The sequence below is a fragment of the Cydia pomonella genome, chromosome 20 (assembly GCF_033807575.1).
Source record: "Cydia pomonella isolate Wapato2018A chromosome 20, ilCydPomo1, whole genome shotgun sequence".
NCBI lineage: Eukaryota > Metazoa > Arthropoda > Insecta > Lepidoptera > Tortricidae > Cydia > Cydia pomonella.
In genome coordinates, this window is record NC_084722.1 from 2029730 (window position 1) to 2134995 (window position 105266).

General features: G+C 38.4%; 1 protein-coding gene across 1 annotated transcript; it reads right to left on the reverse strand.

Moving 5' to 3' along the window:
• Window positions 1-13049: 13049 nt before the first annotated feature.
• Window positions 13050-86958, reverse strand: LOC133529104 (cholesterol transporter ABCA5-like). The gene is made up of 37 exons (XM_061866725.1): window positions 86760-86958; window positions 53151-53313; window positions 52307-52486; window positions 51678-51850; window positions 50368-50605; window positions 49696-49922; window positions 49322-49400; window positions 49125-49232; window positions 48610-48753; window positions 48093-48243; window positions 47345-47486; window positions 46521-46751; window positions 45727-45841; window positions 45114-45263; window positions 44130-44297; window positions 43565-43640; window positions 43098-43274; window positions 42456-42628; window positions 41961-42056; window positions 41302-41458; window positions 40798-40986; window positions 40385-40547; window positions 39742-39928; window positions 38027-38143; window positions 37368-37587; window positions 29953-30040; window positions 29217-29385; window positions 27598-27747; window positions 27306-27512; window positions 26269-26429; window positions 25688-25895; window positions 25228-25319; window positions 25060-25147; window positions 24091-24169; window positions 23676-23802; window positions 22717-22880; window positions 13050-21821 (listed from the first exon to the last, which is right to left on the reverse strand). Exons 1-37 carry the CDS (start codon window positions 86816-86818, stop codon window positions 21703-21705), a joined length of 5535 nt encoding a protein of 1844 aa, XP_061722709.1. The 5' UTR covers window positions 86819-86958; the 3' UTR covers window positions 13050-21702.
• Between the last annotated feature and the right edge of the window lie 18308 nt (window positions 86959-105266).

Consider the following 105266-nt stretch of genomic DNA (forward strand, 5'->3'; position numbering starts at 1 on the left):
TGCTCTATTTCGCTTGTTTTATAAGGTAGAGGTAAACTAATTTCAGCTCTAGATATACCTCATGTAATTGTATGTGTAAAGTTTCATTACAGTTCAACAGGTAGTTTTAAAATAAGAACGAAACTCCGTATGTATGGGAAGGTGAGAAGCGAGTCCCCGACGGCAGAGCTTGTCGGGGACTCGACTAGCCATACAATCGATATCATACTCTTATTTTTAAACGACGTTGTGAAATAACATGAATTCGACATGAACATTAAAGTAACATACGTATATATGTCTGGTAATAGTTTTCGTCGCTAGAAACTGTAAACAAATAAATTAGAGTGAATAGATGTATTACATGGCTTTCTAAATCATTGTCGAAAATTATATTACTGAATGTGGAAAGGGTCAACGGCTTCTACATTCTTACAACTTGTCTGGCCAGCCAGTGGCAGCCGGTTTTGTACTATTACTACTACTGACTTATAAAAAAATCCGATATTACCCCGCCCAAAAAAACCGATGTATGTTTTTCGTATTCAACACGATAAAAGAGCAACGCCTTGCAAAAAGAAAACACTAACGTTGTCGTTATCAACGCGATAAGCAAGAAACGTGCAGAAATTGCGGAACTAGACAACGATATAAAGACAGCTGAAAATGTGCTAATATTTAGTAAGAAACTTTAAAACTATCTTGTGAGTAGGCCCTTTTACGCCCTAGATGAATATTGTGCCAGATTTTTAACCTAACCTAACTTAGAGTGCCGCCTGCAGCGGGGCAGGACACAAGCTGCCGGTGGTCAGGGCCGCAGAGAGAGGAAACGACGCACTATACGCGCCGTGCCCAAAATTGCTACCTTCTGCATCTGACCCTTGTTCCAGCCACTCAGCGAGAGTCTCTCTAGGTGTTGGTCGAGACTCTTCGCTACGAGACCATTCGCTGAAACGACTATCGGGACAAATTATTTGTATCTCCGTTACAAACTCTCGGGTTTTCAAGCCCGATCATTTATAATGGGTGCGTGGGGATATAGATCCAACACGTAGAGCCTGTTTGGAGAGCTTTGATGTAATGTAGAATGCCTACTGGAACCCATTCACGGGTAGGTACATAAATAGATATCCGTAAACCGGTTTCAACAGGCATTAAAAATGAAAATAGTACTGGTTTATGGTTTAAATTTGGGTGGAAAATAAGACTGGGCTATTGCTAAGAGTTCCGGACACCTGCCATAACATTGTGATATACAGTGTTATCGAGGCAGGCGGTGACTCGCCACTCGTTAGATGGGCGCCTGATGCACCATTCGTATAAGCCAGGCGCAACACCGGCGTGAGCGGCTCAGGGGTGTCGAGAGATGTGCTGTGCTTTCTCCAAAGTTACTTGCGGCGTTATGCCACTTCCACCCTGGAGCATATAGATCTAACGCCTCCCCTCTGGACGGCCAATTAAGGCAAGCCAGAGCTGAGAGTCCTGCGGGTCCACTCCGACCGAATAAGATACGCTGGAGACGGAGACCCTGACCGACTCTCTGGAGCACTCGGGTCCGTGGGGTCGTAACTCCCCAACAGCTCTCCACAAGCTGCCCTACGGGCCAATTATTATTATTATTACTAAATCCTTTTTGTCATTGAACATTGTATTGAATTCTGGACTTAATTATAACTATTTTAACATTTCTTTTTTATTTGTACAGTAAAGTTTTTTCTAGGACTCCTTTCTGTTTGTTTGTTTATTTATTTTTATTGTTTCATTGTTGATTATGTATGAATGTGACATGTTATTATTGTATTTATTGCAAATAAAGATTTCATTACTTGATAGCGATCTATCTTACCCGTATTGTGGCAGTAAAAGGGTCAACGGCTTCTTCTATAAATTATAGTAAGTATAACTTGTCTGGTCTGCCAGCGGCAGCCGGTTTCATTTGTCGCATACTAGTCAACTGGTCTTGTCAATGGGTTACTTGATCGACTGAAGAGGAAAAGGGACGGCCGCATCTCCATACAAACTTAGTCACCATATACCTCTCTGAATATTGACATTATGGAAAATACTTTTAAATTTTTTTTATTAGCGCGAAATAGTGTCCTACAGCTGCGCGAAGAACTCTCCCCGTAATCTCCACAGCTTTTACATAATTTGATGTTTATAAACCATAGCTACGTTTGTCTGTTTTTGACTGTTTGATTATTGTAAAAATTTGGTGCGAACAACAGATTTCATACAAATGTTTAAATGCTCCTAACTCTTATAATAATTAAAAATTAGAAAAAAAACAAACAAAGCATAGCTGTGGTTGATATATAACAAATTGAGTCAAAATATTTTCAATCATGTTAAAATCCAGAGAGGAAAATGAGGTCTACGTTTGTATGAAAAGGCGATTTCTTGCGGGTCTCCGCTTTCGTCTAAAGTAGTCTCGTTTGCGATCCTGTGGGAAAAACTCGCTAGCCTATTTTCTTATAGTAATATTTATTTCAATACCCAAGATACTATTTCTTATAATTATTATATTTCCTACTGGGATAGTTTACTATAATAGTAGGTTGGCGAATAATATTTCAGGTTACTTTCGGTAGTAACTACCTATGACGTTTATAATCGGCGGTACAAAAAATAATAAAAAATCTTTTAAACATACCATGTGCCATGTGTGGTATGAAATGAAAAGGCTTTGTGAGTCGATTATAAATATATAACACACTATATACCATTTCCACTATTTGGTTTAACAAATTATTAGAAAACATCCAAAAAATTTGACATTCCAGGATCATTATTTTAACTTTCAACTGCTCTATTAGATTAAATCTGACTAAATGGATTATTCCAAATTACATACCAAGTGACTCTTAATATTCACTTTATAATGTTCTAAAATAAATATCCAGATATATCCAAAAATAAGTACCGTAACATCGGGGTACTTTGTCCTAAAATCATGATCGAATGAATCGGCCATCTATCGATGAGTAGGGTGAACTACATCGAAAGCTCCTGACAGTCCTGACGTGCGGCGTGACGGGAAGTTTAATTTTATCCCCGTTTTAGGACAAAGTTACCCCCTAGGGCTTGAGTACCCCGATATTATGGTAAATAAAGAATGACAGTATAATTTTCTGTTACAGGAAATTACCAAAGAATCTTATCATCAACTAGAACATATTTTCCATCTCATCATCACATAATAAACGGCTGCCGGTGTTTGCCTTCTTGTACATAATGTCATAAAGATAACGGTCACGGTGAAGCGTGGTGAAGTAGCATTTATTATTGAACTTGCCACCGGCACGTGCCGAACACTTTTTTTTATCTCCCCGTAATAAATAAAATAAATTACTTAATACAAATTATTTATTTCAGACGCATTAAATCTTGTTAGTCTCACTTAAACTTGGAATCCTAATAAACTAAATGTCAAAGTTAAAACAAATATAAACTATTAATTAAATTATAAGAGTCTATCTATTTTCCACTTATTCTGCACTCCCCGTTACAATGCTGACCCAATCCTCAGGAAATAACATCACACTTCGTCGTATGCGTGACCTCGACTATGTTGCCGATATTCAAAATAATGGGATTTGCTAATATACTAGCTATATCTATTATTTGTATAAACAATGTGACTGCTCTTGTATTAATATTAGGAACATTTAACATCACATCCAGGAAGAAAAAGAAAACTGTGAAGGTATAACTTTTTTCCTAACGTCATACTGAAATGCATCATTGTTGATGAAATCCGTGGCAATGATAACACGAAAGTACTCCTCACTATCTAATAATATTATCAAATAATTACTTAACTCTGTAAACTGTCGTTAAAGTATTACGTAAGTATATTTACCGTCAACTCCCATTATGTAAATCTACGTAATTAAATAGTAAAAAAAAAATTACTTGTGCTACTTTTGTCAAAATTGCGATATGCCAGCTCCGTTGGTCGTTAGTGGGTGTCCAGACTGTACAGATGGGACAATTTTACGCTCAATTTGAGTAAATTGACAACTTAATTGTGTGGTGTCGATGAAAAAATGAAATTCAAGGATATTTTGGCTCGATGCTCCCACTATGAAATTGTGTACATGTTGCCGCTAGATGAGATTGACAATCAAATTTTCTCGTCTGAACAGGCCTTAAAGCTTATGGAGGCATTTTGTACACTTTGTCAAATAAAAGTCGTGTATACACTTGGTGGGGCAGATTTCGCAGGAGTATGTTTTTACGGTCGTAATTTTTGAAATAGAGATTAAATTAGTTTAAAGGAATAAAATAAAATATTAAATAACCGGTCCATAAAAGAACGTGGCGAATTTAGAATTTCCTCTCTCGAAATTTATGATATTAGTTAAAAAATAAATATTACTTCATAGCACATTTGCGGAGGAATTCATATCATAACTCTATTGTCTGTGAAAATATTCAGTTACTCATTCATTTGTTTGTATAATCGTTGCATTACAAGAATGTGCGGTTTCTTAAAGCATTATTTTAATCTCAAAGTACACCATGCCTCCGTACTTACTATGCGTTTCTCCAGAAACTTCCTGCCTCGCACAGTTTGAATAGCTCCTCATTCAGCAGAATAAACTTGAAATTCAATTTAGTCCAAAAATATAAAGTTTAAGCTCAAAATTTTCAAATTTTGGCATAATATGCCGAAAAAATATCTATAACAAAATTAACATTGGCCCAGAGCACGATGTAACGGCGTGGTAAATCACGCGATTGATATTTATTTTATTACTTTTTGGCTCCGGTCAATGACTTCTACTTATAAATATTCAAATGAAACGTTTATGTTTACACTGTTCACGGCTACTAAAGCTTAGTTCGGACCACGTTAGTAATTAGTCAAGTGGCGAGTATTTTAGTTAACTAAAATCGGTCAACTGACCAAAAATCGTTCGCAGTAGACGAACGAGTTACAAGTAGGCAGTGTTTTAAAACGTAAGGCTGGTTCGGACTACGTTAATTTAGTCAAGTGGCGAGAATTTTACTTACTAAACGTGTCCGAATCCCAAAAAATAGCCAAAAAGATTATAAATAATAAATAAATATTATAAGACATAATTACACAAATTGACTCAGCCCCAGAGTAAGCTCAAGAAGGCTTGTGTGGTGGGTACTCAGATAATGATGTATATAGTATATAAATACTTAAATACATAGAAAACATCTAAGACTTCAGAACAAATATCCGTGCTCATCACACAAATAAATGCCCTTACCAGGATTTGAACCCGGGATCATTGGCTTCACAGGCAGGGTCACTACCCACTAGGCCAGAATGGTCGTCAAAAGATTGGTAATAGTGGTGGGGGAAGGCTCGCCAGAAAAATAGAATAAATTAGATCCACTCGATTAAATCGCTGACTAATCTACTTGAGTAAACTTTTGGTGTTCAGACACGTTTAGTAACTCGCCCCTCGACTAAATAAACTACTAAAGTAGTTTGAACTAGGCTTAATTGTGATGTAAGAAAACCGGTTGGTTTCGTGAACTCAAAGGTTAAAGAAACAATATCACCATACCAGTACCCCTAGTGTAACTTTGATCGACATCATAACGTGACGAACGCGTTTGCGTTAAGTCTCATTTTGTATAGGATTTTGAGTTTCCAAAACGTCCCGCTTGGCGCGCTCTTTCTAAATCCAATACAAAATGAGACTAAACGCAAACGCGTACGTCACGTTTCGAAATCGAATTTATTTACACTAGGGGTACTGATCATGTCTATCATATGTGCGAACAACTCATTAGAATTCGACCAAGCTATGTTGGCAGACTGTGCAAGTGTTATTTTAAAATCAAATTTCTATGAAATTATGACTTTTAAAAAAACACTTGCAAAGTCTGTGCTATCAAGATCGTTGCCACGTTAGCTTGGTCTAACTCTAGAATAACTCTAGAAGTCACTAGACCTAAAAGTGGCCGCTCGGGAATTGTGCCGCGAGCAGCTCAACTGTACCATAGACAAAAAAAAATAAGTAGATAATTATTATCCTTACCATAGAGAAATAAGTAATGCCTGACTAGTAATGTGATCACGCGCCATATTGGGGAATTTCCAAAGAGTAGTATAATATATAGTACAGGAATTTCATTGGAACTAAATTTTTCATACTAAACTGTACCCCTAGTGTAAATAAATTCGATTTTGAAACGTGACGTACGCGTTTGCGTTTAGTCTCATTTTGTATTGGATTTAGAAAGAGTGCGCCAAGCGGGACGTTTTGGAAACTCAAAATCCTATACAAAATGAGACTTAACGCAAACGCGTTCGTCACGTTATGATGTCGATACAATTTACACTAGGGGTACTGAACTGTCACCCTATACATGAGAATAACAGCGCCCGCAATGATCATATAGTTATAGGTAACTGGATTTGTGATTCATTTTTTTTCATCTCGATATTTACAATCCTGCACTTACTACAAGTCAAAGTCAAAGTCAATATATGTATTTTTTATTCAAATAGACAAATATCAAGTTTCTGTTTGACCCAATGGATGAATGGTAAAGAATGCCTTAAGACATTAAGTCTGCCATTTGTTCAATATTATATCGTGCAATAAAGCTTAAATAAATAAATAAATATATATATTTCTGGTCGGGCTTTAAGCTTAGAGTGCTCACGTTACGAGTATGCATAGATAAAACCCATTTATAAGAAGTTTTACGCGATTCTTGCGAAAACTTATTTGTAGTAAGATTTAACCTTAATAATTATTAACTTTTAGCGAGTCTGCAAATCGCACGCAGTGCGCCATGCCCCATATTCCGTCGCTGCAAGTAGATGATCAGAAAAGCAGTGTAGGTACTTACAATTGTGTCTGTTCGCTTATCAGGCAGACTGCTTGTTTCCCACCATCATTTTGTTAACAACACATAAACGATGCTTGAAATATAAATATTTTAAAATTATCAATGTATTGTTCTGAAGATATGATCAATTTACCTATGTTTTTTCTCTCACGGCTCCAAATAATACTTGCGTGCAATAGTTGATTGAATATTACTTTAATAGTTGTTTACAATAATTTATATTATAAAACTTTAATGTCTACTTAGTTGACACTAGTAATAAGTAATAAAGTGTTAATTTTCATATACCTAAATTAGGTCATTTAAAGTACCTATTTCTGTCGTAATCTGTGACCGAAGAGCTAGCGGCTTCCTCGCACAACGTATCAGCATTGCGATACAACGAAGAAATGCCGCCAGCATTCTTGGATATGAGTTTAACTTAACTGTAGCTAACAATTTCTTATTAAACAGATTTCATACTATGTATCTACTTATACAATATAAGCAATGCCCTAAACGGGTGTATTACTGTAATGAACTTCATTTCTAGCTAGATTTAAAGAATATTTGCAATACCCTTTAAAGGATGCCATGTGTTCCTATAATTTAATTGTAACAACTAATGTACCATGGTTTGCAATCAATGATCTATCATTTACGATGCCTCAAGGGCCTATTTTATATTTAAGCTAGGTATAGTAATACCTCTGTATATATTTATCTTTTTTCTACTCCTCTACTGTTATCTGTCATTTATGCATTCCTTAAGAGTCCTTATTCCTACAGACGAGTGTATTTTGTAAAATGCTTCCTTTTTCATTCAAGATTACGACGTAACTATTAGTATTTATTCAAAAACTGATAACGTACTTAAATAATCGTTTCCTAAACTAGGGGCTCCAACAGTTCAAATTTTCATTTTCTCTTTTAAACCTCTTTTTTAATGAGGTTTTTTGGGAGTCTTTTCCAAATTTTGCAGTGAGATGTGGCGTTTCGGTTCTCAATTTTGCTATAAACAAGAATCATTTGGTACATGAATGACTACAATTTGATTCAACATATCTCGTACGAGGGGCTGGAATGATTAACAATCGAAGATTCATTTGAAAAAACTGATAAAATACCTTCCGAGTTTTCTTCATTTTTTTGGCGAAAACAGGGTTTTATTATATTTTATTTCCGCAAATTGTACGCATATTTTGCTTTAAAAATAATATTATAGCAAACTGAAACTGTATGTTAACCTATAAAAAAAAAATCGTAACTATGGAACCTACATTGCCGTAAATTTATATTTTTTTTAAACACGTATAAATCACGCAGCAGCGACGTGGCGACGCCCCGCTCTCAGTCCGCGCTGAGCGCGCTTAGAGGACGGACCTGTGCTCGATTGTCAGGCATTCGTTGCGATCGTAATCAGCTACGGAGTTCCGAGAAGTGCTATATACTGCGATTAGAAAATCTTAATAAAAGTTCATTTTTTACAGTATGCCTAACAGACTCGCTTATTGATGGATTTTCAGTTACTTTTTTTTTTACTAAGTCGGTGGCAAACAAGCATACGGCCCGCATATGTACGCCTGCAACTCCAGAGGAGTTACATGCGCGTTGCCGACCCTAACCCCCTCCCCCCCTCGTTGAGCTCTGGCAACCTTACTCACCGGCAGGAACACAATACTATGAGTAAGGTCTAGTGTTATTTGGCTGCGATTTTCTGATAAACGCATTTTCACTTGAAATTACGTTAGGGTTTGCATTATTATTTTTGACCCGGATGAAGTCCAAGTTCTCATGATGGAGTCAGGAGTTGGTCACTAGAACTCCTAATCTACTCATTATAATTCCATCGTGTTTGGGCTCAACAGAGTTGCCCTGATGAGCACCTTCAATCTAGATGAGGTCCAGGGTCTCATGATGGAGTCAGGAGCTGGTCACCAGAACTCCTAATCTACTCATCATAACTCCATCGTGTTTGGGTTCAATAGAGTTGCCCTGACGAGCACCATCAATCTAGATGAGGTCCAGGGTCTCATGATGGAGTCAGGAGCTGGTCACCAGAACTCCTAATCTACTCATCATAACTGCATCGTGTTTGGGCTCAATAGATTTGCCCTGATGAACACCATCGATCTAGATGAGGCCCAGGGTCTCATGATGGAGTCAGGAGTTGGTCACCAGAACTCCTAAACTACTCATCATAACCTCATCGTGTTCGGGCTCAATAGATTTGCCCTGACGAGCATCATCAATCTAGATAAAGTCCAGGGTCTCATGATGGAGTCAGGAGCTGGTCACTAGAACTCCTAATCTACTCATTATAATTCCAACGTGTTTGGGCTCAAAAGATTTGGCCTGATGAGCACCATCGATCTAGATGAGGTCCAGGGTCTCATGATGGAGTCAGGAGTTGGTCACCAGAACTCCTACTCTACTCATCATAACTCCATCGTGTTTGGGCCCAATAGAGTTGCCCTGACGAGCACCTTCAATCTAGATGAGGTCCAGGGTCTCATGATGGAGTCAGGAGCTGGTCACCAGAACTCCTAATCTACTTATCATAACTCCATCGTGTTTGGGTTCAATAGAGTTGCCCTGACGAGCACCATCAATCTAGATGAGGTCCAGGGTCTCATGATGGAGTCAGGAGCTGGTTACCAGAACTCCTAATCTACTCATCATAACTCCATCGTGTTTGGGCTCAATAGATTTGCCCTGATGAACACCATCGATCTAGATGAGGCCCAGGGTCTCATGATGGAGTCAGGAGTTGGTCACCAGAACTCCTAATCTACTCATCATAACCTCATCGTGTTCGGGCTCAATAGATTTGCCCTGACGAGCATCATCAATCTAGATAAAGTCCAGGGTCTCATGATGGAGTCAGGAGTTGGTCACTAGAACTCCTAATCTACTCATTATAATTCCAACGTGTTTGGGCTCAAAAGATTTGCCCTGACGAGCACCATCGATCTAGATGAGGTTCAGGGTCTCATGATGGAGTCAGGAGTTGGTCACCAGAACTCCTAATCTACTCATCATAACTCCATCGTGTATGGGCTCAATAGAGTTGCCCTGACGAGCACCATCAATCTAGATCAGGTCCAGGGTCTCATGATGGACTCAGGAGTTGATCACCAGAACTCCTAGTCTATTCATCATAACTCCATCGTGTTTGGGCTCAAAAGATTTGCCCTGACGAGTACCATCGATCTAGATTAAGTCGAGGGTCTCATGATGGACTCAGTAGTTGGTCACCAGAACTCCTAATCTATTCATCATAATGGTAATTTGATGGTGCTTGTCGGAGTAAATCTATTGAGCCCAAACACGATGGAGTTATGATAAATAGATTACGAGTTCTGGTGACCAACTCCTGACTCCATCATGAGACCCTGGACTTCATCTAGATCGATGGTACTCGTCAGGGCAAATCTTTTGAGCCCAAACACGATGGAAATATAATGAGTAGATTAGGAGTTCTAGTGACCAACTCCTGACTCCATCATGAGACCCTGAACATCATCTAGATTGATGGTGCTCATGAGGGCAAATCTATTGAGCCCAAACACGATGGAGTTATGATGAGTAGATTAGGAATTATGGTGACCAACTCCTGACTCCATCATGAGACCCTGGACTTCATCTAGATCGATGGTACTCGTCAGGGCAAATCTTTTGAGCCCAAACACGATGGAATTATAATGAGTAGATTAGGAGTTCTGGTGACCAACTCCTGACTCCATCATGAGACCCTGGACTTCATTTAGATCGATGGTACTCGTCAGGGCAAATCTATTCAGCTCGAATACGATGGAATTATAATGAGTAGATTAGGAGTTCTAGTGACCTACTCCTGACTCCATCATGAGACCCTGGACTTCATCTAGATTGATGGTGCTCATCAGGGTAAATCTATTGAGCCCAAACTCGATGGAGCTATGATGAGTAGATTAGGAGTTCTGGGGAGTTCTGGTGACCAACTCCTGACTCCGTCATGAGACCCTGGACCTCATCTAGATCGATGGTGTTCGTCAGGGCAAATCTTTTGAGCCCAAGCACGATGGAATTATAATGAGTAGATTAGGAGTTCTGGTGACCAGCTCCTGACTCCATCATAAGAACCTGGATGGACTTCATTCGGGTCAAAAATAATAATACAAACCCTAACGTGATTTCAAATAACACTGAAACTCTATAGCACTAATGTGCGCAAACAATTAGCATCTTGACTACGCAGCATGGGTGCGTAGCCACCATGCCAATCGATACGACAACGAAACACTATCTGTCTCTCTCTCGTACTAATATGCACAAACGATTGGCATCTTGGCTGGGCAGCATGGGTGCGTAGCCAACATGCCAAACGTTTACGATACGACAAGGAAACACTATCTGTCTCTCTATCGCACTAATATGCGCAATCGATTGGCTTCTTGGCTAGGTATCATAGGTAAAATAAAGAAAAGGCGATAGAAGGTCTTCAAGCTCAGGCTGATATTATGAAACAATTATCTGATCAAAAATTTCCACCAATCGCGATTGGAAAAACTGTAACCTTACCTATTCCCAGCTTTGACAGAGCCAAAGGAGATGCTCGAAATGTTTTGGGTATCATACAAGATAAAACAGATGATGGTTTATACAGAGTAGGCACGAAACACGGGACAATAAACACACTTTTTTCGAGGAATCAAATAAAAGAATGCAAAGAAAAATTTCTTAAGATCGAAGATGTGCCTGACGTTCGGCTGTCTCTTAGAGAAATCAGTGCAAAGGATTCAAAATTTGGTGGCCAAGGCTTTATAAAATGCCACTGCAATAAAAAATGCTCTTCAAAATTATGCAAATGTAAAAGATCTAATGTATTGTGCAATTCTAAATGTCATAATGCCTCACCATGCCAGAATAAAGATTAATTTTTCATTTTAATTACCTAAGAAATTATTAAAACAATTAACATTAACATTAATGCCTCACCATGTCAGAAAAATGATTAATTTGCCACTTTAATTACCTAAGAAATTATTAAAACAATTAACATTAAAGTTAATGCCTCACCATGTCAGAAAAATGATTAATTTTCCATTTTAATTACTTAAGAAATTATTAAAACAATAAACATCAAAATTTTAAAAATGTTATTTTTTTATACCTAATCTTACAAACTAACCTCCGTATATTCCAAAGCATTTATTTATTTATTTTATACTTTATTGCACATCGTACAAAAGGCGGGCCTAATGCCACACAAAGCATCTCAAATATAAAAGTGAAAATCACGTAAGCTGACCAATCAGGTGTCAGAACTGGCAGAGTTAAGCGGTTCTTAAGACTTGAAAGCTGCTTAAATGATAAAATGCTTCCAAATATACGAAGATAAGACACTTCATACCTATATCGGAGTTTGACTCGTCAAACCCCGATTTAATAAAATTGTGTTTTGACGTTTGCCTGACCAAATTAGTCTCTCCCAGGTTTGACGAAAATTGTTTAGTCAAAGGCCGAAAATTTACATTTGTTTGGGCTTTGACTAAGTCATTCAGTCTGACCTGAGGATTGACCAGTCCAACCTAGGAGCGCCGGAGCTTCGGAGTTTGCCTATAACACATATACAATAAAATGAAGAGTGCCCATATGATATCATATGACACTAAAATTAATGTTGCTTGAAATTATATTGAAAACTATCAAGATTATTCTAGTCTGCATTGAAACGCGCGTCGCGTTGCCGGCGCTCGCGTACCGAGCGCCAACGCCATCTATCGAGCGTTATTTCGTGAAATCGGAGAACGCTCCAAGGATTAAGGGCTCTTAACACGAATATAAGAACATACATAAAAGTATGGAGTGTGGAATTAAGGGGAGTGGCATCTCTTATGGTAGAACTGTTGCAAAAGTGTCCAGCAGTCAGCTATAAACAATAGTTCCAAATCTCTCCAGAGTAGCGCTAGAGTAGCTAAGAACCTAGGCATTATTGACGGAGTGAATTGCGCTGTCTATGATTTGATTTTTTTGTTCAAGTACTCTAGGTATTGTAGCGCCACCTATTGAAAGTTTTTTGATAACACTTTTTGTTACATGGAGATTTCGTTCCTTATGTCCACCTTCCGTACATAAAAGGTTTCAAGAAAAGTCTATATTGCCTATTCCTCATAACAGCTCTTGTGCTTTTAATCGCTATAACTACGGACATTGCTGTGTTATTTATAGGTATTACTTAGGTGTTTGATTAAAACCAGATATACGTGTCGGTTGTTTTATTCTGTTCTAAATTAATTGACTAAAATTCACAAACCAAACTTAACCAAGCGCACATTTGTTGATACTGCGTTTTGCTTTTATACAGACGACGGGACATTAACAGCATCAATATCTTTCTCGAATATACTATATAATATAACCTGACATACTTAATGCTAAAATCGAAAAATATTACGAAATGATTTCTCAAACTAAATCTCGGCTCCCTCGATAAAAAATAAGTTAAAATCTATCTAACTGTATTCAGACCCTGCACCAACTAGATCTCTCGGTTTAGCCCATGGTTGAATGGTAAAGAATGCCTCCCGGCATTAAGTCCGCTATTTGTACTTTTCATACATTGTGCAATAAAGTTTAAATAAATAAAATAAATCAATATCTAATAGTATTTTTCTGTCCTTCCTAAAGAAGAGGCGTAATGTAAGCGGCTGTGTAGCACGTAGTTATATCGCCTGTGACGGCTGTCACCATGTCTGTCACGTTCTAACAAGTATGTATACATGTATATACTTTATTGTACATAGAAATAAAAACACGAAAAACACAGTTACAGAGTAAATTAAATACAACAAAGGCGAACTTATCCCTGTATGGGATCTCTTCCAGTTAACCTTTGAGGAAATGAGTAAAACAGAAGTAACCGTGAATGAATGACAAACACAAACAAAAGTGTACAATCACTGAAATTAATGAAATGCACGTTTTGAATTTACATAAGTGACAGGCATGGGGACAAATGATTAAATTACAACCATACTGCCACAATTTAGAAGGAATCCAAAGAGACTGCGCGCCGCGTGAAACTTGCAACGCAACTGAACATAAATGTAGTTTTGGTTAAGACTCAAGTGCTTTGAGTCCTCTGCTTTACAACTCCACTCAGTTTTTTAGACTCATAATTAAGTTGGAACTCTAGTTCTTTTCAACTTATTAGAGACTTGAGTCTTTTATAGAGACCTGACACATATGCTGTCAATGTCCTATATCGTATTATGAAGTATATAATAATTTATATCTGGACCGAGTGATTTTCTCATTTTATTTAATATCGTAACAAATTTTAGACAATTTTTCTGTTTATATTAAGCGAAAATTTACGTCCAGCTACAAATTTAAATATTTCATTGACAAGTAAATAGTAAACATTGATAACAAATCAATATTAAAGACAATTGGAGTTTGTATATATGACAATAAAAGTAAATCCCCTTAAGGTACGTTATATTTCAGTAAAAAATGTATTAAACATTTTTTTTCTTTATTTTTAGTCGTACGCTCATGTTTTATTTAGATAGCTTTAAAAAAGAGTTTTAAATCACTAACAGTGCTAAGGACTGGTTCACATTAAAAAGAAACACGTTTTTAAATAAAAAAATAAAGTGAAATTTATATACCTAATCTCTAACATTAAGAAGTGAACATCAAGTTAACAAGTTTGGTCAACTGACTTTTTTATTAAAAAATGTTAGTAATTATTCAAGTATACAAAACCCCATAACACACCCCAATTCTTAGTTTTTTGATAATATAGCTATTGTAATTGATTATGTAAATATATAATTCCCCAATTGTCTTTAAATATTGCCCCCGTACACGTTGCGACCATGTTGAATGCAAAGCCTAATTTCACTTCGACGATCTAGATTCTACACCAAAAACTCAGATATGACTTTGATCTTGACGCACCAAATTGCCTAAATACTGTCTTATACGTAGGTCTACTCGCGGTCTTTTCTTGTAAGTAGGTCTGAAAGAGCATTGGAAATTTAATCTTATCCTCCTAAGACCACACGTACAATTTTTTGTACATAATCCACAATCTATTCTGATCATTTTTACGGTAAAAAAAGAGTTCCAAATTCAAAAACTGCCTCTGGCTCTCAGGAGGACTAAGATAGTAATATATGTAGTTAAGTATTACCATCTCACTCTATATTCAGATTGTATCTCCTTATTTCATTGAAACAAGGTATCAGGATTTTGTTTGTAGGACTAGATCGTCGGTTTAAAATTATCAACAGAGTGAAACAAGCATAAAAACCTTAGCTATCTTGTCAAGCACTTTATACTTATCAACTATAACGTTCTTACACGTCCTCCTTTTCCTCGTTTTGGAATGTAAATCAACAGAAAAGCCATTTTAGATAATTATGACGTAATGTCTACAAAATATTTTATTTGGAGATTGCATTTCGATTATTTTAATTTCGCGTCTTTTTCTACTGATAAACTGGGTTTGCCAAAGTATATATTAACCTTGAAAAAAGTTAACTTTTGACTTTCGAGTCCAATCACGAAAGTTACTCTGAACTCGCTCAAAACCTATCGGAATAACCTGATATTAGTCAGTTCTATATAAATATTCTTAATTGGCTTTTCTGAAGAGTTTACATTAACGATTCTTGTCTCCAATTCTCGGAAACTTTTTTGTTTAGTTTAGGTACATTAGACTAAATTATATAAATAAAGGTTTTTTTTAACTTAGACATAATTTACTAAGTTATTTGTCTAAATTATTAAAAAAATTATGAATTTTTTTAATCATTCATACTTATAGTGTTCTTCAAAAATACATTCGCGTAGTGTTATTGTTAACGTCTTAACTAAGTTAACTAACATGAAATCGATTATTTGGTTGTTTCTTTTCTTCAGAAGTTACTAATATTTTCATAAAATTTCAGTATATTATGAAACAATTTGTTCTTTAAATACTTATCTACTGGAGCCCCTATCACGTAAGGTGAGGGGGGCGACCTTGGATATATCGAAAAGTAGTAAAATTGAATACTAAATATTAGTAATACTACTACTACTTATAACACTGCAAGCTACAAGTAATATTACTAATATTAAAGAGAATTTGAAATAAAGGTGGATTGTAAAATAAAATTTTGTAACCACAATAAATTTACTGCCATCTTTCGACACATGATAAAAATTTTAGAACGCCATTTGGGTTTGATCTATCCTTTCAATGATATGTGTTAAATTTGTTAAATATCAAAAAGTGGCGCCATCAAATAGATCAAAGGTCAAAGGTATGGCGGCATCTTTTTGAGTAAGATAGCGGTAAGATGGCGCCACTGTTTGATATTTAACTAATTTAACAAATATCAGTCAAATAATAAGAATCAAAGTCAAATGGCGTTCTAAAAGTTTTAAGCATGTGTCTAAAGATGGCAGTAAATTTACTGTAGCTACAAAGTTTTCTTTACCAACCCACCTCTATTTCAAATTTTCTTTGCTAGTATTCTATAAGCAGTTTTGGATATATTCAAGGCAGGCGCACTTAGACGGCATGGCGCACTTCACCCACTTCACCTTACATAATAAATATGTATATATCTGGAGCTTATGATATCTTTATTTGCTAGCATTACCACTCCTGAAACAGTTAATTTTTCTATAGGTATGTATAGAAATTGCCGCCAATATTTCGTTATAGAAAGTGGTAAATATGGGAAAATGCGACGATGTGTGATATGTGTAGGTATTTAGGCGAAACCCAGAGATAAATCGATGGTTGGGTCGAAATTCTTTTTGATGTCATATTTTGGACCACTCTGTCAAGTTTGTTTTTCTGTATTTTATCAAATAAATAGAAAAGTCGAGTACTATTGCATGTCCTATATTAGCTGTAGATTATACATTTAACATGAGAAAATTTAAAAGCTAAATTTCATCTCATACAAAAAGCTACCCTTCGTCATATTTTTCGGGGACAAAAAACAAGACAACGTAATGAATTTTGACCCTGTGTTTTTTTCTTAGTTTGGTTATTTAGATGTTACCACGAGCTCTTAACCAATAGGAGAAAAAAAGTGACCCCAAATTTCTGTACATTTTTCAATCCTTCCATTTCGTTACCATCGTACAAAGTCTATGACAAATGGTACAGAAATGGAAATAAAAAACTTGGAGCACTTTGTTTTACCTCTCTAGGAAATCTCTTTGATCTCTCACGATTAGAAATAACAACAAGGAAGAGTTTTGGCCAAAGGGTGTCAAGTTTCGGCGGTTTCGCGGCCGGCATGACACAGCCGGTTTGCATAATGTATCGCAACTTGATCGCAAACATGTGATCCGTAGTGTTCAGTTTTCAAATATATTTTCATAATATGTATGCTACTTTTGAGGTACTTATCTATGGGCCGCTAGTTGCCTGAAATAAAAATTGTCATTCATTAACCAAATTTAATCAAGTGAAATATTTACATGTTCTAGTTAATAGTCATAAATTATTTCTGCGAAAGTCAGAATGTATTATAGATAAGATAATAATGTTATCGTTAAGGCTGCTACTCATAGTAAAACAAAGGTAAACATTGTTTACAAAGTTTCAATGAAACATGCCAAGAAAGCGGTCTTTAAATAGTACTTTGAAAAGGTAATTTAAGTTGAAGGGTTATATTATTTTATATTTGAGGCAAACTAGTAGACGAATCACCTGATAGTAACCAATTGCCGTCGACTATCATCACAGGCCTTTGCGTCTATTGCAGACGATTTAAGCATTGCTGTTTAGACAACGGGTTTGGTGACTGTGGAGGCCGATGCGTGAGCGGCACGACCTCCCACATTTTTGGCAGAGAAAGCTCATGCCACCTGAGGTTCCAGTCCCGATTTGCTTTCTGCGACACCTTCTGCTATCTAACGTAGTAAACCAGGCTTGGTCGCATAGCTTTCTCCGCTCCACAACACGCTTGCGCCATCCATCACGGTCTGCAGCTAAAGTTACTATGAACACCTACAATTTGGAGGTTTGATTTAAAATAAATACCAACCACATCATTTTGTTGAATTTCCGTCTGTGTGCAAATCAAATTAAAATCTACTGCTAGTTCTAAAAGATGTGTAGAGCAAACGCTCAAAAAATAACCTAAAACGATCTGATTCAGTGTTTTAATATCAAAGTACCTGTCACACATCATTACATTTCCCATATTTGGCGTCTAACCTGAGGCGGATTATTTTTGACTATGGCAACATTAAGCGCAGGTAGTGAAAATAATTATTTTTACAGTACATATGGTGCTACTTTACCGCACTAGTGCGAATATTAGCATATTACGTTACTGTGTCGAACATTTAAAGGGCCATATGTACTGTAAAACGTTGTACGATACTTGTGCGAATAGGTAATTCGCAACTCGTGTCGATTTAAAACACTCCCTTCGATCGTGTTTTCATTTATTGCCACTCGTTTCGAATTTCCTTTTTTTCGCACTTGTATCGTAATGTACTATTAAATACGCTGGCCAGGATCCCCTCGCTAAAAGCACTTGTAGGTGTTTTGGTGTCCAATTCATACAGAATGTTTTTAACCGTTAACGAAATTTTGCGTAGCTAGTTACCCCCTTATTCATAAACGTCTACTAAAGTTAACAAGCCGCTAAATCGTTTGTCCCTTTCCATCATATCAAAACGTCGGAAAGGGACAAACGATTTTTAGCAGCTTATTAACTTCAGTCGCCGTTTATGAATAAGGGGGTTAGTATTTAGGTCGTACTCAACAACTTAACTGTGGGAACAGTAGTTTATTAGCCAACATGACTGTTCATATAATATTTTTTCGTGATTTTTCGGTAATAGTTGCTAAGTATGACCTATATACGAGTATAAGGGTCTAAGGGTTTAAAAAAACACTATATAGTATATATCCCATACCTAATTTACATCCCAGTCATTCCATTATATTCTTGGAATAGTTTAGTATTAACGTACCTATGGATTATACGACAATTTCAACATTAGAAATATACATGATATCTGTGTTAAAACTAATCTGAGAAAAAAATTGTCTTTATAGGAACACACAATTTTGCCAAAATTAATGATTAAGTATAGTTTTTTTCTATTATCATCATTTGAATGTAGGCAGTTTTGATATTATTAAAGAATTTTATTGACGTGACAACGTCTTATAATTCGATGGAGCCGGCTGTACGCACGAAAAAACATGATTCATGTGGCGTTACCTCGCTCTGAGGCGTTCCATTTAAGGCTTGAAGTGCAAGCGAGAGCGCGCAACGAGCGACAAAGAGGCACAATCGGCCTCCGCGTTCGGCAGCAATTGTATTTATGCGTACAAATAAATTTAACTTGATCAATTCAATTGTGATTTCCATTTACCTCCTTCTCTATATCGATACAAAATATCTATCAAACAAATAAAATTAAAATTTTCTTTTGAAAAATGAAACCATTCCATCAGTATTTTCTTATGACGTTGTCACGTTCAACTATCGTCAGTAAATCGACTTTACAGACAACCGTTTTTTTTTAATTAATTTTCGAAATATGAAAAGGTCGGTTAGGTAATTCTTGAAATATCCGAACTTGTAAACATTATGTATTCCTTAGAGACTCGGAATTATGTACATAAGCTATATACATAATTCCTGACTAGCAAACAACATCACATAAATTAAACATAATTATATGTACTGGTGAACATTTATTTCAACTACATATTAGCGCCAAAATATACAAACAAGTTGTTCATATAAGTTTGGGACTGACGAAAATGCCCATAGGCACTATTAGACCCAAAGAGAATTAAGAAGACCAAGAGTGCTCACTCCATACACGGGTTTGTTACCAAAAATACTATTATTTTCGTAGTCTACATCTAGCGTCAAGTAGCGGAACTCTCAGTACTGCCACTCGTAGTCGCGTAGGAGTTGAAAATAGAGTTGCGGTTACTCTGGTTATAATATTAGCGGAAAATCGATGAGCATTAGACTTTTTGTTTGCCGCGACATCTATTGTCGCTGCTAGATGTCGACTGCGAAAATAATAAGCGTTTTGGTACCAAAACTGATGTACGGAGTGAGCACTCTATGTACTTCTTATTTCTCTATGATTAGACCGTATGTACTGGTGATATATTTATATACGTATTTACATATACTACACTATATCTGTTATATGTGACTTATGACCTAGTCTATATATTATAAGTACGAACGAGACTTAGAAAAAAGGAATCTTGATAGGCATATTAATGTACCTATTACTCCTTATTATAAAAGCAGATTTAAATTGGTAATAACTTCTAAAGTCACATAAAACAAACATAATGCGACAAGTCTACTTTGTTATGTATAAAACTGGCTACTAAAAGTATTAAATTATAAAAAAATCACAAGTCACTTCGACCTAGATATTACTAACACGACTAGATACAATATTCTCTCATCAAATGGAAACACTTACAAAAAGCCTAAAACCCACAAAAAGAATAACATAAAAAAATATTTGATGCATTTTTTTTATAATACAGTCCTCCAAAAGCTCAAAAACTTGGACTCGACTTACCTCTACCTTTTAAAGCGTAAATTAAACTGTCATTTGTGTCATCTATTTCCATGATTTATAAAAAAAAACTACTAAAAACTACTAAACGAACCTTACGAATACTTCCATGGATAATATCACATAAATATTACGATTTCCTTAAGGATAGTCAGCCACAAACAGCTTACAAATAAAATAAAGCTTTAACATCGCTCACCATCGCTCTTAGACTAATATTTTATCCATATTTTAACACCGACCGACCTAAACAACTGGCAACACTCATTTACAGTCAAAAAAATGTATTTAAGCTTACGTTTGGACCATATCCAAAGGCGGCAAGTAAAAAAAAATAAAGCTCGGGAAGTTGCCAGCCTATTTTTTTTATTTTATTTAGCGCTTGTTCAGTGAAAGAAATTTGGCCAGATGTTACTGTAATCGTATTGTTCTAAGGTTCTCATTACACGCTCGAAATAAAATATCACTGGGATTGCCACTATATACAACTTTGGTAACAAATTAAATAATTTTTATCAAATATTTTGATTTGTATTTTTTTAAGTAGTCACACTCACACTACTATATATAAATAATAAACTAAAATAAATGTCATATATTAAAGAAAACTGACGAAGTCCTCCAGTGGCGAAGGCCTACTAAAAATTATTGGATTTGTTCCCAAAGTTGTGTATAGATGGCAGCACCAATTTCTCTCACTATATCGTAATACCAGAGACTCGTATAGGAGATGCAAGCACGTACTGCTCGCCCTTAGAGTTGATCAAAGGCGCCTAGTCTTACTAAGTTGGCATATACCCGAGAAATTGGGACTGGTTCCGTGGCGGAGCGGCCTAGGGGCTCACAGCGTTATAGATATGCCGGTTCGTATCCAGCCTTCACCACTTCCCTTTAATACAAGGACTTTCCCTCTTTCATAGGTATTGCCAGACAACAAATGTTTTCGTCATTAAAAAAAGTCAACAAACAAAACTACATAGCTTAGCCATTGAACAAATGATACAAAACCAGAGTAATCAACGGCATTTAATTCGCCAAAGAACCGATTAACTTTTATTTGTTTACCTACATATTTAAAAAAAAGTATGTTACCTGGTTGCAATACCTATAAAGCCTGGTTTACATGCGTGCTGAGACTTGCCAGCGTTAGAGACGTAGTTATGCGTTAGAAGCAGCAATCGTTATTGCTATCTCATTCCACCACATAGCTGCGTCCTTGACGCTTGGCAAATCTCGGCAAACATGTATATCAGGCTTAAGCTAACATTAAGCAGACTTTATGTCAGTGTTGCCAGCTGTGTTTCGGAATAACTAGCCCTAATCTGCCTTTTGGTCTGCGTCTCTGTCGTGGCTCTCCGACTGCGCGAACTTGAGGAACACCTGCTCGAGTGTCGTTTGACTGAAGCTGTACTCTACGATGTTCAATTTTTCTTTTGCTGAAAAACAAATATGTTGAGTATTGACCGTTGCCATCCAAATCTCTTAATCTATACTGTTTATTTAAAATAACGAACATAATGGCGCCCAACGCGGGACACAAATATTTTAGCCTGCGTCCAAACTTTAAAAAACCCGGGCTCCGTGCGCCATATGTGAAGGCAGTTAGGAGCAAACTGAGTCTTCTGCAGGTTCTCGGAATTCGTACAGACTTTTTTGCTAAAATATTTTGTGAAATTCTGATTAAATTTGATCTATGGATTATGTTCATTAGTATTATATATGGAATAATATTTACAACATCAATAAATTGCTCTGATAATTAGCTTAAGATAATTATATGTAATACTGGTTTACTATTCATAAGTGCTTGTTGCTAGGCCTACATGAATAAAGTATATTTGAGCTGAACTGAACTAAAGAGTCTAGTTCAATGAGCCACGTTGGGCGCCAATATTAACTTTACTAAATGAGATTCCAATTTCCAATTCAAAATATTTAAATTAATGATGCTTGTTTATACTTCAATACTTTTATTTGTAGCAACTTTTGCCTAACGTATTGATTGGGACGGGGTGTAGTTATTTCATTGGCAATTTATGTTTTTTTTTTTTCAATGTTTACAATCATACCTGCCTAAGTTTATTTGTATATATATCTGAAATATTACGCATCTATGATAATGTATGATCAATAAAAAATAGAGAATATGAATAAAAATATCTACTTATGTTGCTTTGCGTCTTAGTTTTCTGAATAGATTTTGACTATAAATGTACCTAGGTAATATTTTTTATTTAATTTTTGTAAGCACTGTACGACAAACTAAATAGACTAAAGACGAAATTCAGCGGAACTACAGAAACTCCTGGAATAGTAAAAGAATTTACTCACCTTCCTCAATCTGCTGGAAGCAGCGAGCTAAACTGGAGACTGATGATTGAGGCACGGAGAAAACAAGACGGTCCGCGAAATTCTCTTCCAGAACTGCTGCCGGGAACAACTGGTTCACGAGAGACACGCAGGCTTCTGCGCTCACACCCCCTGAGGATTCCATCCTGAGAAGCAAAAGTTACGATATCAAAATCGAACCATGTATTTTCCGATCAAAACAAGGATTAGAACAAGACATCCTTAAATTACATGAAACTTGGCATGAACATTTACGTATTCGTAACATATAAGTCAAACAACTTTGTCAGTAGAAGAGGCACGAAATCAAATTTTCTATGGGACAATAACCCTTCGAGCTTACTTTTTTAAAATTTTCCGCATTTTCTATTGACGGAAATGGCTTGACAGACTATAGTTATGTCTGGTATTAGTTGTCGTTGCTAGAAATCGTTTAGTTTAGCGGTAAGTCCTGTGACTTCAAAACCAGAGGTTGTGGGATCGGGATCACACTCTCGTACACAGAATAAATAATAGTACTACCGTTCAGAAATGACACTTCCTACAAAACCGAAGTTTGACAGCGATTCAGGGACGAATCATGCTGTTCCTTTCTAATGTATGGCACTATCCCTTTCGACTCTTTAGGGTTGTCAAAATTCGAGACATTATATTATCTGTGGTTGTGCACGCAAAGGGACGTTAAGTTGTGCCAACCCTAATAACTTCTCGGAGCAATGCTGAGCCGAAGGAAGCCGAGAATACTCGAAAGGATCAGTGTCAGCCCACTGCTCTCGTTTACAGATGGTTTAAATTCATCTGATTTTGTACCTATATAACAAAGTCTAAATTTATTAATCAAAAGTATGTTGCTTGTATTGTAGTATCAATACTACAAGAATCATACTACCATGAGGTTCTCATGGTTCTTAAATCAGTCAAAAACTAAACAAGGTAGGTACCTTTGGTGTGTTTGGTGTCGCATTGGCGTGCCAGCCACCAATGGCGTGTGTATGCTAACGTCCACGGTTTCCGCTTCCGCCTCCGCTTCCGCTCCCTCCGCGCACATCGACCCCGTGCGTGAGTTGCCTGGAAACACACCAAATTATTAACTAGCCCGCGTCGAAGCCGGAGGCCTAGGGGGGCAGACGCCGAGCGGCATACATTGTATGTAAAATTGTGTACCTGCCTACATCCATGCAGATTCAGTAGTTGGATAGAATTTTTCTGTCATTTCGATTTTTGGAAAAAGTTCAAAATGGTAGAAATTGGTATAAAGAACATAAGTACCATTAGATTCAGTCATTTCACTCACTGCATTCTATGCTTTTATGGCCTAGACTACTAAATTGACACAAAGAAGTATTTTACTGATACCTTCATCGGCCTCTCCCAATGACGGAGAATTCTCTGTCGACCTTAGCGGGGAAGGCGACAGTGACTCTGATTCTAGCACCTGTAATAGAATGTTCGTATTACGCAAATACACGCAAGTTGTACTTGATTGCTAAAATTGCTGTTCACTCTTCTCCTCAGCTCTCTAAATCGTTGCGGACAAGGGCGTAGCTAGCCAGTGAACTAGGGGGGGGGGGGGGGGGCATAAGTTGATATCGCCGGAGGCCTTGGGGGGTGAGGACGTTGCGGAGAGGCATATATTGTATGTTAAATTTGAGTTCTAGGGGGAGGCAGGTACAGGCAGGCCCCCCCTGCCTGTACCTGCTTACGCCCATGGTTGCGGAACGCCTATTTCTTGGTTTTCTTAGCAACGAGCTGTCTGTGTTATGATCCTGCTGAGCTGTGAAAACTAGTGAGTTTTTTATTTAAAAGCTTCGTGGAAAGCTGGAATGGCAAATGGAAAGTCTTCATGAATAAGTAGTCCTCGTTTTACTGCGGTTCCATGGTCTTTTACCTGGTTTTTGCCAATCAGTATTAGCCTATTGATATTTTTAATATATTCCAAATTATATTGACTTGTCGGCCAGTTATGAGTTAACAGTATCATAATATGCATTAGGAAATATTCTTCAGACGCAACAAGAGACAACTGGCGCATAATTGTTTTACGCTTACGTTACGTAACCATCAACTCGGAGAAACGCCCGTCATTTTGAAAACGATCCTGTTCCGTACAACAGAGAGTTCCTTATACTAATGTCAACGATTTAATATGCCCCAGTGACGTCCGTCCACTGTAAACGTACATTTTCGACTCATAAATGGGTCCTGAATTATGGTGATGTTTTTAATTACGGGAGTTTTTCCGATCCTTGCTGGTGACTACAATTCCAACGGACTAAGGAGGTGAAAAAGAGTTGTTGTACTATTCAATTGAGTTTGAAAAAATACCGATTTCTGATACGGCTGTCCAATCTTCATTTCTAACGTGTAACCAGCCCCATATAAATTCTTCAGATGTTGCGTCGAACCAATACACCTAAAAAAGAAGAAAAGGTACAGGAAATCGTTCATAGGTAAAGAGTTTATTTAATTAAATCACAATGAGGCATATCTTACCTAAGGCCACCTTTAACCATTATCCCGACTCTAGAACATAAAGCATCAGCCTCTTCCATGGAATGTGTTGTAAGAATAGCACCCTTTTTACCCTGTGAAAAAAGTAAGTTATGAACTGGCCAGGTATGTGATTATATTTCTAACCGTCTACATTCTTATACATTTTTGATTCTAAATGGGAAGCTTACACGAACTGTAGGGTGCAGCACAGGAGCCTCCTGTGTATCGGCGCAGTGTCAAAGTCAAGTTTAAGTTCCTATTTAGGTCACAAGTCAGCAAACCCTACGTGTAACGAAACATGCGTAACTGTAGTGTAGCGAGCAGCACTATCTTTTTGCTCGATGTGCAATATCTAAATGTCAGACTATCAAACGGGTATAGTTATAGCCCGAAAAACCAGGATTGTACTTTTCGTAGTACTCAAGCTTTTAGTGTAAGACCTTAGTGTCGGATTCCTCACCTGGAAGCTGGCCAGGATGGTGTTCCACAGGAACCGCTTAGACCTAGGGTCCATGCCCGTGCTAGGTTCATCCAGCAGGACCACTCTCGGTCCCCCAACCATAGCCAACGCGAATGAGAGCTTCCTCCGCGTGCCGCCCGAGCATTCTTCGGCGTTTTTGTTCGCGTGCTCCATTATTTGCAGACCGTTTAGGTATGCGTCTACTATCCTGAAAGGAAAGGTGTTGCATATCCGATATGGTAAGTGTTTTAAAAGTCATCTACTAGAACAGAAAATAAAATATTATAAAAAAGTACTGTGTTTCAAAATTAGGGTTGAGACGAACAAATATAACGTTCGCCAAAGTGTCATCGTCGTTGTATCTTAAGTAGAGAATGTCAGAGATAAGATAAATCGCTTACGGCTTTTAATCAGAAGAATCTTGAAACTTACCATCGCCTACACTGTTAATTGTCCATCGGTGGACTTTATTACAAAAGGTATAAGGTCCACCGATGGGTGTTGCTGTTTGTACATCTACATATACAGAGTAGGAGAGTAGATGAATGGAGGGAGTCTGCTGGAATCTGGAGTATACTTACTTGGGTATATCAGACTTGCTGACACCTCTAATGGCCGCGTAGCACTCAATATGCTCACGTATGGTGACGTTCTTCCACAGAGCGTCATGCTGTGGACAGTAGCCGAGCACCTGGAAGGCTGACGCTGCGTTGTCACAGACGTTCTGGCCACCCAGCATCACCTGCAATCAGACCAAGAGATTTGTTTATATTGGCTATATAAAATTAAGGAGATGATTTGAAACGGATCATTTGAATTTTTTTTCACACGTAATATTTGTCTGTATGTAGACTGACTGGAATTGGGAGTTTCAAGGTCGCATATCTGCTTTAGTATACTGATTTAAGCAAACTTGTGTATTTTTTTATTATACCGGGTATGGCCTGTAACACGAGCAATAAATTTATCTGTAGGCTGTACTCGTCACACTTAGCAACATTTGTTCAGCGATTTTTGACAATTAGGAATTCTTTAGACTTGCTATTTTTCATACAAATTAAATATTACCTTCAATGTACGCCGTCATTAGTGTAATTGACGTTGATTGTCACGCTTTAAACATAACAAAATTCGCATTACATTGCGTCCTAGAATAAACTTTAAAGTGTTCTAGAAATCTAAATAAAAGTTATTTTTAAAAGTTGCTGAATAAATGATAGTCAGTTTGAGGAGTACAGCCTACAGTTAAATTTTTTGCTCCTGGCACCCTCCGGCCACACCCGGTACAACCATCACGCGCCATTGTATCTATAATCCGATGGCTTGTAGTTTGATATTTTAGTGGTACCTAATGTCAAAGATTTATATAACTTCTAATGTTGACTGGATCTGAATTAGTGGTCTGACCTTGTGAACTGTTTTGAATGGTCTTTTTTTAAAGCTACAAGTAGGTCTTGCCTCAGATGTACCTATCTTCATAGTAGTAGTTTTCCCAGCCCTATTATGACCTAACAAACCAAACACTTCGCCACCCTCTACAGCAAGGCTTAGGCGCGCCACGCCGGCCTTGATCTGATCTTGTGAACTGCACTGAATGGTTTCTATACGATACACTTACCGAACCACATGTCGGCCTGATCTCAGCCGTAATAATCTTCATAGTAGTAGTTTTCCCGGCGCCATTATGGCCCAGCAGCCCGAACACCTCGCCGCCCTCCACGGCGAGGCTGAGGCGCGCCACGCCGGCCTTGCGCGCCGGCACGTCGCTCGGCCCGCAGCACGATGCTTCACCCGTGCCGCGAACTTTGAACTCTTTACGGAGATTCTGAAAAAAACAATCGATCTGTTTTTTTCGAGTATATTTTTTATTGTTAGTAGGTACATATTTCGTATTGATATGTGCTACTTACATGCACCACCAGCGCAGGCGCCGCCTTGCCCTTGTTTTGCAAGATGGCGGCGACCCGACGCCGCTCGCGTCTCACGTCTTCATCTTCCCCCGCTTCGCCCCCTGCTTCTATTTCAGGGTCGGGGGGCTCTTGAGGTTCACTAGCCCGTTTCTGTAATAAAACAGTTATTTTGTTTTAGTTTGAATTTCGTTAAACTGAATAGCTATTATACATTAACCGCGCTAGATCGGGACAGGTGGCGTTCTCTCGTTTCGGAGGCCAAGATTCTTTTTGGATCGCTGAGCCAAAGCAGTTAGTTAGTTAGAATAGCTATTATACTTTTATATTATTACTGGGTGTGTTACATTATGTGTATATTACGAAATACACATACACGGCTGAATCACTCGGCCACCATAGCTTCATTATTGACGACCGGTCTGGCCTAGTGGGTAGTGACCCTGCCTACGAAGCTGATGGTCCCGGGTTCAAATCCTGGTAAGGGCATGTATTTGTGTGATGAGCATGGATATTTGTTCCTGAGTCATGGGCTGTTTTCTATGTATTTAAGTATTTATAAATATTTATATATTATATATATCGTTGTCTAAGTACCCTCAACACAAGCCTTATTGAGCTTACTGTGGGACTTAGTCAATTTGTGTAATAATGTCCTATAATATTTATTTATTATTATTTATTTATTACTGCTAGTAGTTCGCTTTTAGGCATTAAAAAAATATATGCTCCTACACTACGCCCCTCCTCCTCCTCAACACTATACCTAATTTCATTTAAAATAAAACAAATTGTCTAAAATTATTGTGGAACAAACTATTTAAAATCAAAAAATATTGAAATGCCGGGATGTGTCCCTAGCCAGTTGCGTTTCAAGTTGAATCTAGAAACTTCGCTTCTATTCGCTCGTTGATCATATATTTCTCAAAAACTTTAACCGGTTCGGAAAGAAAAGCATTCCTATATTCTGAGGTTAGCAAGAAACAAAGCAGTTCAAAAGATTACTGTGAATATTTGTTTATGTAATGCCATACCTATTTAATGGGTTTTTTTTTTGGGGAAAGTTAAGCGCCAATCAATTAGATTATTCAGATTGTTAGGAACATAATAGAAAAGAACGGAAATAAGAAAGGATTTTAACAGTGCCTGTGATCAGTGAGATAAAATGTCTTGAGTTTCCCTCGTTGAGCGGGCCCACTATATCTTCAATCTCACTAATCATTGTCAGTCAGTGTACACTTACAACAAAATAAAATGCGTAAGGCCCGAAGTCGATAGGGATTGATATTTTAACTTTAAAATAAATTTAAGTGCAGGCACGTTGCATCGGCCACGATTGGTTTTTGTCCAGTCGTCTTTCAATATGAAAAATTACTTAATGAAGGTGGATATCCGGTAGAATGAAGGAACGTAAATTTGACGTTTAATGTTGCTAGATGAAATAATATATTCCTAAACACAGATTACCACGTTTTTTGTTATGTTTATTTTTATTCTTCTGACCTTGCAGTGTCGCCCGAATTTCGATGAACTCGAACACCCAAAATTCAAAGGACATCATGTTCAACATGTCGAAGTCAAAGCAGTTCCTGGATTCTTTCGTAGCTCATAAAGTGCCTTACCTTGCAGAGTCGTCCGCCGGACTTGAGCCGGTCAGCTGCCAGTAACGCAGCCCCGCAGACAGGAACATGGAACACCATGGCCACGATCAACACCCAGATCTCCGCTGTGAAGTAACTCCATAGTGCTGGAGTGGTGCAAAGACCGCGTAAGTTGCATGTCACGTACACCCTGGAATAAATAAATATTATAGGACATTACTACACAAATTGACTATGTCCTACATTAACCTCAATAAGGCTTGTGTTCAGGGTACTTAGACAACGATATATATTATATATAAATATTTATAAATACTTAAATACATAGAATACACCAATGACTCAGGCACAAATATCCGTGCTCATCACACGAAATAAATGCCCTTACCAGGATTTGAACCCGGGACCATCGGCTTCATAGGCAGGGTCACTACCCACTAGGCCAGACCGATCGTCGAAATTTAACAATACGGAATATGAACAATTTTACACAAACAGGCCTAAGTTACACAGTAAGCTTCATAAGAACGTTTTTACATTGCCCGATCCGACATCGGATTTAGGATCTTAAATCTGCAAAATCGGTCCGCGGGGTGTAAATAGGTTTTAATTAATATGTTTTGCTGTGTTACTAATTTAATATGGATCGTGTCAGGTCTGAAATAAAACATTTTTTATACCACGAGATTGGAATTGACTGGAAAAACTGAAATAGCAATAATATTAAAAAGATTGAACACTATCTCGTTTGTCCTACCTATCAACGTAGTAGATGATGGCGTACGGTATGTACAAGACGTTCAGGAAACTGAATATGAAGTGCAGCCAGAATGCCACGTCGTTGCCTGAAACAATATACAAAAAAAAGTGATATTTTGTTTTCCATAACGGTTACATTTAAGAGCCCTTAATCCTTGGAGCGTTCTCCGATTTCACGAAATAACGCTCGATAGATGGCGTTGGCGCTCGGTACGCGAGCGCCGGCAACGCGACGCGCGTTTCAATGCAGACTAGAATAATCTTGATAGTTTTCAATATAATTTCAAGCAACATTAATTTTAGTGTCATATGATATCATATGGGCACTCTTTATTTTATTGTATATGCACAGTAGTTTTTTTTTTTTATGTACACGACTACTAAGTGTACAGACTACAGAGTGTACTATAACCCTTGCTCTTTATTCTGTCTCTTTCACACCAATGGAAAATGAAGAAGTTACTAAATGACTGCAGGTATAAATAAAGTATATTAGTGCGATAGAGAGACAGATAGTGTTTCGTTGTCGTATCGTAAACGATTGGCATGTTGGCCACACACTTGCTTAGTGCCTAGCCAAAATACCAATCGTTTGCGTATATTAGTGCGATAGAGAGAGAGTAGTGTTTCGTTGTCGTATCGTAAACGATTGGCATGTTGGCTACGCACCCATGATACCTAGCCAAGAAGCCAATCGATTGCGCATATCAGTGCGATAGAGAGACAGATAGTGTTTCCTTGTCGTATCGTAAACGTTTGGCATGTTGGCTACGCACGCATGCTGCCCAGCCAAGATGCCAATCGTTTGTGCATATTAGTACGAGAGAGAGACAGATAGTGTTTCGTTGTCGTATCGATTGGCATGGTGGCTACGCACCCATGCTGCGTAGTCAAGATGCCAATTGTTTGCGCACATTAGTGCTATAGAGTTTCAGTGTTATTTGAAATCACGTTAGGGTTTGTATTATTATTTTTGACCCGAATGAAGTCCATCCAGGTTCTTATGATGGAGTCAGGAGTTGGTCACCAGAACTCCTAATCTAATTATAATTCCATCGTGCTTGGGCTCAAAAGATTTGCCCTGACGAACACCATCGATCTAGATGAGGTCCAGGGTCTCATGACGGAGTCAGGAGTTGGTCACCAGAACTCCCCAGAACTCCTAATCTACTCATCATAACTCCATCGAGTTTGGGCTCAATAGATTTACCCTGATGAGCACCATCAATCTAGATGAAGTCCAGGGTCTCATGATGGAGTCAGGAGTAGGTCACTAGAACTCCTAATCTACTCATTATAATTCCATCGTATTCGAGCTCAATAGATTTGCCCTGACGAGTACCATCGATCTAAATGAAGTCCAAGGTCTCATGATGGAGTCAGGAGTTGGTCACCAGAACTCCTAATCTACTCATTATAATTCCATCGTGTTTGGGCTCAAAAGATTTGCCCTGACGAGTACCATCGATCTAGATGAAGTCCAGGGTCTCATGATGGAGTCAGGAGTTGGTCACCATAATTCCTAATCTACTCATCATAACTCCATCGTGTTTGGGCTCAATAGATTTGCCCTCACGAGCATCATCAATCTAGATGATGTTCAGGGTCTCATGATGGAGTCAGGAGTTGGTCACTAGAACTCCTAATCTACTCATTATAATTCCATCGTGTTTGGGCTCAAAAGATTTGCCCTGACGAGTACCATCGATCTAGATGAAGTCCAGGATCTCATGATGGAGTCAGGAGTTGGTCACCAGAACTCCTAATCTACTCATTATAATTCCATCGTGTTTGGGCTCAAAAGATTTGCCCTGACGAGTACCATCGATCTAGATGAAGTCCAGGGTCTCATGATGGAGTCAGGAGTTGGTCACCAGAACTCCTAATCTACTCATTATAATTCCATCGTGTTTGGGCTCAAAAGATTTGCCCTGACGAGTACCATCGATCTAGATGAAGTCCAGGGTCTCATGATGGAGTCAGGAGTTGGTCACCATAATTCCTAATCTACTCATCATAACTCCATCGTGTTTGGGCTCAATAGATTTGCCCTCACGAGCACCATCAATCTAGATGATGTTCAGGGTCTCATGATGGAGTCAGGAGTTGGTCACTAGAACTCCTAATCTACTCATTATAATTCCATCGTGTTTGGGCTCAAAAGATTTGCCCTGACGAGTACCATCGATCTAGATGAAGTCCAGGGTCTCATGATGGAGTCAGGAGTTGGTCACCAGAACTCCTAATCTACTCATTATAATTCCATCGTGTTTGGGCTCAAAAGATTTGCCCTGACGAGTACCATCGATCTAGATGAAGTCCAGGGTCTCATGATGGAGTCAGGAGTTGGTCACCATAATTCCTAATCTACTCATCATAACTCCATCGTGTTTGGGCTCAATAGATTTGCCCTCACGAGCACCATCAATCTAGATGATGTTCAGGGTCTCATGATGGAGTCAGGAGTTGGTCACTAGAACTCCTAATTTACTCATTATAATTCCATCGTGTTTGGGCTCAAAAGATTTGCCCTGACGAGTACCATCGATCTAGATGAAGTCCAGGGTCTCATGATGGAGTCAGGAGTTGGTCACCATAATTCCTAATCTACTCATCATAACTCCATCGTGTTTGGGCTCAATAGATTTGCCCTCACGAGCACCATCAATCTAGATGATGTTCAGGGTCTCATGATGGAGTCAGGAGTTGGTCACTAGAACTCCTAATTTACTCATTATAATTCCATCGTGTTTGGGCTCAAAAGATTTGCCCTGACGAGTACCATCGATCTAGATGAAGTCCAGGGTCTCATGATGGAGTCAGGAGTTGGTCACCATAATTCCTAATCTACTCATCATAACTCCATCGTGTTTGGGCTCAATAGATTTGCCCTCACGAGCACCATCAATCTAGATGATGTTCAGGGTCTCATGATGGAGTCAGGAGTTGGTCACTAGAACTCCTAATCTACTCATTATAATTCCATCGTGCTTGGGCTCAAAAGATTTGCCCTGACGAGTACCATCGATCTAGATGAAGTCCAGGGTCTCATGATGGAGTCAGGAGTTGGTCACCAGAACTCGTAATCTATTTATCATAACTCCATCGTGCTTGGGCTCAATAGATTTACTCCGACAAGCACCATCAAATTACCATTATGATGAATAGATTAGGAGGTCTGGTGACCAATTACTGAGTCCATCATGAGACCCTCGACTTAATCTAGATCGATGGTACTCGTCAGGGCAAATCTTTTGAGCCCAAACACGATGGAGTTATGATGAATAGACTAGGAGTTCTGGTGATCAACTCCTGAGTCCATCATGAGACCCTGGACCTGATCTAGATTGATGGTGCTCGTCAGGGCAACTCTATTGAGCCCATACACGATGGAGTTATGATGAGTAGATTAGGAGTTCTGGTGACCAACTCCTGACTCCATCATGAGACCCTGGACCTCATCTAGATCGATGGTGCTCGTCAGGGCAAATCTTTTGAGCCCAAACACGTTGGAATTATAATGAGTAGATTAGGAGTTCTAGTGACCAACTCCTGACTCCATCATGAGACCCTGGACTTTATCTAGATTGATGATGCTCGTCAGGGCAAATCTATTGAGCCCGAACACGATGAGGTTATGATGAGTAGATTAGGAGTTCTGGTGACCAACTCCTGACTCCATCATGAGACCCTGGGCCTCATCTAGATCGATGGTGTTCATCAGGGCAAATCTATTGAGCCCAAACACGATGGAGTTATGATGAGTAGATTAGGAGTTCTGGTAACCAGCTCCTGACTCCATCATGAGACCCTGGACCTCATCTAGATTGATGGTGCTCGTCAGGGCAACTCTATTGAACCCAAACATGATGGGGTTATGATGAGTAGATTAGGAGTTCTGGTGACCAGCTCCTGACTCCATCATGAGACCCTGGACCTCATCTAGATTGAAGGTGCTCGTCAGGGTAACTCTATTGAGCCCAAACACGATGGAGTTATGATGAGTAGAGTAGGAGTTCTAGTGACCTACTCCTGACTCCATCATGAGACCCTGGGCCTCATCTAGATCGATGGTGTTCATCAGGGCAAATCTATTGAGCCCAAACACGATGGAGTTATGATGAGTAGATTAGGAGTTCTGGTGACCAGCTCCTGACCCCATCATGAGACCCTGGACCTCATCTAGATTGATGGTGCTCGTCAGGACAACTCTATTGAACCCAAACACGATGGAGTTATGATGAGTAGATTAGGAGTTCTGGTGACCAGCTCCTGACTCCATCATGAGACCCTGGACCTCATCTAGATTGAAGGTGCTCATCAGGGCAACTCTGTTGAGCCCAAACACGATGGAATTATAATGAGTAGATTAGGAGTTCTAGTGACCAACTCCTGACTCCATCATGAGACCCTGGGCCTCATCTAGATCGATGGTACTCGTCAGGGCAAATCTATTGAGCTCGAATACGATGGAATTATAATGAGTAGATTAGGAGTTCTAGTGACCTACTCCTGACTCCATCATGAGACCCTGGGCCTCATCTAGATCGATGGTGTTCATCAGGGCAAATCTATTGAGCCCAAACACGATGGAGTTATGATGAGTAGATTAGGAGTTCTGGTGACCAGCTCCTGACCCCATCATGAGACCCTGGACCTCATCTAGATTGATGGTGCTCGTCAGGGCAACTCTATTGAACCCAAACACGATGGAGTTATGATGAGTAGATTAGGAGTTCTGGTGACCAGCTCTTGACTCCATCATGAGACCCTGGACCTCATCTAGATTGAAGGTGCTCATCAGGGCAACTCTGTTGAGCCCAAACACGATGGAATTATAATGAGTAGATTAGGAGTTCTAGTGACCAACTCCTGACTCCATCATGAGACCCTGGGCCTCATCTAGATCGATGGTGTTCGTCAGGGCAAATCTTTTGAGCCCAAACACGATGGGATTATAATTAGTAGATTAGGAGTTCTGGTGACCAACTCCTGACTCCATCATGAGAACTTGGACTTCATCCGGGTCAAAAATAATAATGCAAACCCTAACGTAATTTCAAGTGAAAATGCGTTTTTCAGAAAATCGCAGCCAAATAACACTAGACCTTACTCATAGTGTTGTGTTCCTGCCGGTGAGTAAGGTTGCCAGAGCTCAACGAGGGGCGGGAGGGGGTTAGGGTCGGCAACGCGCATGTAACTCCTCTGGAGTTGCAGGCGTACATATGCGGGCCGTATGCTTGTTTGCCACCGACTTAGTATTTAAAAAAAAGTAACACTGAAAATCCATCAATAAGCGAGAGTCTGTTAAGCATAGTGTAAAAAATGAACTTTTATTAAGATTTTCTAATCGCAGTATATAGCACTTCTCGGAACTCCGTAGCTGATTACGATCGCAACGAATGCCTGACAATCGAGCGCAGGTCCGTCCTCTAAGCGCGCTCCGCGCGGACTGAGAGCGGGGCGTCGCTGCTGCGTGATTTATACGTGTTTTAAAAAAAATATAAATTTACGGCAATGTAGGTCCCATAGTTACGATTTTTTTTTTATAGGTTAACATAAAGTTACAGTTTGCTATAATATTATTTTTAAAGCAAAATATGCGTACAATTTGCGGAAATAAAATATAATAAAACCCTGTTTTCGCCAAAAAAATGAAGAAAACTCGGAAGGTATTTTATCAGTTTTTTCAAATGAATCTTCGATTGTTAATCATTCCAGCCCCTCGTACGAGATATGTTGAATCAAATTGTAGTCATTCATGTACCAAATGATTCTTGTTTATAGCAAAATTGAGAACCGAAACGCCACATCTCACTGCAAAATTTGGAAAAGACTCCCAAAAAACCTCATTAAAAAAGAGGTTTAAAAGAGAAAATGAAAATTTGAACTGTTGGAGCCCCTAGTTTAGGAAACGATTATTTAAGTACGTTATCAGTTTTTGAATAAATACTAATAGTTACGTCGTAATCTTGAATGAAAAAGGAAGCATTTTACAAAATACGCTCGTCTGTAGGAATAAGGACTCTTAAACTACGAATCTAAGGTCCTATTTAGATTTCATAACTTGTTAGGTTTTGATCAATTTTGATGTAACTCAAAATCATCAGGGTCGTATCAAAACCAGTTTAAGTAAGAAATTGATGAATTAGAATCAACCTCCTGGTGTGGTAATAAACATTGTACTGCATGATAACAAATAATAAAAATCGCGTAAACAAAAATGTTAAAATTATGCGATAGTATTCTCACACTTGATATTTTCCTTTAAAATGTATTTGTAGTATGTATGTATACCATGTTAAGTATGTAAAATGTATAATTGTTGGTGCAAGAAAGAATATTTATTTACTTACTTACTTACTTGGCCATTTTATTCACAATTTTTAACAGCGTCGCTGTTTACCAGCGTTTGCTGTTTTTAAAAATTCTTCCTCAGAATGTATCCGTCTTGTAAACATCAAAACAAATGAAATATTCTCCACTTCCCTACTTTTCGTGGAAGCATAATAGTTGTCTAGTATGCACTCAGTACAGCGCCATCTATCGGACGATTCAAACAACAATACAACACTGATTAGTATATATTTGGCTCCGACAAATAAAAAATAAATTGTACACCGGGGCCTATTTGTGGAACGGTATTACACTAATATTATAAATCCACGAATCAAGTCGTATCATCAGCAAAAACATCATCGGGATTTATGCACTTAAATAAAATGAACAATATTTGTACATACGTATAATAACGTTACACCAGATCTTTACGTCTACGAACTTGTTGACGTATCCGTCTTGGCTAAAATTTATGTATTTGTATGGAATCATAAACTCATAATTAATGATGAGCATTTCGTGATGAGCACACTGTCTTTTTTAAACCGTTTATTATCAGGCGTGGTGATATACTTATTTGTCACTAACACGCTATAATTAATATAGAGAGCGTGCATAAACTGTAGGGGGCAGCACAGGGGACATCAGATTTTTGGTGTGAGGTGTAAATGTGCAGTTTATGCTTCTAAAGTAGCCCTCAAGATGACAAAACCTACTAAGCACAGGAAAACGTACGAAAACGGTAGATGGCAGCACTTACTTTGGCGTGAAGTGTCAATGTACATGTTTATGTTTCCAATTTAGGTCACAAGATGGCAGACCCTCCAACGCGCACTGTCCCTATACCTAGTACCAATCAAACGGAAAAAGCGCTCTTTTATGGCAAATAATTAACTAATGGCTTATTTTCTGACCACAGTTTTACCAATAGATGTCGCACTAAACATACCTTACTTTTTGTGTCATAATGTTGCTAGATGGCATTAGCTCTGCTTAAGGATTATTCTAGAATTACTAAAACGATGTGATATGTGAGTGTTAGTAACGATTATTTTACTACTGTTTTGTACTGACCTCTGGTGAACTTTTCAACAACAGCAACGAGCACGAACGGCACAACGCCGACCCACGTAGTTATGTTGGGCATGATGCTCTGCGCGGAGTCCATCTTGTCGAACACGTATGAGAGACACGTGTTGAACAAAATGGCTGACGGCGCGTAGAGAGCGAGCAGGAAGGATAGCATCGTGATGGCTGAGCCGTTGGTTAGGCTTGGAATGTCATTGAGGATCACCTGAAATATCATGGAGTTAATGTATAAATTAATTGAGTATGTTGCTGTTGCGATCTACGAACTAGGATAATTATAGGTACTGAAAACCATTTATTAAAACTGGTTAATGGGGAACAGGAGTTATTTGTAACGTTATCAAACGTTATCACGCTAAATATCGGCTACTTAGCTTCATCAGATACAAATACAAATACAAAATACAAAATTCTTTATTTCCTTAAAAAACCTTAAAAATGGCCATGTGGCCATGATTTAGGGGATGGAGCCGCCCGGTAAGCAAAGAATTGCCTGTGTTGGGCGGAGAAGCGTTGAAAAATAGCGTCACGTACCACAAATAAGTTATAATGACTCTGCATCAATTTGTTCTATTCAAATAGGTGCAAAGTTAGCTCAGATGCTATTCGGTTCGATGTTAGAAAGTAGGCAATGATAAACTTACCAAGAGCAAAACACCGATGCTCGTTACAATCATAATGAAGATCAGGATAGTGAAATACGTGAGAAAGTACATGCTCATCGACAGCCCGTTCACTCGTAGTTGGTTCTTGGCTTTTATCTGAAAATGGAAAAAGCATGTCTTCAAATATAGTCGATCAAGTATACGTTCAGACATTTCATGCAGGCTACACACACTCGCCGAGAACCTTTCGCCGAGAGTCTGTACTTTTCTTTGCACAGGCGACTAATACCCATCGAGACAATTCTATCAAACCCTAAGCAAGTTAGTTTGCGTTGTTTTATCACAGAGTTCCCATGGCCACCTCCTGTCTCTATCATCAGATCAGCTCCGTGTTATCATAATATTACATTGTCATCCAATTTACATGTATGCAAAATTCCAGCTCAATTGCAAATCGACAAGTGGGTCAAATTTAGCTTCCAAGATTTGACCCACAGTAAGATACAATCAAAAGCTAAATAAAAGCTTGTAAAAACCGACCCAATCGGAGAGGACCAGAGGCGTTCTCGGCCTGTTTTTGGGTCCCTCGACGAGTGTGTACAGCCGGCATCAGGTTTGGTCTAAAGATCCTAGAGCATCCTCATGTTTATAATATAACTTGGTGGAGTGGTGATAAAAAAAATTAAATGGAAAAAAATACCAGACCAAAAGTTTCCACAGTTAAAGTATAAAATCAAAAAAATACCATTGATTCAAATGATTTTGATATAATTTTTTTTATTAATGCAACATTTCACAATAAAAAGAACAATTGTCTGGGTATTTGTTATTAATTTCAAGCATTACTAATTACACACATCATGGTTTTATTTAGTAAGAAGTGTTTTGAAGGTCGTTTTTAGGGTTCCGTAGCCAAATGGCATAAAACGGAACCCTTATAGTTTCGCCATGTCCGTCTGTCTGTCTGTCTGTCTGTCTGTCTGTCTGTCTGTCTGTCTGTCTGTCTGTCCGAGGCTTTGCTCCGTGGTCGTTAGTGCTAGAAAGCTGAAATTTGGCATGGATATATAAATCAATAAAGCCGACAAAGTCGTACAATAAAATCTAAAAATTTAATTTTTTTTAGGGTACCTCCCCTACACGTAAAGTGGGGGTGAATTTTTTTTTCGCTTCAACCCTAAAGTGTGGGGTATCGTTGGAAAGGTCTTTCAAAACTAATAGGGGTTTTCAAGAAACATTTTTTGATAAAGTGAATATATTCGGAGATAATCGCTCCGAAAGAAAAAAAAAATGTGTCCCCCCCCCTCTAACTTTTGAACCATAGGTCCAAAAAATATGAAAAAAATCGTGGAAGTAGAGCTTAAGAAAGACATTAAATTAAAACTATAGCGGACATGATCAGTTTAGCTGTTTTTGAGTTATCGCAAAAAGTTTTCCCTTCATAGTAAAAAGACTTACTTTCATTAGGTACTGATTATGCAAATTTGCCTATTTGTTTAACTCGGGTGAAAGCTACCGTTTCATCCCTTGGTTAAAAATTTACTATACTTTAAGCTCCAGTTTAGCTTATTGTGACGGAAGAGTAACTACGGAACCCTACACTGAGCGTGGCCCGACATGCTCTTGGCCGGTTATTAACGCTTGTTTCTGACTTTTGCATTACTTCAATGCAATTTGCTCCATATACAAATTTAATCTTCACAAGAAATAAGATTGAGACCATTAGCAAAACTTGTCACCTAGTCTACTTAACCCACCTCTCTATCATACACGATGTCCACAGCCAGGGTGACAGGAACCAACGCGAAGATCATTCCCATGAAGATGGCGCAGACCAGATTTCCCAAGTTGAATTCCTCCGGCTGTTCCGTCTGTTGGAATGGGTGAGCGAACACTTCGATTGGCCTGAAGTTCTCTGGCTGGCCGGAGGTGTGCATCAGGATTCTGGAAGGAACAAGCCTGTTAATGTTGCTTGATTCAAAAACCGCGTAGCTCAGGTAAGAAAACTGCAGTCACGTTTGCCGCATTCATTTTGATAAGGGGGTAGCATAACTACTAAGTTCTAGTCAAAAAATGGGCGAGGGAATAAGTCCAAACGGTAAGGTAACGGTCCAAGAGAAATAAATTAGTCACCTTCCTTAACAACTGACCGAAAGAAAGTAAATCAGGATTCTTGGAGATCAAGGGGACATGTCTTTAGAACCCGTTGCCAAGTTTGCACCAACTTTGATATGACAGAGTATGGAAGTGTAACTAGGTATAAACGTGATGTTTCCTTAAGAGTTTGAAGTTAATGGTCGCACTCTACCACTCAGTCACGGCAACGTTTGTGCAGAATTAAACATGCATTTGAGAGCTAGGGGCATTTAGAATTAAGAAATATGCGATCTGTTAACTCACCTAAATATACTATTGTCGAGCAGATTAATGATGATTGGCAGGCCGTGTGTCAGGGTGGTATTGTAGTAGGCCATTATTTTCCCATACGGGATCACGCTGTCTCTTACGCTGAAAGCTCCGATGTTCTCCATTTTAAGCAAACTTGAGAAGTTGCCATCATAGCCTAAAATTTCAATAGTGGTTTGGAAAATTAAAACAATGTATTTCAAGCAGTGATTTTATATAATATATGTAGGTTAAATGTGAAATATGCATTTAAAAGGGGTTTTCAGTTTTCGACACTTCTTAGTCTTATGACGTCACATACTATGACAGACTATATTTGGTTGCTGTCATTGTCTGATGTCTCCAACAACCTTCGAAATCAGTGATTTTATAAAATCCCACTTACAATCAATCAAAGTGTTTTTTACCTCCAATCGGAGTAGCTCCTAAAACTTCCAACGAACTCCTCAAATCAAGGAGGTCTCTGGTATTGTTTTGCTCGCTGAACAATGCAATTGGAGTCTTATTTTGGTAAGCATAAGGATCCAATTTTAATGGCTGCATCCTGAAGAATACTATCTGTTTCGATTTGATGTAGAGACCGAGAGCGCAAGATACTGAAACAAAGAACTCCAAGTATTTTAAAGTTTTTACCACAGTAAGTACTTAACATTATATATAATTTAAAACCATGCAATTCTATCACGATTACTGACTGTCTAAAGACAACTCTTGAAAATTGTTAGGTTTAACAGTCGGGCTGGGTAGTCTATGGGATATAGCATCAACCGTTGAAATCGAAGAGGCTAGTTCAAATCCAGCCTTCTAGACCCTTATAATTTGTATTTTGTTTAATACAAATTATAAGGGTCCTTATAATTTGTTTGTATGACATAAATATTCTTTTATCCATTAATGAGCAGAGCACTTACTAATAGGCATGAAGATCATGACATAAAGCTTGTACGGATCACGGATCATCCGTACGGTTCGGATGTACACTAATGCGCAGAACGTCCGCCAGCAAGAGGGGTTCGTCTTCACCACGTCACCCAGGGTGTCTACTGAGATTGGAGCTTCGGGAGTGACCTGATAGAAAAATACGGTTTATTACACACAGAAGTACAGTATATAATAGAGACCAAGAGAGGTAGGGCTCGCTAAAGAAAACTGTGACTTCATTCAAGCTGGTTTCGCACGCACACATACTGACTTCAGATTTGAACCATTAATCGCTCAGCTCTCGAGTTGTGAATGTGTGAATGTCGCGCGTAAACAAGAGGAAATCGTCCATTTATGAGATCAGAAGCTTATGTTAGAGACCCTATTTCTGCCATTCCGTCAATGTTTTAACTTAAAAAGAATAATTAGCAAATAAAAGAACCATGACTTCACAAAACACTCAAGATACCATAATTTTATGATCTTCAACTTCAATTCCATATCCATATGCCACCGAAATTTTCCGAAACCGAAACTTTCTGAGACCAAATGAGCAAAGGCATGTTACAAACAAACCTATACTTATAGTTTTGCCTATTTTATTGTCGCGTTAGAATTTTTACGGATGTGTAAATGTGTTGATATATACCTTGACATGTTCTACGCCATGCGTGGTCGAGTGCAAAGCATGCGACGCAGGCGTCGGTAGTGACGTCGCCTTCTGGTTGTCTTTGTCGTTCAGCTCCTGAAACATAATTTTCTGTCAACTTGTGTATTATAGGCGAGCATCACATTATCCCTATTGAAAGATAATATACGTACCCGACTTTATCAACTTGGTTAAGATACAATTTGGGTTCTTCGTCATAGTGAGAGAAATGACGGTATTTTACATACAATGTAACGTGCTAGCACGTTACATTGTTTTTAATAGTAGAAAAGGTAGAAAATCTCAGAAACCCGCGAGTTTGACAGCCGAACTTGATAGCACTGCACGGCTCCGTGTCAAAATTGTGTGTAAAACTTTAAATCGTTAAGCTGAAGATGCTGGTAAAGTTTTATCATCGGCCACCGGAGGGTTTTATTATTTCTTCTTCAGGACCTAATATGTACTTAAGTAAAGTCTGTTAAATCATACTCGTACCTGATAACTCAATGTCTTGCTTTGCAAAGATAAGCTCCTGGATAGCGCACGAGCTCGGACCAGCTTGACTGACGACACTCCTTCCACCGCCTCAATTTCTTCAGCGTTCTCGCCTTCCAAACTTAGGAACACCTCTTCTAGAGTTGTCATGGAGACCCCGTAACTTGTTACTCCTGGAGAAGTGGATATTGAAGAGTTTAAGGATATAATGAAGGAATTGTAGACGTTTTCGTCCCGTCGAAACTCAATTTGGATGCTGTTACAAACTGAACATTCTACCTAACTCTGACATATGTAACATAATATAAAAGGAAAAAATAAAAGACGCTGGTTCGTTTACAGCTCTGGATACTGGAGGCGTCATTATTTCTTTCATATATGATATATCGGTTTATAGTTTAAATAGTAGTGGGGCTACTTGAAATAACATAAATTCAAATATTTCCATAGAAAGTAATTTAATATGTTCTTAATAAGCTCTGAAACAAAATAAAAATTGTTTATTCCAGTTAGCATAGCTTCTATAAATTCTAAATAACTCCTCAAACCAAGTCTCAAATATTGTTTTGCTCTCTGTACCTACAAACCGATTAGGTACTTATTTTTAAAAAGTAAGGATTCCATTTAGGTATATAAACTTACCTAATCTGTTTGTCTTCTCCCGTATCTCCTGCTCGATAGCGAGGAAAAGAGGTGGAAATAGATGAACAGCATAGTGAGGAAGGATGTAGGATAGCTCGCGTCCGTGTCTGCGTGCTTTTTCGGCTCGGGGCACGTGTCCGCGGACCAGCCGCGTTATTTGGTGCTCACGACACGCTCCTAGACAAAAAGTTTTATTTGTGAACTTAAAGAGGTAATGTTTTTTATCATAGAGTTCCTTTCCACTCTTTTTACAACATCAGATAGGGTCGATGATATTATTAAGTGCGTTAAAAGTTACAACTAACATTGCAAGTTGAAAACTACAATAGATGTCGCAACGACATCTACCGGTGGTACTATAAAACAAAATTAGTATACAGCTTTAGTATACATTAGACGTCTTATGTGATTTACAGATATTTTAACTTTTTTACCGGCACGTAGAGTAGGGAACGAAAGATACTTACCATCTAATACTAAAGTGAGGTGGTATCCAATACCGAATTTATTCTTCAGGAACAATGATGTGCCAGCACATCTCACCTGTAATCAAATAGAGTATAAAAAAATCTTCAAAATTCTTTCAAGTTGCGCACGAGTTCCGTTAATTAGAGGCCTGCGAACAGGGTGTGTGCTGCAGCCAGTCATCTGGCGGAAGCGGGACACGATTTCACTTACCTACTTGCCACTTACGTGGGTAATTTGCCACTATCGTAACTATCACAATAAGTTGCTCTCAACCCTTGATAAGATGGCTGGTCATTGACAGATTTAGTACATGTATATTTTCTGCATCATCTAACTTTTCTTGATCTCTATCTCATAAGAGTCATAAGTTAACATGAATGAAACAAAGTTTTGGTCAAAGGTCAGATCAACGTTGAGGACGGTTTTGGCCGATATGAATCACTGCAGTGACAAACAGAATTCAAGCTGCTGCAATTCTGGCCTCCCAAACTTCGACAAAATAAAAGATACCCTGGTACTTAATGCCTTGCGAGTGTTATCTGTGACTGACCCTTAGCTACTCACCCTGCCTTTACTAATGACCGCCTTCCGGTCCCCCAATATGTCCGCTTCGTCCATAAAGTGCGTGGTCAAGAGGAGAACCTTCCCCTTTTTGGCCCGCTGCAAGATCCGCCATGTTTGTCTACGAGACACAGGGTCCACGCCTGCTGTTGGTTCGTCCAGGATTATTATCTGAGAAATATAATCATTATATTATTATGGTAAAACAGAAAAAATCTTTTGACTTAACCCTTTTAATAGGATCATATTTGTATGTTCAGAAAACTAGAGTACAAACACGAAATGGGATTCAGAACCTATTCTGATCTCGAGAAGATACTCCTGCCAATTGACTTTCCGATGTTCCATTGTTTCCTACTATCATCATCTTGCTGGGCCTTTGTCCCATGTACTTGGGGTCGGCCTTCCCTGTTCTTCTCTTCCATTCTGCACCATTGAGTGCAAGGTCAGCGTCTATATTGAGATCTTTCAGGTCTCACTGAACCGTCGTCAGCCAGGTGGTAGCAGGCCGTCTTCCACTTCTTCGTCGTCCATTGTTTCCTACTACTTACAAGTAAATACGGTTTTTTTAAAGAGCATGTCTTTTGTTGGAATGAGCTTTCTAATTTTGTCTAGCTCCAGGAGTTAAAAACAAATCTGATACCCACTTATCTAAAATAGCCTTTATCTGAACATGTCAGGCTAGTAAAAAAACTAATTAAGGAGAAATATCCCACAAATATCAACATTACAACTGAAGAAAAACAACATGAGAAAACCTGCATACATCCGCAAAGAAATTCAAAGGCGCATGTGAAGTTCCCAACCCGTATTGGGTCAGCGTGGGGACTATAGCCCAAGTCCTCTGGGCTGAATTATTATATTATTATTATCTCACAACTCTCGGTCTCGTAACTCGGACGCTCTAAATTTACTTGTCGCCCCGTGGAGCAAGATATGGTATGCTGGATGTGAAAAAGTAGCTGAACATGTAAAGTGTCGAATTACCTTGGGATCCCCTATGCAAGCTATGGCGATGCTAAGCTTTCTCTTCTGTCCCCCAGAGAGGTGTTTGGAGAACACGTTGGCCTGGTCTGAGAGACCAACGTCTCCCATCGCTTTGCTGATCTCCTCGTTGTGACGCTTGCGTGGTATACCCTGGAAGAATAAAAAAAAATTAAATGCGGTTGCCATTTCCGTCAGTAAATGAGGTAACGAATTTGCAGGTACTTTTGTTTGTCTTTTTATATGGATTCTTTTCTTTTCTTGATGGATTAAACGAGCGTCTAAGGATGACTAACGCTAGACCGGGCCGGGCCCTGGTCGAGGCATCTGACACTTCAGTGTTCTATAGAAAACATCACGTGATCACCGATCACCCTTCATAGAAAACGAAGTGTCGGAAACCTCTCCTCGGACCCGGACCGTTCCAACGGGACTCATCTTTTATTCCGAATGGCGGGCCTAGTAATCTGAAAAAAGTACAATGAATTTGCCAAATACGTATCTATGAAATTTATTAAACCTAATTAATTAAAAGTTCATAATAACCCAGGTAGTCCATTCTCTACACTGCAGTTATCTAGACATGCAGTGACTCCAAATCACTTTGAGGGCTCACCTTAACGGCAGCGAAAAATTGGAGATGTTCCCGTACTGTGAGCAGATCAAACAGGACATCCTGCTGCGGACACACGCCAATCATCTGCCGGATCTCGTGCATGTCATTGGGGTCCCTGAAAACGTCATCGAATGTTAGTCTGCTATTATTTTAAAAATCAGAAGTGCTAGAAAATTCTTAAAATGTCTTTTACATTTGGAGAAAATTCCGTAACAAAAATCTTCTTTTGTACTTTTCCAAAAAATTGCAAACTTAAAAATGGTTTGTGTGGGCATCATGTATAGATACCGCATGATGCTTTGCCAACAACTACTACATTGTCTAGTCGTCAATTTAGTACCGATACTTAATTGTGAAGTTCTTAACTGGGGGCTTATACAACATGCAATACAATCCAAACAGCCGAGGTCAGGTAAACAGTGTAGATTTCTTAGGCCCATTGTCTTCCAAAACTACTTTTCTGTTCACTTGCTGTTGCCTTTGTAGCTTTACAATCTTAATAGCCTGATAAATACACCTTGCTTTAACATTTCATAATTAAGAGGTAGTAAAAACTCGTGAGCAAACCTTGGTTCTGCTATATAGAGCAAAAAAATACATTCTCGAAAAAATGCAAAATACCTATAACTAAAACTTTGCTCAGGATCCTTATCACACAGGCAAGAGATTAAACAGAGGTTGGACCGGCAGTCCAAAGATGTGGGTTCGAGTCCCACGTGGCCAGAGTTGATCATCGTTGATTTTTTCATTGTGTTTGACATCTGTATACAATTTGTAGGTTAAAACCAGCTTACCTAACATCCAATCCATACACATACGCCGTCCCAGCAGTCGGAGCTGTCAGTCCCGTCAAGATATTAAACAGCGTAGACTTCCCCGCGCCGTTATGCCCCAGCACCGCCGTGATCTGTCCCTCGTAGATGCTCAGCTCTATGTTGTCGATGGCCTTGATCTCTGGTCTGCGGCAGTGACGGAAGGACTTCTGGAGGCCAACGATGCGAATGGCTTCTTTGTCTTGGAGTTCTCTGTTGAAAACAGTTGTCTTAATTTTAGTTGAATTTAGGTTCTTTTTAGTCGTTTTTTCATGTGCCACTGACAATATGCAGCTCTATATTCTACATATTCGGAATATATTTGAACTAAGATACCAGCTTGAGTCGAAAATCCGGGGGTTGCGAGCTATATGCGACTATTTGAAATTGCGGTCTTTGTTTCGCAGGTTTCAGCGTAAAAGCCTTTGTTTCTTGGCGGTCATCTCCCGGCTTAATGGCACGAGTTAAAGTAACAATGTCTTTAAACAGCGATGTATTAAGGTTCAAATTTATGTAACAGTTTATTCGAAGCTCAATCAGCCACGCGTGTGGCAAAAACAACAGAGCATTATTTCTGGAGATAACGAAACTTGTTATCTCCGAATGGGCTGTTTCATGAATTTGAACCATATAAACAAGATGGTAAAATTGAGTTTTAAACGGCTTTGTTCCCGTTTACTTATAACGGCGTTTTCAGCAGTAGCAGAAGTACTCGCTGCATAAAGGAAACAATACCTTTTGTTTAACAGATTCCCTAGTCAGAGAGAAAAAGTTTCATAAAATTCATACTATAACTTGAGACTTACCTAGGCACAGGCTCAATATCCTTATTATGTAGCGTGTCGCCGTTAGAGTGGAAGTGCACGGCGGACACTCGCCCACGCCTACTGCCGAGCCAGTAGGAGGGTAGCAAGCAGAACCAAGGTTTCTGCTTTATACCGTATTCACCTAGAAAGGAGGCGTTGTGTTAGCATAGTCATAGACAATTGCATTAAACATTAATATTAGAATTAGATAATATATACAACAAGACATTATGTTCACAAGGGAGGAGGATGGAGGAGGAGGAGTTGAGTGAGAATGACATATACAGAAAGAATATGAAGCTGAAAAGAAGAGTTATAGATGGGGACATACGAAACATCAAAGAAGTACTTACGGACGCTATTCTTTTGATATTTCTGAGAATGCCAGGTTAGCAAGTTGCGGATTAAAACCTTTCTGGTGAAGTCAAGCCATTACATCAAATATCAGCTTCCTAGCATTTTCAGAAGTATAAATTAGTAAAGTTAAAAGGATGCCTTGTACGAAAGAAAAAGTTACCAAGCCTTCCAGCAGATGTATTAAAAGACCGGACGTAGAAGCATCTGACCATTATGTTGACACTGCCGAATGGCACTACAGGACCGCTCCAGAGAGTAGGTACTTACATTCCACCAGAGAGTCGGAAACGTTACTTATGCGAAAGCGAATGGTGGGAAATAGCAATCAGCTGAACCTAGCAGGAAGGCGCTAAAATAGCCTGTAAGAAAAAACTTGAAATACTGGACTTACTGGGCATCACTGCATCCAGCCAATAAGCTATGAGGGCGTAGAGCACAGTGTCCACCGCCATCATGATGAGACTGCCGCCAAATGGCACCCCAGGTCCGCTCCAGAGACTGTCCCATGTCACGCCCTGTCCTTGCATGTCTAGTACTAGCGCCTGAAATTTACAAATATTACTCCATGAGTATCTAGGTCATCGTCAGACGTTCTCAATGCTGAGGATCGTGGTCTTGTGGAGCCAAAGAAAGCTCAACTAAATCTTGATCATGTAAATCCTATTTTGCTCTCTCGGCCATTCAATTATCTTTTCACTATCTTTCCAATAAGTAGATATACTTCATTAAAGGGACGAAGCTATATTTATAAAGGAACCTCTGCTTTAGTGCATTTTTGTATCATCATTAATCGCAAAGCAAAAGGTCACTCATCATATTCTCTGTTTGCGAGTCATTATAGGACACAAGTAGACCTACTCTAGCCACCTGGATAGAGGGAAACACAGTTCAATAGTCTGAACACTCACCTTATCCATAGCCAGTGCGTAAGCGCTGGAGCTGATGAGGGAGACGAACCAGAAGGCGAGGGAGTCGGCGTTTTGCACAAACACTTGGATGAAGTAGAGGCCGCTCATCAGGTTCACTGCGAAGCTACCCAGAATACCGGCCGTCTAAGTACAAAAAAGATAACATTATTGTTTTATCCTAGAATTTATTACATATCACACCACTTGCTTATAGTATAGTTATACACTACTACTAGGCAGAAGCCGCAGAAGCCTCCTCTAATTTTACAAGAGGGTTTCAGATGTAGACTCCACGACGAACGCTCAATGGAATCCGGCCCTTGACACCTTTTTCTTTCTACCAATGCAGACGAGGTATTTTAAGGATCAACTAAAAACCAGTACATAAGGTCCCAAGTTCATTTGTAAGCCTTTTATCGATAATCTCGAGATCTCATATCGATTTTTGAAATAAATAGCTACAAAATATCATTGATAAAACTTTTGATAAACATGTGTACTTCACGTGTACTCACCCTAGCCTTATCGAAGAATGGCGTGAGCATGAATGCGAAGGTGATAATCGTGAATCCGAACAGCAGCATCAGAAGAAAGATTAGGATGTACGACGAATGTTGGAACACCTGAAAAAAACACATGAAATAATAAGAATATGACATATTTCAACATTAAATATCGCAATAACCTTAATTCTTACAAGTAGTCAAATTACCTTTAGAGCAAATAGCAGAACAGTGCTGAAGACTGATAAGATGGTTACGAAGACAGCGTAGATCAAGAACCATGAGGCCCTGGAATATACAAAAAAGCTTTAAAGTGAATCAAACATTCCTCTCTGTATCTAATTTATTATATGCTCGTATTTCTAATTGATAAAGTCTTGACCCTAGTCATGTTAGACCTGGATGAGTAAATAATACGTCCTCCTTTTTTTACATCACTTTATCTTTCTGTGTTTGACTTCAGTAACTATACCAAGTTATATCTCATATGCGCAATCTTCATTGCAGCTTTTCAGACCATTGGTGAATACTAGAGGAAAGGAGCGATGATTTTCGGCCTTAACATTTTTACAGAAAAATTTACCAGTAAACAGAATCCTTCAGCCCCATAATCCTCATTCCCTCCCTGATCTTCTTCTCCTTCTCTCCCACCACAAACATGAGCAGGTACGTGATGAACTGGCTGAGGGTCATCACCATGTACATGGGCATGATGACGCGGAAGATGACCAGCCAGTCGCCGGTGTGCTGGCGTTTGGGGAACTGGGTCAGGTCTACGCGGGGTGGGGGGAAGGGAGTGCCGGTGTCCAACTGAAAAATGATAAAAGTGGATAAGTAGTGAAATTCGACAACCTAAGTCTAACGTATTTCATTATCATGACGTGGACATCCATATACAATTCTATGATATTATAGAATAGGTATGTATGATACACAAACATGAGAGTATTCATAGGAATGGGATCACAGTTGATGATAAAGTCTAATTGAGTTGCTGAAGACAGATTTTTATTAGAAAAACATCTACTACCCCGATTGCATGCCTAAAACCTGGAATCAGTTAAAAATAAAGACAGGTACCTATGATTGACCATATACAAACTTCAACATTTTGACTCATCATAATGATTCATTAAAAGTAGTCATTGTGATTGCGATGTGTAATAATACTAAAAACTGTATTTTGTTCAAATGTTCAGAAATCTAAAATTCGTGTTACTTTCACCGTGGAAAAACAAAGGAGTAAAAGAATTACCTTAATCTTCGTAAAATCGATCAAAGTCTGCAGCGCCAAGAACCCGGAATAGTAATACTGCAACACCGGACACGTATCCTCGCTATGCATCTCCGACAGCGGTATCAGCTGCCCTCCGCGCGACCAGTCGGATGACCAGTCGCCTTTCGGAGGAGCCTCGCGGCAGAACGCGTCGGATGTGTAGAGGGTTCTTGTTGAAGGGGTCCCGAAGTTTGAGGGGTTTGTGCGGATCGTGTATCTGGAGAAAAAGCATTATATGTCGTTAAAACTTAGCTCGTGCTACCGCTGCATGGTGTGAACACAACGCACGGGACAAATGTAAACTCTTTCATACTTAAAACTCCTCTGACGGCAATTTAGCTGCATAAGAATTGGTAGCAGCGGAACCTGAAGGCGTTTATACAATGTCACTGCTCCCTGTGCTCCCTTTCTAAACATGTGCAGAGGCGTAAAGTTAAAGCAAATAATTACTTTTTCTGGCGCGAAAGAATGACTTGAAAAGAAATTTATGTTGATTTACATATGTATTGTAAAGTTATTTGAGTTATTTCATGTTGATATCAGTAAATAAATAAAAACCGGCCAAGTGCGATTCGAACTCGCACAGGAAGGGTTCGGTACCATTATCTATAAAAACGGTCACCCATCCAAGTACTGGCCCCGCCCGACGTTGCTTAACTTCGGTGATTGGATGAGAACCTCGAGATTGGAAATAAATATTTATTTTATTCCGTTTTTAGTATTTGTTGTTATAGCGGCAACAGAAATACATAATCTGTAGAAATTTCAACTGGCTGACTTTCACGGTTCATGAGATACAGCCTGGTGACGGACGGACGGATGGACGGACAGCGGAGTCTCAGTAATAGGCTCCCGTTTGACCTTTTGGGTACGGAACCCTAATAAGTACTTCTGGCATCAGTGTTAAGATTTGTTTATTAGATGGATTGGATATCCTCTTTGCTTAGAACTACTAAAATCTGTGACCAAAGACAACGTAGTGCAGGTGATAGATTTGTCGTGCGGTCAGTATTGCGGTCCGAATGCATTACTACGCCAAATACGTTAAAAATTAAAATCACCATAATTATTACGTGCAATCTGGATTGTCATTCGTTTTATTAAGGAAATTGACGATAACATCGACGGCGCCCAGGCCGCACCAGTAACGTCACAGTAGTACAGCTGAGGTTGAATCCAAACATCACCTTTAGAGTATCTTGTTAATTCTAATTGTAAGATGGCAGTAAAATCTCCAGCGAGGTCAAACAGGAAAGAAAAGATTTTTTTAGCAGTGATGGGAAGCTTACCTAAGTGTTTCCCCGAAGCTAGTTGGATCCGTATGGAATATGACTGCGATGGGGAAGTTTTTGGCGTCGCTGTGGTAGGCGTCATTCAGCTCGGTAGTGTTATTGTAGCGCACCCATCGGATTGGCTGCTGATGGGACTCTAGCAGCATTTCATTTAACTCTTCGAGGAAAGCCTGTAACACGAACAACATTATTTGGATTAAATTTTTTAACGATATTTAGAACTGCTGGAAGTTTGGATTGAGTTAATCTAAAAATCAGTGACAATAATAATGTACAATTTCTCCCTATTCTTTAACTTATGTAATATTTTCCAAGAAAAAACACAAGAGACCTGTTTATGCTCAAGTTTCTGATTTACGCCACAAGATGGCAGAACCTACAACGCGCATGGTCGCGATACTCAAGTTGCATAGGTAAAATAAATAATTTCTTGACTATTTTTCATCAATCTGTCGTCATGCATTGCGATACTATCGCATCATGTATATACATATAAATGATAATTGGTAAACCTTGCAGCGAAATAAAGTTGATTACGAGTATTAGTTAAAAGTGTTGACTGTTTGCTTTTTTTTATACCACGTCGGTGGAAAACAAGCATACGGCTCGCCTGGTGTATTGCTTACCACAGTCCCATTATCGTTAAGCCAATCAGCAACAACAGCGACGGAGTGGTTCGCCGGGAAAGCGTCATAGTGCACCCGGACCGTCCGACCCGGCTTGGTGACTTCAGGAAAGTTGGGGTTCGGTACCAGCATCTTCAGGAATATTAGGACGCCCAGTGAGTATAGTGGCACTAGCACCTCCTGTGAATGAAGATATGAGTAGAGTAGTAAATTGAGGCATGTACTTTATTTTCAATCAAATTGAATATTCTTCAGGATCCATTTCTGTTTTGTGTAGAGTGAGATTATTTATTGCTTATCAAAATCAACTACCAGTGGAGTTAGTATTCTAAATATGTATAGCGTTTCAGCACTAGTACTAGCAACATGATCAACACAGCGTGAGTGCATGTGAGCAGGAAAAAAAAGAACAATGAATATCCCTTTATTTTCGGCAATTTGACGCAACCACCAGGATTCAGAACAATTAAAAATCATAACCGTGTTTTAGCTTGAACTTTTGCCATTATAAGCGATCTTCTTCAGTGGTTAGAGACCTACACTTACAGCTAAGATCTTCCTAGTGTCTTCTACGATCTATGTACTGATGTAAAAAAAAAACTTAAAAAAAAAGAAATAAACAGTTCAAATTTGATTTTTTTTTCTTTAGTAGCAGGTTTCAGACTATATAAGTAAATAATCATTTACTAACTAACGACGTCATCGTTGCCTGCATCTTTAATCTAACAAGGACAGCATACAATTGGTGCCGTGACCACTGACCAGAATTTACATCTATCGAAGTATTCAGATGTCTTATTTATATTTCAGCTCGGATTTTGCTCAGTATTAGAAAGAAACTTACAGCCAAGGTCTTCCTCGTGTCCCTTTTCTTTAGGAGCAGGTTCCGCACGGTGGTGGCCCAGAGCTGCGGCCAGAAGCGCGCAGGCGGCCGCGAGCCCATGCTCCCGCGCAGCCGGCTGCCCGCCGCCACGCAGTCGGGCGTACCGGCGCCTTTTTCGCATTTTCTGTAACAAGTGTTTCCGTCATTGTCATGATCAGTGACATTTCAGACTATACTCATAATTACGACAGTCTGGGGCCCATTTCTCGAACGGCATTAGACTAATATGATTAGTCCACAAACTGTCAAATCGTATGGGTTTCAATTACAACACACTAATAATATTAGGTTAGGGTCCGAACTGTTCGGAAAGAGAAGAGTCGTGATATATATTAAGCCCCATAACAATATCCTGTAGGCTGTAGAGGTTACAATACAATACAAATCCTCTATATTACATAACCTCATAATAAATGTACGAGGAAACACAATACATAAAAACAAACGAAAACCATAGTCGGCCTTATCGCTTAAAAGCGATCTCTTCCAGACAACTTTTTGGCCAAATCGAGATGAGTATTTTTATCGAATTAGAAGGATTTCAAGTCTGTGGAATTTATAAATATAAATATATACTTATTATTATATTTATCGCCATCATAACTCCGTTAATTTTAATCCGATTTGTAGTGTTCTTTTAACACGTTGAACGCCATGGGGGGCACCGGCGACCTCACGAAGTCAACTGCAACACGCCATGGGGGGCACCGGTGACCTCGTGTTAAACCTGTTTTTAAGACGCTATCCTGCGCCGCGTGTAGCAGTTATAAGCAATGCGTTGTATGCAAGGGACCGGCATGGCGCTCGTTAGTAAAACGGTGGCTTGGGACGTGGGTGCAGTTAGTGACATAGTAGATTTGTTGAAAAAATGAAAAAAACAAGGCATTTTTTTCAAATCACAGCTTTAATTCTATAATTTATATAATTAAGTATTTGCAATAATTATATAATTAATAGAAATTAATTTCAATTATCTGGAGATACACGACAATTATCAAAAAATTAGAAAAAATAAATTTCCCAATGCAGACACACACCTGATACATGCATTCCACAAAAAAACATCATAAAAACCCAAAATTAACAAAAATAAACAAAAACGGCGTATCTTCTTGAACCAGTAGCAGGAATTGCCAAACCAAGCTATTGTCACACAATGCCAAAGCAGTTAAATTTTATATTATAAGCATATTTTAGCGGGTGCGAATGTGACAGTGTAATGACCGGCACAGTGACCGGCGTGGCCGGCGGGGGGACCGGCGTGGCGTCATGGTAACGGTTTTTGAAATATGAACTTCACAGCGCCACGGGGGTCATCGGTGACCGCGAGTTTTCTTTTTTTAATAACTTTTTAACTAAACCTCCAATAACAAAATAAAATATATATCTATATACATATCAAAGTAATAATTGAATTTACATCAAGTTTTTTTTAAAGAAAAAATGAATATTTTGGTCTGGCGTTTAACGTGTTAAAAGGTAAACTTTGAAATAAATCCCGTCCGTATACTAAATTGGAGATTTATTGTTAACGAAACTAAGACTGAACTATTAGATAAATTGATTTTTCTATTAGACTAAACTTCTTAAAAGGGCAAAAAGGGTGACCTGGGTGACTTTAAACAAAGGCATACTAGAAATCAATTTGCTAAGGGAAAAATAGGGGAAGAAAACTAGGTAAGGTGTATTTAGATAATTTCAAATACATAAGATATAATATGATGAAATGAATTACCTATAGATAATTTTAAATGTTGGTCGAAATTTTAAGGACTAGATAGCGCTCTTCCAGATTCTAGAATTATACAAAACCATTGAGGTACGAGTATTGTACTAGAGTCGGCATCTCCAACAAAATGAGACCACACCTCATTGAAGTGCCGGCACTTCATTGCGTTTAGTACGTGTCCCACTACTGGCGAGATGTCACACATGAAAAAAAATAAAAAAAAATAATAAATAATTTAAATGCCTTTTTGCGTCATGAAAATGTATTCTAATAATATCTAGAAACATAATAAAAGCAATATAATAACAATCCAGTGCGATTTTTTTTTTTTAAGCTTGTTTAGATTATTACAGAAAAGGTTGGCAACTTCTGAAAACGGTGAAGACCAGCATATGACGATATTAGCCTCCAAACTTTTGACGGACTTCGACACTACTACATTTTGAGCTTAGTTTTTTTCCACCAGAAATATCTTCGTGAAATAACCAGTTTAAGGTTATTGTAATATAATATTCATATAAATACATTAATAAAGAATAGACTTACCTGTATCGATCTTAAAAACACTTCAGTTTAATCACTTAAAATTTTTTTTTACGACAGCGTGTTGTACTCCCAATAAGAGTTGCCAACCTGACTAAACTTGAAAGGCTGGTTTTTCTCTTCATGCTAGAGGTAGCGCCATCTGTGTAAATTTATAAGAACTAGAACTGTTTTATCATTACGTAAATTGTGTTGCCATCCTCGTAGCTGTACAGAATTTGCTGTAATTCTTGCTAGACGGCCTTCGCCGGCAGACGGTCTTCGCCGAGTTGACCTTAAGTCTTTTTACTATGAAGGGGAAACTTTTTGCGATAACTCAAAAACAGCTAAACTGATCATGTCTGCTATAGTTTTCATTTAATGTCTTTCTTAAGCTCTACTTCAACGATTTTTTTCATATTTTTTGGACCTATGGTTCAAAAGTTAGAGGGGAGGGGATACATTTTTTTTTCTTTCGGAGCGATTATCTCAGAATATATTCACTTTATCAAAAAATGTTTGTTTAAGACCCCTATTAGTTTTTAAAGACCTTTCCAACGATACCCCACACTGTAGGGTTGAAGCAAAAAAAAAAAAATCTCCCCCAATTTACGTGTAGGGGAGGTACCCTAAAAAAATTAAATTTTTAGGTTTTATTGTACGACTTTGTCGGCTTTATTCATTTATATATCCATGCCGAATTTCAGCTTTCTAGCACTAACGACCACGGAGCTAAGCCTTGGACAGACAGACAGACAGACGGACATGGCGAAACTATAAGGGTTCCTAGTTGACTACGGAACCCTAAAAATAAGGAACCTACGTACCTAGTACATGTAACAACGAGGATGTAGAATAAATATAATTACCGAGTCCCTCGATAAATCTCATTGTTCCTATTCGCTTTTTATTATGTTTAAATTATTCAATATTACTGAACTAGTAAAATAAGAAATTACGAACGTCAATTGCGGGGCGCAATCCCGTTGCAATCGTAAAACAGCTGTATTTTGTATTCCCTACGTGCCTCGGCCACAATATAAGTAGATACACTATCTTAACCATAAATAAATGCCTTATTTTTTTTTTTCGCCTAATTTTGTGTTCCGCTGCTGGGCAAAGGTCTTCCTTCATGTTCATTTCCTCAACTCGGCCCTGTCGTTTGTATTTTCCCACCAATCCGGGTAGAATGCATCCTATATATATTTATTTTATTATATAAGAGGCAAACGAGCAGACGAATCGTCTGATGGTAAACGATTACCGCCGCCCATGAACACATGCAACACAAGGGGGATTGTAAGTGCGTTGCCGGCCTTTGAGATAGGAGATTTCTTGAAGATATGAAAGGGCCAAGTCGTCCCGCCATCTCCTTAAAATTATCGATTTTAATAGTAATGTTAATATTAGGTTACATAATTGAGGTATTATGGTAATTTACAAGTTGGTATTAATTTTATAAGTAATCCGATTAAACTTATTTCTAGAAGTAACAGTCAACTCGTAACATTCAAAAATATTTAAAAAATATACTACTTATTTTGAAACGTCAGTTTAAACCTCGCTCGCTTTTAACTCGCGGTGGTACGCCATTTTCTTTGGCACATAGATCACATTTCGCAGATATAACACGAAGGTACTAATGACAATTTACCTTATTGTTTGTAGAATATATACACAAAAATGATATATATATTGATTGTTATCTTGTAATTTTTTGAGTGTTTTTATTATATTTAAAGAATATACAAGGTGCCCGTGAGCATTGCGAGACATTTTAACTAAGCATTCCTGGTAATATTTAGAAACTAAAATGTCATATAAAATTTTCTGGATTAGGCCTAGTTTTAGAGATAATTAAATGTTTTTCGAAATCATTCTTTTTTGGCCATAAGTCGGTACAAAACACATTTTTGACTGCGGTATTGCCACTTTGAGGTCTAGTCTGGACATACCTATTGCTTGATATCGAAAAATTAAAAAAATGTATTCTAGAGGCTACGCCCGAAATAAAAAAAAGTTTTTAGTTAATTTTTAGGTTATGTGTTTATCAATAAAAAATACGTTTTATTTTATACTAAGATCAATAATTCTAATTATCTTAGTAATTAGACTTGGCTCTAATGTTATCACTTACACAAAAATAAAGACTACTTCCCGCAATACTAAAACTAGCATTTTCTGCACATGTATTTGTGCGACGAGCACAGGTGTTTGCTCCTGAGTCATGGATGTTTTCTACGTATTTAAGTATTTGTATATTATATATATCGTTGTCTGAGTACCCACAACACAAGCTTTCTTGAGCTTACCGTAGGACTTAGTCAATTTGTGTAAAAATGTCCTATAATATTTATTTATTGCGTGTGAATACGATAACCTAGTAATTTATCGCATACATGCAGTTTAACTTTTATATTAATTGCCATTAATGTGTGTTTTTGAACCCTACCTTTATTAAGAGTGATTATTAGGGCGCCCTATTGAGTGAGTGAGCCCCCCTGGCGCCATTGTCATGCATTATAACTGGGGCTATATTCTCGCGCGGGCAGAATAATTGAAATTAGATTGATAATTTTTATATTTCGATTTTATGTTTAATAGGTTATTTTTATTTATTTTATTTTATTTATTTGTTTGTATATCCGTAAGTACTGTTTCTAATTAGCCTTGTAGGTATATTGAAAATGGTATGAATAAGAAAAGTGAGTTTTTAAGCGTGATTATACATTTTTTGTGAGTCTATTTTGTGAGTTACTTAACTCTTTATTGACTAGACAAGGTTTAAATGCTAAAATAAAAGATATACAAAATAAATAAAAGGTGTCATATTTTACATATACTCTGGCAAAGCCACTTTGTCAGCAGAAAAAGGCGGTAAATTAAAAAAACTTTTTCTACTGACAAGTTGGGTGTGTTAGAGTATAAATATATTTAAATGCATTTTCTGTTGTTTACATGTAATATTTTAAGAATATAATTATAAATAAATGAGTCTGAATATGAGTATATAGCTCTGTAACCAGTCAGTAGTAATGAAATTCAACAAAAACTGAATTTAAAAAATGCGTACTTTACTTCGATATTGCTCAGGTACCCGATGTTATCAGAGACACAGAAAGAATAAATTACATATTAGTAGCTATCAATATTGTATTTCAAGCTCTTAAGTAGTTCCGGTGAAGTAACTTTGGGAAAACAAAGTTCCGATAGTTCCCGGTATTATATGACACACGTTCACATTTATACCAGAAAGTTCGGAAACTCGTTAGCACGAGTCTAATAGTTTCGAAATTTATGATGCGTTTCCGTGCTTGAACTGAAGGTCGCTCCGTCGTACTATTACTAATTTAAAAAAAAAAGTAGTTGTGTTACAAAATAGTAAAACTGACTTATTTCATTTAAAAAAATGTAAACTGGTTTGTACTAATAAAAATATTGAATACTTATTACCTATGCTATGAATAAAATGGATATTGCAGAATTGAGTCCCTGTCATACAATATGCACCGCACCCTCAGGACAGTACTTCCGGAGGGGCCAAGGTGCCAGGGGAAGGTAAAACCTGCTTTATAGGGGAAACGATCGATTTGATTTGTAATATTACTTAACTGAATATACAACTGACTTTAAGAACTTTGAAAGTAGATTTCGTTTTTATTGCGTGGGTTTGCGTGACCGTTCTAAAACAGTACGTTTTCCTTTGCTCTGATTTTTTTGTGATAAAAAAAACGTTATCAGTTTGTTTAATTAAAACAAGAAATATTATATTGCTAAGTATAACGGGTTAGCACTGATTGACTAGCACGTTATTTTCTCGCGGATTAGCAAAGTAATATTTCTTGTTTTAATAAGTATGGATTTCCGCAAAGTAACGCCTGATTCTATTAATTATTTGTCAGTTTGTTTATTAACAGTTATTTTATCGTTACGTACAAACAAATAAATAGTTCGTACACCTATTTAGCACGTATCCAATTAGTGTAATTACATTATCGAGATTTGTTACCAATCATACTGTATCTACAATTTCTACATCAGTAGGTATCGGCAGGGGACTAGATGACAGGTGAATTTTTAAATACACAGCGGCAAAAGTACTAATCGCAAAGAGAGTATCGAATGAATGAATGAGTAAAATTAAGCTAAACATAAATAAACCTTGAAGAAACTTCACATGGATGATAAATCATTGGATGACCCGAAAATATATTTTTATTAATTATAATTGCGGTTACTCTTTGATATTGTACTCAAAGAGTAACCGCAATTATACTATATAAGTAGAAACAATGTGAACATTCCTTTAACTTTAGAAACAGTAGAAATAGTTCATTTCAATACATTATGAAACATCTAGTAACTAATAACTTCTGAGAAAGTTTCTTTTTCATCTCTGAATCATAAAGGAAGTGAGCAATAAAAGAAATACTTGCGTTTCTGGAATTGTTGAAGTTGGCAAAGTATTCTAGAGCGGGCTCACTCATTGGAATTCTGTTTAGGCTATTTACCATGATCAAATGACCTCGTTCAACGAATTAGTCTTGCAATACAGCGAGGAAATGCTGCCAGCATCTACGGCACCATGCCGCAGGGGGATATTTTTTATTTTAAGTTTATTATTATTTATTTTTAGACTAAGGTTTTAAGTTTTGCAGATTAGTTATATAATTGAATTTGTATACATTGAAAAATCGTTAAATTTGATATTAAATGGATTTCAAAGTCACCCAAGGGTCTCGACGCCAAAATGTATGAAATTGTATTCGGCTGAGACCCCTATATTTGGTCATTTTTAGGGTTCCGTGGCCAAATGGCAAAAAACGGAACCCTTATAGATTCGTCATGTCCGTCTGTCTGTCCGATTATGTCACAGCCACTTTTTTCCGAAACTATAAGAGCTATACTGTTCAAACTTGGTAAGTAGATGTATTCTATGAACCGCATTAAGATTTTTACACAAAAATAGAAAAAAAAAAAACAATAAATTTTGGGGGTTCCCCATACTTAGAACTGAAACTCAAAAAATCTTTTTTCATCAAACCCATACGTGTTTTTCTGAACTGAATAGTTTGCGCGAGAGACACTTCCAAAGTGGTAAAATGTGAGTCCCCCCCTCCCCCGTTACTTCTAAAATAACAGAATGAAAAATCTAAAAAAAATATGATATACATTACCATGCAAACTTCCACCGAAAATTGATTTGAACGAGATCTATTAGTAAGTAGTTTTTTTTAATACGTCATATATGGTACGGTTCATGGGCGAGTCCGACTCGCACTTGGCCGCTTTTAATATTTCGGCCGGCTCTGCCGCCGCGCCGACCTTAGGAGATATTTTGAAATAATTTAATATATTTTATAATAAATACTACAGCACATTACTACACAAATTGACTAAATCCCACAGTAAGCTCAATGAAGCCTGTGTTGTGGGTACTTAGACAACGATATATATTATATATAAATACTTAAACACATAGAAACACCCATGACTCAGGAACAAATATTCGTGCTTATCACACAAATAAATGCCCTTACCAGGATTTGACCGCGGGACCATCAGCTTCATAGGCAGGGTCACTACCCACTAGGCCAGACCGGTCGTCAAAAATAGTTTAGTCAAATACACAAAAAGTCAAATATACAATTATACATTTCAAAAATCGTACAGAACGGCGATTGAAACTTGATTAACTGAATTAAAGTGAATAATTTACATAGGTTTTTCAGTGGCTAAACGATACATAAGCGATTTTTTATATACTACTTCGGTGGCAAACAAACATACGGCCCAATGCAGAACTAGACAGAATACAGAAACAGAACTAGCTTGTTGTTTTACAAGTACCTAAGTTGGGAAATGGGTTAACAATAGATCTATCTACTCCTAGTATTTAGCCGGCCAAGCCAAACACACAGCGTCGTTAAACTCGTTGGCATTTCATGAGCCACAAAAAACAGAACATAAAAGAAACAAATGGCCAATATTTACCGACCGTTGTACTTTGACATGAATATTTGCTGCATTCGTGAAAAATCGTTTATCTTTTCATTTAATATTCGTTTGTAAAGTCCCAGATTTTTTATTACATTATACATTTATTTAACGACGTTTCGACACAGGTTTGGTCATGGTCGCGGCTAACTGGGGTATAACCGCGAAAATCGAAGTTCGTCAATTGCGGGATTTTTTCTCTGTTACTCTAATTACGTCTTAGTGAGAGTAAAAGAGAAAGGTCCCCGCAATTTGCAAATGATGTCCCAAAATATCAAATCAGAGATTTATGTAACTACCTGACAAAAAGATTTCATAATTCTTAGGTATTCTTTCACATTCTGGCAATACTCATTCAATATTCTGGGGGCCTACCGGGACAATCGAAATTCGCAAATTGCGGGGATCTTTCTCTTTTACTCTCGCTAAGACGTAATTAGAGTGACAGAGAAAAATGCCCGCAATTGACGAACTTCTATTTTCGCGGTAGGCTTCCTGTAGTTGGACTTCCAGTTCGAGCGACATCTTGATAGTTAGCCTCGTGATTCCTTTGTGTTTTTTTCATTAGGTAAATATTGTTTAGGGCCTGTTTCATAATGTCCAAAGTATTGGATAGGTAATTAACTAATAAATTAATTGTCAGATAAAACTTCCTGCATAACTTTGCACTTTATTTATCTACCAGTTAAGCTTATTTGAAGGTTGTGAAACGCCAACGATGACTTTATTCGTCAGATAAGTGGCAAGTTATTGAGGACTTTATCATCATCATTTGAGACAGGCCCTTAAAGTATAACATCGATAGTTTATTATGCAGTAAAGTAATGTGGTAGTGTGCAAAGAATGGAGAATTAATCTTGAAACGCGTTTAACCACCATTTTGGAGTCAACGGCCGGTAGTCCACGAGCTACTTGTAAAGTCCAGCTATCGCTTTACAAGAGCTAGTAAAATCACCGTACACTGTCGTGTACTAACTAGAAAGATGATGATGATGATGATGAGATCAGTATCGTATCGCTGTGACGTTTTCTAAGCATTATTCGAATTAGGCCGTTTAACTAAACAGTCCCGTACTTCATTTGTTTTTATTAAACACACCGTCACCGTTTTCTATCATCGCGATCATAATCTCCGAGGTGAAGGCCACAAAAGCGTCCATTTTTGGCGCGATTCCATTTCCCTATACTGTCTTCATTAGAATAACGGCATATGAATATTACTTATAAAAAAATAATAAGACGTTTTGTTGTTGGTTATATTATCTGTGTTTTAGTGGAAGAAGGACTTATGTGCCACGAAATTTCTATGGTTCTATATTGTTTTGGAATAAAAAGGTTTTTGTTGTAAATCTGGCACACAGCAGCTGATGAGAAATGTCTTTATGACGATGTTTGATGATATATAGCGGTGTTCAGGCCCTTTAGCACATTTATATATATATATATATATATATTTCTACTCGTAGACTGTAATGGTTGAATTAAGATTTTGTTTACCAAACTATAATTGCGGACTTGTCATGTATGGGCTCCCACTCAACTATAAGATTCATTTCGATGCGCTGTAGTAAATTAGAATTATACTCCGCACCCTCGTTGAGCTCTGCCAACCTTAATCACCGGCAGATACACGGCACTATGAGTAGGGTCTAGTACCTATTGAATTTCCATTGTTCAACCCAGCTCATTAGTACCAGTTATCTGTATTAATCTGTCAATCATACTGGTATGGAGTGATTGCGTTGGATACGTGACGAGTTTTCCTGATTGGCTACTTTATGTGCAAGCCCCATGGTGCGAGATATAAAATGATTACCAAGTGTAAATACTCTGACAGAAAAGTAAATAACTATTAAATAAAAAAATATTAAAAAACCCTACGCTGGCTGTCAGGGACTACATAAAGTGGACAAGGAATCAACCACAAAACCCCTTAACTTTGAGTATATATTCATAGGAGATACGCAAAGCTAGTTCCTTTGTATTAACCAGTGTGTCTCTTGTTTCTCCCCGAATACGGCAAAGGTTTAATCTTGTAGTTTTTTTTATGGAGGATAGGCAGGCGCTTGGCCACGATCACACCTGATGATAAGTGATGATGCGGTCTACGGTGGAGCACGCTTACCTATGAGTCACACACATTAACACACATTGGGTATTAACGATCGACTCTTGCATGCATGTGGGTTAAAACTACCGATTTAATAAACGAGGCGTTAATAGATTCTCTCTGCAACCGATTCACATATCTGTCAACGGATGGCGGAAATATTACCACGACTTTCTTTCGGAGATATGCCTGCATATATCTAAAGTTTTTAAAATAAATATTTTTCAGAACTAGTTTTTCTTACACCAGACGGCTTTTAACCGGTTGTTCCTTCCATTGTGCCCGGGTAACCTAGATTCTCTGGGATAAATGCCAACCCCCGCCGCCGGGGAGTCTGCCCTTGCCGCGACATTTTGCCCCGAAAGGACTTTAGTGTAAGTTCTAGTCTAAGATCTAGGCGTTTAGGTCTTTAGTCTTTAAAACATGCATTTGCTTAGACGACGTGTTGTAAATTCAGATTGGAAGCAGACTGAGCTAAATAGGATTTTTTCTGTGCCATTTGTCTGTTCACTCTCTTGGATAAGTACTTATTTAAGGGTGATGCATCGTTAAACAATAAAATCTAAAAATGCCGCGCTTGCTTGCTTGCATGCTTCCCGAAATCCGCGCACATCCCGATACTTCGCACGTAGTGATGTTTTTTGGCGCTAGCTTATTCTATAAAGTCGTGTGCGGCAAAACGGGTTTTACCGTCTAAGGTGAAAATAACAAGAACGAATGGAAAAATAACAACTACAGAATTGAAGTGTGTGTTTAGACTAAATGGAAAATTTAGAGGCTTGTATCGGTCCCGGATATTTGTTTCAAAAGAGGCATCTTTGATACGATTTTCTCTGCTCTAAAAGTTAACCAATTGTGTAAGGTCAACTACAAAAATGAAGTCTATGCCATGAATAACTAGTTCACCAAACAATACATTCATCAGTTTTGTAATTGCTGGAATAAATCAAGATACCTTACGGCAAAATTTACAATGCGTCGTCTCAACTAAGCAGTTAGTCATCAAATAAATCTATGTAATCGGATTATTTATTTATTTTTAATATCGGGCGCATAGAATTTGATCATTTCACGAAATGTCTTTACAGAATTGATAACTTCATGATATGAGTCACGAAACGATTCATGAAATGATTGCCACATCATGACATGTTCAAGATCTGGCTACGACTCCCATACTATTCAACACTATGGTCCCATAGGGAGCGTGCATGAACTGTAGGAGGCAGCACAGGAGCCGTCAGATTTTTGGCGCGAGGCGTAAATGTGATGTTTATTGTTCCGATGTAGCCCACAAGATGGCAGAACCTACTATGCACAAGAAAACACGTGACGTGTACATGTGCATGTTTATGGTTCCGATTCAGGCCACAAGATGGCAGAGCACGGTCCCTATAGTACTGTACTATGTAGTCCTACGTAGTTTTAGTTCCTGAGCAACATTGATAACTATCGCGGTAAAAGATAATATTACGCAGTTAATTCTAGATAGTTAATTATTATTTGCAATTGCACTCAAGAACAATGAAATGTTTAGCAAATATGTCACACGTGTCTGTTTAACGAACTTATCGTCAAATATGTACAGAAAGAATGACAGATAAATGCTCGTGAATGAGATGAATGTTGCTCGGCACGTATGCAACTATGCACATAATAACAAAGTTGCTTGACAGTTTTATTTCAAAAATAATATTCAACGATATACACTAACCCGACTGCTTAGCCAACGTGCCAATCGTTAACGCTCCATAGAGTAGTCAGCTCTCTCTATCACTCTTCCATATTGGTGCGACAATGACTTTTGCGTTTCGTTCGCTACGGAACGTAATAGCACGTAGGCTACACGCTGTGTAGAACACTACACTATCGCTCGTACCACTACAATGCAGTGTTGCCAGGCGTACGATAATTATCGTACACGTACGATAATTTGGGCTCCAAAGAGCATTATCGTACGCAAATGTACGATGCCACTCAAAAAGTCGAGTTTTAGAACCAAAATACGATATAGTTTCCTTCAGAAATAGGCTACAATCAGCACCTTTTTTGATTTTTGCACAATTTAGACGAAAATTGCGTTTTCTTTGAGTTGGACATGTAGGAGTATTTTGCATAAAATTTTTGGAGTAGTGCCTTTTTTATAGGCGTACGATTTTTTTTTTCATCGGTACGATAATTTGGACAATTTATTTATTTATTTCAAACATATTTCCATAACATTACAGTCGCAACCAATACGTCATGAAATTATATAAATTAACAGCGTAAAACTACACAACAACAGTTGAGGGCTTAGCATCCATCATCTCACAGAATCTCAGGCATTCCCTTCTCACAGCCGCCCATCGCCACGCAATCAAGTCGCACTCCGGTGCTAATGTCAAGAGCGCATTCAATTGTGAGAGAGAGCGAATCGTGTCTTAATCATTCTTCGAAGCGGGCCGCAAGTCAGGTTATATTCTCGTACATGTCGGGCTGGGACGTAAATGTGCGTCATCCTTTAGTGTGTAACACCAATGTTCTCCGAATTAAAGGCTCATCGCGTATAATCGGCTCAACCCTCGTCACGTGTCGAGCTCGTCATCGAACTAGACGGCTTCCTAATCGGACACGAGCACTTTACATTTGAAGAGTTTGGGGAATTATAAGTACATTTCTTTACATTTGTTTTTGGACATTTTTTAAAGTTTACATGCTATTTAGGAAACCAGAATTGATCCTATAAGTAATTTAAAATTGTCTAAGGTTATTTTAATAACAGTAGCGGACACTGGGGCGACATGGCCACCAAAAATAAGGACAGAGATACCTAAATATAGTTTATTTTCCAAGTAGACATTACAATGTGCGTATGAACATTAAATATCCTAAATTTTATGAGGGTATCCCAATATGGGACCGACAAGAAAGAAAGAAAATTAAATCATAAAACCATAATTACCAATAAATGCAAAAATAACTGTCCCAAAAGGAACCAATCATTACAATATTTTGATTTTTAAATTTTATACAACTTTTTAATTTAGGGATTTTAGGGGGCAAAGTCTCCCCAGTCTGTGCACTTTGAATTCAAAAATTCAAAACTCTTATTACACTTATATCCACAGATAATTGTCCTAACTGGCCTAGTGGGTAGTGACCCTGCCTACGAAGCCGATGGTCCCGGGTTCAAATTCATATTTATTTATTTATAATTTAAAGACAGCATCCTTATTCTTCAATTTACTCATATCTATTGAAATACACTTACCTATAAACGTTATATCATCAATCAAATAGGTAGCCATCACATTTCATGTTTTCAAACACCCAGATTTGTCGGCTCGACCCTCGTCATCGATAAAGCACGTAATATACAACGGCTTCCTAATCTGATCCGAACACTTCAGTTTCGGCCGCGTGACCTTCTTCATCGATCGTTATCCACGTGATGAAATAATTGACAAGTTTTAACACCGCGCGATTGGGAGACAGACATCGTTGTCATACTGTTCAATTCATGTATTTAGACACTTAATAAACTTACAGTAAAGTCACCAAATCATTTACATGTTAAATCTTAATTCTAATGTGCTATTATTGTTTTTTTTTTTTAAATTAAATTATTTAGAAACAGTCTTATAAAACATATAAGTAAATAATCTACAGCTAGAATTTCTTATGATACGAGTATAGACCTATAGTTTCCTATATGCCTTTTTAAATCGAGAGTGAATAGACATCTTTTAGGTAAGCATGTTCCATCCTAGACTGCATCGGCACTTTCCATCAGGTGAGATTGTGGTCAAATGCTTACCTTTTCGTAATAAAAAAAAATGTAAAACATTCTTTCATTTGTGTTTTCTTTTACAATAAATATATGTCATATTTGTATTAAAAAAAATTCTAATGTCAAGTTATTTTAATGTAATAGATTCAAAGATGTAATACAAATATAATCAAGTCTAATTTATAAACCAATAAAAAATGAATATCGAACAATAAAAGATTTATCAGACAGAAGAATCCGACAAAAATTATAGACATTGTTAATAAATAATTATTCAATATTAATATAAAACACAATATTCTCAAATTGAGAATTATTCAATACAAATTTATGCATAAAAGCTCGTCAGGGAAATAGAGCATTTAATCTGGTATCATTTTCTGCAAAATTCACCAGCATAAGGGTGACTGACGCTAGACCGGGCCGGTGCCGGGTCGGAGCTTCCGGCGCGTCGTTTTCTATGGATCACCAATCAGGAGTCATATAAAATGACGTGTTGGACGCCTCGGCCCAGGCCAGACCGGTCTAGGTTGGGTCATTCGTTATCCTCAAATATATAGATATTATGACCCTCAACAGCCATCTTATTGAGTACGTTACTCAAAAATATACTTAGAGCATCATCTATATATATTCCGTTGCTGTTAAAAGGTTTAAAAACGATCAACTAAGTCCTTAACTCTATTGACAGGATAGTAAATACGTTCAAGTCTGTGAAAACCTCAAATTAATGACACAATAGGTCACGTTCACGCTTTCCTATCCAATCTCATAGTAAAGTAAATCTGACGAAATTTAGGCGGAGAAAAGCAGGCATCTTTTATAGGATACATTTCGGAGAGTGTGCTGAGGAATTGCACAACCTTATTCCTCCGTCCCCATTTCACCATCGGACTACCAGGGACTTCGGCATCGCTTCATGGTAGGTATTCCACAAATACGCACGAAGCGTTTCGCTTAAACATTCCTTATGCGAACTGCCAAGGAGTGGAATGCCCTGCCCTTGTTTCCGTATGAGTACAATCTGAATCTCTTCAAGGCTAGAGTAAATAGGTATCTCATAGGTAAGCGTGCTCCACCGTAGACCGCATCATCACTTACCATCAGGTGTGATCGTGGTCAAACGCCTGCCTATCCTCCATAAAAAAAAAATAAGTCCAAGGCAGGATAATATTCCATCGCCGTTAATAGGTTTAAAACGACAACTATTTAACTGTAATGACAGAATAGTAGGTTAATTCAAGTGCTATGAAAATCTAAATGAATCGCAATTATCAAACATTCAACGCTTCCCCTTCCAGGTAGTAAATCTGACGAAATGTAGGCGGAGCAAGGCAGAAAAACAAAGTCCAGGGCTGCAGGGCGCGTCACGGCCTCGGCCTTCAAACTTGATTGCCGAGACGCAAATCATACGCCCGATAGAGGGCGCATAAAGGGCGAGCCATGTTATTCAAGCTACCAGTGTATAGAGCGTCGTAAAAGTTCGAAAACAAGCCAGAGCTCAATTGAAATAATGATTCACGGAATAGCCAAGTTAACTTTTCGTGACATCTGACATCCCGATACTTTTTTTTGTTTGGCTTTTGTTTTTGGTAGAGGCAAGGAACAGAAACTCCTTAGGTAGAATTGTTGCAAAAGTGTCCAGCTGTCAGTCAGCTATAAATAATAGTTCCAAATCTCTCCAGAGTAGCTAAGAACCTAGGCGTTATTGACGGAGTGAAGTGATATGATTAGATTTCTCAAGTATTCTAGGTATTTTAGCCCCCCCCCCCCCCCTAGGTCCGGAGCGAGAAGGGTAACACTTAATCATCACGTGATCACCGATCACTCATCATCGAAAACGAAGTGTCGGAAGTCTATTCCCGGACCTAATGTGAGTAAATGTATCATTTACAATAGAACGCAGGATAGAATGAGAAATTATCTCAAAATGGGCTAGCCGGTGGGAAAATGAGTTTTCTCCCGATAGAAATTTATGATGCGGCTCGTGGTGTACTGTAAAGGGTTATATTGATATGGCAACTGCAGCTAAACTGTCAATTTTCTTGATAAAATGAATAAAAGATTGAAGGTTCTGATCGCGGCATTTACAGCAACGAACGTCTCTCATTTTACTAAGGAGATCGACAGTGACAGCAATGCCCGCGTCAACGCTTCAGCAGTATTGCCGCAACAGTGACGCTGTTGTATTCGTCATCCGAATGTCACCTTAAAAGAGACCCTACACAAGATGTCGGTAAACTTTTTAGAAAAAGGACCAAACAGCAAATATCTGCAATAATATGTAGCTCAAAGAGCCACAAGTGCTGTTTTCGTGTCTAAGAACTCGCAAGGATTTTTTGTGCGGCTGAAAGAGCTGCAATTGTAACTTCCAAGAGCCGCATGCGATGCACGAACGTCACCGTCAGCGCTAAAGAAAATGGTACTGCTACCTACGCAGTTGCGCCAACGTTGCGTCGCGCAGTAGCCATAGAGTTGACTATACGCTGACGCTCGAGAGACACTAGTGTAGTCTCTCTAACACAGAATCTATTGGAGGCCATCTATGCTCTGACGTCTCAGTACGTCGTAAAGCGAGTTAATTAAAAGGTAACATTTATATTGTGTGATCAGGGTATTGGTTTTACGACATCGATGTTTTTCGATTAAGGGTAAATTACACCGCGCACAATCAATGAATAGGGGGGCGCGAGCTTGGATGAAGATAGATAAAGTTACACGTCGCGCTCGATCAGTAGAGACGGTGTAGTCGGTGCTCTACAAGTTCTCCCCCCATTCGCCAGGAGAGGGGCAAAAGAGCGAGCCCCCCTCCCCCACGAAAGAGCTTTCTGCGGCTGGGGGACGGTGCAAAAGGGCATTCCCACTCCGTCAAAAAAAAAGTCGGTGCTAAAATACCGCTCCGCCCGGCTTCATTGTAAAAACTCGAATAGGCCTAGGCTGATGAAGCTGATGGTCCCGGGTTCAAATCCTGGTAAGGGCATGTATTTGTGTGATGAGCATGGATATTTGTTACTGAGTCATGGGTGTTTTCTATGTATTTAAGTATTTATAAATATTTATATATTATATATATCGCCTTATTGAGCTTACTGTGGGACTTAGACAATTTGTGTAATAATGTCCTATAATATTTATTTATTTAGTAATAGAGAGCCGAGAGGTAAAGTCTAAGAAAAAATGCTCCTTATTTTGACATCCAAAACAGATGGCGCTGTACTCCGCCATATGTTTTGCGGTCACTGAATTGTCAAACGTCAACTTTTGACAATCAGAGATACCGCAAGTATGGAGCTGTGCAGCGCCATCTTGTTTACCTGTCAAATTCGAAGCACGAAATTGTCTTTATTTTTACGCATCTTAAACAATTAATGTTTGCTATTATGAATGTGCGCGTGTCACGCGTAGATAAATACAAGGAAATCGGCATATTATCACAGTTTCGTCGTCCACCCTGCCTTTACTTATGTTTCCACTTCGTCACTTCGTGGCAACCCCTCGTAATCTAATGGGCGTTGCCAGAAATCACACCCCGATTTGACCCAGAATCGAAGTTAATCCACTTAAAATTGCACTTTTAGTAGCTTTCGTTACATCACTGTGAAACTGCTGATCAGGACTATGTATAAAATAAAATTATGAGTTTTTAAACCATTTTTTTTGTGATATCGAAGGCAAATGCGAAAACAAATCGGCTGATGGTAAGCCATTACCTGTATACGGAAGTACGCTCTTTTCTTGAAGGTTTGAGTGCGTATCGGTCCGGAAATGCCGCTGGCGACAGTTCATTTCACACAGTTTAGCCAGTGTGTACATCGATCTATACTGTGTAGTCCAACTTCAAACAAAAAATGAGCGGGGTTATAACCCTGAAAATAGAAATTCGTCAATTGCGGGCATTTTCTCTGTCACTCTAATTACGTCTTAGAGTAAAAGAGAAAGATTCACACAATTTGCGAATTTCGGTTTTCGCGGTAGGCTCCCGGATCTCGGGTTAAAACACGTGACGACAAGACAGATTTAAGCATGCCCATGAGCGCGCCCAGGCGGACCGTCGCCGGCGAGCAAATGCGTCCGAGATTTTGAATTTAGAACGAAATTAGAAAATGTTCGAAGGTGGACTACTGGCTGGAGGGAGAAATTGCAGCATTCGGGCATTCTCAGCTCCATTTTTGCTCCGAGCAATTATAAGAGTTGGCACAACTTGACGTCCCTTTGCGTGCACAACCACAGGTAAGATACTTAATGAACGACTTGAATGACAACCCTAAATAGCCGATAGGGCAAGTGCCATACATTAGAAAGGAACAGCATGATTCGTCCCTGAATCACTGTCAAACTTCAGTTTTGTAGGAAGTTTATTTTCTGTACGATAGTACTATTACTTATTCTGTGCTATTGGGTCTAAAAGACACCTTCCTTATACTGTGGTTTAGCTGTGCGACTGCGACGCAGGGAGTAGTTAATAAAGAGGCAGGAAGATTATTGTGAAGTAGTTGCTTGTTTTGTTTAAAGTTATTATAATAATTAAAGCCATCAAGAATATTGGCATCTAATCATAATATATTCTAGCAAAACACTGACCTAAGCACGCCCTCCATCCAATTATGCAAATTCTATCACCCTCATTAGCTTAACTAATACAATTGGCTCATAATTTACTATTAGTGTTATGGGGGGTGAACGTCAAATATATACCAAGTTATATAACTTCCTGGCGTCCGTTGGCTCGTTGGGTGGACGACATTCGAAAAATCGCGGGACACTTCTGGATGAGACTAGCCCGGGACCGGGATAAGTTGCGTACACGAAGAGAGGCCTAGGCTCAGCTGTATTACAGCAGATTTTATAACAACATTTAACTTTTTATTTGAGATGAGGTCAGAAGTTCGACGTGGTGTCAGCAAGTGAATCTTATTGACGCGTGCACCGCAAGACCGATTTCGACGAAATTTGCTATAGAGATGGTTGGTTTTAGTACCGGGAAAGGAAATTATTATCTTAGAAGGAAAAAATGGGGGATAAATTTACTATAGCGCTATTATAAAATAGAAACTAAATTTTGTACCTAATTTATACCGCGATGAAATGCACAATGGTTACCTACCCATAAAGTGATGCTAAGTCCGAATTCGATACTCTGCCATGGCGGAACTTGCCGAAAGTACAAAAAAGAAGGGCACTGCCGGTGCGAAAGAGGGGGGCTGATTGAATAATAGTTATGGCAGTATAGAAACTGCCATTGACCTCACATAGGACCTAGTTTTACTTGTTATTGACTATCATAACGGGTATTCCCGGTGCATGAATTATAGAACAACCCTACTTTTGCCACAGACATATATGCCGAAGATATATTTATTTATTTAATCTTTATTGCACAAAAGAAAACCTTATAGTACAAAAGGCGAACTTAATACCAAGAGGCATTCTCTACCAGTCAACCTTTTTTATTTCAGTTCATTCCATTACCGCCCGTACAAACACAGTTATTTCGTGTATCAAAATGTAATTTTCTATTTTAGGGCGACGATTATTTTTCTAAGCATTTTTGATGTTTTGTCACAGAAAAAAAATCAAAGTTTGTACGGGACAACGGTAGACATAAAAAAAATAAAAAAATAATAATAAAACAAGTAATAAATGATACAAGATGAACTTACCATTGTAAATAATTTGTACACAAGTTTTAAGGTAAATGCAATGAAACATTGAGTACCTAAGCGTCATCTGATCCCCGTACTAGTAAAAACTGTATCACGGTGGATCAGTATTCCCCTTGTCGTTGTTTACATTAATGTGTAATTATTATAACTATTTAATATTAATATAACATGACTTTTCTTATCGTTAGATATGAGGGTAAGTTAAAGTTACACACAATAGAAATAAAACTGTTGGAAGTAGCAGCTAATTAGTTCGCGACAGTCGCACCAACGCAGAAGGACGCACGCAAGGACTAGCACTAACATACGACCCTCCGCCGCAACGCGGCACGGCAGACATATTCGTTGAATGCCCCTTGCGTGGTCTACTTAAACACATGTCTGTGTATTCCGTCGTAAAAACACCCTAATCACACAACCTTCGTTGCATACTATTATTGCATTCGCCGCCGCCGCGGCGCGGAGGTGTGCCGCGACCTTAAGAATATGCTTCATTGCTTTCCAGTTATGGGGTATTGGGCTGGCTTCTTGTAATACCTATTAAGAAGCATATACCTAGCTGGGTATTTTACCCCTAGTGTACATTTATTCGATAGCGAAACGTGACGTACGCGTTTGAGTTAAGTCTCATTTTGTATGGGATTTTAAGTTTCGAAAACGTCCCGTTTGGCGCGCTGTTTCTAAATCCCATACAAAATGAGACTTAACGCAAACGCGTACGTCACGTCACAATATCGAATAAATTTACACTAGGGGTTCTGAAAGTGATTATTTAAAAGTTAAATAAATCTACCGTGATAAACTAAATATAATTATAGCATACCAGTAATAAAAAATAAATTAATTAGACACTTCATCGGTGACAATAATTCTGACGGAAGACAGGGCTCGGGGCATTATTGAATATGCACTGACAGGATTCTTCAACTTTTTTCTTTTTTTAATTTATTTTGTAAAAATCCATCGAATCGATATTGTTCTTTTGCTGTACGAACTTGTATGTGTAAATGTTGTGCTTAAATTACCACATTGCACAGATCCTAAACTTTTTTTAAAACTAAAACAATTTTCGGTTTCGCTTTACAAATCATGTGTACGATTACACATAGTACGATTTTTTTTGTGTAATGTAGTCTTGTTCGCAATCCGTAATTTTTTTTTGTAGTAATTGTCCGAAATCGTTATTGTTACTCAGGCGGATTGGGTAAATTATGTCTAAACCATATGCTTTACGAGCTCCCAGAGAGAAATGTGTACCTTATTAAAGCACTAATAAAACACAAACGGCTAAGTGAAGTTGTATTTATAATAAACGATACAGTCTTCACCCTATTTAAAAAAAGTTTATCATTTATCTACCTAATTCCAATAGGCACGTATCAAGTTAATTCGCAAAAGAAAAATAGCTAGCAAAAAGTAAAATCATTCCCTATTCGGTTCAAAGCCCTTATTACACTCAAATTCCAATCGTTGAACTTTGTCTATCGATCGACGCCAATCGACGTGGCCTTGAAACTTTGACTGAGCGTCAAAGGGTAATTTTTAGGGTTCCGTAGCCAAATGGCAAAAAAAAGAACCCTTAAAGATTCGTCATGTCCGTCTGTTAAAAAAAATCATCAAACCCATACGTGTGGGGTATCTATGGATAGGTCTTTAAAAATGATATTTAGGTTTCTAATAACATTTTTTTCTAAACTGAATATTTTGCGCGAGAGACACTTCCAAAGTGAAAAAATGTGTCCCCCACCCCCCCTGTAACTTCTAAAATAACAGCATGAAAAATCTAAAAAAAATATATGATAGGTATACATTACCATGCAAACTTCCACCGAAAATTGATTTGAACGAGATCTAGTAAGTAGTTTTTTTAATACGTCATAAATGGTACGGAACCCTTCATGGGCGAGTCCGACTCGTATTTGGCCGCTTTTTATTACGTTAATTTGGATTTGATTTGGTTTGATTTTTTTGGTGGTTCATAGTTAGTATTTTCCTCGCGTTGGTGCGGTGAAAGGCCAAGTTTGTTTAACCCTCGTGCTTTGAAACCCATTGCAACGCTCAAGATTCTACTTCTCAAAGTACTCGCTACGATCGTGATTCAATTTCGGAATCTTTCGCTTGCTCGGGTATCATTTAGCACGAGCGGTTAAACAACAACTTGGCCCCCTAGTAAAACTATTATAGCCCTTAACTTTTGGATATGTCTACAGGAAAGATGGGAACACAGTGTTGTGTTTGACCTGGTTATGTTACCGTATTTTATACAAACAAGGTTAGGAAGTTAATGGTTTGAAAACAAAGCCTTTCGGACTCCAATCCTTGGTTTTGTTTGGAGACATGCCAAATTCCATCGAGAATCTTATGAAAACACATTCGCTAAGATAGAGATCCCTAGGTTGTTCAAAGAATAGTAAATAATAAAGACCGACATATAAAAAAGAGTAACCGCCTACATTTTCTATTGCATTAATATCGGGGAACGCACAACGGCGCTCCTTCAACTAGGGAAGGCCCGACTGTGTATGGTAACCAGTATCATAACAGGTCATGGACTAACAACAAACACACATCTAACAAAAATCTTTTTATAACAGATGTCACAGCTAGATTCCCCTATACCGAGGATGCATGGAGATAGAAGAAACAGCCTCTCACGTGGTGCTGGAATGCAGTGGCGTGGCCCCATATAGGGCAAAACATCTCGGATCCCCGAGAGGCCTCCCCGCGGTCCTACTCAACATCAAAGGTTTAATATGATTCCTCGAAGAGCTGGGCTAACAGGACTTATAGACTTATTATAATATACAATCATGGTTGTCCACACGGTTTGTTTTCTTTATTGAACTCCAATAGGTACATACGTTAATCACCATCACACTCCGGCCGCAAAACGCACGGCGACACCACCGCCGTAAATTTCAACCAATTGTATGGGGTTGGTAAAGTCAGACCTTGAGTTGGCAGCGATTTTCACAGCGTCATTTCAAACGTCAAACATGAAATATGACGTTTACTTATAAAATCGTTGCCAACTTAGCATGGTCTGACTCTAGCAGCGGTGCGTTCAGTGGTGGCCAAGGCCCCCGTTACAAGTCTTTATGATTATCTACGCTACTAGTCACTGGTTGCACGTCTTCTACGCTATCTTGGCTATCCGCAAAAATCGAAGTTCGTCAATTGCGGGTATTTTTCTCTGTCACTTTAATTACGTCTTAGTGAGAGTAAAAGAGAAAGATCCCCGCAATTTGCGAATACCGGTTATCGCGGTAGGCCCCCTGCATCCTAGACCGGGCGGCGCTAAAGCTTTGGCGCGTGGCCGACTCGATGAAGGTCGCCTGAATATTGCACCATAATCAATAATCTGCCGATTCCCAAGACTTGTTTCAATTTGTTTGCTGCGTCTCCTATTCCGGTACCTAATCGTTCTGGTTAGGCAGATTCCCACGAAACCGCCAAATAATCGCGCTTCGCCATGGTTTCGAGGGCCTACGCGACTGAAGTTTGCAATTTGCGGACATCTTTCTCTGTCACTCTAGTAGATAAATTTACCTACCTGCGTCAAAAACCGGAGGAGCTGAAGAGGACTTCGCTTCTAGGATAGCCATAGCTAAGGCAACCTTCGTACAGCTTCGTCCCATATGGTGGTGTCGAAAACTGACGAGAGGAGTAAAATTGAAAATTTTCCGATCGAACGTGAAAACCGTGCGTTGTTCTATTTTAATTTATAATATTCATTACTAGATGACCCGGTGAACTTCGTATTACTTACCTCTTAATATAAACCATATGTATTTTAGAGCATTATTTTCATCTCCACATTACGAAGTTTCACTTCTTCCGCCCGCCCGGAGGGACTCCACGCACAAAGTTTTATTGTCACAATGAAAAACTAGGTTAATAGGGGTTTTTTTTATCAAAATTTCCAAAGCCAAAAAAGTTTTTAATTTCATAAAAGCGAAACCTATAAATCTAGAATATATTATTCTGAAGCGATCGACATCAAAATCAAAGTGATTTATTAAGATTTACTTAGTGGAAACCTTTACCTTCCGAAATGGATTTTCATTGAAAAATTACCGTTATTTCGTTAGATTTATTCTTTTTGAATAAAACTAACAAGCCCGCCGCAAAATTTCCTTCTTAAGGGGCTGTTAACACCCAATGTCCTTGAAATTGATGTTACTTAAACAGTTTTTTAAGAAAGACTATTTGTTTAAGTCAAGTATGAAAAATATATGTTCATATTAATTATATTTCAAAGACCGTGGTCGTACTCGATACACGATTGAACGAAATCGGCTCGATAGAAAATAATTGCAAAGATTGGTCTTAAAATCACAATTAAACGGTTTTATGTCTTTATTGTTTTGACTTATGGGTCTGCAATTAAAATCACAATTTCGAAACATTTATATCTAAACCGTGGTCGAATTAAATATTACACTAATAATCCACTTTTTTTTATTTAAATATTTTTCTTATTATTCCCTTGCCCAGGCCCAGTAACATGCGACAGTGCTATCTCATTTACTCCGATACAAATAGAGAGTGTGCGCGCTTTATGTATTGACAGCCTCTTAAATAAAAATACTTACCTAAAGCACATGACGCTATAGTAGGTATAATTTCTTGCGTACGAACGTCAATGACACCCGTGACGTCTAGTCTCAGTACTGTTATTTGTTATTTTATCGTGGGCAGTGCAATTTAAACTTTATTTCTTTTGGTATTAAGTCGAAAATGTTAAAAGGCCTGATGTCACGTAGACGGTGGGTGGAACGGCACCTGCTTGGCTGTATTCTAGTGCCTTACCGAGTGTTAGTAAACTAAGTAACCAAGACTTTCAGTCTTACAATAGGTTAGACGACCGGTCTGGCCTAGTGGGTAGTGACCCTGCCTATGAAGCCGATGGTCCCGGGTTCAAATCCTGGTAAGGGCATGTATTCGTGTGATGAGCATGGATATTTGTTCCTGAGTCATGGGTGTTTTCTATGCATTTAAGTATTTATAAATATTTATAGGTATATTATATATATCGTTGTCTAAGTACACTCAACACAAGCCTTATTGAGCTTACTGTGGGACTTAGTCAATTTGTGTAATAATGTCCTATAATATTTATTATTTATTTATTTATTTATAATGTCAACATTGTCAACTGTCAAATCGATGTGACAGCTGACATATCACTTCTAACATTACAATTTTGCAACCGGTGTTTGCACGAGCGTCTACGGCAAGTTCTTGTTCTTGCAAGAGGGCCTACCATGAAAATCCAAAAACGAAATTTCGTTATCACTCAGTGACAGAGATGCATACAAAATCTTACGATTTGACTAGTTCCTTGGTCGTATTACACGTTTGGAATAATACTGCCCTTTCCAAACAGACGTGTGGCTAATACCGTCTTTGGCTCTAAAAATACGAACAGGGTATTACAGAATACAAACACAGAGAGGACTCGTCTCAATGTCAAAGAATAGGCAAAGTCCTTGAAGGATTCGAACCTCCAAATTTGGTATTAATTTTCTCGTAAATACCTATCGTTCAACACTTTGAAGCCCATTTCCATCCGCTTTGAGGTTGAATATCAAAAGAAATCTATGTTAGTGGCGATTTACGGCAGTTAACAGTTCAAAAATATGTGTCAAAATTCAAGGCCCTAAGTAGAGGTCCGCGCCACGCCGGCGCGCCTCCACCGCCGCTGAGTCGTCGAAAAAGTCACGCCAATCTCAAAACATGAATATGGCACAGGATAGGCAGTGCAAGGGTGAACTTATCTCTTTAAGGGATTTCTTCCAGTTAACCTAATCTATTCAATTCTTTATTCGTTTATTATGATATAAGTACTCGTTACACGTGCACACTAAAGTATGATTGTATAAGTAGGATAGAGATGCAAAAGCGACGTTAAAATGAAATAAAATCAAATTGAAAGTTCGAATCCATTTCCAAGTCGAGTTGAAAACTAATTTGTCGCTTCAATATTATATATTTATAGCGTCCACGTGGGATATCAATGTTTAAGCTATCTTGTTTATTTTGGATTCCTTGTAGATGGTCAGGTCAAATGGTCTGAAATATAAATAAGAATAATAGGGTTGTTTCCATCTACAAATCTTAAGACAGAATTGTATCCCAATAAATTCTTTTGGGTTATAACAACACGTTAAACTACTTTTAGGGGACCTGTAATGACCATATTTTTGTAAATATTGAATTTAAAATATCTTTTCACACACGTCACGTGACCAAACTCGAAACGTTATTGAAGATTCTGATGACGTCACAACTCTCGGATTGACACTGTTGACAGTTAGGCGATAAACAACAAATGACAAATGTCAGTTGACAGCTCGTATCTTCTACGTGTGTATGTAGTTATATGTCAAACCGTAAACTGTGACGTCACACAATTTTCAAAGAGCGTTTTGGGCGCGAAAGCATCCGTCAAAGTATATTTTGTTAATTTAACATATTTAAAGCCGTTTTTAGTATAAAAATCGAATTTTAGGGCAACTTTTAGTGGATATAGAACGTAATACAAGCGTTTCAAAAAATTGGAAACAACCCTATTGGTTGGTCAATTCTACAAATACCTATAACTATTTTCACGATCACTTGTCTTTCCAATCAAATACTTAAACGATGTTTGGTTTGCTGCAGTCGAAGATCGTTTACAGAAATGTTTAAAAGAATCATGACGATTTTTTGGATACCCATTTCAAGTACAACTGAAGACCACAAAATGATGACATTTTAAATTGATTTTTGCTATCAATAGTTTTTTGTTAAAGTGCTTTGCTACAAAGGCCGGGAAATGGGGAATTGCCGGTCAAGTGTGATATAAAAGGCCGAGCATAGTGAGGCCGTTTTACCAAAACAGATCCGATAAATTCTATCCTGGCGATGCATGAAGTGCTTTTCTAAAAATATGCTTGATAGCAATAATAGTCTTAAAATTCAATGTACGGAACGCTGCGTGACACGCATCCTAAGTCATTTTGCTATCCTAGGCGAGCAATCTTGTACGCAAATCTATTGCTGGCGCGCCTCACTAAAGCGCACTCATTATTAATATATTGCAGCTTACTATTACGAATGTTAATAACAATATATCACGGCATAGACATGCTTAAACCTATTGGGTGCGTACCGTGCGTAGCCAATCGAAGATGCCAATCATTCGCTCCGTAGCGAACGAAACGGTACTCTCTCTCACACTCAGAAACAGTCGCGTTTCATTCGCTACGGAGCGTAAATCATTATTATGTGGTAATGAGGATATATTATTTCTACGCATGTTTGAAAAAAGATTATTTACTTAAGATTGTCGTCAAACAGCGTCGTCGAACATCGCGCGGGGCGAAGTCCAGCGCCGTCAAGTGTAAACGGATATTAATAGACGTGAATGGGCCACAAATACGGATCTATTTATAGATCAAACGGGATTCTGTCGGCGAATATTAAGGAAGGCAAAACATTTGCTTTTTTATCCATTTTACGATTGCCCTTGAACTATACAATTGAATTTTTTTTTTAATACTACGTCGGTTGCAAACAAGCATACGGCCTGCCTGATGGTAAACAGTATCCGTAGCCTATGTACGCCTGCAACTCCAGAGGAGTTACATGCGCGTTGCTGACCCTAACCCCCTCCCACCCTCGTTAAGCTCTGGCAACCTTACTCACCGGCAGGAACACAACACTATGAGTAGGGTCTAGTGTTATTTGGCTGCGATTTTCTGTAAGGTGGAGGTACTTCCCCAGTTGGGCTCTGCTCTAGATCTGGAATGACATCCGCTGTGCTGTGCCCTACCACACAGAGCGAGATGACATTCACAATGCCCATACCTCTCTTGTGAACGTAGTTTAAGTACGTACCTGGGTCCAAAATTATTTTTATAATAAATGCAAAAAAATTATAATGGACTGGATAAAAAAGAAAACTTACCAAAATATCGAAAACGTATTACTAAACATTGCTGAATTTGAATAAACTTACACACATTATATATACGCAATAATACGAAAAAGAAAGGACATATATCAAACACAGGTATTCCAAACTCATGGTTTAATATTATTTCAAGATATAATATTTTTGTAATAATTTATTGTTTCATTGGATTTTATTACAATTAAGATTTTTGTTGATCTAAGAAAAGAGCAGTACCTCTTAACACAGGTAACGATTTACTTAAAAAGAGGTACTAAAAAATAATTTTTAATGTTAATTTAATTTAATTTTTTTAATTGGTATTAACTCCGTAACTAAGCGAATTCCAGTATCAATATCAATATCAAACATTTATTCAGCAAATAGGCCACAGGGGCACTTTTACATGTCCATTTTTACAAACAATAAATTAAAAAAAAACAATTACAAATATCGAATCTATGAAATAATGAATACTTTATTAGAGATGTATACTGTCTCTAAATGTCAAATTACACAAAAAAAAACTATGATAAAAAAATAAAACCATAAAATACTAAAATTCTTTAGAGATGTATAAGTCTCTAAGTGTCAGAGATAAAATATAAAAAATAGCTTATATGACATTTTAGTCTCTAAATGTGATCAGGAATACACTGTTAAAATCTTTCGATTTCCTCATGTTACACGGTGTATAATATGCCATTCTTCCCACATTGACATATATGAAATATTTACATTTACAAGTCTTTTGTAAAGTGACCTTACCTTTCAGACAGTATTATTGTTATTACATATCACTAAAGCAGGGATCGGAACCGGTTTTTTGGAAAAACTTTGAAATAAACATATATTTCGGTTTATTTTATACTCTAAATATAGGACTCGGTTGTGTTTTTAGATAACGACTTCGTATTATTAGATTGCCCAATTAGAAAGGGAATAATTAACAAAGAACGAAAAAATACCGTTTTAGTTCCCATACAAAAAATACCGGTAAATGGCCAAAGTTATAGAATTTGTTCCCTAATTGCGCAACGGTAGTTTGGCTGCGCGCCATCACTAGGTAACATATGTGATCGCGGCGGGCAAAACGTCCCACTTTATCGCTTGCCATAAGGACGAGATTTGCTTGTATGTTTTTACGAATAACCTGTCAAGGCGTCCTTACGGCAAGCGATAAAGTCGGACGATTTGCCGGCCGCGGTCGTGTTCAAACTGTCCAAACAAAAACCAAAATATTTTAACCTCAGATTATTCATTTATATTTATATTAAGCTCTTATTCTGAATCTTAACTTATATAATGCATGCTGTGATTGCCTTTAAGTGGGGGGTCAATTATAAATGTGCTCTTTTAGTATGTAAATTATATTATGAGAATTGTATTTTCTGTTGGTGATCCTAATAAATAAATAAATTCACTCTTCCTATAAAATCAAATATAACGTATTTTCAGACAACTAAGCTCTAAGGCACATACAATAGTATTTCATACAATCGTGATATAATATAGAGCTTTTCACTCGAGTACCGTGTTTAGGCAACGCAGCTTGCTGAGTTGCCTAAGTGAGATACGAGATTGAAAAGCTTGATTATACCACTATTGTATACAATACTTTTTCTACGAGTGAACAAAAATAATACTTTAAACTAATCTAAAGTATACAGCAAAGCAATATAAGATACGCGAGCAGCCGCGACACCTTCATACTCGTACGCGCCCCGGCCGCCGGGACCCGGTGGGGTGGGCAACGACACCTTCTCGTAACTCATGAGGCCCTGGTACTTGCTCCTTGCTAAATTAAATTTTTAGACAGTTTTTTTCTCAATTTTGGCAACCGTAGCCTATGGAGACTAACAAGCAACGGTAAGCGGTTTTCGTAGTCTATGGATTTTGCAATGGATGAAGCAATTGTTTCACCTATACAACCTAAAAATAAATAATTAATTTGAGCTATCGTTTTGTTTCCTCCTCTTGACCGCGGCGAGATGTGATTGGTCAATTTCATTATAGTTTACTAAACCGTTTCGAAATTAATATTATAGTTGAGTTTGGAGCCATAGACCCCATGGACCTAGAGTTTCAACGCCAAGTGTACAAAATGGTAGTCTCTACCACGGCTCTTTGTTGGTTATAATTCGTAAGAAAGACTGTAATTTTTTAACGTTGTGTTAATAGAACAATGAGTAACTTTTGTATATTCTAATTTTAGCTAATTTTCAAATAATAAAAAGTTATGTCACGAGCGCTATTATGCCAAGTCAAAACGGCCTCATTACCCGCTTTGTTCCACATTTTCGCCTGTCACTCATAAACTCGTCTACGAAGTAAATTAACTAGTGACGTCACGCTACGGCGCTACGAACGGGAGACCTCTACGCGCGTGGCGTAGACTGCTACGAAAAAGTCATGACAACCTACTATCGGCCGGATTCGAACTAACAGCCCGATTCGAAATTTAAGATTCGAAGAATGATTAAGACACGTTTAAGATCTTGGAAAGATCTTTAAAAGACCGATAACTAAACGACATGTCAATATTGACGTTTATTTCGATTCCGCTGTAATCCCAATAAGATCTCATCTACGATATTTCTAACGTCAAAGTGACATTGGTTGCCCGAATCGAGCTGCTTCTGTCAATTATACGACATATAAATGATATCTAAATGAGAACTTATCTAAACCAGAACTTATCGTTATCGTATTGAATATCGTATCTTTAACAAATGTTTGACGTATCTTAATTTCGAATCGGGCCGTTTAACATATTCGCCGCTGAGGTACAGTCGTAGCGGAACGTCGTAGTCGATAACATAGGTTTCCCGGTATGTAGAGGAAATGCGTAGAGGCAAAACGACAACGTGTCGTGTTTAGCGCTGAATGGGTTAAGATACATCAAATATTAGATCTAGACACAGTATGGATCGCTTCTAGCGGATAGTGGATCGGATCAAATTGTTGCGGACCCTTTTAATAGGGAATATTACGCGAAACTCTGCGTAGGGGGCGCCACTACCACAATCCATCACGATCTGAGGGTCTACCGCGAAACAAGAAAAAAAAATCAAAATCTTTTTATTGTTTACCAGTAACAATTTTTCCATATAAGAAATATCTGGTGGAACCCAAACTATGCTAAGCCTGTATCTTGGGGCCCTGGAGCGCAAAGCAAGTTAAAGCAAAGAAAACGAAATTTCGTTATCTAACCTCTCTTTCACTCTTGCATATTCGAGCGATGAAGAGGCAGATAACTTAATTTCGCGTTTACCGGAAGGCCCTTTGTAAACAAACCGCCTTGATGCATCAATATCATATTTTATTATCTGTGATAAATTGACAAAAAAACAGTTTAAGGCACAGTACGTATAAGTTACTCTATGAAATATATGGAAGGAAAAGACATGCTGCGCCGACCCCAAATGAATGGGATAAGGGCAAGCGAATGATGATGATGTATAAGTTACTCTATGGTTTATGAAAGGTGCTAGTGCTGCACTCTGGCGGCAACATTGCAGTAATACTCCCTATTGAAATAAATCTGAATGTGCAATAAATAATAAAAAGCTGATAAAATAAAACAAAGTAAAGTGGTACACGTGGACTGGACACTGATGGTTTAAAAAGGGTGCAGCAAAAATCTTCGAAGGTAAGGCATTTCAACAACTTTTAGACGTCGAACAAGTACTTTCTAATTTTTTTTTTTATTTTTTTTTTTAATAGCCTATCTTGTGTCCCACTGCTGGGCAAAGGCCTCCCCTTTTTTTCCGCCACTCATCACGGTTTGAAGTATGGTCCCGCCAGTCTCTGCAAAAAGCATCGAGGTCATCCCGCCATCTCTTTTTTGGTCTGCCTCTGCCCCGGCTAATCTGCGGTATCCATTCGGTAGCCAATTTGGCCCACCGATCCGGGTGCATACGGCAGACGTGTCCTGCCCAACCCCACTTAAGCTTAGCGGCCTTAGCACCCACATCTATAATACCAGTTCTGGAGCGCAGTTCGGTGTTCCTAACTCGATCGGTTCTCCGAAATCCTAGTATGCTGCGCTCCATTGCTCGCTGGCAAATCTTGAGTCGGGACTTCTGGGCTTCCGTTAATGACCAAGATAATGTTAAGATTGGGGAGGTTTAATATAGTCTATTATTATCGTTACTAAAAATTATATGTCAGGGTAAATCCTGACGTATGGCAACCCTTCATACAATCAATATGTTTCCAACACTTCAAGCATTCGTGCATCGAGCTCTTGAGAGATGCAAATTGCATCTCGTATTTGCCGTTGTATTTAAGGACTTTAATATTACATTTCAAGTATGATATCCACTCCAATCTTATTGAGTTTTATTTTTTTATCATGAAATTGAATGTAAAATCCAATTTACATTTCGTTTTTGCCGTACTTTAAAATTAATGTGAAATTTTAAAAAAGTAGCCGAAAAAACCTCGCGTGATTTGTGCACAAGCCCTAATTTACGATTTTTTTTTATCTAAATAAGTATCTAAATGCCTGAAACATTGATTGTTGTTTTTTTACGACAAGGAAGTAAGTAAGTAGATCAAAAAAAAAGATTTACCATTGGTTGTTCCCCCCTACTTGCAGTAAAAAAAAAAACTAAGTTTGTTTTTGGTAGGAGTTCTAGGGACTCGTCGTAAGTCATGAATGTCACGACATGAAAAAAAAAGCTTTGGTCTCTTGTACCACATACAACTTTTCACCTCAGCAGTACCTAAAGTAGGAAGGAAAGTATATGAAAGATGATTTTAGCAGCTTTGACGAGCGTGGTATCCAGTTCTTACGATCCGTGACGTCCGAGTGACAGTCTACATTTTTTTATACTACGTCGGTGGCAAACAAGCATACGGCTCGCCCGATGGTAAGCAGTCTCCGTAGCCTATGTACGCCTGCAACTCCAGAGGAGTTACATGCGCGTTGCCGACCCTAACACTCCGCACATTCGTTGAGCTCGTGCAACCTTACTCACCGGCAGGAACCCAATACTATATTATAGGTATACTATATATATTAGTAGGGTCTAGTGTTGTTTGGCTGCGGTTTTCTGAAAGGTGGAGGTACTTTCCCAGTTGGGCTCAGCTCTAAATCTGGAATGACATTCGATGTGCTGTGCCCTACCACAAAGCGAGATGACATTTACAGTGCCCATACCTCTCTTTTAACCAACGGGACAATTATTAACCAATTAACAAACGGAGAAGTTTTATAGGAAACAAATCCGTAGACTTATTACAGTTTGTAAACGAATACGTTAATACGAATATAATTTAACCTACTTCACGTTTAATACCGGAAATATTGCGCTAAGTATTCGAGTTATATGTGGAATAGACATGCCACGCAGGCAAAGCAAAATCTAGAGCATAACTTCAAATCATATTATATAAATAGGACTACAAATTAGGATGTTTTTTTATTATTTTCATATTAATTTTCCTTCTACGGACTTAATTAAATGAAAACTCAAATTCAATGTGAATTGTGAAAAGCCGCGATGGCCAACTAACCTATTAGACGCAATTACTCTGTAAATTAATTAATAAGATCCCTCAAAGTCTTAAAAGGCTTTAATAACTATCATTAGGTTACTGTAGAGTATTTTTTTATATATTAAATTATAGATAATGACGTAGTTTCAATTATTATAAATATATATGAAATATACGTAATAATTTTCAATGGTTACAAATAAAAGTACATAAAATATTTAATTATGAAGCACGGTGTAAAAATGTTGCTCAAAAACCTAAACCCTACACGATGCGGCACTTAAAAAAACATTTAAAAACACGTTCGAAATACAAAAATCAATCGTTACTAACGTTAGCTGCTCGGTGCTGGCCGGCGAGTCCCGGCCGTCCCCGCCATGCCGGTCAATCATGCAAAGAACTAGACGGCACTTCGACACGAAATAACAGACACTGTTGTGCACTATAACATATTTTGGACACTTTGAACACGGTTATTGGGACGCGAGGCGCGCGGTGCGAACGGCGGCCATGATGAAGACTTGGGGAGCGATTCGCGCGCGCGCCAATTTTAATATGGTGTTGCCAGCGTCGGGCGGTTAGTGGGAAATTGAGAGTTTTGTTGTATTTATATAATAAAACTGTTAATACTCTCGTAACACATTCATTCTTTCAAATAAGTGCTGAAGTATTTTTAAGAAACATATATGGAAGGAAAATATTGTTATTTTTTTTTTTATACCAAGTCGGTGGCAAACAAGTATACGGCCTGCCTGATGGTAAGCAGTCACCGTAGCCTATGGACACCGGCAACTTCAGAGGTGTTACAGGCGCGTTGCCGACCCTAGCACTCCGCATTCTCGTTGAGCTCTTCAATCAGCAGCACGTATTGCTGAATTAGGCGCGGTGCGCCGTTACTAGCACCTGAGGGCCTACCGCGAACCACGTTCGACGTGTTGCCTCTCTGTCGCACTTGTACATTTGTACGTAAGTGTGACAGGGAGGCAACACGTCGAACGTGGTTCGCGGTAGGCCCTCTGTACCCCTCGCCCCGACGTTGCTGATGTGGGATCCTACATCTGATATCGCTCTTAGTAAGCGAGAGTGTGAAAGTGCCCAATGTCAAATTTCTCTGAATAAGTAACAAGCAAGTATAGATAGATAGATACATTCTTTATTCATACCCACAATATACATGGCATTGGCATCAGAACAAACAAAAAAGAAAAGTGTAAAATAAAAACATGCAAACTTAATTTAATAAAAAACATTTTTTAGTTAATTAATACGCCATGTGTCGTGGCACAGAAAAGGCGCTGAATCAGCATAATAATGCAGCAAGCCACATCGCTGGTATTCTGCCAGTAAGAGATAGGGACGGGAGAAAATACTGCTGGTGTTACAATTTGCTTTTCCTCCTTTGTCCCAATCAAAAAATATACAATCGTACAATACGAGTACTAGAACAGCCGAGATAAGTAATTGATTGTGAATTGTGAGCGTGATATAAAGACGCTTGGCCCTCGGTGAGGTCATTTATAAACACAAAGCCGGTACTATTAAAAGTATTAGAACAAATTAAATTATTTTTAGAAAATATTTTAATTATTAGGGGGCGCCTAAGCCTTCAGTAAGAGATGCATATACTTGGAAAAATTCGACCAATGCTGCCGTGACCCCGGTGGCGTAGTGGCTCAGGCACCTGCCGCGATAGCAGAGGACGCTGGTTCGATTCCAGCCTGGGGCACTGGTGGCCTTGGTCACTTTTCTTAGTATATGACATTTATTTCAGTTTACAAAGCCGGTAGTTCCGGTCTGAGAAGTTTAAGTTAATGTTTTTACCAAAAAATGCGTGGAAATACGACATCAACCTAAAAGTTCAATTAACGCGGCGCGTGACACGCGGTGAAGGTAATTTTGCCGGCCTAGGTTGGTAATTTTGTATGTGTGTCCGACAGCTGACGGGGTGTCCGACATAATATCGGGCGGGTCGGATGGCTCCTATTAGAAAGACAGCTATTAGAGAGTGCCGTAGGACATGAAGTCCGCTTTTTTAGTGTTACATATCGTTAATTTTAGCAATAATGAGTTCTTAACACATTCACCGCTACGGTCATAACGCTACGTCGTAGCGGATAACATGGATTTCCCGCTATGTAGCGAAAATGCTTCGTAGAAGCAAAACGTGTCGTGATTAACTTTAAATGGGTAAAATTAATAAATGATTACAGAAAAACATATATATACACACATTTTACTTCCACCCGTTATCGTATCGGGGAATGTGAAAATGCTCTATCTCGATACAAAGTTAGCTTTGACCGATTTTATCCTATGTAATTTTTCTACAAACTAATCCTTTCCCGGGTTATTGATTGTCACGGCTAGCAACCCCCTCGCGCCTGCGCGTTACCGCCACTGCATTACGACGCGAGCGACTTGCGCCTATTTTTATTATCCACGCGACCAAGGAGCCGGACGTACGTACAGTAACGCATTTCACTGACTTTTGGTAACCCTTATGTCGTCCCAATAAGGGTTTTGTAGGGTCTGTCAGTTATGTCAATGATGGTATGCACGTGAAACATGGAAATTGATTTCTACCGGCGCAGCTTTACTATTTTCCTTGAGATATAACAGTTTTTTTTAACATATACACACAAATACTTGAGTAAATACAAGAGGACATATACAAAGACTAGTTTGAATTTTCCAGATTGTCGGTTTTGTCGAACTTCCGACTTCCGGTTGCCGCAAACCGGACGCTTTGCCAAAATTTCCACTTATAACCAAAGTTATCAAGAATTTTACCTACTGGAGAGAGGCGGAATCAATTTTATGGAGTTAAGGGTAAATTTTAGGAATGTCATATACGACTACCCCCTTATTCATAAACGTGTACTAAAGTTACGATGCCGCTGATCATCGTTTGTCCCTTTCCGACGTATTTTTATGATGGAAAGAGACAAACGATGATCAGCGGCATTGTAACTTTAGTACACGTTTATAAATAAGGGGGCCAGTCTCTACCCGTGACTGAAAATCGATAAAATTAAAAAACCTCATAGATCGATAAGATATAGAGAATATAAAGAGTGTTTTTTTTTTCGCCTACAATCTGTCGTGCAGTTGTGCAGTGCAGTTGGCGAAGCTTTGAGGAATAGTTATTTGTGTTACAAGGGGCCAAAGTTGTTGTTTAACTGCTCGTGCTAATAGTGAAATCCAAGCAAGCGAAAGATTCCAAAATTGAACCAAGATCGTAGCGAGTGGTCCGAGAAGTTAGAATCTTGAGCATTGAAACCCTTTCAAGGCACGAGGGTTAAACAAATTTTCCTCCGAGTGAAACACCAAAATTTTCACCTCACCTACGCGAGGAAAATACTAACTATGCAACAACAAAAAATCAAATTCAAATAAACGTAATAAAAAATTATCATTTATAATCATAATTTAAAAGTAATTCTACCAGCTAACATACGGGAACAACTCAATATTTGCATGTGGATAAAATGTAACTTTATCATTAGTTTTTGAACAATCAAGAGGACCTAAGATATTCATAATCTTTATTGCATATCACATTGTATCTAAACCTATTACATAGAATTGTATACAACATGACACCCTGTAGGGCGCAGCAAACAGTTTATTCAAGAGGAGATCGAGTTTTTTGTACAAGATACTTATGAAAAACCCCGGTTTGTCCCCTTGTCGCTGTGTGCGACCGGCCGTTTTCGAGGACCCATATTGTGAGTTGGCGAGTGACCTGTCCACTTTGTACAAGATACTTAGGTACTTTATTAATTAGATTAAGGGGTTTTGAGGGACGCGGCGCGGAGCAGTACGCGAACCACGGCGGTTGTGAATGCTGCTGGCGCTGTTAGTGCTTGACAAAGGTGACCTAGGCTCCGAAACATGCGCAATTGACTAAATACACGTAGTGGAATCCGTATAATTAGTTCAATGAAACGTAATAAATATAAAAGCCTCGTTATAGAGTACCATTTTGTACCATTTGGCGTTGAAACTCTAGGTCCATGGGGTCCCAGCGCGCACAAGTTTTTTGGAGAAATCGCGAAACGTTTGGTTGAAGTAACTGTTGACCGAAGAGCTGGCGGCTTCCTCGCACAACGTATCAGTATTGCGATACAACGAGGAAATGCCGCCTGCATCCTTAGTACAATGCCTCAAGGGCCTATTTTAGATATAAACTAGTTATAGTAATCATCTGTATATATCCATTATGTATATTGTTATCTCAATAAATATTAAGTATCCTTTGTTAGAATGTCTTACGACAGTTTATATTCGATCACCCAAGAGGGCCTTTACCAGTTGGTGTGGTGAAAAATATTGTGCCTATGTTGAGGTTTTAGTGAAAATCAGATTGGACAATGGGAAAACGCTAGACCTAACGTGACGAATGATGATCCGTATGTGTGTTCTTCTAAATAGCTTTTGGTTAGACCTAATTTAAAAAAATAATTGAATAAATAGGTTTTTTCAACACACTTGCTCAAAACGACGTTTTTATTTCACCGATTTTTGGCTCATAATCCTATTAGATATTAAACACGCGTGCTTTTTCAGTATATTATAACACTTGGGCTTTTTCGTTATATTATCCGAATGAGTTAAGAAGGCTGATTGCAAATAATATGCATGGAAACGGAGCCTTCTTAATTTGGTCGAGTAATACTTTTTTTTTAACCAACTATTAGGTTTCAAATGTTAGTTCAAAGAGGTTTTATCACACCAAACATAATTTATAGATTAAATTATCTCGTAAATTACATTAATGAATAAACATAACATTTTATCGATTTGATCTCCATCCGACGAAAAGAAATACGAAAATATAGCTTTTTACATTTTTTTAATTGGCTGTTTGTCGAATTCGTGCGCGCCTTTGCCTTGCGCGCGCATTGGAATCGTGCTTAAAAAAAAGCGCCAGCCATTTTCCGTATTTGTCATAAAATTGGAATAGTTTTGCATGTATATTGACGAACGCCGAACATGTCATTTTCAAGCATTGAAAATGAAGAACACATAAAATTGACGCACGATAGCTTTTTACCATCAAAATCGAGTGAAAAATAATTGGCGGCATATGAAACTTTTATTCAATGGAAAATCAGCAAAAACGCCCAGTCTTTCTTGGAAAACGTGTTGGTAGTTTATTCCAATGAACTGGCGGCGTGCCTACAAGCCCAGTACGCTTTGGTGCAATTATTCAATGTTAAAACTGTAAGCCACAATTTTGAAAATTGTAGGTACCTTTACTGTTTTGCAAAAAAATCTGATTTATTAGTTTTGTTTTTTCTTCGCAAGTGTGTTGAAAAACGTCGTATGAAACGTGTGTGCATTGGTCATTACCCACATCGGCTTTCTTATTGCGCGCTCGCTTACAGATCGCGCGCACAATATCGCCTCGTGTGTAATGACCAACTTAGCACACTTGTATCATAATGTACTATTACCGTATTTTTGTTACCTGTTTAATTGTTACATTCCTAAATATAATTCATCATTCTTTTTAAAATATGGCTTCAGTCCAGTGGAACTATTCGCCAGTATCAATATCTTGATTATTAGGAGCTTTAAATACGACTAAAATTGTACGGTTAGTACAAGACGGTGTACGGTGATTTTATTAGCTCTTGTAAAGCGATAGCTGGACTTTCCAAGTAGCTCGTGGGCTACCGGCCGTTGACTCCAAAATGGTGGTAGAACGCGTTTAAAGCGGCGTTAGGCGTGGCTGACTTGGGCCACCGCCTACGGCCTCGCGGTCCGTATATAGATACGATACGATATATAGATATCTGGTATCTTGCCCACATATAGTTTTTGTTTTACCCAATTGCGTATATCCGACCATCAGTGTATAAACGTGGAAGTCAATATTCAAAAAAACTTGCAATCAAATTGTGTTGTATTGAAACGAACTTTTTCACCACATAATGTAAACAACTTCATGCTGAATCTTGACTTATATAACTGGGACAGAATCATGATAACATAAGCCTGCCCCAGTAGTAAACTTGAGAAAATTTGCAACAGTAAGAAACCCACATATTTGCATGAAAAGATGGTCTTCTACCAGCGTCGTATTAGGCGTGTTCCCTGACTGATTTGCCCAAGGCACAATACCGCTGCATTTCGTGGTAGTTTTCGTTATGCTGCCACGAAGTGCTGGAACAACCTTCCACCTCCTATTTGGGAGAGCACAACTGTTAGTAGCTTCAAATCTAAACTAAAAACACACCTGATAGCTCAACAGGGTATTGCTGCCTAAGGGCATCATTCTACATAGCCTCAGTTCCTAAATATGATTAACCCCCAAGTAAATATCTGGTTACTGCAATATAATGAACTCGCATGTATAATGTATAATATGTGTACCTTAACAGCTGTTATTTATAAGTATTTTTATTTGATATTGCCTTTGATAAGTGATTATTTATTATTATCTGTCACACAAGTCGCGCAGTATGCCGTTCCGCTCACCTCACTGGCTCCACAGAAAACCAGCGCCGTTGACAACGGTTAGTCGTGCCAGCTGCCATGCTGAGTGGAGACCATTTCAGCCTCGCATCTTTAAAAAAAAAATGATGAATGTGCTAAAACACTGTTTTGACAATAGTTTTCCCATAAAAAAACAGACTGTAAAACAGCCTGTTTCGCCCCGTCACTGTATGGAAACGGCTTCTATGCAATAGTAACGTTACATCGTGACGTCACTACCCACTAGGCCAGACCGGCCGTCGTTCAATAATTTTTCAATAAAATATGACATTGATGCATCTGTAATTCACGATGAGTATTAGTTGCCTGTGGAAAGAAAAGTACAGTCAGCAATAAAAGCTTGTACCAATAATATTTTTTTTGCCAAAAACTTATTTATGTAAAAAATAATGCATAGATATATTCATCGATGATTTGTACATGTGTCAGTAGATAATAGCAATACCCAGTGATTAGAATTAGAACATGAAATTGAAATTTGTAAAACGCAGGCCAAGTCGTGGGGGATCTTAATATCGTTTGGCAGAAATAACAACAAAAATAACAGGGTGCGTAGCGAACAAGTCAATCGTTTACGCTCGGTAGCGAACTAAACGCATCTGTCACTGTCGCACTAATATGGAAGAGTGATATAGAGACACAAAGCCTTATCGTTATCGTAATAACAGCACGGCTAGCACGAGCTTGGATTTGACATTTACATTGGCGACTGCGATCGAGTTTACGCACGTCAAGACTTAGTGTCAACTCGTGGTACGGCCAGAGTGGGGCAATACTGATCCTTTCGGGTATTCTCGGCTCCGTTCGGCTCAGCATTGCTCCGGGCAATTATTAGGGTTGGCACAACTTGGCGTCCCAATACGTGCACAACCACAGAAGATAAGATAATGACCCGAAATTTAACAACCATAAATAGCCGAAAGTGATATTGCCATACATTAGAAAGGGACAGTATGATACGTCCCTAAATCGCTGTCAAACTTCGGTTTTGTAGGAAGTTTCTTTTCAGTACGGTAGTACTATTATTTATTCTGTGGTACGGCTATAGACATTTGATTTTATACAAACTTCGAAATTACTAAGATGAAAAATGTTGACAATGACAATATATATTTGAAATTTTAAATTAGAAACTTTTGACAAAAACAGAAACGCAGCGCGGGTGAATCAATCCGTTGACGTGTTCTACCTATACCTATCGAAGTGTCCTACGTGGGTGATCTCGTTGCGAACACGACTGCCGTGGGCGAGTTGTTCGCTTTCGTAAGACGCTGCATAATATATCATAATTTTATGATCTTCATCTGCATATCCACTTAACCAAATGTGCTTTGGCGTCCGACACGTCATTTTCTATGACGGCTAATCGGTGATCACGTGATGTTTTCCATAGAAAACGAAGCGTCGAAAGTTCCGGCCCGGCCCCGGCCCGGTCTAGCTAGCGTACCCTTTGACCAAAATGCAAAATGCAAGTTAGATTAGGTAGTTAAGTTAAAAAAAATACTGAAATCATTAAATTTGTGCCTATTATTAGGTTTCCTTGATTTGTTCCGGATCCGTAACCGTCTGTAAGAAATTTAAAACATAAATTTAAAAGTGGAAAAATTACTGTCTTTGGTGAGACTTGAACTCACGGCCTCTGGATCGATACTCCAGCGCTCTGCCATCTTAGTCACCAAGACCTCATCCATAGGCAGCAAATTTTCCATATAAAATGTCAATGTCAAAAAGGGACCCGTCTGAAAATCAGCGCTGGGTATATATCTAGCAATAAAGCTGAGACAGGTACCCATTGCCTATACCAAAAAACCAGATAAGTAGTTAAAAATTTAGGAGCTAAATTGTTTGTGATTTTTTTTGGATAAATTATTTTGTGCAGTTAAGAGTCCTTATTCCTACAGACGAGCGTATTTTGTAAAATGCTTCCTTTTTCATTCAAGATTACGACGTAACTATTAGTATTTATTCAAAAACTGATAACGTACTTAAATAATCGTTTCCTAAACTAGGGGCTCCAACAGTTCAAATTTTCATTTTCTCTTTTAAACCTCTTTTTTAATGAGGTTTTTTGAGAGTCTTTTCCAAATTTTGCAGTGAGATGTGGCGTTTCGGTTCTCAATTTTGCTATAAACAAGAATCATTTGGTACATGAATGACTACAATTTGATTCAACATATCTCGTACGAGGGGCTGGAATGATTAACAATCGAAGATTCATTTGAAAAAACTGATAAAATACCTTCCGAGTTTTCTTCATTTTTTTGGCGAAAACAGAGTTTTATTATATTTTATTTCCGCAAATTATACGCATATTTTGCTTTAAAAATAATATTATAGCAAACTGTAACTTTATGTTAACCTATAAAAAAAAAATCGTAACTATGGGACCTACATTGCCGTAAATTTATATTTTTTTAAAACACGTATAAATTACTATAAATCACGCAGCAGCGACGCCCCGCTCTCAGTCCGCGCGGAGCGCGCTTAGAGGACGGACCTGTGCTCGATTGTCAGGCATTCGTTGCGATCGTAATCAGCTACGGAGTTCCGAGAAGTGCTATATACTGCGATTAGAAAATCTTAATAAAAGTTCATTTTTTACAGTATGCCTAACTGTTACTTTTTTTTTAATACTAAGTCGGTGGCAAACAAGCATACGGCCCGCATATGTACGCCTGCAACTCCAGAGGAGTTACATGCGCGTTGCCGACCCTAACCCCCTCCCGCCCCTCGTTGAGCTCTGGCAACCTTACTCACCGGCAGGAACACAACACTATGAGTAAGGTCTAGTGTTATTTGGCTGCGATTTTCTGAAAAACGCATTTTCACTTGAAATTACGTTAGGGTTTGCATTATTATTTTTGACCCGGATGAAGTCCAAGTTCTCATGATGGAGTCAGGAGTTGGTCACCAGAACTCCTAATCTACTAATTATAATCCCATCGTGTTTGGGCTCAAAAGATTTGCCCTGACGAACACCATCGATCTAGATGAGGTCCAGGGTCTCATGATGGAGTCAGGAGTTGGTCACTAGAACTCCTAATCTACTCATTATAATTCCATCGTGTTTGGGCTCAACAGAGTTGCCCTGATGAGCACCTTCAATCTAGATGAGGTCCAGGGTCTCATGATGGTGTCAGGAGCTGGTCACCAGAACTCCTAATCTACTCATCATAACTCCATCGTGTTTGGGCTCAATAGATTTGCCCTGATGAACACCATCGATCTAGATGAGGCCCAGGGTCTCATGATGGAGTCAGGAGTTGGTCACCAGAACTCCTAAACTACTCATCATAACCTCATCGTGTTCGGGCTCAATAGATTTGCCCTGACGAGCATCATCAATCTAGATAAAGTCCAGGGTCTCATGATGGAGTCAGGAGTTGGTCACTAGAACTCCTAATCTACTCATTATAATTCCAACGTGTTTGGGCTCAAAAGATTTGCCCTGATGAGCACCATCGATCTAGATGAGGTCCAGGGTCTCATGATGGAGTCAGGAGTTGGTCACTAGAACTCCTAATCTACTCATTATAATTCCATCGTGTTTGGGCTCAAAAGATTTGCCCTGACGAGTACCATCGATCTATTGAGCCCAAACACGATGGAGTTATGATGAGTAGATTAGGATTTCTGGTGACCAACTCCTGACTCCATCATGAGACCCTGGACTTCATCTAGATCGATGGTACTCGTCAGGGCAAATCTTTTGAGCCCAAACACGATGGAATTATAATGAGTAGAATAGGAGTTCTAGTGACCAACTCCTGACTCCATCATGAGACCCTGAACATCATCTAGATTGATGGTGCTCGTGAGGGCAAATCTATTGAGCCCAAACACGATGGAGTTATGATGAGTAGATTAGGAATTATGGTGACCAACTCCTGACTCCATCATGAGACCCTGGACTTCATCTAGATCGATGGTACTCGTCAGGGCAAATCTTTTGAGCCCAAACACGATGGAATTATAATGAGTAGATTAGGAGTTCTAGTGACCAACTCCTGACTCCATCATGAGACCCTGAACATCATCTAGATTGATGGTGCTCGTGAGGGCAAATCTATTGAGCCCAAACACGATGGAGTTATGATGAGTAGATTAGGAATTATGCTGACCAACTCCTGACTCCATCATGAGACCCTGGACTTCATCTAGATCGATGGTACTCGTCAGGGCAAATCTTTTGAGCCCAAACACGATGGAATTATAATGAGTAGATTAGGAGTTCTAGTGACCAACTCCTGACTCCATCATGAGACCCTGAACATCATCTAGATTGATGGTGCTCGTGAGGGCAAATCTATTGAGCCCAAACACGATGGAGTTATGATGAGTAGATTAGGAATTATGGTGACCAACTCCTGACTCCATCATGAGACCCTGGACTTCATCTAGATCGATGGTACTCGTCAGGGCAAATCTTTTGAGCCCAAACACGATGGAATTATAATGAGTAGATTAGGAGTTCTGGTGACCAACTCCTGACTCCATCATGAGACCCTGGACTTCATTTAGATCGATGGTACTCGTCAAATCTATTGGGCCACCATGCCAATCGATACGACAACGAAACACTATCTGTCTCTCTCTCGTACTAATATGCACAAACGATTGGCATCTTGGCTGGGCAGCATGGGTGCGTAGCCAACATGCCAAACGTTTACGATACGACAAGGAAACACTATCTGTCTCTCTATCGCACTAATATGCGCAATCGATTGGCTTCTTGGCTAGGTATCATGGGTGCGTAGCCAACATGCCAATCGTTTACGATACGACAACGAAACACTACTCTCTCTCTATCGCACTAATATACGCAAACGATTGGTATTTTGGCTAGGCACTAAGCAAGTGTGTGGCCAACATGCCAATCGTTTATGATACGACAACGAAACACTATCTGTCTCTCTATCGCACTAATATACTTTATTTATACCTGCAGTCATTTAGTAACTTCTTCATTTTCCATTGGTGTGAAAGAGACAAAATAAGGAGCAAGGGTTATAGTACACTCTGTAGTCTGTACACTTAGTAGTAGTATACATTAAAAAAAACTACTGTGCATATACAATAAAATAAAGAGTGCCCATATGATATCATATGACACTAAAATTAATGTTGCTTGAAATCATATTGAAAACTATCAAGATTATTCTAGTCTGCATTGAAACGCGCGTCGCGTTGCCGGCGCTCGCGTACCGAGCGCCAACGCCATCTATCGAGCGTTATTTCGTGAAATCGGAGAACGCTCCAAGGATTAAGGGCTCTTAAGTGTATTTTGTTTTATCTCACGTTGTATGTTATTTTTTATTTTGTATCTTTGGTAGTTGGGGCAATAAATATTTTTTATCTTTATCTTTATCTTATCTTTAATATGGGTCTAGGGGACCCTAGCGACATCGTAATTTTTCCACTTTTTTTATTCTAAGCTTAATAACTTCGTCCGCAGACGTTTCTGCTTGTTAAAAAAGAATTTAAAACATGTACATATTCCGACGAATTAAGAACATCCTCCTTGGAAATTTTGAAGTTGGTTATACCTAGAACTAGAGAATGAAATATAAACTTGATTACTTGGCGAGCTTACTACCGTGCACCAAAATTATCCGCGGCTTCCTACTTTATCATTTAATCCATGATTATATTGATTATTTATGTACGTCACGAATTATTATTTCCAAATTAATTAATCAAATTTAATTTATTAATTGACAAGATGAATTCGTGGGGAGTGATAGTGTTTTTGGTGGCTGTTACCGTAATACAGGTATCTATTATAATATATTTTCATTTCAGATACTCTGAAAGAGGGTCATTGTGTGCAGAAAATGATACGTCTCTGCTCTAGAGCACTGAACTTTCTAAGTATGTTTTTTTCTCTTTTTTTACGATAAACAACTAAAATTTTGGTTTCAAATGGATTTGTTGAACAATTTCCATGCTGATCATTAACTTTCCATTCCATAAATAACGACATTTCTACCTAAATTGATAGTTGAAAGTACCCTATTGAAGTTTATACTTGGCCGTGTTTTGTTTAATGCGCATGTTTTTTTACTTTCCTCGTATTCGAAATGAAAAGTAGAGTGTTTAAGTGAAAGACACCATTTCATCCCTTTGTTAACAATGTACTATTGCCAGTATTGCAACCCTATGAGGTACAGAACATTACGGCCCAAAGAATCTGGAACTTCCTGGACTCCACGGGCATTAGTAATGAACTTTAAAGGGCCGTCACAATAGATTACTGCTTGGTCGACGTGGTGCTCAAAGGCCCGCAACACCCCATAATAATACCTACTAGCCAACAATTCTTAGAAAACAATTAAAATTCTAAATTTGTGCAGTAAAGTTTTAATAAATAAATAAATGTACGTAATCAAAATACGGTAAAAACATATTTCTTCAACATTTTTAAAATTAAGCCCAACCAAAAGAAATTGAAAGGAACTGTCAAAAAGACCATCATTCGACGTGAGATTTAGAGGTATAGGCAGAAAAGTAGATTTGATTCTAAAAAAAACTAAAAGCTGAAATAACTTAAAAACCAATTAATTTAGACCTCTGGTTGACGAGCTCTAGAATAACCTCTTTAAGGAATAGATCGAATTACCAGTCACTCTGTAATGTAATTTTACTTAGTTCAGTTACCAAGGGGTAGAAATTAATGTATTCTCTCAAGAAGAATTTTAAACGACGTGTACAATTTGATACATCAGTACCCCTAGTGTAAATAAATTCGATTTCCAAACGTGACGTACGCGTTTGCGTTTAGTCTCATTTTGAATTGGATTTCGAAAGAGCGCGCCAAGCGGGACGTTTTGGAAACTCAAAATCCTATACAAAATGAGACTTAAGAGCCCTTAATCCTTGGAGCGTTCTCCGATTTCACGAAATAACGCTCGATAGATGGCGTTGGCGCTCGGTACGCGAGCGCCGGCAACGCGACGCGCGTTTCAATGCAGACTAGAATAATCTTGATAGTTTTCAATATGATTTCAAGCAACATTAATTTTAGTGTCATATGATATCATATGGGCACTCTTTATTTTATTGTATATGCACAGTAGTTTTTTTTAATGTATACTACTACTAAGTGTACAGACTACAGAGTGTACTATAACCCTTGCTCCTTATTTTGTCTCTTTCACACCAATGGAAAATGAAGAAGTTACTAAATGACTGCAGGTATAAATAAAGTATATTAGTGCGATAGAGAGACAGATAGTGTTTCGTTGTCGTATCATAAACGATTGGCATGTTGGCCACACACTTGCTTAGTGCCTAGCCAAAATACCAATCGTTTGCGTATATTAGTGCGATAGAGAGAGAGTAGTGTTTCGTTGTCGTATCGTAAACGATTGGCATGTTGGCTACGCACCCATGATACCTAGCCAAGAAGCCAATCGATTGCGCATATTAGTGCGATAGAGAGACAGATAGTGTTTCCTTGTCGTATCGTAAACGTTTGGCATGTTGGCTACGCACCCATGCTGCCCAGCCAAGATGCCAATCGTTTGTGCATATTAGTACGAGAGAGAGACAGATAGTGTTTCGTTGTCGTATCGATTGGCATGGTGGCCCAATAGATTTGACGAGTACCATCGATCTAAATGAAGTCCAGGGTCTCATGATGGAGTCAGGAGTTGGTCACCAGAACTCCTAATCTACTCATTATAATTCCATCGTGTTTGGGCTCAAAAGATTTGCCCTGACGAGTACCATCGATCTAGATGAAGTCCAGGGTCTCATGATGGAGTCAGGAGTTGGTCACCATAATTCCTAATCTACTCATCATAACTCCATCGTGTTTGGGCTCAATAGATTTGCCCTCACGAGCACCATCAATCTAGATGATGTTCAGGGTCTCATGATGGAGTCAGGAGTTGGTCACTAGAACTCCTAATCTACTCATTATAATTCCATCGTGTTTGGGCTCAAAAGATTTGCCCTGACGAGTACCATCGATCTAGATGAAGTCCAGGGTCTCATGATGGAGTCAGGAGTTGGTCAGCATAATTCCTAATCTACTCATCATAACTCCATCGTGTTTGGGCTCAATAGATTTGCCCTCACGAGCACCATCAATCTAGATGATGTTCAGGGTCTCATGATGGAGTCAGGAGTTGGTCACTAGAACTCCTAATCTACTCATTATAATTCCATCGTGTTTGGGCTCAAAAGATTTGCCCTGACGAGTACCATCGATCTAGATGAAGTCCAGGGTCTCATGATGGAGTCAGGAGTTGGTCACCATAATTCCTAATCTACTCATCATAACTCCATCGTGTTTGGGCTCAATAGATTTGCCCTCACGAGCACCATCAATCTAGATGATGTTCAGGGTCTCATGATGGAGTCAGGAGTTGGTCACTAGAACTCCTATTCTACTCATTATAATTCCATCGTGTTTGGGCTCAAAAGATTTGCCCTGACGAGTACCATCGATCTAGATGAAGTCCAGGGTCTCATGATGGAGTCAGGAGTTGGTCACCAGAACTCCTAATCTACTCATCATAACTCCATCGTGTTTGGGCTCAATAGATCGATGGTACTCGTCAGGGCAAATCTTTTGAGCCCAAACACGATGGAATTATAATGAGTAGATTAGGAGTTCTAGTGACCAACTCCTGACTCCATCATGAGACCCTGGACCTCATCTAGATCGATGGTGCTCATCAGGGCAAATCTTTTGAGCCCAAACACGTTGGAATTATAATGAGTAGATTAGGAGTTCTAGTGACCAACTCCTGACTCCATCATGAGACCCTGGACTTTATCTAGATTGATGATGCTCGTCAGGGCAAATCTATTGAGCCCGAACACGATGAGGTTATGATGAGTAGTTTAGGAGTTCTGGTGACCAACTCCTGACTCCATCATGAGACCCTGGGCCTCATCTAGATCGATGGTGTTCATCAGGGCAAATCTATTGAGCCCAAACACGATGGAGTTATGATGAGTAGATTAGGAGTTCTGGTGACCAGCTCCTGACACCATCATGAGACCCTGGACCTCATCTAGATTGAAGGTGCTCATCAGGGCAACTCTGTTGAGCCCAAACACGATGGAATTATAATGAGTAGATTAGGAGTTCTAGTGACCAACTCCTGACTCCATCATGAGACCCTGGACCTCATCTAGATCGATGGTGTTCGTCAGGGCAAATCTTTTGAGCCCAAACACGATGGGATTATAATTAGTAGATTAGGAGTTCTGGTGACCAACTCCTGACTCCATCATGAGAACTTGGACTTCATCCGGGTCAAAAATAATAATGCAAACCCTAACGTAATTTCAAGTGAAAATGCGTTTTTCAGAAAATCGCAGCCAAATAACACTAGACCTTACTCATAGTGTTGTGTTCCTGCCGGTGAGTAAGGTTGCCAGAGCTCAACGAGGGGCGGGAGGGGGTTAGGGTCGGCAACGCGCATGTAACTCCTCTGGAGTTGCAGGCGTACATATGCGGGCCGTATGCTTGTTTGCCACCGACTTAGTATTAAAAAAAAGTAACAGTTAGGCATACTGTAAAAAATGAACTTTTATTAAGATTTTCTAATCGCAGTATATAGCACTTCTCGGAACTCCGTAGCTGATTACGATCGCAACGAATGCCTGACAATCGAGCACAGGTCCGTCCTCTAAGCGCGCTCCGCGCGGACTGAGAGCGGGGCGTCGCTGCTGCGTGATTTATAGTAATTTATACGTGTTTTAAAAAAATATAAATTTACGGCAATGTAGGTCCCATAGTTACGATTTTTTTTTTATAGGTTAACATAAAGTTACAGTTTGCTATAATATTATTTTTAAAGCAAAATATGCGTATAATTTGCGGAAATAAAATATAATAAAACTCTGTTTTCGCCAAAAAAATGAAGAAAACTCGGAAGGTATTTTATCAGTTTTTTCAAATGAATCTTCGATTGTTAATCATTCCAGCCCCTCGTACGAGATATGTTGAATCAAATTGTAGTCATTCATGTACCAAATGATTCTTGTTTATAGCAAAATTGAGAACCGAAACGCCACATCTCACTGCAAAATTTGGAAAAGACTCTCAAAAAACCTCATTAAAAAAGAGGTTTAAAAGAGAAAATGAAAATTTGAACTGTTGGAGCCCCTAGTTTAGGAAACGATTATTTAAGTACGTTATCAGTTTTTGAATAAATACTAATAGTTACGTCGTAATCTTGAATGAAAAAGGAAGCATTTTACAAAATACGCTCGTCTGTAGGAATAAGGACTCTTAACGAAAACGCGTTCGTCACGTTATGATGTCGATCAAAGTTACACTAGGGGTACAGTACCCCTAGTGTAAATATTTTCGACAGCGAAACGTGACGTACGCGTTTGCGTTAAGTGTCATTTTGTATGAGATTTTTGACTTTCCGAAACGTCCCGCTTGGCGCGCTGTTCAAAAACCCATACAAAATGAGACTTAACGCAAACGCGTACGTCACGTTTCGAAATCGAAATTATTTACACTAGGGGTACTGGTTACTTCTCAGTGTACAACATGGTAATGCCCAATAGTTGACACCCTGTTGTAAATAAAGTTAAAATCAAGACACATACTGTGCCAGTGACGAGCATTCGGACGTTAACTTTTTATATTAATGAGTATGTGGATTTAGATATTTGATACATGTTATAAATGGTGTAGAATTTAGCCCGTCAACGATTTCAGCCGGATTATCGTCATCGATAAGCTGGATTACATTATCAGTAATATTAGTAGTTATCTTGTTAATTAAAAAATGAAGTTGATAATATTTGATGTTTTAGGTATACGCGGAGGATCTCGCGTTTCCCGAAAATGCAAGAAGTAAGTAACACAAATATCCCATTATTGGACACCTTCACAATGGGACCTCGGCCAAAATAATTTTTAACGCTTAATGGAAATTGTGTACCGTAAAACCACCCAACTATAATCCAAAGCTCCCAACTATGGTCCACAAATAAACGAATTTTTTCTCGTTCAGGTGTGTATTTTACAATATTTTTGTAGTTCTAAGGCAAAGTATGTTTCTAAATGGAAGGTAAAACTAGGAGTACGTAAACCAAAATGAACATTGGTATAGATAGGTACTTAATTTCATTTTGAACTTGTGGACCATAGTTACAGTATTGGACTATAGTTGGGTGGTTTTACGGTACCTACATATCTTGTTTCGAGAGACAAATTGACAATATTTATAACGATAACTATATTATTTATGCCGATATTTAAAAAACATGGGATATCCCAACAACAACTACGTTACTTTAATAAACCTTATATTTTATTAGAAAATTGCAGGAAGACCATTGGTTAATGGTAAACAATAAGACAATTTTACTTTTTAACCGACTTCAAGATTTCAAAAGGAGGAGGTTATCAATTCGGGTGTATGTATTTGTAATAATTTCTTATAAAAAAAATCCTTGGGGCAAAATGGTAACGCAGTGGTAATAATAACAGAGTTACCTACAATTAAGCAGTTGAATTTAGAAAAATAAAGAATTTTACTAAACAATTGTAAGTACAAATTATTTGTATCAAATTAATAATTGTGTTAAATTTTAAAATAACAAGTTGCCTGAAATTCATTTTAATTTGGAAAGGGACAAGTGTTTAGGCATTAATAAGTATTTTTCACCACACCAACTGGTAAAGGTCCTCTTGATTGTTAAAAAACTAATGAGAAAGTTGCATTTTATCCACATGTGGGGCAAAGTCATGAAATGCAAATTTTGAGTTGTTTCCTTATGCTAGCTGGTAGGATTGACTTTCAAATGATAATTTCTTTATTACGTTCATTTGGATTTGATTTGGTTTGAGTTTTTTGGTATTTCATAACTAGTTAGTATTGTCCCTGTGTTAATGAGGTGAATTTTTTTGTGTTTCACTCGGAGGCAAAGATTGTTTAACCCTCGTGGTTTGTATCCTCGCAACGCTCAAGATTCCACTTCTCGAACCACTCGCTACGCTCGTGGTTCAATTTTGGATTCTTTCGCTTGCTCAGGACTCAATATTAGCACGAGCGGTTAAACAACTTTGTCCCCTTATAAAACAAATAACTATTGGCCCACCTAACAGCAGTCCGAACCGAGGCGCCCGACACTGCAATGATCGCCCACACTGATTGTTGAAGCCATGTCATTAGGTACGGATTGTAAGGTAAGGTCAATAGGGTTGTTTCCATCTACAAATCTTAGGGCAGAATTGTATCCTAATAAATTCTTTTGGATTATAAGGACATGTTAAACTACTTTTAGGGGACCTGTAATGACCATATTTTTGTAAATATTGAATTTAAAATATCTTTTGGCACACGTTACGTGACC

Coding starts and splice junctions, on each gene's coding strand:
- LOC133529104 (XM_061866725.1), bottom strand. CDS start 86,818: ATGATTGACCGGCATGGCGGGGACGGCCGGGACTCGCCGGCCAGCACC. Junction 48,754..49,124: donor CATTCTTCGATAAGGCTAGG/GTGAGTACACGT, acceptor TTTTGTACTTAG/ACGGCCGGTATTCTGGGTAG. Junction 40,987..41,301: donor CATGATCTTCATGCCTATTA/GTAAGTGCTCTG, acceptor TCTTTGTTTCAG/TATCTTGCGCTCTCGGTCTC.